The sequence below is a fragment of the Crocodylus siamensis genome, chromosome 12 (assembly GCF_052110815.1).
Source record: "Crocodylus siamensis isolate JL-2025a chromosome 12, ASM5211081v1, whole genome shotgun sequence".
NCBI lineage: Eukaryota > Metazoa > Chordata > Crocodylia > Crocodylidae > Crocodylus > Crocodylus siamensis.
The window spans coordinates 48,288,313-48,430,283 of NC_143406.1; the positions used below are offsets into that span (position 1 = coordinate 48,288,313).

Consider the following 141,971-nt stretch of genomic DNA (forward strand, 5'->3'; position numbering starts at 1 on the left):
ATCTTTACGAGGTGGTTTAGGAAGCTGGGGGGTTTCACGCATTAGCGTTTGGACGATGCAGGCATGTGGGGATAGGATATGTCTCAATATGCCCAGGTTTTGACATGAAAGGGGCTCTGTTGGGGGGTGGGCCAGGGAGGGGAAGCTTGAGCAAAAGAAATCTCAACGCAGCGCAATAGCTGCTGCTTCCTAATGCGTCAGCTCAGGGGAGAGGAAATCACGAGAGCAACATGGGGATGGCCCAACTGGATCCGAACCGATGCTCACGTAGCCCAGGATCCCACCTTTGATAAGGGTCAGCCGCAGGCGCTCCAAAGGAAACCTCATGAACCTCGTTAGCCGGAACAGATACAGGATAATCTCCTCCCAGCTCATTAAGTCTCCTCCCAGCCCCTACTCGTTAATCTGAACCCCGAAGCTTGACACTCCCCAACGTTTCAATAGCACCAGACGATCTAACCCTGGTTATGTTCATTATTCACCCGTAGGCCCATATATCATGCTTGGCCTCATCAATAATCTTGCGGCAATGACTTCCCTAATAGGAAGATTCTGGTCCTGTCTATACCATGACATCAGGGTCAAAGGTCTACCCGAATCCACCGAAGATGAAGATGAAACACTTTCTATAGCTAATAGGAATGATGTGGCCAACATCTGGTTCGGCCCACTTGGACTCTCCAGCCTGCGTAACCAGCAACACGTTCACAGCCGAGCTGCCCGGAGGCGATTTGTGTCATGAGTCCGGAGCAAGGCTCAGGTTTGTGCCTCTGCCGCTCTAGCAAGAGTCCCAAACTGCTCCGTCGCCATGCCTTGGCAGCAGGCCTAGCGGATAGAGCCAACTCAAGGGCAACCTCCAGCACACGGCACCGGTGAAGACGGGGGTGCAACCTTCCCTACAAACTTACCCCCCGCAGTCTGCAGCACGGGGCTCTTCACGTCACCCCATCGGTTCCCCCGGTGCAAATCTGGGTCCAGAGGAGCCGTGAAGGACTCCCCAAAGTGGGAAGTGATGAAGGTTTGCAAGCTCCAAGCAACCGGCAGGCTGAGTTTGACAGAGACCTGCAGCAACTCTCCCCACCCCAGCGAGGGCATTCGCCCCCCAAGAGAAAGCCAGCGTGCAAGCAGCAGCATGCAGGCTTCACTGCAAGTCCCCGCTGGGAGCTGCGCAGTCAGTTTGTCGGCCGTGCAGGACACAGCTGCAATTGCCACCGAGGCTCCGACAGCTGCCGGTGTCCCACCGATCAAAGGGAAGCTCTGGCTGCTCTTTCACGACCGTCAATTGCCCGGGGATGCGTTTCCACCACCCCATGCTACGCTTCATGCCACGCGAGTGCAATTCTGATTCCCCCGAGGATGCACCTCCTCACAAGTCATTTCTGAAAGACTGCTGAAAATGTGGGTAGAAATGATGAATTCTGGTGTGGGGCAGGGGAAAAAAATTCTGATCATCCCGAGTCCCCGCTTCCCCTGTTTTCGGGTCCGGCTTTGTGGCCAGCCAGGCAGCGTTGCCCCATTGCACGTGTGTCCGGAAGAATGATCCCAGCGTGCAGGACCATGCAGGATGGGGCACAAGCACCGAGCCTCAACCGGGGCCCCGACAGAGCGGGAAACGAGGAGGGGGAAGATCATGCAAGCAAGGGGAGGCTCACAGCACGGGACCGATTCCAGCTCAGGAGCCTGCAGCTCAGCTCATTAGCAGTCCGGCTCGCCAGGCCCGAGCCGCAAACCCACTTGTTAAACACGGCGCTGTTAAAACTAACTCCCTGCATTATTTACAGGGCCTCACTGCAGGCCAGCCCGACGTTGATACATGGGGCACTTTCCTCTCCTCCGTTACGTTAATAAATCTTGCCGGCAAAGGAGGGGCGGTATATCACCTCCCGCAGCGCCTTGCAACCGGTGGGTTGTGGGGGATGCGGATGCACGGGGTCATTTTGGCCCTGCGGGTGAGAAAACGCTTCCCGGTAGCTAGGACGGGCGAGGTGGGAAGCAGCCCCCTGGCACGGAGAAGGAGCTGCAGAGGGGTCTCGCACAGCGTCAACCCCCAACACGCTCCCCTTCACCCTGGGAGGCAGACACCCATTTCCAAATGCAGTGACAACCAAATGCAGTTCATAAACCTCCAGTTTACGGAGACGAGCACAGGGGCACGGATGCTCCCCCAAGCTTTCCTGCATCAGCCTCGCAGGTTGGCCAGGCCCTGCAGTCATGCATGCATCCGCTTTGGGACCGAAGGGGCGTGAAGGAGCCTTGCGGGCATCAAGCCCGGCCCCCTGCAGCTGTGTACAGACGTGGGCGCCAGCTCCTCGCCGACGCGCAGCAAGGACCAAATCGCCGGCGACTTGCAGGGAGGACTGCTGCGACCAGCGTCTCACGAGCCCCGTCGCTGCACAGGAGTCGGTGGCGACACGGGCGCCGGCGTGAGACCACGAGCGGACGCCACGGCGTCGCTCCGGATGCCCACGGCTGAGCACGGGGTGGCTTCTTCGTCCCCCCACGGCGCTCGCCCCGAGCGCCGTCGAACTGAAAAGCGTGGCCATCCGCGGGGACTCCTCGCTCGCACCCCGGTTTCAAACCGCAAAAGCTTTTGCCCGTTCGGACCCCCGTCATCTCGAAACGGGACCAGAGGGAGTATTAGGCAGACGGCAGACCCCCCAGCTCTCAGGACCAAGGCCGGGTAGAGACGGGCTTTACAAGTCTTGAGATCACAGACGTACGCCGAGGGCGCACCGGGGGCCGCGTTTCCCCCCCCCGAGGCTTGCGAGGAAGTGCTAATGACGATCAGAGAGCGTTTTCCCCACCAGGCATTAGCAGAAGTGGAGCAGAAACCCCTCAGACGGGACCGTGCTTAATTGAGCAGGCCTGTTGCAACGCCGCTACGGAGAGGCCAAAGACGCTGCAGACAGACAGCGGTGCAAGGCTTCAAAATCCACGCCCGGCCTTTTAAGACGCGATTATACAACGGCCGTTGGGGACACCAATCAAGCACTTGCTAGAGTCGCTCTTCGTAGCTTTGAAAGATCAGGAAGACCCTGCCTAGATAACAAGAGGAGGACATCTTCCCTCTAACATATGGCTGGATTTCCATATGTAAAACTGGCTGTGAAGACAAAGATCTAAAGCCAACTCATTACTGTGCAGCATAAAAGGCGCACGGGGCAGCGAAATATATGGAACCATTCAAAGCAGCACCATCAGAGAAAACAGATGTCATGTCTCATGTCAAGGGTATATCAATGGAAGGGGAATGAAAGGGAAGGGAGGAAGGGGGACGAATGAACATCTGATGAAAAGAACAAGGAACTTGCGAGAATTTGAAACAGTCCAAAAAATAGATGGGAAGCAGAAAACAGGAAGAGAGGAGTTTTAAATCAGAGACATTTAAGAATGCAAACTTCTTCCTGGCTCATGTTTAACCAGACCGGAGAGATGGCGAGACAGATAGGACACGCTTACGCGACATGCACTCCCGCGTGAGGTCACACGCACAATCCTCCTCCTCCTCCTCCTCATCAGCGCTAACACAATAACGGCCTGTCTGCGCCTTGAAAGAGAGAGGAATGGCACCAGCAATGCAACTACTTAGTATCGAGCTGGAGCTGCCAATGAATTAACATCCGCTAACGAGATCATAATTCGGTTTTGATTTCCCTCCGCGCCCGCTCTCCCTGCCGGAGCATTTGCATCGCTCGCGGATCCTTCATGCCTGCAGTGAGGAAAGCACGTGTTTAATGGATGTGGCGAATAGCGCGGCCTTAATAAATGTGTACGTTTCCAAGCAGCGTCTCGGTGCCATTTAAGCAGCAGGCTCATCAATATTTTATTCCTGGTGCTTAGCGCTTGCCATTGATTTTCACCCCTGCCCTCACTCCTGGTGCAGCATCGCTCAGTCATGTCCGCATTAGGAGATGCGCCTCTGCTCCGAGCGTCACGGCATTGCACGCTCCGCAGCGGGGGGCACGCACGAGGCACGCTCAGGTGAGGATGTTCATCGATTCGTTTGACCCCCTGCACCCACCCACTGGCCCTCCGAGCACACGTGCGTGCCAGGCAAGCATATCCACAGCACCGCGTCCTTTGCTGGTGGGAGTGGAGCATCGCCCAGTCGCAGCAGCAGATCTGGCCCGCTGCCATGATAGCTTGGGTGGGCTTTGAAGGTGGAAAGGGTGCGGAGTAGCCCCCAAGGGACAGCACAAAGCCCACTGCTCCCATGAGACCATTTGATGGGCTGTGAAACAGCTGCACGAGATGGCTTCTAGACCCTCGCGAAGCTGGAGGCAACCTGCACGTGAGGGTGGAGGTGGCATAGGCAGAGATGGAGTAGCTGGGATATCCAGCACTGGGAGACCAGGGGGCAGGTATTGCTCCTTCTCTCTCCTCGTTAGGAACCAGATGCATTTTCCCATCAAGTTTATCAAGGGATTGGTTAGCATGGATTTCAGCGGGAATGATTTCAGGTCCCATTTCTACACCGCTTTCCTAGGAAGCCGCAGTACTGGAGCTCCTGGCACAGCTGGTCCATGGCATACCAGCAGTCCCACCAAAGGACTTTCCCACCCTCTCCCTTGCAAACCATCCTTTTTTTTTTTTGAATGAAGAAAAAAAAGCAGCTCATTTTCTGTCTGAAACAATCCTGACATTTACCTCCAACTTCAAAAGTGCTGAACTCTGAACCTGGAGGCTCTGCTCATCCACAGACCATTGAAACATCCAGGAGCGTAAGCGTGTTTCAGATCACAGCTGGCCATCCATGAAAAACAAGAGCATTCATGTAAATGGCTGAAACAAAGCAAATCCACCCGTTTTGTACAAATTGAGGCAAGCAACCAGGCAGGGGAGGAAGGGTCTGCAAAGGGAGATGAACAAAGTGGGATACAGAGCAGCTCACTTGTGCAAGAGGGCAAGGTTGAATCCAAGACCAACCTTTCTCCTCTGCTTTGTCCTTGCTTCTGGGGTTGGCGAGAAGAGTATTGTGCACTGCTCTTCAGGGGGGTCCCAGGTTGTATTCCTCTCTGTGCCTGGCTGATGCATGGAGGGAGAGACCCAGCTACTGCTCCACCCATTATGGTAGGGCATTAATTAAGATTGGTCTCCAGTCTCCGCACCTGGCCTTGCAATCCCAGCCCGTCCCAAACAGCTGGGCTGGAGCGTGGAGTCCTGCTCCCCAGCCCGGCTGCCTGGGGCCAAGCTCGTAGTAATTGCAGGAAGGCTTTTCCTCTCTTGCAGCCCCTGGCAATGATTATAAAGAAACCACCTCCTTTCTATCCAGATGTAAACATGAGGCTGAAAAGCCTGCTCTGAGCCCATATTGGAAGCCATATCATTTTCCGGGAGCCCCTCGTGCAATAAACTTTTACAGCTGCTACAAGGCACATCCGAAATGCGCTTAACTGAGCCCCCTTCTGAAACCGGAGAAATGGCTGGCTCTGCCGATGTGGAATACAATTTCCCTTAAGGAGCTACAAACAAATCAATGCTTCGTTAGCCGCCCAGATGCAAACGGTTCATGAAAGCGAGGGTGTCAGAGCAGAGATAGGTTTGCTCGCGCATCAGTAGGGTCGTCCAAGCGGTCATGAAATCCTGGGCCTCCTAATCCCAGGGGAAATACAACCGGATGCAGACGCCACAGCGGGAGGATGGCTCTCCTCTTCTCGTTCGATGTGGGGTGCGATGCAGTGCAAGAGGGGAAGTCCTCCATGCTTGGAAACGTGCGAAGCCGGGTTAGACCAATACTTGGCTGCAATGGTTGAGTCAGGGATGATCCTGCCTTGAGCGAGATGACCTTGGGAGGTCCCTTCCAACCCCTGCTTTCCTATGATCCTATCTGGCGCTGGAGGTGTGAATCACACACAATGATCTGGTGACATTTTTCAGTCCGTCTGGGGCGTTCTTCAGGAGCATTTGCCAAATCGTCTGGGCCGGCCATTTTCAGCCATTGTTTCATCCCAAATGTTGACTATTTATGAATCCCTGCATGACGGGGGTGATGTTAATCATCTGAACAAGGCAGGGTAGATTTGCACCTTATAGACTGAGCAAAGTAGATCTGTATCTGGAAGAAGAGAGAGCGCGCAAGCTTTCATCACGGGGTCACATGAGACGGATCCCCTGCAGGGCTGGGGACCTTTCATCGCAGGGGCCACGCTGGGCAAGGCACAGGACAGGGGGTACATGTCTTTGTCCCAGCTTAGCTTTCAACTCTTATTTTCTTCCCCCAAAATACCCTGTGACCACTCGTGCCCCTCCGCCACGCTCCTTGAACATGGGTTCGGGCTGTGGTTTTTTAACGTAATTCTGCACAGCTGCCCAAAACTCGTGTTTTCCTCTTGACTTTCTTTTAGCAAGTGTTCCTGCTCTCCCTTTCATCTCGCGTGCCCAAGTGACGATGGCAGCGCAGGTGCGGCAACACGGGCTTTTGTGCGTCTTCACACCCACGGCGCCTGCTGCATCTTCGTGGCTAGACCGAGCTCCCGCAGCAATGCCTAGCTTATGATTGCACCTTTGCTGTGCTGTGTAGATGCATCTAGGGTGGGATTCAGACCAGTGGCAGAAAGACTCCTCCAGGCCTTGCTCGGAGCCCAAGAGCACCCCCCCGCTTCCTCGGGGGAGATGCGGCAGTGCCCCTGAAGACCCTCAGCACCCGGAGCCTCCGATTACTCTCCCTCCAAACACACTCGTTTCCACCAATGCAGAAGGAAAGAAAAGGCTGCCTCCGCCCTCCCTCTCTTTAACCTTCGTCCACGGACTCTTTTCACCCTTCATCCACCTACTGCACACCGCAGCTTTGCACTGGGCTGCACAAAGTACTGGGCTACCTGCAAATGAATCCAGGTTGCAAAGAGAGGTAGATACTGCCAGGGGCGCGGGGGGGGGCCAGCACATGGCCACGGCACACACTGTCCATGCAAGGGCAAACCTCCCCCAGCGTGTGCCCTGGCCCAAACCCATTCTGCATGGCAGGCTCAGTAAGGGGAGAGGGTCAAATGAATTTAATGTGCCCAGCAAACCTCACCCAGAACTGCTCGGGTTTTTGGGGGAAGGCCAAATTCCTGCATGTCCCTTGGTTGCCACCCTCAATCTCCTGGGCCCGTCTTCACCTGAGCCGGCTTCCTCGGCAGACCCTCCTGTCACGCCAGCCCTAACCCGGGTGCAGGGTGCAGACGGGCTCTCTGCGCCATCCAGGCAGCCCCGCGGCAGGGGCTGCTGCCAGACTCGGTCACAGGTTGCGCCGTGGGGAAAAAGGACCTCCCTCCCACAAGAAGAGATCAAAAACGTTAGGCTCAGGACCCTGCCTTCTCCTCCCCGCCGCCTCCGAGCCAGCTCCCGAGAAAGGATGTGGTCTCTGCACCAGCCCCAGGCAAATGTCCTCTCATCATGATCCCTGCGACTAATTAAGGCAATTAAAAAGTGTGCATGTTTGCATACAGTAGACCCCCTAATTTTCATCAGAGTGACTGGATCTGGGGGCGGTGGATCCAAGGCCAGAAACAACACAGACTTCAGCTGTTTTCCCAGGTGCTTTCCTTGCCGTGGGCAGCACGAGACCTCAGCTCCCCTCTGCCCATCCGCCAGGTCCCAGCCCAGCTCTCCCAGCCAGGGAGCACGCAGGGCCTGGGGGGTGGTGGGTGGGGAGCCCATGGCGGAGGCACGTGACTAAACAGGAAGAGAATAATTTGGGGGAAGCATTGCTGCTAAACCGTTCCAATATGGCCCAGCAATGCTCGCCAGCTGCGAAATCGCTTGAAAGACCTTTAATTAAAGGCTGACTCTTTTGTGCAAAACCCCTCTCCCATCCTTACCAGGGACCCCCCCTCCCCAGGACAGCTTTCGTTCCTCTCCCCAGCATCTGTCCTCGATATGTGGAGGAGCAGGTCCCCGGGGGAGGTCTGTGAGCCGGGATGAGCCTCTGCCGTCACGTGGGCACTTCCCTTCCCGACTGCAAAGGGTGAAGCAGAGTCTCTCCCTCTTAACTTGCAGCTGCGGTATCCTTTGGGTGCTTGTGTGCACCCGGCGCTGTCTATGAGCCAAGCCAGAAAGAGGGCTTGCCCTGAGGAGTCTGCAAGCTGAACAGTAACAGTCTAGGAGGAAGAAAAGTTTATCCTTCCCACTTCCCAAACGAGGCCCAGGGAGATCGAGTGACTTGCCCAAGGTCGCACCCTGAGTCTGTGGCAGAGCTGGGTCCAGCAAACACATCCTTGGCCCTCCAAGCATCTTTCACACGGTCCTGCGCCAGCCCAGACCTTGCCCGTTTGGGATACGGTGGCAGGCCAGGCTCCACGGCCCCGCTGGCCTTGTTCTGTGCTGTGGGCGGCCGTCGGGAAGGGGCCAGCATGCACTCTTCCACTGCGGAGAAGCTGATAAGCTAAAGACACACGGCTCTAGATGCCGCTAAGGCAGCCCTTTTCCCTGATGGCAGGCCTCCTCCTAACCCAGACGCTCCGGCGCCAGGCTGCGGGGGCCTCGTTTCGTTGCTCCGGGAAGCGGGGAGCTGTGGTGATGGAGCCCCTTGGGGCAGAGCTGGACCCAGGGTGAAGAACCAGAGTCACCCGAGCTGCAAACCCGTTCGTCACCCCAGAAAGCGGCCCGCTGGCCTGGGAGGTCTTCAAGCGCTGCTCTCCCGAGGAATGCAGACTCTGCTCCGGGGGATTCGGGATCCCGCAGCAATCTTGGCAGCAGGAGTGTCGAAACCGCTCTGTTGTCCTCCTTCTGCTCCCGCCGAGGGCAGCGACGGCGCTTCTGCCGACTTCGACGGCAGCCAAGCCCACACGCGTGAGAAAACCCTGCCCCTGCTCTCTGCACAGACAGCTGCAATTGTGTAACACGCTGCAAAATCCACACACACGTGCGTGACCCCCTGATCACATGCCCTGGCTCCCGGCCCATCTGCAGCTCGCTGGGATCCCTCCTGCTTTCTCTTGGCTTTTGTTTTACGCTGCTGGTGAGTGTGTGCGTCTCACGTGGGCTCTTACACACTCCTCCAGTGTGGAGGGAGCAGCTTTCCTGCCCGAGTGTGTTGCATTAAGAAGAGGTAGCCTGCCGTGGGGAGGGCTGAGGTTGTCTCCCCCACGTAAAGCATGCAATCAAGGCGCCAATCTTTCTATTACCGATACAAATTGGAGCGTTTCGCTGCGCGACTCGTCGCTGTTTCCAATCAAAGCAAAACCTATGGCTCTTGCCTTCATTTAGTGGCAGGGCTCGGTGTATGCAAGGGTCTGAAGCACGGCGCGACGGCTCGGGAGAAAAACGTGCTGGCCCCCGTTGAAACTGTTTGCAGGAGGTCACGGGTGATTGCAGGGCTTTTACGGTGCGACACGTGTGCTGGGCCATGCAGGCAGCCCTGGCTGCGGAAAGGAGAGGGCGTATTCATCGGCACTAGCAATCCTGCCCCTGCCTCGGTATGATGCCTGAGGAGACGGTGCTCCAAGATCGCGACATCAGATCCAAAACCAAGCTCGCGGTTTATCAAGCAGTTGTGATCCCCATAAGCTGAGCCGTGGAGACACCACGAGGCGCCGGAGAAGTACCACCAACGCTGCCTGCAGAGGATCCTTTGTACCCAGCAGGAAGACAGATGCGCCAACATTAGCGACCTCTCGCAAGCAAACGCCCCGAGCATCGAGGCGACGATCATCCGACATCAGCTTGGCGAGGCCAGCCAGGCAATCGAGATGCCTGACTCCAGACTCCCACAGCGAGTTTTGTGCTCCCACCCCGGTCCAGGCGTGCACTCAGGAGGAGGGCAGAGAAAGCACTTCATCCTCGAAGCCAACTTGGAAAAAAATGCAACATCCACCTCAACTCATGGGAGACTACCAGCAAACGGGAGCAGGACGGGGAGGAAGCGCGATTTGGAGGGTGACACCAGGAAGCTCCATGTGCCTGGGCAGAAGGCTGCAAGTTGTGCACCTAATAAAGATCCAGGTGCTACCGTCCACACGAAGCCCCTTCTGGGTCTGAAACAGGAGCGACTCCGCTGGCTTCCTTGCAAGAACGGCTGCTTTGCCCAGGTGAATCACAACCATGAGTTTCCGCTGGAGGTGCTCAAGGTCTGTACGTGGTTCAGTGAGATCAAAGCTGGCCAAGAGGACCCAAACCGGCTCTCTGCAGTCGCCTGCAGCTTGTCCGGCCAGGTGGAGGAGGGAGAGGGCTCGCGCCGATCCTGCCTCCGTACACAGCTGCAGGCACGTGTCCTTTAGCATCCATCTTGCCTCCCTGTGAAGGTAGCAGAGGCCAGGGTTTTTTGCCCATCTCCCCTAGTCACGCAAGGGACACGCAGCCCCTGTGCCCTGCTCCAAAGAGACCACGCCTGACTCCGGGTTCCCCGGTGCTTTCACGTTCACCAGTGCAAACACGGCCAAATCGCCACAGTCACGTGGACAGCTGTCCCCTCGCCACAGGCCTCCATCCCTGGGGGAGAGATCAGGCGGCCTTCAGAGACCCCACCGGACATCACTGAACAGCGGTGAACTGAGAGGACACCTCCCAAAACAACCAGAGACTAGGGCAATGCATCTAAGGGTAGGCTCTGCTCTTCCCTGTGCCCTGGATATCACCAGGGTCCATATTCTCCCATCTCTGCCACTGACCTCAGGAGTGACATGGGGCAAAAACGCGTCTCCTGCTCCGGGCCTCAGTTTCCCCACCTGTAAAATGGGACCAATAGTCCTGCTCTTCTCCGTACAGTGCCCGCTGCTGCTCAGGACTAGGTGTCATCGTCATCATGTTGAGGAGCGCAGGATAAAGACTGCGGCCTGCAATGAGCTTGCTCTTTTCCCCCCCCCCCCCGCCACTCCTTTATGCTGCCTTTGTGAAATCAAGACAGATAATGGATCTGAATCCTTTCAGCTCCGGCCATGCCAGCACTTCTAGAATTACAGGCACCAGGAAAGAAGACCCCGACTCGTTTTGCTTCTCCCAGTTGCGAGCCCCTTATCAAGGAAGTTGTAAAGTGTCGACACAAAACCCCAACTATTCAGCAGCTGGCAAAAGAAAAGGCCTTCAGTTCCCCCTTCTCTCTCTTGCCTTTTGTTCGTGGGTGAAATTGGTGCCTATGAAAGGCAAGGCTCCCTCGATGGAAACTGCCGTCTTTATTGTCCTGCTGAACGGAGGGAAAGAAACACCGGAGGATTCTGCCCCGTTATTAGGCAGAGCCCCTTAATCGCCCCCTTGATGAGACAGGTCTCTTTTACACGGAGGTACCTGGATTATTTCGAGGGCGCTGGTACCGATGGCTATCTTGCCGTCTGTGCTTACCATGAAGATCCCTTTTCATCGCCTTTCCCACCCTGCCACAGATCAGGTTTCGTCGTCGGCTCTGGCCTTCTTCACTGTCCCCACTCCCCGGCCGTGGGAGAGCTGGTCGCTGCGTCGTTAAGCGTGCAAGCGCCCTGCCATCCCGCTTCAGTTGCACAGATGCACTCAGCTGGGTCCCGGGCCTGTAAAGTGGCGTTTTTTGGTCTTGCCTCGTCCACACGCTCATCTCGGCGGGGAAAAGAGGGGGCTGCGACCACTTCTGCAGCATGAGATTGAGTCCGCACGCTCAGACGGGAAGATCTCTGCAGGTCGATAAACCCACGGGAACTGGATCTACTGCCTACCCCACCTTGAGCTGTACCACGTCTTGCTTGCGGCAGCACTGGGGTTGTTGCCAGCCGGCCACGCTAGCGTCTGTCCATCTGCCTCCCATTAGCCTGCGAGGTAAACAGCTTTCCTGCCCCGCAGATACGTGCTCGTCACGCACCGGGATGAAGTCAGGAGCTCCGGGAGTTATCCAGGGAGCGAGGTGCTCGCTTGGGACATGGAAGACCCGGGTTTAGGTTCCTGCCCTGTCCGCTTCAGACTTGAGCTCGGACCCCAGTCTCTCGCACTGCGGCTCTCCTTGAAGAGCTGCTCTCTGGATGGATGAAAGACTCAGCAAAAGAGGCAGCGAGAGCTGCTCGGGACACCCAGCAGGCATCTGAGGAGCAAGGTTCAGGTCCTGGGTTTGTATCAAGCAAAGCAGAGCCTCAGCCTAGGCTCGCGCTACGCCAGGCAAGCTTATTCAAGGGCCTTTTTTACTTCTCATTTCATAGTTTCACAGTTTCTAGGGTCGGAAGGGACCTGAGCAGATCATCAAGTCTGACCCCTGCCACTGGCCGGCGCACACGCGGGGATCACACAACCCCAGACAGGGGTTCGTCCAACCTCTGTTGTGAACCGTTCACATCCCGCCAGGCCGAGTACGGCCTGTCCACCACCATGCTGGGTGCGCCCCATCAGCCATTTTTTGACCCATCCAACTGTGTAGGCATCAATGCCACAGTCGCTCAATTTATTGATGAGGATGGGGTGAGAGAGCGTGTCAAAGGCCTTCTTAAAGTCCGGAAAGACTACATCCACGACGACACCATCATCCAGGGATTTCACTATCTGGTCAAAAAGACCATCAGGCTGGTCTGGCAGGACCTGCCTTTGACGAGCCCATGTTGATAGCCCCTGGGCATGATCTCCCCTGCTGGCCCCTCACAGATGGATCCTTGATAATTTTTTTCAAGGATTTTCCCCAAGACCGATGTGAGGCTTATGGGCCTATAGTGTCCTGGGTCCTCCTTTCAGGTTTCAGGGAGAAGTTGGGACCTGGGGATGCCCAGCAGAGGACACGTGAGCTCCTCGCTGTTGGAGATGGGGCATGAGGGCACGTGCAGCAGGGAGCATCGGACAGCACAGCACCAAGGACTCCTGAGCCCTGTCTACACTTCGGCATCCCACCCGTGCCCCCACTGGAAGACATGCAACAGCTTAAAGGGGGGGGGGGGGGGGACATTTAGTGAGGTCTTAACTAGCCTTGCTTCATTGCGGCTCCATCGCTGTACGCCCCGGATGAGCTGCCTCTGTGGCTGTAAGGAAAAGCGTTGCTTGCCCGCATGCCAGTGGGAAGCAAATAGATGCTCCAGCACCTCACCTTCCCCTTGGCTGCCTGCATTGAGCTACCCCGGGCGGCTGCTTCTCTGACCCAGGCCATCCCTTATTGTTCTGCGAGGTCCCCTCCGGTCCTGGTCTTGCTCCCATCCTTTTTAATATTCATCCGCCCCTCTTGGCCACGTTACCCTTAGATCTGGCTGCAATTACCACATGCTTGCTGAGGACTGCTCACTTGCTTCGTTCTTCCGAAGGGCCCTTAACGAGATGGATGTGTCCGGGGGTGGGGGCACAGAAGGGCATCTTGCTTTGGGGCCGTGAGGTTTCAGCAGCAGTGGCTGGAGCATTTTTAAAAGCCCAGGGCTGCTGACACCGAAGCGTTGTCCCTGTTGTTTGATCAAGAGTCCTTCCCCCTGCCCAGCCCCCAGCCCTGCTCGCTCCTTGTGATGATGAACTGGAGGCAAAAGTCAGACCCCTCGATGTCACCGTTAATTTGACCGTGTCATGCAAAGAACATGTTAATGTCATTATTAAGCAGGCCCCTTTTCATCTCAGTAGTATCTCCAGGCAACCTCTTGTTAGCTCAGCGCAATGTGCTCTATCCCAGGATGGAGCTGGGCTGTTCCCAGAGGGGGCGGACAACAGGACAAGGAGCAATGGGCTCAGGCTGCAGCAAGAGAAGTTGAGGCTGGATATTAGGAAAAACTCTCTCACTAGGAGGGTTGTAAAGCACTGGGACAGGCTACCTGGAGATATGGTGGACCCTCCATCCTTGGAGGTTTTTAAGACTTGGTAGACATCATAGATAGACATAGCCTTGGCTGGGATGATGTATTTGGGGCTGGCCCTGCTTGGAGCAGGGGGGTGGACTAGATGCGACCTGAGGTCCCCTCCAACCTGAATTTTCTATGATTTTATGCCCTCTCCTCTTAGAGGCGCAGCAAGAACTAGACTGTGCTCCGTCGCTGGCTGAAAGGGCGGTCAACAAAAAGCAGCGGTGCTAAGGCTGGGCGAGAGGGGCTCAGCCCCTCCAGGATGCATGTGGCTACAGGCCTGAAGGCTACAGACCGGCTTCACGCCCCTCTTGTTCCCAAGTCGTACGCGCGGGTGAGATGCTTCGTCTCACAGGATCACAGAGAAGTCGGGCTGGAAAGCCCCTGCAGGGGCCATCTGGTCCAACCCCTGCCCAAGGCAGGATGAGCCCTTTTCCAAACCATCCTCTACAAATCCATAATCTAAACTCTTAGTAAAACTACCGTCAACCCTGACATCATACCACCTGCCACAGGTCAAGCCAGGGGACCGCAACAGCCAACGTCCTACTTCTATACATGGTTGTTAATACATGCTCAAGAGAGCCCAGGGAGGGGGCCATGCCCCCCACTACAGAGGAAGGCATCCCCCACCTCCCCCCCAGTCCGTACCGGTCAATGGGGTAAAATTCCCTTGTGAGCCCAAATAAGCTGTTGGTCTGACCCTGACCTGAGGGGCAAGACCCTCCAGGCAGGAGCATCCAGCTTTAAGTCCGAGCAGAAGCATTGGCACCACCCCATCAAAATCCTGTTGCAGCCAACACCCGAAGCCCCTGAGAAAGGCTTAAAAACACCCAGACACACGTAGCATAAAAGGTAAGGACCGAGTTTGCTATTGACTGCAGCGGTAGCAAGAGTGAAGGAGCCATTATAGCGTTGCTGTTGGCTCCCAGCATGCCCAGACAGTGCTCTTTACTCCCTCTCCGTCTACCAAGTTGCTTCACAGACCACCTAGGTGGAGGCTTGATGATAAGCAGGGATCTTTCTCTGATAAAAAAAAAAAATCCCCAAATTTTCTCATTTAAGAAAGTAACCATCTATATCTACATCTATATAAATACAGCTATCAATATTTATATATCTCTAGCTATCTGGATATCCATCGATCTATCTAGTTACTATACATACAATATCTATACAGTGGCGTTTCATTTGAATCATGGAAAATGTGGATTTGGGGTCATTTTCTAAATCAGAACATTTGGGATTTTTTTTAATGGTGGGCACTCATTGCCCACCATTTATGAACCCTCTGGAAACAAGCTGGTGAGTTCTTGCCTGCTTGGTCCGGTGCCCGCCTTTGGGGTCTCCTTTTTACCTTTGCGCAGATGCAACCAGCATTTCGTGACGGCCTTGGTGAGAGGCTTCCAGGCATGTTTCTATGGGGCTGTTTTCAGAGCGTTTGCTTGGATTGCATTTGCTGTCTTTTGCATGCACTTTCCATTCATGCATTCACCACTGAGCTTCCTGGGAAAACGTCTGCAAGAACAGGGGCTTCTCAAGGACGGCAGGAGAAGGCGGGAGGACCAGGGATTTTTGCACGTTACTGGATTCAGATACTAATGCTGAGCCCAGCTTGGGACAGCAACGTGGCCTGCGGCAAAGGGGTCTGGTCAACTCAGCCCTGCACGGCTCGTGGCTCTCATAACCGACACGCATGGCAGACAGGTCTGCTGTCTGCATGCCAACAAGAGTGATTCAACTGCAGTTATCCGTCAACTAATTTCACAGCGCAAGCGCGCTCTACTCGCCGGCAGCTGGCAACCTGCAAAACGCGAGCCAAAGGCGTCGTTATTCGTGGCGCTTGCCTTGAGCGCCCGATGACCCTGTGCTCTTAATTCGGCAGGTATCGAACCAAAGCAGCCCAATTTAATAATTAGCAACTAATGAGGGTTTCTTCGTTTTCCCCTCTCATTTACATACTGACATCAGCTTGCTCCACCTGAGAGTGCTTATGCCCACATGTGCAAACCAGACGTCTTTTTTACATGACTTGGAAGCAGCCCATTGGCATGTGGATACAATTACGGCGCTCTCTCCCTCGGCGTGGGCATTTTCTTGTCAGTTGGAGAATATGGCACGAATTTATTCGATGTATCGGGATTACGCTGAGATTTAAAGCAGAACAGAAAACGACGAACTTGGCGAGCCTGAGCGCTGCTCCAGAGCCATGTTAAATGCCACAAATGCTTTGCAGGAGATGTCAGGGGAAAGAAAGAAAGAAAAAGCCTCAAACAAAATGCTTTCTTCCCCGGGACGGGAACGCTCTTTAGCTCTTATCTTGCATCCTTGGACAGTGAGAGTTACTTACTAGCCAGACTGTGATAACCCTATCCATCTTCTACCTACCAGTAGGACACCCAATATGGTCTCAACCCTTCCAAAATCCTCTGGCTTTTCCTTCCTTACTCATGAAGACTGGTCAATACAAGCACCAGTCAATCGCCATGTCATCTCCGACCCAACAGTCAGTCAACCAGGATTTTACCAGCCACCCCATTACTGGGCCAGGGCCACAGTGCCTCAAACCCATACCAATGGGGCCTTCGCAGTGACAACAAATGCCCTTGTCGACAAGTTCAAACCATGTCCCACATTGTTGACCCGTGCCCATTTACAATACTACCTGGGGGCCTTCACGCTGGTCCTGACGTCACCTTAAGATGGCTGAAACAAAATGCCGAAACCGCCACACGCTAAATAAAGTGTGAGGAGTAATCATTCTGCCTCTGGAGCAGAAATGGCCCGCCTCCATTGTCCTTCTTGGAGGAGGCCCTTGAGGACAATGAAAGAGATTTGCAGCTGACCTCCCGCTTTTATTCTTCATTTTGTTTCACCCAGGGGAAGGGTTCCCTGCAAGCGGATGGCGGGTCAGCAACATGCCAGGTTCATCCTGGAAAGGAACCAGGTTGTCCCAAGAATGAAATCGGCCCTCGCACTGCAAAGCAAATGCAGCTGGAATGGATGGAAACGACTGGTTGTGAGCACTGGGCCAAAAGAAATCCCAGGAGGTTCAACGAGGACAAGTGCAAAGTCCTGCACTGAGGAGGGAGCGATCCCCTGCACCGGGACAGGCTGGGGGAGATGGTCTGAGCAGCAGCTCTGCAGAAAAGGACCTGGGGGGGACAGGGGACAAGAAGCTGGATACGAGTCAACCGCATGCCCTTGTTCAAAGGACGCCAGCGGAGCGGAGAATTGAACCCACAACGCTCCTGAGGACTGGACGCCTTCCCTTCCTCTCTCTGTCCGGCACCAATCGTTCACTGCCCGGCCAGGACCGGTCAGTTAAGCTGCGTGGTATCATTCCTATACCCAGCCTGGAGGACTGAAGCGTTTTCACCAGGAGGACAACGCATAGCAGAAGCGGAGAGAGGACAACCACCGGTGTAAACGATCGTGTGTGAAAGTTGGGAGACCCACTAGCATTTCTTTTCACGAGAACCCAGTGGGCTGCCACATGCCCGCGAACAGCAAACCGGTCACCACTTTTAAGCACAAATCCCCTTCTTCCACAGGCCCTGCACATCAGGCTTATTTGGCGCAATCAAGGCCAGATCCTGGCGTACCCATCAGGCACTGGAGTATAATCCTACTGTTAAATTAACGTGCCTGCTTGTGCAACACACCGTCATCTTAGCCTTAAGACCATGTTACAAAAAACAGTAAGGAGAAGGATCCACTCGTCTTCAATGCTGGCTGATTGCTGAGGACTCGAGCAGACCCACCCAGAGGTGTTTACACCCCATGAGGCACCTACTAGAGGCAACAGATCTGGCCTCATTATTGTAGGTGACTTTACGCCCAAAAGGTTTTTCTAACTTTCTCCCAACTCTGCAGTTAGTGCAATAACAGACCCCCCACCCCCACAAAAGTCCTTGCCTCTCAAGATTTTATGCATGTTGTCCTGAAAGACATCTCAGAAACCAGGCAAGGTTCCTCGGGTAAATGCGATATTTTTTATTAGACCAACTAAATAGATGGGAAAAAATGTTCTTTGCAAGCTGTCGGGCACAAACGCTCTTCATCAGGCCTGGCCCTTAGACCAAACGGCTACAACCAACAACAGCGCAGAAGCCAGTCTTACAGGGCCTTTACTCAAAAAAAAAAAAAAAAAAACCCCAAAAACCCAACAATATAATGAGCAGATAGAAGTCTGCATTTGCTTCAACAGAGCAGAAGAGTCTAAAGTGACAGTATAAGCACGTGGAAATTTGAGGAGATGGCCTGAAAGATAGGAGAGTGGCTTTTGCTGGGGTTTCGTCTTCGTTTGGGCAGTTCTCTGAATACAGGAACCGTATGTTAACATAGCAATTCTCTCCGTCTCCCTACAATGCCTGCTTTATGCCAAAGTTGGAGCACATTAAAAAGCATTTGGCTGGACCGAGGGGAACGAAGCATCAGTTAACTGACTCGTACATGAAAATCCCTCAATACCGGCTGTGACTCAGTTTGCTACGGAGGTAGGACGGCCAGCCAGAAGCGATGCCCTGGGGCCGGGCGGTCATCACGGTATTTCCGGCCCGGCGTGGTTGGGTCAGGGACGAGATGCTCTCATGAGGTCGCTTCTAGCCCCACTTCTCCATGATCCTGAGCGCGCGGATGTCCGGTTGTGCCCCAGGCCTTAGCGACCCACGGTCCAGAGGATGCCAGGGTTGCCACGCGGCCCGCTGAAGCGGGTTTGCCATTGCACCTGGTGAACACAGCTTAGCCCCACACCTGGGAGCAAGCAGCGGACCGGCTCTGCCGATTTCCACCGCGCTTGGTGCTCCGCTTTAGAGGACGCCCCTCTTCCTGGAGGATGCGACCCCGACCCAGACCACATCCTCCTGCAGCAACGCGCACGCAGCCAGGGATCCCTGCTCCTTTCTCACACCCGACAGCCCTTCCACGGGCGCTGCGCTGGGGTTGCACACCGATCGCACGGTCCAGCCCTCGCCCCGCGGCTGCCCCAGCACCGACAGGCCCCTCAGCCTGCGGGAACACGCCGAGTCTCACTGACATCATATGCAGCATAAAAAAGCAGGGCCAGAAAGCAGTCCCATTAGCTTTCCCATTATTAGCGCTCATCAACACCGCGCCCTCAGCCCGCCCTCTGGCTAACAAGTGTCCTACCATGCCTGGGGAGGGGGCTCCAGCCGCCGGGAGAAAGGGGAGAGGAATCAGCAGAGAGGCAGGCAGGAGGCAGCTCTTAGGTACAACAGGGTCATCTTAAGGCAGCAGCTGCTTGACTTTCCCAAATTTAAAGGACCACTGACCACAAAAGCATGCGGGAAGTGATGAGGAGTCCCGATGAGAAGGACCAGAGGCACAGCTCCGTGCGAGGGGTTGAAGTCTCATTGGAGCCGGGTCTGGGCACACGGGCGAGGCTCCCTCAAGGCTGGAGCCTGGGGTGCTTGTAATAGCAAAGTCCATCTGTCCCCCCTTGGTGCAATGGCTTTTCATAGGTCTGTCATATACCCCGCAACAACCTGGGATGGAAATTGGGGCTGACTTATGGTCCCTGCCTCAGGGCCAGGCCTCTCTGATCTACAGAGGGAGTCTCAGCTCTGCCACTCACTCCCTGCGTGACCTTGCGCCACTCTCTTAACTCACCTGTGCCCCCACCCCAGCCACGACAGGGGGATGACAACTACTGTGAACAGGCCTGAGATGCACTGATGAAGACAGCCACGGTGGCAGAGCTGGTTAGAAGTGTGGAGCAAAAGAAAATGTGTTTCCAAATTATGGTTTTTCCTTGGAAAAGATTTTTTTCTCCATAAGACACAGGCGACACTTTTAAAAGTTATTTAAAATTAAATTATTGGGCATTTCAAAGTGGGATTTTGTTTTACTGCACACTGACATTCTGCTGACTTTGGCATTCACAATGGGGTGTTTGGGGAAATGCTATGGATTTTAGCTTTTTGGGGGGGGGGGGGTGTGGTTTTGTTGTGGGTTTTTGCTTATATATTCATGTGTTTCTTTGGCCTGAAACTCTATAACCATTGCAAAGTTCAAGGAGTTTGGAAAAGGTAAAAGTGGAAAAGTAAAAAGAAAACCAAAACACCATTTCTTCCATTATATTTAATGTGGGGAGCAAGGGGGGGAGAAAAGAGAGGAAAAAATTTAAAAGAAAAAAAAATTTTCAACACCAGAATGGAAATAAACATTTCCAGCTATTTTTTTTAATTAAACACATGTAAAATAAAACAGCTCATTTCTAAAAAGAATAATACTAATAATCAAATGACATTTTTCATGGAGGGAAAGTGGGGTTTTCTAACTGGTGCTGTAATTGCTTTATGGTTGGGGAGCTTGGAGGCTGCGACGTGGCAGCACCCAGGTGTGACACGGCTCAGTTAAAATGGGTTACGGGGCAGGACAAGGTGCGGCGCTGGCGCTGCCCTCAGCTGTGGGCTGCCAAAATTTGCAAGGAGCTGCTTTCGTATTTGAAGCCAAAGTTTAATTATCCCTAAGTGCTCTGGACTGGTCATCCCTCCCAGTGGCTCAGCGGTGCCCCGGCCGTGCAGCCCCCCAACTCAGGCATGCTCGAGTCGTTGCGATGTGCCGGCGAGGGGGATCCGGCGTGCACGAAGCCTTGACCCTCTCAAGACGTCTCCATTGCAAAGGGGCCTTGCTCGCAGGGAGGCATCCCCAAAAAACCTCCGTCCGCTCCCGAATCGGGACGCCTTCCTCGGCAGACTGCCGCGTGCTGGCCTAACGGAGTCAGCTGGAAATGTCACGGAGCAGAAGCCCAGATACCGGCTGTGATCGGCGGGGTATGCTAAGCATTTTTATCAATGTGCAACTTTCTCCCGGCGAGTTAATCTCGGCTGACAGCGAGCGCTGCCCTCTGTCCAAACGCTTGACAAGGGCACATGACAAGAAAGCCAGGGAGATGCAATCGGGGATCGGTGAGTGACAAGGTCACATGATCACTTGGTGACCCTGCCAGAAAGTGTGACCATAACTGACACTTCACCAAAAATGTTTAAAGAGTCAGACTCCCTGTAGAAAACTCTGGGGAGGCGCGAGGGGACAGATGCGGGGAATGCGATCGTTGCCGCTCGCTTGTCCAATTCCCCATTTGCCAACGGACTGTTCCTGGCAAGAAGCATTTCTCAAAATGCTGGGAGATGACGGGAAACCATTCCCTGTTATTGAATCTATTTCAACTAATTTACTCAGATGGATTCAACTAGAAAAAAAAACCCGCCCAGTTGCATTCCTCCATAGAGTCAGCCACTTGGCCACAATTTGTCTGCAGCGAGAAACCTGCAAGATATTATCATCTTCCCCGTGGCCGCCTGCGAGCAAGGGTTGCCGCATTTAGGTTGCAGGGCGCCAGGATCGATTAAGCCCAGGTTTAAGGGAAGAAAACGGGCTGGGATTGTGCCTAGTTAAAAGCCCGCTTAGCACAACTCCTGCATCCCGGATGCATAATCCTTACACTTGGGTAGCGTGGACCTCCAGTGCATCTCGTCCGAGACGGCAGCAGCCCACACACGTTATCCCAAACTTCCTTTGCCTGCTAATTTGGAAATGTCTTGCCTTAGCAGCTGCCATTAGCACGATGGAAAAGTGGTGCGCCAGGCGCGCTCTCATCTTCTGCAACTGCATTCCTTCATAACTCGACTTCCTGGGGATAAACGTGGATTTACAAATAACTTGCAAACCTCTGGCTTTCTGGAAGTTCAAGATGGGGACCGAAGAGGAAAAATGCTGGAAAGAAACCAGAAAGTCTATTTGGGCCCCAAACAGCACATGTACAAGGGAAAAACAACACAGTCCCGCTTCGTACTCTTGATAGCTTTATTTTCAGAGAACTTGTAAGGAAAAATAGAGCGGTTATTTTTTCATGAGCCAGGTCTGACACATCAGCACTCAGCTTTTCATCCCGCTGGAGACAGCGCATGAGTTTTACAGGTGCGGAGAAAGCCCAGCAAGGATTTCCAAATGGATTTCTGGTCTGGACAAACATACGGACGCATCTTTGACCCAGGGAACGAGAGGAAGAGAAAAATCAAGAAATAACTGGGCGATCACCTGCATAATATAAAGTGACAGCGACCGTGCGGAAACGAGTGTTCGCATCGGGCTGCGTGGGATTTCTATACCAGCACCTGCTATTCTTACCGGGGCAAACTCTCCGCAGCCTCACCGGCCGTATGCGATGTCCCACTTATAGTTAAATGAACAGAAGTGATTAAAAGGACATTAAATTGACCTGTGGAAAAAAACAGGCCTTGCGAGATGAGATGTTCATATAGAGGCTCTTGGGCACATAAAAGGAAGAGCCTGGATTTTCGTTTCCCCAGCTCTTTGCAGCTCCCATAAGGCGCAGTGGGCGCTAGGCAATGTTGTGCCTACATGGAAAAGCAAACTGAAGCCTTTAGAAAATCCGGCCGCTAATTTTTCTAAGTTTGCTTCTTTAATTAGGGCCATTTGAAAAGTGACGACAAAGGCCATTTTCTTCTACGCATCGACACAAGTAACACGTGTTAAATTAACAACCGATGGGATCCCCGTTCTGTCACTGAAAGGAGCCCACTTGTAATTGGGTAACAAAGCAGCACAAAAGCCAACTCTGTGCTGTCAATGGATTTTATTCTGCCAGCCCCACATGGACTTTGTATCCCGGTTTCCCCCCCCCGTGATCATTAACTGTCCACTGATAGCAAATAGCTGTGAATAGCTTGGAGCCCCCCCCAAACACATGCACCAACCGCCCAGATTTAAAGGTTATCGTAGGCTAACGATTGAGCATCAATCGAAACACTAGCAATACAGACCGGAGGATGTTTGAAGCATGTTGGATTTGTCATGCCAGCCACAACACTTTAGCGTAGGAGAACGTCGCCTTTGGAGCGGCGTAACTGCTTGCAGCGGCATTGCTGAGCATGCAACAATGGTAAACTCTAGGAGATAAGGTGCTTGGTTTAGAGGTGATATCTTTTATTAGGCCAACCAAATAGTAGTAAAAAAATTTCCTTTTTGGTAAGCTTTCACAGTCTTTGAACTCTCCTCTGCCCGACAAAGGGTGTTTGGACCCAAAAGCTTGCAAAGGAAGACATCTTTTTTGCTACTGTTTAGGTGATCTAAGCAAAGATATTGCCTCTAAACCAAGAGTTTTGTCTGCCTTTGCTTTTTAGACCAACACAGCTGCAAGCTACAGGCAACCCTGGCTTAACGCTCTTAATCGGTTCCTGAAAAAACGAGCGTTTAGCAAAACCAGGCGTTAAGCAAAACCAACTTTTACTTTCACTTTGCACTTTCTAAAGCCACCAAAATCACTCTTTGCACTTGCCTGTGAGCATTATAACGAAGCTTGCTGAGCGCTAAGTGGAATTAGGTATCGATGTAAAACGAGCATTATAGCGAAATAGCGCTAAGCGAAACCACGTTAAGCGGGGGTTGCCTGTATATCCTAGGACAGGCGTTCCCAAAGGTTTTATGCCGCGGCCCGGGCATCGAGAACCCGTCCTGGGGCAGGTAAAGTTGAACTTCAAGCCGTCACGACGGTACAATTTACGGCCCTTGCTTTCTGGCCCCTTCCCAAATCCACCATCTAGGTTGAGCCAGAACGCACGCCGGCCTGGGAAGCAATTCTGCTTGAGCGTTTCTGGGTATGTCTTTGCTCTCCTTACAGACAAGGCCGATCGCCCAAACCGAAAGAGGCAGAGAGATACTTCAAGACAAGCCAGACCCATTTATTAACGCCCAACTCATCTTGATCGGTAAAGAGCACGACATGGAAGATGCATCCCAAAATGTTCTGTGCAAGAATGACACTTTTTGCTACCCAGCAAACACACCTGCAAAGAGGTGGCAGCAGCTTGGCTCTGTGCTTGGAACCGGATCTCGGCGACCTTTGCGATTACACTCCCCCCCCATATACCTGCAACAATATCCGCAGACTTAGCCACAGGCCTCAAAGTCACTTCCAAGGGGGGTGACAGCAAGGAAAGACAATGCAGAAGGGCATTTGAACCGAACCCGTGCACAGACGGGACTGACCACACGCCATTCAAGTTGCATTGCTTTTGACCTGACCCAGCTGGTGCAGGACCACCGAGGACCGTAACGCGGCGATGGGCAAGGCTGCTTCCCCGTTTAGCGACTGAGACTTAAAATGCCCCGTTCCATTCGAAACTCTTCCATTTCAAAACCCGGCGGCCGCTAGTTTATGTTTGTATTGACGGGGCTCGCCTTTGAACGAGCCAGGAGAGTCCCAGCTTGCTTACCTATCCGTGTCCCGCCGAGAGGTCCCTTTATTGTCCCGATCTAATGAAGTGCGGACTTCACCTGGACAGCCCCACAAGTGGCTCCTCTCAAATGCAATGAATACAAATACTTGACCTCATGAGCCATGGGGCAGCAATTAGTTTAAGCAGGGGGTTTGTGTAACACTTCAAAAGTCTTAATCCATGCGGTCAGCCCTGGCATGGTATTTGCCAAAACCTATTGAGTAGTCTTAATGAGTCTGCAAAGCAAGCTTTCAATACATTTTGGGTCGCTTCAGATGCTTTAAATGGCATAGTCTATCTGGTATTGTGCAGCTTTAGAAAGGCCCAGGCTTTAAAAAAGTATGGCTCCCTTTCACAGGGCAGACAGAAACCATCTTTAGACCCGGGACCCTTAACGTTTTGCATATCAATACGGCTCCGGGTGAATGCAGCCACTCAGCTGAGAAATAGGATCACTATCAGCGTTTCCAGGCTTTCACAGGCACTTGGGAAACTTTAAAGCCCTTCGCGGAGAATAATTTGGTCGAATGTCATGGCTGGAAACAAAACCTAAACAAGCAGAGTGCAGTCCATCATGTGGAGCTGCCAGCAAAACTGACAACAAGCTCCAACGGCTTTGACATCCAACCCCCAGCGGGTTAGCTGATAGGGCACTTGCATTTCCTTGGGCTGCTCGCCTCGCTGGGATTTGCACGCTTTACGGGGGCCGGATCCTGCAAGGTGTGGAGCGCACCGTGCACGTGAACTGCTGGGGATGCGGCAAGGGCTGGGGAAGACCCTGGGCTTGGCGAGGGGAGGCTCAAGGACGTGGGAGCAGATCGGGGGGGGAGGCAGAGGTGCCTTTGTAGACAGCTGGACCAAACCAGGGGAAGCTGGGGCCTTTTTTTTTTTTTTTTGCTGAGGCCGAAACAGGCAAATATGCCATTGAGCTATAACTGGAGCTGGTTTCCGACGCGCTGTTCAGACCAGATCTCTAGCTGGTATGAAATGGTCGGAGCGCCCCTAAAATCCCAGGGCTTGCTCTAGTCGGGGCAGCTGACTGCCTGGCTCTTGCAGCGCCAGCCCCAGCTTACCTGGCCTCCCCCTTCAATTTTCTTACCGATGCCGTTTTGAAACGCCACGCTTCATCCTCCCGGCATGATACGGCTTGGCAAGCCGATAGGAACCGGCACCGGACAAGGGCGACGCGACTTAAGAGCCAGGCCTGTTTCTAAAGCAGACAGAAAAGCCCAGCGACCACTCCCTCGGCCGCCCCGTCTATGAATAGATGGGCCGCTTGTGTTTAACTTTGACATAAAATTGATTCGCGGCATTGTGCGCGCCGTTCGCTTTGGCAGTAAACAGATTAGCTGACGGGCTGAACCTGGCTAATGCGCTGAACACCAGCCATGGGCTTAGCGGCTTTCAGCATCCGCCGTACCAAATAAATGCTGCGCTGCGGAGGACGAAGAACAAAGGGGGGCTCCGATCAGCCGCTCGTAACAAATCAAAGCGGGGGGAGAGGGGACGCTTTGCAGACTCGTGCGGCAAGCCCAAAAAACAAGCGCCAAGGGGGAAACGCCACTTGCAAAACTGATCCCGACAGCGGCTGCGATACGCTGGGTGGGACAGCTCCTCAAGGGACACAGCCATGCCGTGGCCTACGTGCTGAAGGTTGCCTTATAATAGTGGGAACAAGGCTGCTTTGCTGCGGGGCGAGAAATGGCCAGTCCATCCTGCGCCGGTCCAGCCCATCAAACCTAAAAACATGCTGTCATGGAAGAAAATGGATCTGTAGCACAGCTCCAAACAGCCTAGGGCCCGGGGGCCTCGAGAACGTGTAATTAGCTAATTAAAGAGACGAATGCAAGTCACTAGTAAGATATAAAAAGGTTAATGAAATGTTTTCCCCCCTCTTTAATTATAGGGAAACTTTCACCAGCCTCCCACGATGGCCCTTTGTGGCTGCAGATCTGAAAATCTACGTCGGGCGAAAGGCTGGGTGATATTTTTTCCTATACATCCTGTGCAAAGCCATCTCTGGGCGTTGGGTCTTTGTTCCAAAAGACTTCGAATGATCTTGCTCCGAGTTACAAGGTAAATTTCAGCAAGCGTGCAATACGCGCTCTGGGACGTGTTCAGAACTACCGCTATCCAGCGTTTGTCATCATCAGCATTAGTGAGGGATTCTTTTCCTCCATTTTAAATCTATTAAGGAAAAAAAAATTTCCCTTTTTTGGATGCACGGTTGGGACAGCTCTGTCGTGGAGTGGCAATTCCTGCCAGTTCCCTGAACGGAAACCCGACTCAACAGAGATCAATGTGCGAGATGCAGAGCGAGCTGCAAACACAGGACCGTGGAAACCAGCAAAAAAGATCTGAATCCATCAGATCTCTGGGGCCCAGGGTCTCCCTCCTCCAGCAGACTTAATTGTGCATCTGTTTTAAGCATGTGAGCAGTCTCATTCTCTGCAAAGGAGGTTTTGCTTCAGTTATTTAAGGCTCTGATTCAAAAAACTAAAGAAAAAAACTTTCAAAAAAGTTTAAGTGGGTGTTTGCGTCTCAGGGACCACACTGGGAGCAAAGTACCTGCTTAAACCTACGCAAATGCTTAAAGCTAAGCAAACACTTAAGTCTTTTGCCTAATAAGGAAATTATTTTTCCTTCCCCCTCCCCAACTTTGCCAAAATAATATAAGATCCTAACTTTTAATGCATATATTTTTAAACGGAAGAGAACGAGGAGTAAAATCCGAGAAATATGCCATTGACTTGAAGGGGCCAAATTTCACCCAGCGCATGTCAAGGCACTATTTTGTCTTCGCCGAATCACCAGCAGACCTCCCACTGACTACGGCAGCGCAGAATCGAGCCTTAAATAACAATAATCATCTGCAAACGATTTCTGTCATTTTTGCAGGTGTGCTACATCCCATCGGAGCAGACCCGGCAACGTTTTCCAACCGCCCGACTGCTTCCGAGGACGTTCGGCTCGTCTCCTTTCACGGGGCTGTCACAGAATTCGAGCAAGCAGACGACGGGCTGTTCCTTTTTTTTTAAACAAACCCTATGGAGGAAAGACAGCCGCGGGGTGCGGAGGATACACAGCCGCCCTCAGAAGGGGGGAACTTACCACTGCCAAGTTTGGGATCTCAGCACAAAAACCAGCAGGTGGATGCGACTCACAAAACAGAAAAAAATAAAAATAAACCCCCCCCCCAACTCTGTGAAGTCCACAGAAAAAACAACAAAACAGCATCCGAAGTAATAGATAAATAAATTTTTTAATAATCCGAGCATGAGAGTGGTCCCAAGGAAGTCACTGGCAAAAACCCCACTGACTATACCGGGAGCAGGCACAGTCTCCTGCTGTGTTATTCTGATCCTAAATCACCTTTCCCGCCCCCCCGCCCCGGTATACAGGTGCTAGATCCTCCGACGGCGCAAGCTGGCCATGCCCCGTGGAAGTCCACAAACCTACGTTGCCGTACAGCAGCCAAGGCCCGGTCCGCAGCGTCCCTCTGATGAACAGAAAGGCATCCGACGACGAACCGGCAGCCCGGGGCCTGGGGCTCCCCCCTGCCTAGCTGAGGGGCGAGGCCGGCCGGCTGGGAAGACGACCGCGCTCCTCGATTCGACCCAAAAGGAGGCGCAGAATTACCAGGGGGCTGCTCCATTTCCGAAGTTTATTGTGAATCGTAGTGTCTCGGTCGTTACACACGCGCACACACACGCACTCACACTCACCCTCTGCAAACTGTCCCGGTTAATATAGCTTAGCAAGGCTTATATGGAAGAATATTTAATTTGATGGGCGGGAGGGGGCACCTGGGTTGTTGTTGTCTTTTTTTTTTTTTTAATTATTATTATTATTATTTCTTAAATATTTCTCTCTACTCAGTAAGCGTACGCGTCTCTCCAGGGAGACATCCCATATAAATTAGAACAAGGGGAAGTCTCTGAAGGCTCGCCTGGGACGCCCTGCCGTGGCATCCCTCGCGGCGGTGCACGGGATGTGCCGTGGCCCTTGCAGAGCTGCTAAGTGGACTAAGTCTACTTCACCCCTCCGCGGTGTATACGGCGACCAGCCTGGGAAGGGCTCAGTCCCACCCGAAGTCCTGCCCCGTCATTTGGTAGAACTTCATGTTGAAAGGCCTGTAAAACTCCTGCAGGCGCTGGATCACTTGCCCGTCGATTTTGGGATGAGGGCGTCCTTTGGACTTCCCCAAGCAGCGAGGCCGGCTGCTGCCTTCTGGTTTCTTCAGGCAGGGGAAGCCCTTGGTCTCGTTGAAGTAGAAATGCTTGTCCGTCACGACCCTCTTGAGACCCAGGAAGTCTTGGACCCGGCCCATCTCTCCGGCCGGGTCGCTGACGAGCCTCTCCCCGCTGACGAAGAGGAATTTGGAAAGGGGGAAGTACTGCAGCCAGCTGTCCAGGTGCTTGGCGTAGATGCCAATCCGCACCGCGCTCCAGGTGGTGTCGATGAGTCCCGTGCTGATGTTTTTGAAGGCCAGGGCCTGGAAGCTGGGGATGGTGGGGTTTTTGGAGAGGGTCTGCGTGTAGTCTGAGATGGCCCTGGTGACCGGGTTGCGCACCACCACGATCAGCTTGGTGTCCCGAGACATGTTGTAAATGCGTTTCGGGGCCTCCTTGGTCACGAAGTAACTCGGGGTTTTCTCCATAGTGATCTGCCCCTCCAGCGTCCGCGGCATCAGGCTCCTGCGGAAGTAGAAGGACAAAGGTAAGGACGTGAGCGGCTCTGTCCACCTCAATGTCTACGGCTACAGGCACTAAGGCGGGAACGAGCTGGTAAGTCCGGCCTGCCAACCTCCCCCTCGCTGTGCCGGCCATCCTGCTCGCTCGCATCGGCTTCAGGCTCAAGCCCGTTCTCCCATGTGCACAGCGATGCCTGGGGACTGGTCCTCAAGAGCAGGCACCTCCGGAGAGGGAGGCTGCCACCTCAGAGCCCCTTCCCCAGGTGCTGGCAAGAGGTGCAACCTCTTATCTGCCAAGCTTAGGTTGACTTGCGTCGCCTATTTACCACCCCCCCCAACACCAACCCATCCCTCACTTCTCCAAGGGGTTCATCTGCCTGGGGCCGCGACCTTGTTACCCTGGCTCGAGACATCCCAGCACAGCAAAGTCCTGATCCCGCGCCGGGGCGCTCGGTTCTACTGTAACGCTACGTTTCATGGACATTACGCTCTGGATGCCACTGTAATACCAATAAGGAAAGGACGCGTGATCGATACCGTCCCATGCAGGAGGCTGCTTGGGATATAAATTAGTACAAGAACTGGATTTAGCCTTCAGCATCTGGTACGGCCGTTGTGTTGTGGGGCACCTCCCGAATCAAGCACGCAGGGCAAGGTCCTGAGCGTCAACCCAGAGTCCCTCGCCCCGTGACTCCAGAATTACAAGAGTGGGCAGCAAAGGATGGAGAGATGGGAACGTCTCCTAATGAACCAGTTGGGTCCCCGAACACAGCATCCTTGCACCAGGACACAGCTGCTGGAGGGCTGCTGGGCCCTAAATTCAGACAGTCTGAAGGTCCATGGACTCAAGCCATCATTGCTGTTGCTATTCACGGGCACTTTCATGGGCATCCTCAGCAGAAAAGCCCAGGAAGGGCGGATATGGCATGGGGAGCAAGCCCCTCTCTGCCGGGTCAACACCGGCAAACCCGGGCAGGGCAACACGGCGCGCGACTCCACTTCCAGAGCCGCCAGCCAGCCCCTCCACAGCAGCTACGTTTAAAACTTAAATCCCAATGCTCTGTTGTGTTCTCGATAACATAAAAAACCCTGCTGGATTTTTGCCACATCCCTGACTTGAATCCCCACGGGAGCCGCGCGTGCAAAGCTTCCTGCACACCCAGCCCCGCGTTTGCCTGGAAAGGGCAGACGCGCGAATCCGAGGCTGTGATTTAACACCACTTTCTAATCTCTGGCTATGATATCGCTCTTCGGGAAGAGCGATCAAAAAGCATTTAACGCCGCCGCGCCTTCCACGAATCCCCGCTATAATGCAACCTCAGGCCACAAGAAAGGCCTCCTGTTCTCTCCTTTTACCAAGCCTCGAAATACCAGTTTGTTCGGAGGGCAGCCGGGTCTCACCTGCCTGCCAGCTGACGAGGCCTGGGGAACGGGCCCCATTGCACGCCGAGCAGTACTGTGTCTCCTGCGAGGCCGGGAACAGCCGGCCTCGCTCGCTTTCCGGGTCCCTCCACGGATAAACCCAGCCCCAAGGGAGTTTTGCCCTTCCAAGACTTCGCTACCAGAAGGAAGAAGAATGCTACAAGCCCTCGTATTCACACGTGCTAGTGAGCAAGCGTGCGCGTGACCATCCTCTGCTGGTGAATGTGAACCATCCAGCTTTGCACCATACGCCAACGGGGTTAACATAGATTCATAGAAAATTGGGGTTGGCAGGGAGCCCAGGAGGTCACATCCAGTCCCCCCACCCCGCTCAAAGCAGGAGCAGCCCCAACTACATCATCCCAGCCGTCTAGCCACATCTTAAAAACCTCCAAGGATGGAGACTGCACCACCTCTCTGGGTAACCTGGTCCAACCCTTCACCACCCTCCTTGTGAGAAAGCTTTTCCTAATATCCAGCCTCAACTTTCCTTGCTGCAGCGTGAGCCCATTGCTCCTGTCCTGTCACCACTGTGAACAGCCCCAGCTCCAGGCTGCTTCTCCATTAGCTCAGATGAAAAGCTCTTGTGCCTTTGAAGCCAAGCCGTGCTATTGGGAAGGTGACCTGGGCGGCACGGGAGGCCGCTGCGCTGCGGTGATTGCCCACTGACATGCTGGAGCGTCCATGGCTCACAGTCCCAAAGTCAGGACTAGATGACTTCCTAGGAGGGATGTTTTAGCTCCGCCAGAAATTGCTGCATGAGGTTCCCCACCTGGCATTATTCAAGAGATCAGGTGAGAGGATCATAACAGGGATTTCTGGCTTAAAAAGAGTCCCTGAACCTATAGCAGCCATAAGGGACCGCGGGCTTGTGACACTCCCCAGCAAGGCAAGATTTCAAAGTCAGCCTGCACTTTTTAAAAGAAAGATGAGCAGCTAGGACTTCAAGAAACTGCACACTCAAATAGGTTATGTAAGAAACAATTCTTGCAATGAATTTCTGGATGGAAATCATTGCCTCTCGTAGTTCAGCAGGTCCCACGCATCCCGGGGAGATCCCAAAACAAAACTGGACGGGGGCTGGGCCGCTCGGTTGAGCTCAGTCCGGCTGCCCTTGTCCTGCTGCCTCCTGAACAAATCCTGTTCCTGGTGCGAAGGGAGGGGGCTGCCCTTTTCCGGGCTCTCAAACTCAGCTCGGTGCCCTTGCACATCAGCCACGGCAAGCCCCAGCCCTTCGGTTTGCTGGGGAAGTTGTGCAAAATCTCACACGCCACAACAGCGCTCGTTTTTCGGTTCGTCTCCTGCCCACGGAGCCTGCCTCCCCCCAACACCCCTCTAAGAAACCAACCCAGTCTCAAGCCTTGAACACAAAAGCAAACTTCTCTTATTAATGCGTTATTGCAGTGCCAATAAATATTTATGGGGTGTTCGATGGCTTTTTATTCTTCCTTTAGCGAGCTCCAGGTTGTAATTGTGAAGGCTTTATTCAGTCTTGCACTTTCATGATTGGCGCTCCCATCACAGGGACGGAGGGCAAAATCACAGCAAGGTTACTGTTTAATCAATGGCTGCGAGAGGCCGGCCTGGGATATTGTGGCCGTTGCCAGCGGTTCAGTTGACGCCTCCTATTACAACCCGCCAAGGTCCCAATTTCACGCGTGCAAGGTGTGAGCAAAAATGCAAATAAAAGCTACTGTGTACTCAGGCACATTCCTCTGCTAATTCCTTCGTTATCCACCCCCTGCATAAGGCTCCCTCCAGGAAAATCACGCAACGGGCCACGGCAGGAAACGCGCCGAATCTCCAGCATTTCTTTAGACTTGTCCAGCAAAAACGCCGCGATATTTTTGTGATAACTTAAGATCCCAGAAACGTTTTAAATATTCACCCTCATCTCTGAGGGTAAGCAAATGTGGGCCAGAACAGGACTTGTGCCAGTCTGCACCCGCTTGGAAATGCGGTCCTGTTTCCATCCCGAGGGCAGCGTGGCATTTTGGGTGGCAGAGGGGACAAGATTTTTGGGCAGAGACACGGTGACCAGGACTGAGATGCCAAGCAGAGTCGTGCACGGGCTTCAGCGCCTCGGCCAAAGGGAACCAGGACTCGGGGCCTGCCTTGAATTTGCTAGGAGACCTGGAAAAGTCCCTTCCCCTTCCTCTGCTGAAACTCCTCTCTAAGACATGGATCAGGAGCCTGACTTTCTCTGTAAAGCACTCCGACATCTCCCAGGGAAACTGCTAGGGAAGAGCTAGGCAGGATCGGATGAGCTGATGGGAGCAGGCGTAACCTTGCACTGGAAGCAAGTTACCCCCCGACAGCGTTTCCCCCTCTCTGGGAAGCATCCGCGGATGGGGGTCTCTTATGTGCCACCCTGGTTTCCTGCCGGGCCATGCCGATCTGGATCCACACCGATTCCAGCCTCTTCCCACACTGTCAGATCTCTCACCACCCCAAGGCCTCAAAAGATGCAGCTCTCTTGGTAATAAAAGAAATCGCAACCTCTTGGTACTAAAAGAAGTCCAGTGCGCCCAGAAGTGACGCCTGGGACAAGTCTTGCCAGCCACTACGGGGTGAGCGTCCCCAAATTTAGCCTCGATGTGCTGCAAAATAACCTGCCCCGACCACTTACCCCAACCCGCCAGCTTAAATCTTGCGTTACATTAACCCAGTCCAAATTTTCAAGGTACTCTGACCTCCAGTTCAGCACAGGCAGGAGGATTTCTCTCTCTCGGGTGGCCGAGGCAGGCGACACGTTCACCTTCGGTCCCAGGGGAACGAAGCCCAAACCTGGGTTAGATCGGCACTGGCAGGCATGACCCCAAGCAGACCGTACCGTAATTCAGCACGAGGCACGAGGCGGGCCGGTGCTGGCGGCGCGAGATGGGAGAAGAGCGGCCAAGCTGCAAGAGGAAACGTCGAAACCTCTCGCTCTTCGACCACCACGGTAGGGTTCAGATCTGCCGAAATTCGCTGCGTTTTCCCTTATGTTTTCAGCATTTTCCCCAAGGTCCGCTTGCTGCGGTGGCACGTATCCGACGTTCAACAGCCACTGGCTAGTGCAGAGAAGCGTTCCCCGAAGCAAGGACCGGCTGCAGTCCTGCTTCCTCGCACGCCCTCTCTCCGCTCCACAGGATCGCGACCCCTTTCCTGCACAGCGGCCCGGCTTCAACGGGGCAGTGCAGGACATCCTCACCCCAAAAAAGCCCATCGCTTGGGGCTTTTCCCACCTCCCTGGGGGTGGGAGATATGGGTTGGAAATCCCAGGGCAGGCTGAGGAAGGAACTGAAACCAAGTCTCCCGTGTCCTAGACAAGTGCTCTGGCTACTAAGCTATCATATAAAAAGGGAGGCCCCGATTTTGAATTAAAGCAGCCAGGGCTGCTGCATGTTGAGCAGAATTTCATACAAACGTTGAAACAGCAGGATTTCCCTAGGAGCGGAAATTTTAGGACTGGGATTTTCAGTCGGCTTTACTGCCAGCGAGGAGCGGGGGCGCGATTCGTGTTACTAGAAGTCGTGACTTCTGTGTCACCCACTGCCCGAATTAAATGCATCTTGAAGGGGAAGGAGCTATTGTAAGTACCTGGTTAAATACTGCAGAAGAAAGGGGGAGACATCAGGCCGTTTCTATGGGGCATAAGCAACTTATATCCCCAAAGGCACCCTTCGCCAAGAGAGACCCGACAGACGCACAGTGCCAGCAGCTCACCCATCTTTGCTGCTTAAGAAAACAGAGGGAAAGATTACAAAGCGGGCAACCAAATAAATGAGAAAAACTATGCCGGGGGGGGGGGCGGTGGCTAATATGCCCTGGATTTTTTTGGTGATCAAAAAAGGAGGCCATCAGACGTAAAATCTCACGTATTTCATGAGCACAACCAACACTAACGTCCGGATTTCCAAATGCGCCGGTGCAATTTTGCACCTGCAGATCCACGCGGGCACGAACCTGTGGCTGCAACTGAGCGCGCTCCAACCCCACCGGTCCAGAATAACTCCCAGATCACTTCTCCGAACGAGGGAGCTCCGCGTTCCTGGGCCAACAATACAGAAGGCTTGGGAGAGGTCCAACTAAAACTCAGGCATTAAATATCTAATTTACATTTCAATGTTTAGACCTTTCGTCGCCTTTCTGCATTGCTCTCAGCTCAGGAAAAGTAAAAGCAGACCCAGCCGTTCTCCTGGCCTTAAACAAAAAGCAGTCGGGGCCCTCCGCTTTTCGGACACCCCCGTGCCATCACGATGCTGCTCTAGCGGCAAAACCTCTCTCATGTGAGGGTCGTTTTTCGGACTTACAGCTTGAATCCTCTTTCTAATGTTCACCCGTGTTCCCACGGAGGGCCCTGACAGTCCTCCCTCCGCAAGCCTTTTCCAGTCTGAACACGGACAACGCAAGGTTTCTTGGAGAATATAAAACAAGGTGGGAAACCTCTGTGCGGACTGCACTCTGGTTATGCAGTCATTAGCTTCCTCGTTCATTTATAATGAGGCATTAATTACCGGAGAAATTACCAAGGCATGCCATTGTATCAACTCTGCGCGCCAAACGCAGGGGAGATGAGCATCCTGCCTGGTTACAATTACCCGGATGCTGCCTGGACAGACGGGCCAGTGCTTTACTACCCTCCTCACGAGAAAGTTTTCCCTAATATCCAACCTCAACTTCCCTTGCTGCAGCCTGAGCCCATTGCTCCTTGTCCTGCCATCTGCCCCCACTGAGACCAGCCCAGCTCCATCCTCTTTGCAGCCCCCCTGGCAGCTATTTCTAGGGTCTGAGCCAAGACTGGACAGTCAATAGGAGTTTTTTCTCTTCAATATTTCATGGTGCCCTGTGACCAGTGGGGTCCCCCAAGGCTCTGTTCTTGGGCCCATATTGTTCAACACCTTCATTAATGATGTGGACATTGGAGTCAGGAGTGGACTGGCCAAGTTCACCAATGACACCAAACTTTGGGCAAAGCATCCACGCCAGAAGACAGGCGGGTGATCCAGGCTGACCTGGACAAGCTCAGCAAATGGGCGGACGAGAACCTCATGGTGTTTAACACCGAAAAATGTGAGGGTCTCCACCTTGATAGGAGAAACCGGCAGCACGCTTATAGGCTCGGCAGTGCTACACTGGCTAGCACTAGGGAAGAAAGAGATTTGGGGGCCATCACTGACCACAAGATGAACATGAGCCTCCAATGCGATGCTGCAGCTAGTAAAGCGACCAAAACGCTGGCTTGCATCCATAGATGCTTCTCGAGCAAATCCCGGGACGTCATTCTCCCCTTGTACTCGGCCTTGGTGAGGCCGCAGCTGGAGTACTGCGTCCAGTTTTGGGCTCCACAATTCAAAAAGGATGTGGAGAAGCTTGAGAGAGTGCAGAGGAGAGCCACGCGCATGGTCAGAGGTCAGGAAAACAGATCTTACGATGACAGGCTGAGAGCCATGGGACTCTTTAGCCTGGAAAAGCGCAGGCTCAGGGGTGATCTGATGGCCACCTATAAGTTTATCAGGGGTGACCACCAGGATCTGGGGGAACGATTGTTCACCAGAGCGCCCCAAGGGATGACGAGGTCGAACGGTCACAAACTCCTGCAAGACCGTTTCAGGCTGGACATAAGGAAGAATTTCTTTCCTGTCCGAGCCCCCAAGGTCTGGAGCAGCCTGCCATCGGAGGTGGTTCAAGCACCTACATTGAACACCTTCAAGAATAAATTGGATGCTTATCTTGCTGGGATCCTATGACCCCAGCTGACTTCCTGCCCTTTGGGCAGGGGGCTGGACTCGATCTCCCGAGGTCCCTTCCAGCCCTGATGTCTATGAAATCCATGAAATAATTATACCATAAGTGGGTGGAAAACTGAGCTCAGGAAACCTAGGTGTGGGGCACACGGGCCTCTTGCTGCCATTCCCCATGCTCTGGTGCATTCAATAAAGCAGCCGTTCTCAACCTTGTTAGACTTAAGGCTCCCCTTGCAAAATGCCAGCTTTGACCTTTCACTTGTTTCTCGACTGTGGAGAAACACTAGATGCAATTTTTTGCAATCCCGTGCATTGCAATTTTTCTGTTGCAACGAACTCAGGAAGACCCAAACAGGTCAGAGTTTTTGACACTATGCATTGATATTGGAAACCGCTGGGTTTATATCGAGAATTATATTTTGTTGCCGGTGTACTTGATGGGGATAATATTGAACACTCGTAAAACGATCCCCTGCTACACCGTTGAAAGAACCACCCCAACTGAGAAATGCTGCAGATCAAGGAAAAGTCGGCATATCGTGCGACTGAGCCAATCCATTGTGTTATCTTAAATTGAGGACAGCAAATATTAAACACCAGATGGAAATCAATCTGAATTGTTTGCAAACCACCCATCTGCCCAACTTCTCTCTCAGAACAATGACTGCCTGTTCTACACACAATTGCAGATAAGAAATGGACCCAGAAACTCAGGCTCTGATGGGGGATGAACAGAAAAAGACAGGCCAAACTGGGCTGGTATTAGGTTAACCCTTCAGAGCCTGTCCAAGATCTGGGTTGCACTGTGGCACGGTTCCCAAAGAGCCTCCAGGCTACAGGAATCAGGAAGGAAACGAGCACAGGGAGGCGAAGTGACTTGCCCAGGGTTACACCACAAGCCAGTGGCGATCCCAGGTTGCTCACTTCCAGCCCAGGGCCCTGCCTTCTGGCTCACGCCACCACCTTGAAAGACTCCTATCGACTGTCCAGCCTTGGTTCAGACCCTAGAAATACCTGCCGGGGGGCTGCAAAGAGGATGGAGCTGGGCTGTCCTCAGTGGGGGCAAGGAGCAATGGGCTCAAGCTGCTGCAAAGGGAAGCTGAAGAAGTTGGATCTCTCTCACTAGGAGCGTGGTGAAGCGCAGAAACAGCTTTGATTGCAGACATTTAAGTGGCTCTAGCCCATGCCAGGCTGTTGCATGCGACTCCTTTAGCATTCCCCTAGCTGGAAATCAAACGTCCTCCTGCTTCCTTTGCACACACAGCTCACAGGAAATTGCCACTGGGAACGGAGTTGCTTTTGCTCTGACAAATGACTCAACCTGGATGTCTTTCACATTAGCCTCCGCTGTACGCGCGGGTGCCGGCAGCAAAGCACGCTCCTGCCAGCCCTTCAAGCCGCTGCTCCGCTGGGTCCAAGCCTGGGAGCGGAAGCAGGGATCACACAAGAAGCCCGAGAGCGGTTGCAAGGCAGGACACAAGTAGGTCCAGGGCAGGAGCCTGACCACACGCCAACACGCTACGTTTGCTACAGGCAGCGTGCACGGTGCTTCGGCCTTGGGAGATGCATTTCATAAAGGCACCCTGGAACCGGAGCTGCTGCTGCTGCTAGCTGGCTCGATCCCACGGCCCTTACGCTACGTAGGACCGTGAAGGGGACGCGTGCAGCACTTTGCAGGCACGGACTCATATGTTCCCCGCTCACAGTCAAAGGGCTCTGCTTCCCCAGCAGTTTACTGGGGCTCAGCCTGCCCTGGTTAATTCAGGCTCCATGCGATCCCAGTAGCATCAGCTGAGATGACAGCTGTCACACAACTGGGGGCTCATCTGGGAGCCAAAATCAGGTGTCTCTCCATCCAGAGAAGACGTGTGACCCACTGACGGGTTTTATATCCCTCCTCTTTCCCCCACCCCAATCCGCAGAGGAGGGGCGGCTGCTGCACAGCCAGGTCCCTTCAGCTGCGTCAAGCTCTGGTTCAGCTACTGGCATCGGCCAAGACACACAGCAGCCATCAGACCTTCTGCCATCCCAGCAGACCAACGGATCAATGTATCCCCAAACTGAACTTCATTTTCCTGTAAAGATGTTTTTGAGCGATATATTTACCGGACCAACTGCACGGTTGCCTCTTGCATAGTTCCCGGACCGTCACAGCTACGCCATCCCTGCAGCACTGCCTCATTTTTCTTCTTTTTGCGAGATCCCTGTGGCACTTTATAGCTGTCTTCCAGCATCAGTGACCCAGGTTTTCTTCTGCTAACTCAGTGCAACGGCAGCCTCCACAAGCAGCTCTACAACAACCCACGGGTGCGTGCTGCAATCAGAAAAGGCCGCGGGGAATGGATGTAGGGCTTCCTGGGATTTGCTAAGGACCAAAGCGCTGCAACTAGGTGCTGCTGAATTAAAACCCGTGCACGCGCTCGCACACACATGCATTGCCTTACTCTCCCATAGCACTTTTCAGCACTGGAGTTCAAGGCATTTCAATATAAGAGGAAAGCACAATTTTATACAACTAAGGCACAGAGCAGCGGACCTGGTTGCACGCGCTGGTGCAGGAGCCAAGGTTTTAACCGTTAAGAGAGGAAAGATGCAACACGGACAAGTGTTAATGCAAGTCAGAGACAGGAAAACTGCACGAGGACACCAGGCCTTGCGGGTGAATCGCTTGACGCTTCTGCTTCGGAAACAGGAGTCTCCCTCCCTTGCAGTGGCGGGCACAGAGCCGTGCTCATTCATGCTGGTAAAGTGCCTCGACTTCCTGGGCAGCAAGAGGGTCACTCACCCGGCTCCTGCTCCTCACCCGCGCAGGGGAGCTGCCCGAAGCCCCTCGCGCCGAGGACAGGAGCTCAGCTGACCCGACCACGAGGAACTCAAGTGACTCGCTGGGGCCCCCGGAGCAGTCCAGTGGCTCTGTTTGAACGGATATCCTTCGGGGCTTAAGACTTTGATCTAACCACTGGACGGCACCACCTCGGAAGGGCAGCGCTGCAGTACTCGAGCAAGAATAGAGACGGCTCTCCCGAACTCCCACGCCCGGGCTGCAGGCTGGTTTTGCACGCGCCCACCCCATGCACTGAAGCTCCTTTTTGTTTAAGTTAAACATTAGGAAAATCTCTCTCACTAGGAGGGTCGCAAAGCACAGGAACAAGCTACCCAGAGAGGCTGTGGGACCTCCACTCTTGGAGATTTTTAAGACCCAGCTAGGAAAGGGATGATGGAGCAGAGGGTTGGACTAGATGCGACCTCCTGAGGTCCCTCCCAGCCTGAAATTTTGTATGCTCGACACATATACACATGCACGTACACATATACACAGCCACCTTGGCTCTGAGAGTTGCCACGAGGAGAGACGGCTCCCTTCTGGGCCCACTTTTAATAAAGCACAAGTCAGGAGAGAAATAAGTGGGTACCTTCCAGACTCAGAGCCAAATGCAATATTTAAAAAAACAATCCCTCGCTCTGGGGCATCCTGATGCATTCACTAGCAGTTCTCCTTGGAATTGCTCCTCTACCCCCGTGATTGCCAAACCACGTGGATTACTGCGACTCCAAGAGGTCTCTTGGGGGGAAAAGAAAGGCTGCTTGAATACCAATTGCAGTTGGCTATAAAAAGTCAAGAGAAAAGCAGGTATTACAGAAAAAACGATAGCACGGCTTGTTGCACAGGCTGTCTCCCGATCCAGACGGCTGCAGAGACATTTGCTGCTCCAAGCAGTCACGCCGCGCTTTTGCTGCCGGCGCATTTCAGAGTACAGGGCTGTCTGCAAGCTCTCCGCCTGGGCTCCTTCCTAGCTGTCCTGTGCGACTCGTCGCTTCAAGCCGCGCAGGACTTTGCTGCTGCCCAACTGGCTTCCTCATTTTTAAAAATGAGGACGGCAGCGTTTAAGGACGATTAACGTGCCTTCTGCGATGCATTTTTGGACGCGTAAAGGAGGTGGCTAAAGGCTGTGCAGTTCCCCGACCGAGTCCCGGGAACAAACAGCAGGTGCAAAGTTAGCCCGTCAGCCGGTAACTGCCCGTGCCCGGGCTGCCGTTTGGGCTGGGATGTGTCCGGATGAGTCGGGCGCTCGTGCTCCTCTCCGGTCCGAGCCCTTCGGGGCATCCTTCCCCCCGACAGCCCTCTGGAGGCCTGTCGCCGCTGGTTGGCGAGTGGAGGATGAGCCACGGAGCAAACGAGCCGCTGAGCCAGCGAGATGCCGGCACGCGCTCCAACTCTGGCGTCTCTGGACCAACCCCCCAGCGCCCTGGGCCACCCCAGGCCTCTTGCCCAGGATGGAGAGTCCCCGAGTCTGTAGGGATCGCAGCCAGCACCTTAGCCGCAGCTCGCCTGGAAGAGCAGAGCACTCCAGGCCCCCGGGTCTGTCCAGCCCTCCCGGCAGAGGCAACGGGGATGGGACCTGGGGACCATGGAAGTGCTGGGGAGCAGATGCCCCCACCCAGCTCTGCCTCCCTATGCCCCCAGCTTCACAGGTCCGAAAAGTCATCAGCAAGGAGGTCCAGGTGTGCAAAGGGCAGCAGGGAAGTGGGCCGAACGGTGCCCTGCACAGGCACACGCGGCCCCTGGGCTGCACTCGATGACCTCTGGGTCCCTCCCAGCCCTGCTGCTCTACGAACGAGGGCCGAAGAGCAGCCAGGTGCCCGGCAGAGCAGAGGGGATGAACGGAGCTTGCTTTCTGGGCTCCCCACCCAGTACCGGACGGAAACACCCGGCGAGAGCACGGGAGCGCGGCACGCTCGCCCGGCCACAGCTGCGGTCAGGGGGCGACCGCCGGAGGGGCACCCTTGCAGCCAGAGTGGGCTGCAGAGCTTCGTCCGTCATGGGGAAAGGATCGAGGGGCTGGGCTTTGTGGGCTTTTTTTTTTAAACCTGGGAAAGAACATTTTATTAAAAGCATTCACAAGCGCCTCTCGCACTCGCCCACGACTGGGAGGCGAGAGCGGTGGTGGTGGCTCTGGCGCGTTCCCCGCTAACCCGGAGCGACTGGAGGGAGGAGCCCTCCCCGTGGGCTGGAGCACAGCTGGTAGTCGCGGCTCCCAGCTCCGGTTGCAGTTTGGCACGCGGGCGGTGCTTTCAGAGCCCGAGGTCCCGCGCAGGCCTGCAGCCCAGGAGCTACAAGCAAGGAGATTAGGTTGCTACGGTCCCTTCTCCCCATGCTAGCCCGGCGGGCACGCCCTTCCAGGGCTGGGGGATGTCGGACTTTAAACCCGGGGCCGTGGCAGCGAACGGGTGCCTGTGCACAGCAGGGTATAAAGGCATCGGGCTGTCCACTCTGCTGCCCTGAAAAAGGAGCACTTCAAATGCATCTCCGATCTGAGCCTCAGGTGCCACTTTTCAGCTACGCATGAGCTGCCGAAGGAGATTACAGTGAGTAGATGCCTCCAGCTCTGTTTACCGTCTATCAAAGCCGCCTCTGTGCGGGGAAAGGGTCACGGTTACACAGGCATATCCTTTCCTGCAGTTTAAAGCCAAGTGCAGCCCACAGGGTGCAAGCCGGTGTCGGGAATGGGCTGCACGTGACCGAGGGAGAGGGCCGCCTTTGGAAACAACAACGCCCCGAAGCCAAAGGTCGGGGCTGCTCGGAGCAGGGCGCCGGAGCCAGCTGGGCTCTTTCCAACAGGGGAGACGAGCGCCCCGGTCCTGCTCTTTCCCTGTACCCCCAACTCCCCGCAACCTGCAGCAAAGGATCAAGGGGCCTCCCTGAGACTCGTCCTTCCCATGGCTCCCCTCCATGCCCATCGCCTGGCGTGCAGGCACGAACTGACAGCCAAGTCACATCAGCCACAAGTTTAGGCCTCTCTGCTGATGACACGTCACATCGCTCGTGTTGCTCTCCCGGGGTCCCCTTGTTCTCCTCGGGCATCCCACGTGGCAGATTTGCCTGCCACGCCGCTCCACGCAGGCTGCCTCTGCACCACAGGTGGATTAGCCACGGTTATGCCAGGTCGCGTGCAGGCAAATTAGCATGGGCCGGGCAGGCTACCTGGCCCCATCACTCAAGCCGTGCTAATTAGCCTGCCCGCAGTGCCAAGCCAATGTGGCAACGCTACTTGCAAGCCAGGATGCAGCACAGAGGGTTTGAGGGCACGGTGAGGTTGCTGTGCAGACACGTCCCCAATCCCGGCTCGTGCCCTGCACAAAGCCGAGCTCCCGAAAGCTGGGGCTGTGTCCCCCCAGGGCAGGCGAGCAGACATACTCTCCCTCCACGCCAGGGAGCTTAGAGTTGCGCTGGTCCTGCCGATTCAACGGGGCACACTTCTCTCTTGGCCGTCGCTCCAGGGCAGAGGCAGGATCCCCCAGGGCCAAAGCCAGAAGCAGCTGTCGTATTAAGTGAAGAGCTAAGCTTCCCTCACTGGAGCTGGGACACTTGCAGCCTCTGAAGATGCAGCAAGACCCGCAACACGCACACGTCCCACCGAGTTGCATGCGGACCTCCACTGCCTTCTGGAGAGGGACAAGGTTCATCCACGGAGCCTAAGCAATACTCCATTATTACACGGGGAGCGGGTCAGGCGAAGGCAACAAGACCGATTCCACCCTCGCTGACCCCAGCCGGCTGCACGCACAACACGGTGGTCTACACCGGCCCGTCTGCCAACCATCAAGGGTCCAACCCAGCTCCCAGGGACGGCTGATGGCTTGAATCAGAACAGGACCTGGCGTTTCACATACGCCGATAGCACCGCGCTCACCTGCCCTCCAAACACCAGACTCTGTCGACGGCACGATGACCCGAGTTTGCAGGAGACGGCCAAACAGCGGAGCAAACTAAGAGTACGGCACATCTATTAAAAGAGCCAATTTGCACACCTTACACCTGCTGCTATTTTCGCCCCATAAGACAAGCAGGCGATAGATGTTTAACTAATTACATTCAGAAATCTGTCACAAGTCTTGCCAAGCTGTTTTATATAGCTGCTGTGCACTGACTTGTTGAAGAATTTATGCTGTTCTCTAATGCTTAGCTGGGCTGTCATTGATATTTTTGTACAGGAAAATGATGCTTTCCAGGTGCTGCTAACCAACATAAAAATATCACTCAGCAAACATGGGCTTAAGAGCTAAATCGGTCACACTGCTTAACATGCAGTAAAATGTTTATTATCAAATGGAAAAAGTTTCTGATGATGTCAGTCGAGATCTTGCAGGAGCTCACGTTAAGCCCAGCGCTGCCTTTCCAAAGCCGTTCTGCAGCACAACACAAAATAGCATTTATTTGACCTGAGATCAGGGATTGTAAGGTTCAGTTCCACTTCCAGAGGATGTAATAGTTCAGACTTCTTTTAAAGAGGACGGCTATGGCATGCAAAAATAAGCATGACAGGAAATCCATACGAGTGTGCAAGACGCGGGGGCGGTGGGTAATATCTTTTCATTAGCGGCGATTTCTGGAGGGTCGGCTACACAAACAGAGGGAGGGTTTCAACCCCCTGGAACTGGGAAAAATCTCAGTTTGGAAATTTCTTGCAGCAGGTGAAGTGCAAATAAAACCGCGCCCCGGCTGCAAAGACACGTCCTCAGGCGCAGCCGCGCAAGACTGAAGACTGCTAATCAAACCGGGATTTATTGACACCTGTATGTGGGTGGTCAGGAAGGTTTACAGACAGCGGAGCTTCAAAATTTCCACGTAAGCCTTTTCAAGATCACCCACTGCCGAACAAACGCCCGGGGCTTCGAGCTGCTGGTGCCTCCTTGCAGCAAGGAGAAACATCTCAGCCGTTAGCACGTGGATGGGGTCCGAAGCCCAGCGAAGTGGATAGGAAGGACCTCCCTTCCCCGCGCCGAGCTGGAACGGGTAGCAAAGAAGATGCAGAAAGGGAGGGATGCACACGCAGAACTGCACCAGCTGAGCAGGGCAATCCTCCGCAGCCTGGGGCGCGCTTGCACCGATGCATACGGCTGAGCCAGGATTAAAGACACCAGTGAGCAGACACATAGGTGCAAACTTCTTTCAGGTTCAACCAGCGCGCCCCCTTCCCCCTGCTGCTCGATCGCACCGACTCCCAGCTCCTTGCGAGATAATTACACTATTCCACATTTTCATTAACTCTCTAATACTTTCCCCTAAATTACCTCAGTTAATTATTGATAACCCTGGTCTCCCTCCAGATCTAGATTCAACTGGCAAAGAAAAGGCCAGGCTTCTCTCCCCCTCCACTTTAGCAAAAAGCCTTCGAAACTTTAATTAAATCTACAGTTAATTCTTATTGACCTTAAGAGAATGTCTCTGCAATGCTAAGCATCGCCTACAGGTATGAGGCCAGATATTCAAGGGACGGGACCCTCCAGGCGCCCGGGAAAGAATTTATATTTAAAGAGGAGAGATGATGTCTGGGAGCAGGAATAAAATACTTTTACCTCTCTATTAAGCTGATAAATTTCTGTCCCTAATAAATATTAAAGTGACTGGCGTTTGACAGGTCTCCGAGCTGGGATTTCCTAGTGGGGGGGATGTTCAACGCATTCAGCTGTTGAAACCGAGTCTCCCTCCCAGAAAATATCACCGTCCCTTTTTAAGGTCCATGCAGATGGCCGGGGGCTGCTTATGTGCCCCGTTCCATAAGGTTTGCCTTTCTCCGTGACCCACCCTGCTTCCATCCCTCCAGGGCGCAGACGCTCATAGGTTTCCCGTGACACCGGACCTGGAACCGCAGCAGCCGGACTCGCCGCGTCTGCACCTACCAAAGCAACGGCACGGGACACGGCAAGCTGGGATCTCATCTTCCGAGCCAGGATGCAGCTTCTAGAGGTTGGGGACCGCACCTGGTTTGCTTCCTCCGTGCCCGGCAAGCCCACGTGCCAGCGGCACTGGCATACATCGCGTGCATCACGGTCACTCCCTGCATCCGGGCTGCTGGGCAAGGTCTTGGATGGGCGACTTAGCGAGGTGTACCCCTCTGCCAGGCATGAAGCCCCATCCCTGGAGTGCAACCTGCTGTCATAGCACCATCCTGTCTACGCGGTGGGCCAAGGGATCTGAGCCTCGGCTCCCATAAAGCCATACGAAGATGATGGCCCAGACATGCAAGCTCCCCCGCTGGTCAGCACTCGGGGCTGGTGCAGTGTCTGGATGCTGCCCAGCTGCCACCACAAAATGAAATGTTTTCGATCCGAGCCTTCAAGAGGCTACACCCAAACGGATCCCCCTCTCCAGCACCAGTCACAACCCCACATCCAAACATGGTTGGGGTCTATGGAGACAGAGAGAGGAAATGCTCCTAAATTCACCTAGCTGATCAGTATGCAAGCAAACCCCAGCACCCAAAATGTTAAAAAGGATTAATTTAAACAGCCAGGAGCACCTCCATGGACGTGCTCTCCCATCTCCCCAGCCCTTCTCACCCATTCGCAACAGGCTCGTTTACCCTGAAGCTGCCTAATTGCTCCTGTACCGTTTTGTCCTCTCTGCCTGCGAAACCAAACACGACCCAGGGTTTCGGCGATCAGGGGCTGAGCGGTTGAGCTAACGAGCTCGCGCCTGTGACATTCTCTAATTACTAATCGGTCGGGACACGCTTCTGAAAGCTGGCGAAAAGTTCACCTTGCTGGTCATTGTGGAGGGTGCGTGTCATATTTTATTCAAAGGGAAAGCGCTTCCAGGATGCCTGGTGAGATTAATGGCCTCGTCGGTGGAGGTGGCGAAGGGTAATAAGTTCAACACTGATAAAAACACAGGCCTTGCTGCATTAAATAGACATTAAGAGTCGAGGCCAAGAGGTGACCAGAACCCGGGCAGAGATCACCCCCAAGGATTAACTGGCTCATGATTTCCAGGAGCCGGGACGATTGTGCTGCAGGGAAGGGAAAACTTCTGGACACAAGTTGCGACCGGAGCTGTTGGACGGTGAACTCAGCCCTCTAAATAAGTCGAGAACAAAAGTTTCCCACCTGGTAGCACCCACGGAAGCAGGATGAAGGGTGTCCCTGCAAGGCCGAAAGAAGTCAGCACGCGGCACGACTGCGACTGCCTTGGGTGCTAGCGCCGCTCCCTTTTCAGTCTCACGGCTGGCTCTTTCCAGGCCCTAAGCCGCTGGGAGAGGTCTGGGGCGACTCACGTGCACCCTAGAAGGTGCTGCATTTGCACAACACGTTCACACCCGGGCATGAAACGCCCCGCAGAAAAGCGGCAGCTGTTAGCACCCTTCGTGGCAATGCTCCTACACCTTCTACCCTAGGAGCTTCCCTCCGTGCGGCTGGGTACCACTCCCCCTCGGGAGTCGCATCCCAAGCAGACGATCTGCGGCTGTTATCCTTCTGTGGCTACAGGGCACCCGCCCCTTATCTACCTACCTCTTCCTTTCTCCTTCTTATGGACCCTCCATCATGTCGCAAGCTCTGCGTGTGGCTCGAAGACCGCGGCGACGGCACGGCAGGGGCTGCGGTGATGGGCACTAGAGAAAGATCTGGCAACGCAGCCGAGAAGACGCGAGCCATGAGGACCTAGAGAAGACACCTGCCCTGCCGCTGTCCCCGCTCTGCCCAGCCCGCTCGAGGGATGTTTTACGAGTCGTCCCTCTTTGTCTGGACCAGCCTCTGTGATGGAGGCTGCCAGCTTCAAATCTAAAGCCGGGGAGGGGGCACCATTTATTCCTTTAAAAAAAAAAACAAAAAACAACAAGTCATGAAATAGCTGCAGTGAGGCCAGAGGTCCGGCTTCATTACGAGGCAGGATTGATTTCACATCACCCAGCCTCATTACGGCGAGAATGCATGTTGCTGATGGTAATGACGTCTAATGGCTTTCTGGGAGCCTGCCCAATTAGAGAGAGTAAACACGGATGGACAGCCCTCCTCCCCCCCTCCCAAACCGCCCTACCTGCCCAGGGTGCTAATGAGCGGCCAAAGGACGCGCTCCATCCATCCCTTTGCTCTTCCAGCCACAGGACGCGAGAGGCTCGCTGTCCGCACAGCCCCACCGGGATCCGGCCCCCAGAGCCAGGCCTGCATGTAATGACAATCATTACCGCTCCATTAAAGTCGCAGGAGCTGCACAGATTTATTGCAGCTGAAGGCCTGCGTCCCCATGTTCAAGCCAGCTACACAGATCGGGCCGGATTTGGAGCTCTTTGGAGCACAGGCCCAACTGCTCCGAGTTCGTACAGCGCCCGGCGTCGCCCGTGGGGGCCAAACCCTGGCTGAGCTCCTCAGTCCCACCGGCATGCAGATGCTCGAGGGGTTGCTGGTCTCCATGCAGCATGATGCCAAACCACGGCTCAAGGCGCTTGGCACAGCGGGGCAGGTGCTAGGTCGTCCTCTTGCCTTTTCTCCCCTTCTCCCTGCAGATGCCCTGCTCCTGCCCCGCAGCAAGACGGGCTCTGGGCTTCCTTAGGCAAAAAGGGACGGCTCGTTCTACCCAAACCCACAGGCGCCGGCCCCGCTTCCAGCCCTTGAACTGAACCGTGCCACAAATCCTTCTGCAAAGTCACTTTCCAGCTCGTAACTGAACTCACAACCCTGTGGCTCTCATAAAGGTTTCCTGTTCTCATTTAAAGAGAAATTAAAAATCTTGTAATATTTTCACAGCTTGAAAGTCTGAAACCCCCCCCCCCCCCCAAACTTCAGCTTGGATTCACCAAAACCGTCTGGATCATCTGTGACTTGCATTTATTTAATTTTTCCCCCCTTACCTACCATTAGCTTAAATGTCAGAGAAAAACGTGGGGGCAGAAGGTTTTGTTCTGCGAATGCTGGATGTCGACAGTTCTGCAACTTGTTCCACGTATGTCGGCGTCTCTGCTGAAGCCCACCCTTTCCTGGGAATGGCAGCAGGTTTGACAACTGGGCATTATCCCAAAATATTTAACTCCCCAACCCTGAAATGCAGTGCAGCCGCTGCCTGGTCTATCACAGGAGCATAGAAAATTGGGGTTGGCAGGGACCGCAGGAGGTCGCATCTAGTCCGTGCCCCTGCTCAGAGCAGGACCAGCCCCAACTACGTCACCGCGGCCAAAGCAGGGATTTGAAAACCTCCAAGGATGGAGAGCCCACCACCTCTCTGGGTCACCTGTGCAGTGCTTCACCACCCTCCTGGTGAGAAAGTTTTTCCTAATATCCAGCCTCAGCTTCCCTTGCTGCAGCCTGAGCCCATTGCTCCTTGTCCTGTATCTGCCCCACTGAGACCAGCCCAGCTCCAGCCTCTTTGCAGCCCCCCGGCAGGGAGGTGAAGGCTGCTGTTCAATCCCCCTCGGTCTTCTCTTCTGCAGACTCAGTCAGCCCATCTCCCTCAGCCTCTCCTCACCAGTCAAGGGCCAATTCTTCCTGCTCGTTCCCCAGGCGCCGTGCATTCGAGCCGCCCCTCGCTACCGCGCTGATTTCTTTCCCAAAAGCAGCAGCCATCCCACCTGCTCCAAGCCCCCTCTAAGCCTAACGGCCCATCAAGCTTTGGTGCCCGATGGCACGCAGGGGTGCGACGAAGCCAGCTTCACACCCAGCCGCCTCTGCTGCCGCTGTCCAAGTATCCAGGCACCCGCTGCTAGCCGGCTGCCACCGAGTTCGAGGCAGGGCTCCACGAGCTGCGGTGAGGTTCGTAGCTGCTCTGCATCAAACCCCGCGGTACACGACAGCGCCGGGGCAGGCAGCGCTGCCTGGCCGACAGCGAACACGTTCACCCTCAAATGGGAGGCAGCTCTGACCGTGGCCTGCACTTTGCAGGGATGGAGGAAGACACCTGTGCGTGGGAAGAGCCTGGGGAGAGGGTACGGATGAAGCACGCAGCTCACCGGGCAGTGGGAGCTTTGCATCTCAGCTCGTTTGAGCCGTGCCAAGCCAGGACACTCCCACCGCTTCCCCGGGGAGATTAGCAGCCCGCGGGGCCAGGAAGTTTTACATAATATTCTGCCTAAGTGGCCCCTTAATTAATTTTCTCCAGTTAAGCCCTTCTCCATTATGCTCATAATTCCTCTCCCTCCTCAGTATTCGCGCCCTTCTAATATTTGCAAACAGTCATCACGTCCCTCTCCTTCCTTCCTTCCTTCCTTCCCCTGCTAATTACTGCCTAGCCATGCTGGATGGAGCTCCCTCCTAATACCTCGCCTTGCTAATCAGGGCAGTCACATTCGCTCCTCCTGAAATCCTCCTTGCAAAGGGCCCGGGCCAGAGTTCGCAGCGCCAGGTGGAGCAGAGACGCCTCCCTGCTCCCACAGCCTCGGAGACCACAAGGCCACTAGTCCCCTTCAGAAACCCTGCCCCGAGCGCAGCATCCCACGCCGCGCACAGCCCCGGCTCTCCGCGCTTCCTCATCTGGCCGGGGTGGACACCGCTCCGAAGGACCCCCGGGGTCCTCCATCCCCTGCACACCCCTCAGCAGCATCCAGCCACGCGGGACCACCCGGGGTATGTCCAGGAGGGTCCACGGAAAACATAGCCTGCTAACGCTGGAGGCCCTGCTCCCGAAGAATCGCTCCTGCCCCGGGGGCGGGAGTAAAATTATCCACACAGCTTCCTCTGCAGATCACCTTGGGACCTCTGCCCTCCCTCTCCCACTTCGCTCTTGTTTTTCATCACCAGAACCGAGGTGCCCGGTTGGGTCCCAGATACGGCCTCTTGCAACGATCGCTCTACAAGCGTGGGCACAGCGGGGCCCGCTGGTACTAAAATCTTTCCTAATGCCCCAAGTCAATGAGTGGGACAACTTCAAACTCAGATGTGGGTCTGCTGAGCATAAGGGGCAAGCCTGGTGTCCTAGAACAAAAGAACCCTTCCAGACCCTCCAAAGAGGCAAATAAGTACCCATTTTAAAGCTGGCAAAACTGAGGAACAGGGTGCTGAACACACAGGCAATGAGTTGAGTTGGGGTCTCCTTAATTTTGCTCCCCTCCTGAGGGCTGAACAGATTTGCCAAGGTATTTAGCCTCCCGACAATGTAGAGGGGTCTGGTGGGATTTCCAGAAGTGCCAAAAGCAGGCGACTTCAATGGCAGATGGGAAAGTATCCTGCTTTTATATTTCCGTACATCCCACTGTGCAGATGCCTGCGTCTCCAGGTATCTGAACACCTGCGTAAATCTAGCAATGAGTCCCGGATGGACGATGCTTCAGAAATGGACAGCACCGATATCCGTGGTATATGGACTTCATAAGGAGGACGCCTTCCTCTTGGCCTGCGGCTGCTCACCTTGAAAAGAATTATGGAGTGGAAAGCTGCATAAAATATAGCCCTAATTTCCCAGGCGCCGTCCGAGGGGAGCGGAGCGGCTGGAGTTTCAGGACGAATGGCAGCGTCTCTCTCGGAGGACAGGCATGAAAAATTCAGTGGACATCCTATGAAATTCTAATGGGCCCGAGCGGGACAACCCCCCCAGCGTCCTGTCGCATCGGGCAAACGCCGCGGGCAACGTGCTGGAGGGTCGGAGGCCCCGAGCGGGTGCTCCGGGTACGTGGCACTTCTGCGAGCCGCCAGACTCCAAAGACTTCCAGGGCGTTTCGCTTCAAGTTCAGGGCGGCCGGCTCTGTGCAAATTGCTTCTCCCTGGAGACGAAGCCCCCGGCTCAGATCCCCATCCCCAGAGCTGTGCCCTGCACCTGCTGCCACCGTAGCACCTTGCAGCAGCCCACTGCTGCCAAGGGGAGGGGGCTACTCTGGACCAAAGGGCTTTGGAGCTGCCTCTGGGTGCACGTACAGCTCCCAGCACCCCGGGCAAGGGCCGAAACCACATACAAACAACCCCCCGCAGGGGAAGCACTCGGTGGGCACTACCCCGCAAAATCCAGCCCTGCCCTGCAGCTCCACCTGCCAGCAAGCCTCTCCCTCAAGGGCACTGCTTATTTCTTACGCAGCCCCCGCCAGGCTCCTCCTCCCGACATTAAAACCCCCAGCGCCCGTCGGGGCTGCCCCAAAAAGCTGCCCTTCCCCACAGCAAGGGGGGGGCAACGATGGGAAATGTCCATTTGATGGAGAACCAAGCAGACGCAGCCAGCAGACGGGACTCTATCACTGGCCGGTAGCGAACGCTGGCAGGGGGGGCCTGGACTCGTTAGCCCAGCACTAAATTATTAGCGCGAAAAAAAAAAAAGAAAGAAAGAAAGAAAAAAAAAAAAAGAGAGAGAAACCCCCCTCCTATTATTATTATTAAAAGCAAGTGACAGGCAGAGGGATTTGTGCTGGGGTGCGACATGGTTGAGAGATTTCTCCAGTGCTGAAGAAAGTGGCTCTTTCAGGCCAGGAAGATGGAAGGCGATGGGATCGCATCGGGGACAAAACCCGCTGCGGGGACAGCGCAGATTAACTTCCCTTCTCCTTGGCGGCCCGTCCCCTCCCTCCTCAATTCACACAGCCGGCCCCTATAGTGGCAGGGGTTACGCTGTGAATTGAGTCCGGACGCGGCGAGGCCAGGAGCTCCTCTTTCAAAGGCAGCGTGACAGCCTGCCCCTGCAATGGAGCTTAAGGGGGGACAGACCCTTTTTTGTGCAAATGTAAAACAGTTTGGAACCAGAAAGGGGGACAAGGGTTGGTACAGCTCGGTCCTCTCCCGCCAGACATACAGTGCCACCCGGATCTGCATATGAATCACAATAACAGGCTTATTGCCCGCAAAGCGGAGACAAGGCAGCCTTTGTGGCAGCGGAAAGGGCCGCTATGAAGTTGTTAAATGGCAGCCGAGTTAGGTGTTTTGAGGAAGGAGCGGGGTCCGGGCCCGTGGTGGACACGGCGGGGCTGCACGGACTGGACCCCAGCGGTCTGCTCCGGGCCTCGCGGCTGAGGATGCGGGAGGTCACCGGCGACGACCTCGTCGCTTGGCGGTCTGGCCACGGCCGGCACCCCTCTTCCCGACCCCAGCCTCCGCTCGAAGACGTGCATCGCGGCGGCCGGCGCATCCCTCCCTGCCCTTCCCCAGCGAGCTGCCCAGGAGCAAATTAGGCTAAGTTCCTTTTGGCAACAGGAAACCTTTTTGCTTCTAATTACTTTAATCTTCTCCCCCTTCCCGCAGCCCTTCCCTTCAAGTGCCTGACAAAGGCAGCCGGGGACCCTCTGGGCGCTTTCCGTAGGAGTCCTCCCCTCCATTATTTGGGATGCTTTCGGTGACTCGGAACGTGCAAATGAGGCCGTGGGTTCCCAATCAGGCCTGGCCATGAGCTAATTGGCTTTAAGAAGGGAAACCTGAATATGCTAATGGAGGCAATAACGAGGCGATGATGCCCCTGGTATGAAAGCCAACCCCTCCGCCCAACAATCCGCTGACTTTGAGACACGTCAATTAACAACAAGGAGGATAATTTATTAATGCTCTTCCCCCCACCCGCCCCCCGCCCTTTGCACCTAATTACAGTTTGATACAAGAAGAAACACCCCCGGGGTTCGAGGCCTGGGCGGGGGGTGGAAGCCATCTCCCCTGGCTCCACTTGCTGCTTGGAGGAGCGTGCTGGGCACCGCCGCGCTGGCCGTAACACGGCCCCGTTCGCCACCGGATCCATCAGCTTTGAGTATGGGCTTGGTCCTGACTGGGGCAGGAGGCTTTTGCCCTTGAAGTGCCCTGTCTGAAGCCAAGCAGGCTGGCACGCGCGGTGTGGACGATGCGCCGGCTCCACATCTCCAATTGCCAGGCATCCGCACTGCACCCAAGCACCCACAGATTGGTGGTGGGCCATGAAGATGGTAGTCCCTGACCCTGCTGGGGGGTTTCCTGCTCAGGACAGGTTGCAGTATGTCCGTAGGGGTGGGTGGAGTGGGAGGAATGAACCTTGGCACCATTGAGCCACTTGCCCCATTTCCTTTGCTCACTTTTTGTCTCAAAAACAGCCAGCTTCAGCAGCAGCAGTGGGAGACCCCCTCGCCCTGCAGCACATGCGAGTCACTGACCCCACGGGGGTCACAGGCCACGACCTGGAAGCTGGTAATAGCTGCGACCCTTAGGAGAGTTCAGGCCAGGCATCGCTTTACCATCTCTTTCCCTTAAGGAGCTGGAGGGCCTGGAGACATCAGCATCCGTCTGATCTGGAGCCAGTTTGCGCATTTCCACGTGGAGCAGTTTTCTTTTGCTAAGTGGCTTGATACCCAGCTGGTCCCCTGGATAAGAACCAGGCCAGTAGCTGAAACCACAGCCGAGCACGGCTAAAATCCAACATGGCCACTGCTATGTTGGGTTTTAAGAAGAATTAGTTAGCGCCGTCCGAAACATACGGCAGTCAGGGCTAAAGCCGCGGCAGGCGGCCAAGCGAGATGGCAGAACGAGCGTGCTCCCCTGGCTGTCTTAGTTTGGGTCACGAATGCTTTGCAGGTCTCGTCTCGGGTCCCACCTGGGCCCAGGACAAGGGCAATGTGTTGCCGGGCAGCCTCGGAGGGGAAGAGGAAGGGGAAGCAGCTGGGCAGGGCACAGACCATGCATTCAATGCGCAGACATACCTGTCACTTGGGGGTCACAGGGCTGAAAGCAATGGGTGTCTATGCAGGTTGGCCGTGATGGGCGTGCACTGGCACACCCGGATGTGCCTGTTGCTACCCCACCTGCATCTACCCTGGCCCTTCTGCTCCCCGTTTCCAACAGCACTGAAGTCCCGGGAGCATTTGAAGAGCTAGCCCCAGGACTGGGTCCAAAGGGATAGTCAGAGGCACCCCCCCCCCTCCGCTCCTCAAGACTCCTAATGCAGAAGAGACCGAGCCCACCCCAGACACTGAGCCCCAAAACCAAGCCACCGAAGGGGAGACCTGAAGGGGTCACCTCGTCCCCTCCATGGGGTTGATCCTCATCTCCTCTGACTACAATCCACCACCTCCCTGGTACCCGGCATCCGATTTACATGGAGACCATGCTAATTCCTATGACCTGGACTGTGTAATTATGGGCAGTTCAAGGCCCTGAAGGTTTTCAAGCGTCTAATGCATGATTTTTTTCCTTTTGATCCAAATGCCTTGCAAAATCCAATACGGCCAATTGATTTCTCCTCAGACCCCGAGTGCCACAGGCTTGCTTGCCAGGCCCTCAAGTGATGCTTTTGAATCCTGGATGGGGAAGACGAGGCAGCCTGTGCTCCCCAGGGCCTGGCCGGGTTCAGTGGCTGGCCTCCGGAGAGCACGGGGGACGGTCGGTTGTAGTAGCATCTCTCTCCTCTGGGAAGGATTAAGGTGTTTTCTTTCGAGGCCCAGCAGTCACATTCATTTCCATAGAGTCGTTAAGGCCAAAGGGTTACTGTTGAATGCACAAAACGGCATATGATTATGTAGAGCCGGGTATCAGACACAGCAAAAAGGCAGATTCATCTCTTTGGAAAGCAGCTGGGTTTAGCGCTCGTCCAAGAGCCCATAGTCCTCGCTTTATCCACGCAGCAAGCACAGTATGCAAAAGGCCAGGGACAAGCTTCCCACCCTGCCTGCTGCACATCTCAGTCCACATCTGGAAGCATCTGCAGTGGGGCAGCCAGATGCCTAACAGAGCCAGTTTGTCACCAGTTCAAACATCCTTGGTTGGGTTGATGTTACCACTAGAGGGGTCAGTTTTTGCCCATATTACATGGGGTTGCTGTGACGGGGACACCCAGGTTTGCTAGAAGCTGGACGGGGTCTCACCCATCCTTTTGCACATAAGGAGGCATCCCTGGCCAGCTACTGAAAATAATGCACTTTTCATCCCATGCTGCCTGTTGTCTGGAGCCTCAGGTCCTCCCGGATCCCAGCTGGAGTTACGTGCCTCTTCAGTACGCAGAGCCCTGAAACCTTTCCCAGCTTCTGGCCTGAGCTATTTCCTCTTGGCTGTTTAATGAAATCAGGTAGCTCGTGGGATGGGAAACGGGGGAGCCATTTCCCGGCAGAGCTGGTATTTCTGCAAGAGCTCTCCAATCCTGCCTGCTGGTGCTGGGCTCCCTCGGCCAGCCAGAGATTGTGCCGCTCCATAGCTCTTAACAACAGGCAACATCTCCCACGCCTGGGCTCGCTGGCCGGCCGGCCGTACGCAAATACCACTTGGGTGGAAAACAGTCAAGCAACCAAATAAAAGCTCATTGAGCAAGCGCTGCTGGCGCTGTCCCGCTGCGCACTTCAGTTTCCCCCGAGTGTGGCCAAGGTAAACTCAACAAGGTCCTGCTGCTTCTGCCAGCTTTCAATGCGTTTTTATTTGGAGCAGATGATTTTGTGCGCGCTGTGAAACAAGGCGGAAATAACGGGATTCCAGCTCCCTGTCCCAAGGGATGCCAGGAGTTTGCTTTACACCAAGCGACTGGGTCCCGGGGTCTTTTTCCCCTGGAAAAGCCCGGCACGGCCCTCAAAATCAGGGGCTACAGAGGTGAGGAGTGGAATGGGAGCATGGAAAAGTTACCCTTTGCTCTTCAACCACAGGGCAAGCGTCCAGATCCGTGACGCCACAGACCAACCACGAGGCAGCTACCTCGAGACGAGCAACCTGAATCTCTGCTTGCAGAGACGTCCGATTCACAATTTAGCACTGGTCTTAACCACGGTACCCGGAGCTCCGTCGCATCGCATGCAGCTCGCCAACACACGGGATGCGCTGCAAGATGTAGCGTCAATGCCCACGAGAACGGCCAGCAGCCCCCAAAAATCCATGCTAACGCGAGTTACCTCCAGCACCCACTCAGGTATGAAATTGTGGGTCAATATTTGTTGGTAATTAGTGTACGAACATGACGGGAACTGAAGATTGATCCGGTCTGGACCTTCCAGCTCTGTGCACATGCTGTGCGAGTAATTCCTCCATCGCCTCCCAGGGAAGCAAACTTCGCAAGCGTTGCTACACGGGGAGCCCCTGTAATGCCGTTCTGTGCAACGAGACACATACCACTTACCTAACCGACCCTGCTGCTCGAGAGCAGCTTTGTGCTGGGTTAATTCAAGATATTCTTAGGGTTGCAGTAATGAAATAGCAGCTGGATCCCATATTCTGGGTGTGACACAAAACATCAACATTGACTCTCCCTCCACACACAGTGGGGCAAGAGTTATAGGAGAAAAGGAGCATGGGGATCACTCATCCCAAGGCATCATGGAAACCGCTTCTTTTGGGTAACTCGGTGCCTAGATGCCAAGGTGACGGGCACCTTAGACACGTGAATATTGTTAGTACTCATTAACAACAGGCAGGAACCTCTGAATTTACATTTTACATTTAGCCAGGGAGTGTAACCAATAAATCTCAACATCTAAGCAGAGCTGGCGACGTTACTTTTTCAGGTGGAGCCTTTTTACCATTAAAAAATGGCTTTCAAAAACGTGTATGTCCCTTTTCCCCCGATTTTTTAGTTTTAACAGCAAGCAAAACTGAAGATCTGGGGGCCAGGGTTCGGAGTCTTCCTTCCTATTACCTTTTCCCCCCATTTTGCTACTGATCAGAGCACAGAAGGGGAAAGAAAGAAAAGGGGGGGGAGTGTTGGGGGAAAAAAAGTGTTGTGTGAAAAGCCGACAAACCGAAAAGCCGCGAGGTTCTATTTTTGGACAGAGAACATTTGCATTTTCTTCAAGAAAATGAACTCCAAACATTTTCCCAATATGCCCTTCCTCTTTGGGCCAAATTGTCACACGGAAGCACGTGTGTAACCTTGAAACCAGATTTAAGGGTTTTGCTAGGCTGGGAACAAGAGGGGTCCTGAGGACAGGAGCGTATCTTGGAATTAACGGGAGCGCAGTAACGAGAGGCCTCACTGCAGCGTCCGATATTAACCCTCTGCCGACCGGAGGGGAGAGGCCACCAGTTGGCTTGGGTCCACTGTAAAAGGACCATCCGGAGAAGGTCAGTGCTGGAATAAGACGGTCCTTACAATAACGCACCGCCCCTACGCAGCAGTAGAAGCCATGGATACAAGGTGCTTTCCTAGCAATTACACAGCAAAGCTTTAACAGCTAGTCCTTGATCACGTGAAGCATTAACAAGAGACGCGGCTCTCGGACGAGCCACCTAGCTCTGCTCCCAGCTTTCCGCTGTCGCACCGGGGCATCTCGCACGGTACAAGAACGATGACGCTTGTAAGAGGGGGTGGGAGGAAGAAAGGGGCACAAAGCCTCCGAAACGTGTCTGCAAAGCGGCAATTAGCAGTTTGTTTCTTGATATCCTCCCCCCCGGTGTCCCCGATTCACAAGTCCTCGCTGCCACCGGGCGCGGGGGCGGCGGGGAGAGTTTGTGACAGGTGTCTTGCCTGTGACCCAGGTCAATCGAGGGCTCTGATCTTCAAATGACCCTTTCCATCACTGAATATGTACAGCGCTCAAACAGCTTGCAGATGAAGGGGCAACAGACTGGAGATGATTTATTCAGGAATGAAAGGTTCAGTACCCCTTTTAAAGACTGGTCCTCAACACTGTCAGCCTTCAGCGCACACAATTAAAGGGGTTAGCTTCCCCGGCCTGCCACGGCCTCCCTCCCTTAAAGGGAAATAGGAATGACAACCACCTCCCCCGTCACACACGCACGCACACACACGCCCGCATGCACGCCACATGCACACACACATGCACATGCACACACGGTTCTTTGGGTAAACGTGGTATCTTTTATTACGGCAACTAAATACTTGGAAAACTTGTTCTCTGCAAGCTTTCGGGTACCAACACCCTTCAGGCACACCCCTCTTCTCTCAGTGTGCAGGCAAGGGCCTTGGAGAGGAACTTCATCTCCTCTCCCTGGAACGGCTCAGGCTTTCGGTCACAGGCCCTGGATTTCCTTTTGGCCCTTCCCCGAGGTTTCCACTGCTCATCGAGCCAACCCCACGCTCTTTCTAAAGGGCAATGCGGGGCAGGGGCTGCACGATCTCTCCAAGAGCATCTTTTGCAGAGATCTTTTTCCCCCGCTCGTGGTTTTTGTCCGAAGAAAGGGGGTGGTCGGGGCCTGCAGGAGACTCAGCTCTTGCAGTCCCTTGCTACAGCCAGACAAGACTGTTCCCCGAGGGTGAGGATCTGGGTACTTTCCAGCAAAGGGAGGTTCGTGGCAGGGTGGGACTCCAGGACGTACAGGGAGGGGCTGGGGAACGAGTTTTTTTTTCCAATAAAACATAACTAATTCTCCTGCCCAGGAAGCAAGGCTGGGAACAGTCTGTCCAGGCAGACCCTGGCCCTGCTGCAGGGGCGCACAAGCCGCAACAGCAACACCTCGACAAGCCGGAAGCATCGCTGGCGAGGCACCAACACAGGGATGAGCAGTCCGCGTCCACCGACCCAGCAGAGCACCAGGCAGAAAGGGGGGAAAGAAAAGCAAATGAGAAAAGCATAATTAAAATTTAAAACCAAAAAAAACACCAAATCATCTCCCCAGTTGCGAGCTGCACAGGCTGAGGCTTTGTTTTCAAAAAATCTGATTTTTCAAGTGGTGGCACCCCTTTAAACATGCCTCCTGATGCATGCAAAACCCAAGGGCTTTCTGGGGACAAGTGTTGAATGTGGAGTCACTTAGCTCCAGCAGAAAGATGTCCCGCGAACCTCGGCACCTTTGGACTTCGCATGCAGCGACTTGCGCCACCAGACCCGACGAGGAAGTGAGGACTTAGTGCCTCGCTGACGAAGCCACGGGGAGTCTAGGGTATTCGAGGTCCACCATAAGTTTGCATGGTAGACAATACACACCAGCCGCAGAACCTGCTTCAACTGCATCTGGTTCAGCCAGACTACATCCATCGAGCTTCGGTTATCACATGACGATTGGGCCCCTAAACCAGATTTAACCCTGGGCACGTGTATCATGCCGTGGGTTGTAATGCATTATTGAGTTGCAAAGTGTAATCTCCCTCCTGGCCCAAGGGGTCTGACACGTGGCAGGTCTGCGCCCACGGACGCACCTGGGCTGCTTGAATGTTATGCCCCCACCATCTGCAGGCTCCTCCTTGAACAGGAGCTTGACTGTAAAACCTTAATAATAACAATTATTATTATTATTAACAACATTTATGTCCTGCCCTATCCAGAAAGGCTCAGAGTGGCTCACGTGGGACACCTGCACTTCAAGGTAAGTACAAACCTACTAGCATTGCAGGGGGGCTCCAAGCTTTCGGCTACAGTTTTTCCTGTGGATTATTACAATTGATTTGATGGTTTCACTGCTGGGTTCAGAGTGACCGTCCTCACAGATAAACTACAAAAACGCAGCCCAAGACTCCTTTTCTTTTGTAACGTGGAAGGGAAAAATTTGCTGCTTTCAGCAGCTGCTAATAATCTTTTTCCAGGGTAGACAACTCGCCCGCAGCTACCAAACTAGTAATCCCGGAGATTATTACCCCTTCCAGAGGGATCAGCCGTTTAAATATATCCTTCCTCCCCAGACATCTCGTGTTCTACGGCCCCTGAAGATACCTGCCGTGCTGTCTACAAGCGGTAAAACAAAAATTATGCCCCTCTGCAAACAGCGTGAAGGTGCTGGTGACCAATTTTATCCCTCGGGTAACTGGGATTCTCGAGCACTGCAATAAATAAAGGAAATTTGCTTTTGGACCTCTACGGGGCTGCCAGATTTAGGGCGTTGAATCATTGCAGCCAGACAAGTGTGGGAAAGAGAGCGCAGCCGGGTCTGTTACTGCAAGAAGACACCAAACTGACGCAGGCGAGTGGGATACAGCCCCAGGCGTGAGCAGGAGCAACAAAATTAACGAGCGCTTATATATATATTTAACAGTCAGCCATATTTCACACACGTCGGTGCAGGGACGGGGCCATCTTCAAACCGAGGGAGTTCAGACTCAAAACCACCTGCCAAAATCTGACCCTCCCAAATCAGAAGATAAGTCTGTATAATTTTTATTTTAAACTCCAGGGCTCCAAAAAAAAGGGGGGGGGGTTGGTTGCATGTGAACACCCTCCTGCAGCATTGCAGTAGAGTGAGCTCCAGAGAGTAAAGCTGCCCGCGTCTTGGTTTCGTTTCCCTTGCACAGAGGACTACGAGAAGGAAGCAGCCTTAGCAATGAGTGAAATGAAAACGTGAAGTTGCAAAGCATTTCATCTGTGATACCCAAGGTGCTACTTGTCATGGATGCAAGAGGGATGCTAGCGCACGCATGCACACACCCATGTAGAAGACACACGGGGCAAGTCAGCATCTCGTTTTCAGGCTCCTTAGGGTGAAAAGTACTATGGGAAAGTTACGTTCTTGCAAATTACTGGAAAACTGCAAAAGGACTCGCAAAACGATTCCCGTGTGTTAAGAAAAACGAGGCGTCGCCGGGATTTGCTTTTTAATTCTACACTGAAACGGCAGAAAAGCAGATAAAGCGGATCTACGTTCTTTTTCTGTTCCCCAAGTCGCCCCGCTCTGATCTCCTCCGGCCAAGCTCCTCTTGCCTCGAGCGACGTTTAGGCTCCAGTCCTCCCCCGGCCGAAGAGGGGAAGTCTCTAGAGGCGCACATCCCCAACGGGAAGCGCTCCCACTTCATCTCAGCGCCCGGCTGGCCACAGCGGCACCAAAACAGCACCTCTTCCCGCACACGGAGAACTCGGCCATGTGCCAGGGGCTGCACTCCCCACCTCGGCACGGGGAGCCGCCCGATCTCCACGCACCAGGAGTCCCGCATCCCCCAAAATATATTCTAGCCTGCCTTGAAGTGGCAGAAATAAAGGACCGGGGGCTCCGTGCTCCCCGCTCTGGGTCCAATGCAGAGCCCAGGAAGTCGATGGGGGTTCAGGCTGCAGAAATACCCGAGAGCAGGAGGCCACGTTTGCTCACGTCTCTGATGAGGAGCAGCTCAGGGAGGAGACCTGTACAGCAGATCGAAGGGGCGCTGGGGGACGTGGGGGGCTCAGCATGAGAGCGCAGAACAGGCCAGAGGTACGCTGCAGGAGGGAGCGTGCGGGGGAGCAGGAGTCGGGACTTCCCGGGTTGCTCATCAGCCCTTTGCAAGAAACAAGAGGCCATGAAGGGGCAACGAGGCCAGGAAGGTATTTTATGCCCCAAATTTAAACTTCAGGTCCCAGTTTAAGCGGTCAGGGCTGTTCCTCCTTCTTGCCTCCGGACAATTCTGCACTGGGGTGAATGCGATGCAGGTGCAAACAGCCCCGGTGGGGACTGCAGAAAATTTCCCCTCCGGCGTTTTCAGCCCGGTGCTTCCCGGCTCCGAGGTGCGGCTGCAGAGGCCGAGGTTCGCGGGGGCTGCGGATCAAACGGCGACCGAGATCAAATAAATACAAACAAAGTGAAATTATTCATAGCCCTGGGGACTCATCCGGCAGCATCTGCTAATCAAGTCGAAGCATCTGTCAATTCAGAGGCAGGCAGGGATGGTCTCGCTCAGGAAGACAAGTGCGAATTCTCCCTCCCTTCCTCCTGCTCCTCCTCTGCCGCACACCTTGCACAGCTCCTGGTGCCAGTCGGGGGCCTGCACAGTGCTAGTGAGCTGCAGGGTTTGCACGGGGCTGGGGGCAGCGGTGATAGGGGGGCTACAGGGAGCCTCATACAAACACGGTCCATAGCACACGGCACGAGCGCGGCCCGCGTCTTCGCCTCGTTTCATCGACGTCCCGGCGGGGGGATGCGCCGATCCCACAGGTCGCAGCCAGGGACCCCACGGCACCTCCACTCTCCTAAGGACCGAGCTGTCCAGACGGTGACACACGTCAGAAAGCCGCTGCTCTGAGAACGGCCCCGATGGGGAGACGGCCACGGGGCAAGGGCTCTTCTGCCCCGTCCCTTGGCACTGATGGTCTTGCACGCTCCAGCTCCAGGGTCGCACTCCCCCTTTGCCGCAGGCTTTCCTGGGTGCGCTCAAGGGCTTCCTGCTTTGCTAACCAGGAAAACAAGCCTATCCTCTCCGTGGCTTCCCCCCAAACCCATTCGTCAGGGATTTTGTAGGGGCTGTGCTCACCAGATCCGTGGGAACGACGCCTCCTTCCCGGAGCAGGACGGATGTGGTCTGGTGCAGCACTGCGGACAGAGCGGCTGAGAGCTTTCTCCCCCCTTCCAAACACAGATGGAAATGTACTATTTCGAGAGTGACTCCCCCCGCCACCACTCCCTGCTTTAATTTCCTGAACAAGCTGTGATAGTCCCAGCTGTCTCCATCAGCCCAAGTGGTTTGGGAACTTCTCCCAAGGTGTAAACAATGCCCAGCCGGCATCCCCAGATGAGTCGCTCAGCCCGCGGGCGCCGATTGAAGACCTGGTGACGCAAAAGACCCGTCTGTCCATATGTCGGGGGGTTTAAACCTGGGAGAACAGCAAGGCCCTCAGCGGTCCCCGCACACGGCTGCGCGGGTTGCTTTGCTGCGTGCCTGCACGATCGCATCTGAGCACTGAGAACAACCCACGCTGGGCCGCGGCGGGGTGGGGGCAAGAAGTGGGATTCAGAAAGGTGCGACGATCCCGCGGGTTCACGAGCTTCCCCTCCCGTGCGCCCCTCCACACTCGCCTGTACCCCATTTAAGGGGAGAAAAGAAACGAGCAGGTCCTGCATTGCCTATGCCCCGTGCCTTTGCCTTATCCCATGCCTGCTGTGTCAGTGCACGGGTAAAGGAAAGCTGGAACAACGCATGCGCGCTGCAGAGACCGGACACCAAATACCCTCCTCTCTCCCCTTGCCTTAAACACTCGTGGGAGCCTAAATCTCAGGGCTCTGGGAACCAGGGTAGCTGGTACCCCCGGCATGGCACAACTGCAAGGGCCAAACTCTGCCTAAATCATCCCTGCCAAGCTGGCGTCCAGCCTGGAGTTGGCACCGCTCGTGCCCTCTCCTTTCCCCGGGAGCCGTGCGCAGCGCCGGGCGGCTGCTGCTGCATCGTTAAGCAAAGCGGCGCCACAGCTATCCTGGCTTCGGAGCCGGCGGGACGAGGGGAAGGAACCACCCAAACGAAGGGCAAGGCGGGTTGCGGTCCGATAACTCTCTCGGCCCCTCCATCGCCCTGCAGACCCCAGGGCTGGGGGGTGGGACTCTCTCCCTGGGGACAAGTTGTGGTCAGGCCCAACCTCCTTGTCCCCGGGTGCAATCCTGAGAGCAGGATCGGTCCCCAGTCGCTCGCCAGCGGAAAATGCTCTCGATTTACCCATGTCAGGTGGGACCTTGTTCGGTGCTCCAAGCCCGGGGGCTCCTGGGCGCCAGGGACCTCGTCCCGAAGGGTCGAGGACGTGCATGGGGGCAGCTGGGCGGATGGGCACCGTTCACCCCACCCTGCCCGGACCCCCGGGGCGTTGCTACTTCCTGCTGGCTACGCGCAAGGGCACCGATGCAAGGGTGCCGGCTTTGGCGAAGCCATGCTACGGGAGTGCCGCTGAAGGGAATCGGAGCCACGCGGTTAGCGACGGCGCTTTCCGGGCTGAACCGAGGCAGGGCACAACGGGCAGGAGGAGGATCTGCTATCCGGAGGCCCCTGACAAGGTGCCTGCAACAAGCTACCATGGACCTGACCCTGTGCAGAGGCTCAGCCCAGCTCCACCAATGCAACCACATGGCCAGGCGACGGCGGAGAGCCCTGCGGCAGGGCAGGACAGGCTCTTGTAGTCTTCCCCGTCGCCTTTATTACACAGGCCAGTGTCCCGATGCAGCTGGAACGGGGCTTCGAATTCAGGCTGCTCTTCCTCCTCTGCATCAGGGTGCACACGCACACAAGTGCAAAGAGGAATCAGTCGTGCCCAGGGCACCCCCCTGCAGGGGCTGGGGAAGCAGGAGTGAGCCCAGCCAGGGCAGCGAGGGGAAAGCAGCCCGGTCAGCATCCCCAGCGCCCCTCAGCTACAGGCCCGATCCATCCTCGGGCAGCGAGACCACAATCTGCCCGGGGTCCTTCCCAGCCGACGCGGGGCACGCTCGTGCTGCACGTGCATGGGCACACGGCCCGTCTGTCTCCGTCCCACGCCCGCGGGACGTGCCGATCCAAGCCCGGGCCACCCCTGCCGGAGCAGGGCACGCGCGGGCCGGCGGGTACGAATGAGCAAGCAGCTCCCAGCCGACTTGGAGAACGGCCCCCAGGTGAGCTGACGGCTGATCTGCCCCCGTTTAAAATTCCTCAAACAACCACGCGGCATAAAAGCGTCGATTCCCGGAGAAGTCATACGACGACAGATGTTCGCTCTGAGAGCGTGCGAGCGCCCGGCCCTGGGTTTTGAATCCTAACTTCTCTCTGTTGCTGCACCGCCTTGAAAAAAAAAAAATCAGTGGCACGTCTTCGGGGCGGGTGTCTGCACACTTCCCAGCAAACAAGCAACACATGGGCCAGGCTCAGGAAGTCTCGTGTCTCCATCAGAGAAACCCGGGCTTAGAGAACAAAAACCTGGGGCAGCCCCAAAGTGACCGGGCTTTAATAGAGGTCACCAAGTCACCTGGGAAAAAAAAAAAAAACTTGCTCTGCTGATTCACATATTTCCCTAAAAGTGTGCTGAACTATCTAACACAGAGGGTCTCAACCTTTCTAGACCCCAGGTCCCTCTTGCAGGGCTCGAGGCATCCTGTGGAAAATGCCAACTTTGGCCTCTTCGGTTACCATATTTTTTCATATACAAAAACCAGCTGCTGGAAAAATCAAAGTGCGCATTGTGTGCAAGAAATACAGTAAGAAAAAGTTTTTGCCACTCTGGGAGAAAACCAGAAGCAAAATCTGCAGGAGCTCAGAGGGATCATAGAAAATTCGGGTGGGAAGAGAGCTCGTGAGGTCACATCTAGTGCAACCCCCTGCCCCAACGACATCATCCCAGCCAGGGTTTGGTCTACCTGGGTCTTAAACACCTGCAAGGATGGAGACTGCACGAGGAGGAGAGTGAGCAGGCCTTGCCCTCGCTGCTGCTGCTCAGGTCCTTACTACAAGGAAGGACCTTGTTCTTGAAAGGCAGAATCAGGAAAAATAAAGGCGCAGATTATATTCTGGAGCATAAATTTATGCGAGGAGACACAGTAACTTATAATAATTATACATACACAACGGTCTTGGTTCTCTTGGCTTGCACCTTTCCTCTGGTCTAGCTTTCTCTGCCCCCCACCCACCTGTCACACCACTCACGCTGGCCATTTCTACACGAAACACCGCTCATTAGCACTGCGCAGTAGCTCGCTAATACCGTGCAGTAGCATCACGGGGCACAAACCATGATGCGATGCTACTGCGCAGTCAGTGTGAGCAGGAAGCCCTGCAGGGATGCCACTGTGCGGTAATGCCGGTTACTGCGCGGTCATTTAGCACTCGGGTGTGCGAGTAGTAAATGCGTCCAGCATCACGTGTAGACGTGGGCTCCGAGCAGTTCCTGCTGTCACGGCAGAGCCATGCACACGCCTCGGCACGCATGCTCCAAGGCCCTCCATCGCCCGGGGGGGGTTGCAAAGCCAGACTCCTCGACTGGCTACAAAAACTGACTGCTTCTTACGGGCGGCTTGTGACAAAGGACTAGTTATTTTGGAAAGGAAAACAGCGTCACATTTTCCACCTCCAAATGGGAGACTTCCCAGCTGCGTCCAATTTGTTTTACTGCCCCAGGGAAGACGGGGAACAAATTTCACTCTTTTTACTATTAAAAAAACCCTCCCCACGGGCTGGGAGCAGAGCAGTTCTGGGAGTGGTCCGTGCCCGCTTCCCCGAGCTTTCCTGTCCACAGCAGCCGAAATCCCCACGGCAGCTCTGGAGCAAGGAGCCATCAAAAATAAAGGGCGAGTTGCTGAGCAAAAGGAGATCAGAAAAGACCAAGAGCCCCAGCGTGGAGCTGCAAACACGTCCGAGGGGCGTTTGGGGGCTGGAAAGCCCCTTCGGCTGCTTCCATAATTGTGTGGCTCATTGCACGGGCTCTCGCACGAGGTGCCTAAAGCCGTAGCATCCGCCCCGCTCAGCGTCCACGCGGCCTCCTCGCGACGGGGCCGGTCTGGATGGGCTTTCGAGGACATGCATCTCCAAGCCCAGCCCCGACCCCACCGGCATCAGGGACGGCACCACAAGGGGCTGCTTGCATTGAGGCGCTGCCCCGATTTCGGCACACAGAGGGAACCGGCTCCGAGCCTTGCAAGCCCCGGGGCGTTCTGGCCGCGGCCGCCCTGACTAAGCCTGACTCATCCGCAGCTCCCAAAGCCTCTATCAGCCGATCCCTTTCCAAAGCTCCAGGCACCGGGTGTCTTTTTTTTTTTTTTTTAATTTGAATGGGCTCTATTAACATTGTTGAGAAGACAGTTTTCCAGTAAATTAGCATCGCTCCATTACTTGGAAGTGGTTGGTGTGATCTCTCCCAGACAGCCGCACGCACTCAGCCCCAGGCAGAAGTCTTCACGTCCCGTCCTAAATAAACCTGCTGGGAATTTTTCCGAGTAGTTTTTCCACTTGCAAGTGCTGGGTTGCAAACTGTTCGAGGGGGGGATTTCGTTTGAACAAAAAAAATCTTGGGGTCGAGGGGAAAGCGGGGAGCATCACAACGCCTTTTCTTTGGCGGTTGCTCTAATGAAAGGTATCATTTTGGAACCAAGAGTTCGAGATTTTTGCTTTTCTTTTCATCTCAGAACAACATACACCCCGACGACATTCATCTCAGCTTTTTTTAAACAAAATGGGGATTTTGCTCCAATGTCGTTGAGGCAATTGTGAAAACCTCCTTCTCCACCTTTTTCTTTTCGCCATTCATTATTTACCCTCTTTGCCCTTCACTCAGTTCAGGCATGAACTCGAGTTCCCCTACTGGTCCCATTCCACTCGACGCCAATCTGACATGGCTACAGAGCAGGTTTGGTTTAAGTATTGGTTTAAAAAAAAAAAAAGCAAACCCATTCGCTAAAATCCTAAATCTAAACTCGCGGCACCTTTCCTCTTACACAGGACCCCATTACTGCAGAAGCTAACTCCATCTGACAGCAGCCCTTTAAAGTCCTGCCACATCCCACCCCAGAGGTGGCTGCAATTCAGTGGCAGGCGAGCAGCTTCTGTCCTTTAGGGTTGGAGAGCACAAAAAGAGCGCATCCAAGCGTATTCCCCTGACCATCGAATAAAAACAGCCTGCCCGGGCACCCGAGGATATCCAAGGCTCCCAAGCCCTGATGTTGCCTCCCAGTGTCACATTAGAGCTGGTCGTGACCTGTCCCCTGACCAACGCCCTCAGCAGGAAGTCGCCCACGACCTTGGCATCAGGGGTGGTCAACTGGGATGTCCACCTCCAGCAGCCACCACGATCCATCCCTCTGGTCTCTGGAAATGAGGGCTGGGGAGGGGACAAGGGGAAGGGGACACAGCTCTTTCCACCCAGGATAATCTCCACCTCTGATCCACCCTGCAAGCTGAGCTGGGGCAACAGGGCAGCACGCGATGCCCACAGTGAAGGGAAGCAAGCCCCCCATGCAAGGTCGGTGCACCCCGACGCCAGGCCCTGTTGCAACCAGACCAGGAGCTGCACAAAATCTTTGCCTCCTGGTTGCATCCTACCAGAGGTCAGCAAAAATCGGCCGGAGCCAGCTCTGGGGGCCTTGCAAGTGGACAGGCCTTCAGCAGAGGGGTCCTGGCGCACACGCGACACCGGGTAAATGCCTGCACTTCCCTCCAACACGCTTATGCTACTGGTTTCTATTGGGATACAAGGCCAATGCCTCCGACTGCCTCTCCCCATCTGGACTAGAGGGTGGGGAAAGGAGTCTCCAGCCCCGATCACGCCCCAGCACGGTCAGGACTAAAGGGATAAGGAGCATTTCCTTTGCTACACAACCACTCCTCCCGCCTCTCCATCGAAGAAGCTCGCACCCTGGGTCCTTCCAGCTCTCCCGAAACGATGCCTGCACCGAGCACCTAGGGAGGAGGTGTCGGAGAGAAGCAAACCCCGCAGGGGAAGGGAGCAGGGTTTCCGGCCTCTTCCCGGTGCTCCCCGGGGAGCAGCTCTCCTAAGCCAGCAATTTCTCTACCCCAATCCCAACAGAAAACAAATATCCCATCTGCCCGGAACAGGGAGAAAGCTGAACGGCCAGCGCCCCAGGCTCAGGGCTTCGGAGAAGGCCAGCTTCAGCCAAGTGGAAATGCAAAACTCCCAACCGACGATATCAGATAGATATATATAGATAGATATCATATATATTTGTGACGGCCTTCGAAAGCCGACCGCCAGCAGCGCCGGCAGGAGGAGAAAGCTCCTCTTCCTTCGGCCCCTGCTAAGGAGGACGAGTCGACGGCACGTGGCATTTTCCACCGATGCAGCAAAGGTCCTCCGCATTTAATTGAATTTGTGCCGTTCCCAGTCATCAACTTTTACGCTCCGGCAGCAGGAAACATGTTTGCTTTCGCTTCTCCGTCAGACGAAGCTTCTCCAGATCAGGGGCAAGCGGGCGGCTTCCACCCTCCTCCTGCACCACGGATTAGCCGCCCCCAGGGGGTACTTGAGGAAGGCAAATGGATGCCTGCCGTGACCTCACCCAAGCAAAACCCTTCTGCTTCAGCGGAGGGCAACACAAATGGTTTGGGGCTGGGGGACAGGCCTGGTGAGGAGAGGAAACTGGGCGGATTCAGTCTGCAGAAGAGCAGACCGAGGGGGGTTGAATAGCAGCCTCCACCACCCCGCAGGGGGCTGCAAAGAGGATGGAGGCGCACTGTCCTCAGTGGGGGCAGATGCCAGGACAATGGAGCAATGGGCTCAGGCTGCAGCAAGGAAAGTTGAGGGTGGATATTAAGAGAAACTCTCTCACTAGGGTGGTGAAGCGCTGGGACAGGTCACCCAGAGCGGTGGTGGGGTCTCCGTCCTTGGAGGTGTTGAAAACCCGGGCAGACAAAGCCTTGGCTGGGATGATGGAGTTGAGGCTGGTCCTGCGTGGAGCAGGGAAGTGGACTTGATGCGACTTCCTGAGGTCCCTTGCCACGTTCACTTTCTATGATTTTATGACTCTTTTCCCTCTCCCTCTTTTAATGCTTGTGGCACCCTTTCCTACCCAGACTGGCCCCGGGGTTGCGGGGACTGGCAATTTCTGCGCCTCCGAAGCAGGGAGACGGGCAGCACACGAGCTCAGCCCCGCAGAGCCCGCAGCAGGGCAGCGCACGCCGAGCTTTCACGGGACATTGCCCCCTCCATTAGCACCATGTGCCAGATCTTCAGTGCAACTTCCCTGGAGCCAACGCAGTTGCCTCGGAGCCGAATTTGGGCCCTTCTATTACAACCCCCGCACAGCCTGTTAATCGCTGTCACCCTCTAACGAGGGCAGGCCCTTCCTCTGCTTTTATTAGCCAGCCGGTCCTTCAGCAGTTGGTATTCCCAGGACCACCAAAGAGGAGCGGGAGGAAGCGGGTGTCTGCCCTCAAGACTCATTTAACCTTTCAAGTGGGAGCTCCACCCTGCGAGTGCTTGGGATTAGTGCTGAGCCATGCAAAGAAAGCACCCGGGCCTCCAAAAACAGGTGACTGTGCTGCACCCCCCTGCTGAAAAGCAGCCGCCGTGCAGGAGACGACGGCGATGCAGACGGAAAAGGCGCTCGTCTCATTGCAACGAGAGACTCGGATCCCAGCAGGGACCGAGCAGCCCCAGCACAGACCCAACGACGCGACTCCCCTGCCAGGGAAAACCAGAGGCCAAAACCCTTTCACAAGTGCCCATCTGGGATTGCACCAGGGAGCCCCCGAGACAATCCCTTCCCTGCAGCTTGTCTTTGCTGTGCGAAGCGGCAGAGAGAGACTTAGCAAGGGAGGACGCCCACCCCAGACAGCCTGGAAGAGAAGCAGAGGCGCCGCTACGATTGCCTCCGTTCTGCAGGGGAACCGAGGCACCGAGCCCCGGGCTCATCCACTGCTGCTCCAGGTCTCCAACGGGGAAACGCACCCCAGCCGGATGCAGCTCCCCGTGCATGGAGGCCTCTTTCGCCCCCAGCCACAGCCAAACCAGCACCCAGCCGCACCCGGGCAGCCAGGCCGCCTCGTCCTCGCTCCCCACCGCTGGACGGGTACCCCTTTTTCCCCCGTCCAAGAACCTCGCCGTTTCCTCTCCTAAATTTATCGGCAGCAGCAAAACGTTTCCACGTGTCAGGCCACTGCGAGCGGAGGCTGGCAGACAGCACGGAGTCGACGGCAGCTGGCGATGCGGACGCTTGTCTGTGGTCTGGTCCCTGTGCTGGGTTTCAGGCGCGGGAGCAGGATGCCAGGAGAAACACGGAGAGAGCCAGGCAAGTGGCGGGGCCAAAAATTGAAAAGTGGCAGCTCGGCTCAGCTGGGCCCCCACCAGAAGAGGCACCGCAACGCGGGCGTACGCGGCGTGAAGCGCGACTCCAGACACTGCGCACCCCACGCAGAGATCCCAGCCCAGGCTCAGCTCGCAGGGTGCCGCCGGTCGTATTGCTGCTCTCCTGCTCTGCCTCGGGTGGATAAAAGGAGCCGGACTAGCAGGCTTAATTGGGACAACAACCCTCTGCCTCCATGGGGCAGACACCCCAAGCGACTGGGGTGTCATGATGCACCTTCCATCCTCAGGTCACCCGGGATCACCTAGAAGGAGCAGGGGGTTTGTCCATCGGGCTCAGAGTCCCAGGTGCTGGAAGATGTTGAAGCAGACGCTGAAGCAGACTCCCAATTCCCCAGCACAGGGGGCAGGCAGCTCTCAAGGCTCCCTGCAGACCAGCCTGTGCCCCCATCATCCCCCCCAGAGCAGACACCAGATGCTGGTCACATCGCTGCAGTCTTGGCCCTCCCTCCCCAAGCCATGCTCAGCCCTAGCCAGCATTGCACTGCTTTGTTCAGAGGATATCCCCCATCCAAACTCCCTGGCCTGCTCCCTTGGGTCATTTCACAGGGCCTGGGGAGCTCCAGGCTTCAGCTCAAGCCTCGTGTGATGCTCTGTGCTGCTCCTGCAATCACGTGCTCATCTGGAAACCGCTCCGGAGAGGGCAGGGAGCAGGTGGGCAGCCCACGGGGCTGACTCAGTGCATTCCCACGCTGCCAGAAAGCCTCAGGACTCTGCCTCTCCGGATGGTGAATGAACAGGCTCTCGCCCACAGCAACCACCCACGAGCACAATACGGGCTGCGAGCACGGATGTGCCGCGGGGCTGCCGGTGGCAGGTCCTGGCTGGCCAAGGCAGCGTGGGCAGGCTGGGGTGTTGCGGGGCTGCTCATGGCTGTAACCGCCCCAGCGCCGGCCTGGCAGAGCGGCAGGGTCTGCGTGTGCCTGGGAGTGTCCAGACGACCCAGGAGAGGGTGCAAATGTGGGCAAGAGGGAAAATTATGCTGGCACACATGCAGGAGGGGCCAGCAGGGGACTGCATGCTTAGGGGCAACCAACACGGGTTCATCAGTGGCAGGTCCTGTCAGACCGACCTGGTGGCCTTTTACGATCAGATCACCAGACCATTAGATGCAGGGGTAGCAGTGGATATAGTGAACACTGTCTCTCACCCTGTTCTCATTAAGAAACTGGGGGGCTGTGGTGTAGACACCCACACAGTCAAATGGGTCGCCAACTGGCTGGAGGGCCGCACCCAGAGGGTGGTGGTGGATGGGTCCTTCTCAACCTGGAAGGACGTGGGCAGTGGGAGCCACAGGGCTCGGTCCTCGGGCCCGCGCTGTTCAACATCTTCATCAGTGATTTGGATGAGGGGGTAAAAAGCACCTGTTCAAATCTGCTGATGACACTAAGATGTGGGGGGACATGGGCACACTGGAAGGATGCAACAGGCTACAATCAGACCCAGACAGGTTACAGGGGTGGGCGGACGAGAATAGGATGGGTTTCAACACAGACAAGTGCAAGGTGCTGCACCTGGGGAGGAACAACCGGCACCATACCTACAGGTTGGGGAACTCCCCTCTTGTCAGCACGGAGGCAGAAAAGGATCTGGGGGTCATCGTTGACTCCAAGATGAACATGGGCCGGCAGTGCGGGGACGCGGTCAGGAAGGCCAACCGTACCCTGTCATGCATCCACAGATGCATCTCGAGCAGGTCCAGGGAGGTGATCCTCCCCCTCTGTGCGGCACTGGTCAGGCCGCAGCTGGAGGACTGCGTCCAGGTCTGGGCGCCGCACTTCAGGAGGGATGTGGACAGCATGGAGAGGGTCCAGAGGAGGCCACTCGCATGATCGGGGGCAGCAGGGCAGGCCCGATGAGGACAGGCTGCGGGACCTGAACCTGTTCAGCCTCCAGAAGAGAAGGCTGAGGGGGGATCTTGTGGCCTGTTATAAACTAGTCAGGGGGGATCAGCAGGCATTGGGGGAGTCCCTGTTCCCCTGAGCACTGCCAGGAGTGACCAGGAATAACATTCACAAGCTGGCAGAGGGGAGATTTAGGTTAGACATCAGGAGGCGCAACTTCACGGTCAGGGCGGCTAGGGTCTGGAACCAGCTTCCAAGAGAAGTGGTGCTGGCTCCTACCCTGGGGGGGTTTAAGAGGAGGTTGGATGAACACCTTGCTAGGGTCATTTGACCCCAATGCTCTTTCCTGCCATGGCAGGCGGTCGGACTAGATGATCTGCTCAGGTCCCTTCCAACCCTACAAACTATGAAACTATGAAAACCTGGACTCACAAAGCTGGGGGGAAATCACCCCTCAATGAGGTAGACCAGCATGGCGAGGCCATTAAAGGTGGTGCTGAACCAGCACACCTGGGGAGCCCAGCAGGAGACCTTGGCAGGTTTTGCCCTAGGCACACAGTGGCCTGACCTGAACCAGTTGGTTTTGGGGGGCTGAACAGAGATCTCAGCACGGCTTCAAACGTGGCATGAGTTCACAAGGTGCCGGCGCAATGCCACAGCACAGTGCAAACGCATGCAAGCAGGCACATACGGGCACGTTTGTGTACCCGTGCGAGGAGCAGAATAACAAAGCCACCAGGCCCCATTTGGAAAGCAGTACCCTGTACTGCTATGGTCTTATTGAGCTAGCATCCTCCGCCGGGCACTTGTATACTACCGCCGTGGCAGACGGATGGATAGGTGGATGATGGATGAATAGCTAGATGATGGATGGATGGATCTAGACAGAGGGATCGATCTATTCATCCACCAGCTGAGCCACAAGCGGGTGCCACTCCTGGCTCGAGTCCCCCGTGGGTCACTCACAGCACGGAGACGTGTCTGCTTTGGAAGAGCGCTGGGCGGTGGGACATGGTGGGGGTGAGACCCCCCAGACACTCACTGAGGACACAACTAATCCTCAGCGTGCAGCTCACAGAGACAGCAGCGGTGCTGTCCCGGGCCCCGAGACACTCTCCAAACCCAGACAGCTTCACACAAAGCACTTCGATTCATTCCCCACCAGCAACAAATGAACCTGGCAGATCGCTCGGCTCCAACACCAGCTCGCTGTCCACTGGCAAAGGCAGCGAAAGCAGGGCCCTCGGTCTGAACCAGGATGCCCAAGAAGTCTCTGACAGCTGAGGCCGGGAGTTAAATGGACGTATTTATGTTCCTCGCAGCAACGGTGTCATCTGCTCCATGCCAGGACAATGCAAAAGGCGTCACACAAAGGTTGCTCCCTGCCAGCTGCAGGTGGTCCAGGTGCTCCATCCTCGCCCCCATGGACGTGGCAGCTCGGTGGAGCAGAAAGAAGGAGCCGCAGAGCTGGTGCCGGCTTTGCAGGGGTCGCTCGGTGCAGCTGGCAGCCTCCGCGCGGTGGCAAAGGAACAGCTTGGGGCTGGAGAGGACTTGGAGGGGAGCAGCAAAGCCGCAGCTGGAGGATGGAACGAGGGCACACCCAAGGTGGGTACGAGGGGTCGGACCCCACCCGAAGCCCCCGGACTGGTCCTTTCTGGCCTGTACTGGGAAAAACCTTCCTTAAAACCACAGCACTTTTACCGCACCCTGAAGACATCGAGCAGGAATGTGATTAGCAACAACCCACTGGAAAAAAGGAGCCAGAAACAGCCCTTCTGAAAGTACCTGGTTTTCCCGGTGCAGAGCAGAGGTGGGGAGACATGGCCCAAGTGGCTTGAACCCCCACGTGAGCACACGCGGTCAGCCCCAGGAAACGCACCGCGAGGCTTTTGCTCTCACAGGAGTGTGTGCGTGTGTGTGGGGGGGGGGGGGTGGAAATCAATCCTCCCTCCTGGCTCTCATGCGCGGTGGTTGATGGTTTCCCTAAGAACAAGCTTAATGAACAGTCGCCGAGATGGAAAAGCACTTGAGAGACCACAGCCTTGGATATGCAGAGCGCAACAGGGCTTGGACTGCTTTCCCCTAATACCCAGCCGCTACAATCAGTGCAGAAGCAGCCCCAGAAACCAGCCGTACGTCACGTCGGGAGCGGCGCGCAGGAGAATTTTCTACATCAGACGCACAAAATTAGCCAAACCAAAGGCCGTCCTGGCTGGCCAGCCACCCACCGGCTCCTGCTTGCAGGGACATCGGATTCAATCAAAGCGTCCGCTAGCGAATAACCATTCGAGCTGGCTGAGAGTTTGGCTTTAAACCACCGGGCTGCATCCGAGACGGCGCAGACTGTTCCCAAATAACAGATGCTCTTACAGGGCCTCCCAAGCAGGCTGACCCGTGACTGATGCCAAAGGACAGAAATTCGGAGTTCACACCACATTCGCTTTCCTTTTTAACAGCAAGTCCCTGGCCCAGGTCGGCCTGGGTACAACGCAGGACAACTGCCAGTAAGGAGGGAGCTTCCACACCTGCCCCTGGGGTTTTGAGGGAAAAGCCTTCCTCAATTTAAAAACCAAGATTTTTTTAAAAATAAAACATGGATTAAAAAGAGTTAAGTTTGTGAAACTGCCCTTAGGGACACTAAACCTTTCCACCCGTCAGCTTCAGACAGAGGCAGTAAAGGCTCCCCAGAGAGGTGGTGCAGTCTCCATCCTCGGGGGTCTGCCAGACCCAGGCAGACAAAGCCTCGGCTGGGATTACCTCCAGCGGCTGTTTGAATTGATGGGTTACCTACCCCCGCAGTAGTTGAAGGGGCGGGACGGCGAGCACCACGGGACTGCGAGCTTGCTGTCAAGGTGCAAAATCTAATAAGGAGCATCTTTACTGATGCCAAAATGTACGGAAATATAAAACGGGCACTGGTGCCCTTAGCTAGGATCTCAGTGGAAAGGCTTGAACAGCCACAGAGGGACTTCACTGGAGATGAATCACCGGGTTAATGGGGAGCAAGCAAGTCCCCTCTGCCTGCCTCCCATGAGCCTCCTGCAGGCCCGCAGAAGGGGGACGACGGCCCTGGAGCAAAACAGGCCCGTGCAATACAGCCAGCACGGGCAGAGAGAGGCTGCATCTTCCAACGGCCGGCCCAGAACCAGGCCTGTCAGAGCAGATCAGCTCACGTCTCCATCAAGCCCGGCGCACCCCGTCTGGCAGCCGCTATTCCCCCAGGCCGCCGGGAAGGTAATTACACGCGGCACCGGCTGTGCAGAGCTGGGCAAGCGGAAGTATCCGAGTTGTCACTGGCAGATGCGGCGACGGGCACTACCTTCCAATCCCACCGGCGAGCGTGCCAGCCTGCCCAGCAGACGTGGCTCGCAGACAGCGAGACCCCAGACCGACCTGCCGCCGCGGCAGAAAGCAAAGGGCAGCTCTGGCCCCGCGCAGGTGGAAAGGTTGGCAGGCAGGTTCCCTGCGGCACGGGGGGGAGACGGGAGGGACGGAGCCAAGCCAAGGCTCCTACGCCGCGCGCCTTCCCAGCCCCGTCCGTGCCGAGCACCGCGGCTGCGCCCGTCTGCACGCGGGGCCACGGTCACAGCTGGCGTCTGCTGGCCGCGCTCCAAGGGCAACGGGGCTGCGCCGATGCGCGCAGCCGAGGACGGGGCCGCACGCCGGGACGGCCCTCGGAGATTCGGAGGGGAAGAAACAGTCCTCTCTCCAGAACGCGTCGGAGGGCCCCCTGCATCACTCGAACTACTCGTCGCTCGCCGGTGGGACTGGAAGGTAGCGCCCGTCGCTGCATCTGCCTTTGAGAAGCTGGGATAAAAAGCTGGAACCCCCCACCCCGGTGCAGAGGGAGGCAGGCTAATCCAAGAGCGCCCCGCGCCGCTTTTACCCCGTGTCTCGGAAAAAAAGCGTAGCTGCCTCCCGACGCTGCTCCTCCAGACGCCAGTGCCTCGGGGACGAGTTATTACGGCCCGAGAGAGACTGGAAGAAAGGCCCCAGGGAGGGCGACTCCAGCTCTCTCCCCCTCTGATAAAACCAACCTCCCAGGGCATTTGGAGAGCGTTAATGCCGGGTGAGCACACCTCTCGCTACGCACCTTCGGTTAACGGGCGATGCGGGATGAGCCTGGGAGCGTCGGGTGCTCAGCGCCATGGGACAGCAGATCGGGCTCACGGGGGGCAGCACGGTACAGGCGCCTGCAGCCGTCCCCGAGGGAGTTTCTCTCTGCCCCGACGCACCAGCGGGGAAGTCTCTCCTACTGCAAGGCCGTTTCCTCTTCCAGGGGAGCTCCGGGGACGGGTATTTAAATAGCCAAGCCGACTGGAGCCGGGCACCGGCTGTTCCAGCCTGGGGGGAGTGGAGCTAGCAAGGCACAGCCCGGCCCAGGACACTGCTACGACCCAGCTCGGACACCCACCGCCGGGGCAAGGAGCACCGTTCAGCCAGGCAGAGGTACCCGTGCTTGCCTGGGTTGCTTTGGCTTCAAGACCTCCAAGGGAAGCTGCAATGAGGCCACCTGTGAAATGGGAACAAGGAGGAAAGAGGCAACAGAAAGAAAGAGTACACTAAAACACAGCAAAGAGGCTGCGTGCATGCGTGCGCTACCGCTGCCTCCTGAATGGAGTCATCTGTGTGTTATAGTCTCCCTACGACCCATAGCCAAAGGGGATTCTCCTTGGGGCCAAATAGGGCTGGCGCGGGCTTTTTGGAGCAGATGGGGTCACAACCAGGCAACTGTGATGTGCGAGGCAGCTACAGGCCTGCCCTTGCCCTCTCGCTCGCAGGCCGGGATTATGCACCAGCTATAGACACCCGGCCGACGCTGGGGGCGCAGAGCCGCGGCAAGCCTGCCGCCCCGCACGCTTACAACGAGACCGTCCCGTAGGCAGTGGCAACAAGGCTTTTTACGTTCACGAAGGCAGCGCAGCCCTGGATGGCCACCAAACTGCCGAACAAGGAAATTGAGAGCATATGCCAAATTAGTCCCCGGGCCAATTCTCATCAGCGCTCGCAGAAACTACGACAGGAACTCTCGGGCCTCTTCTGCGCGCGCTGTGCGTGTAGCAAATTGCATTTTAAATGGCTTTTAACCTCCAGGGCGGTCTCCGGCAAAGGTTCATCACAGCAAAGTCCTAGAGGGCAGCAGCAGGATAGCTCGCCAAACACTCCCGAGGCACAGCCATCCCTCCCGGGCTCACCCGACTGCTGAGGTGCCGGCGAAGCCGGGCCCGGCCTCTGCTCTTGCAAGGCAGACAGCCCACCGCGGATTCCTGCCCATCTCTCAGCTTTCCAGGCTATTCCTCGATATCCACCGCGCCAGTTTGGAGGCCGTGGGGGCATCACCCGGCCCCGGGAGGTGCCACAAGCCAGAGAGGGACTACCCCTTGTTCGTGCAGCACCCAGCGCAGCTGAAACAGCACTTCCCTGTTTGAGCTCAAAGTGCATTACAACAGAAGTCAGGGTTGCTACCCCCAGCTGACACATGGGACGCACGGAGCAGAGAAGCGACATGCCTGAGGTCACCCAGGACATCAGTGGCAGAGCTGGGAACAGAACCCAGGTCTCCCGTGTCCTAGGCCAGTGCTTCGCCCACCCTGCCTCCCCGTCGCACAGCCCTGCCCTGGGCTGGGGCCACCGCGACCTGAATAAGCAGGGGCGTTTGTAGACGACACGACGTTTAGCCCTCACTAATTAACCACGCCTTTCAAACGTTAGCCCGGGTTAATGTGGTGCCACACGTTCGTGTTCGAACGACACGCTCAGCAAGGCGTGGGAGCTCTTGCCCTGGCCTCCGGCGGGCACCGAGCGATAAATCTGCCCCATGCTTATAGAGCCCAGCAACGCCCCTGCTCCCAGCAACACCACCCCCAGCCCGCGCTCGCTCCGCTGGACTCCGCGGCCCCTCTGCCCCCGATTAGCAGGCCGTCCGGTCTCCCGTCCCGGCCGCGGTGGCGAGTCCTGGGCGTAACTCGGCTCCACCGAGCGCCTTCCCAGAACGGCCGCGTCCCAGCCAAGGCGGGCCCCACAAGCCGGCTTGCTCCGAGGCCAGGCAAGGGAAGTGGATCTGGCCAAGGGCTTCTGCGCCAGGAGTTGAAAAATGACAGTGTTTCCACGGGGCCTAGCTGGAGGCGCAGCATCAGGAAATGATTTCAGTGCAAGCTGGAGGAAAGACGCGCGCTCGCATCCCTGGCACGTGCCCAGGGGCGGGCGGGCGGGGAGAGGCCGAGGCCAGGGAAAGAGAAGCTCCTATTCTTAACAGCGCCCGCAAGTCCGATGCTCCGGCGGCCGGGGACGGTCACACGCTGTGAAAACTTCTGCGTGTCCGGAGGACGGGAGCGCGGCCGTGATTCACGGGAGCCGGGCTCTGGGCCGAGCCCCGCTCCGGCCGGCCGTCTGTCGTGGCAGAGCCTCTGCGTTTCCCTCCTGAGGCCGGGGACCGGTCCAGCAGGGACGCGAGAGCACATCTGCTTTGGGTTGGGAGGGCATAACGGTGGGGAAGGGAGCGGGTGAATGAAAGCAGCACGCCGGCCCCCCACCCCGCCAGGGAAACCCACTGAAGTCCCCGTCTCCAAGCGCCGGCCACGGCAGCTACACGTGTCTGTCCGCTCGCCGCTGGATCCGGCCCCGCCAGCCGGAGGAAGACGATGCCCGAACCCAGTGCAGCCCTGGACCACGACAGCCAACAGCACCATTGCCCCACTCCTGTGGGGCATTTCCACCATTACTCTGCGGGGAGGCTGCTTGCAACGAGGAAACTGAGGCACAGAGAGGGCAAGTGACAGGCCTGAGGTCATACAGCTACAGTGGCAGAGGTGGGAAGAAAACAGGGGGGCTGTCTCCCTGTTTCAGTGCTGGAGCCCGACGGGGTGGGTATGGACAGACCTCCCCTCCTGGACTCCAGATCCCGCAGGCAAAGGGCTCGCACAGGGTCTGCCAGCCCGGGACCATCGCCGAGCCGGTCCCCTCCGGTGAGAGCATCCCCCACGCTCAGACCCACCAAGGAGCAGGTCCAGCCACGCGTGCAAGCCAGGCCATGCTAGCTGGGGTCTGCCCAAAGATGCCAAGACACAACCCCCCACGTCACCCAGCCGAACGCCCGTTAGGATGACGTTTCACCTGAACCCAAATCCCAAGGTCCGGGGGGGGGGGCGGCAGGGAAACACACCCTAAGACAAAACTTCTCTCCCCTTCTTTGCCAGTAACACAAATAAATAAATAAAACCCTTCTCCCAGCATTACTGGATGTTATATTTTTTACAATAACTAAAAAATAAAATACAGCAGAAAATATTTGGATAAAATATTGCATTCCCCACAGCCTTAAAAGCCTCATCAAAAATCCATTTGAAGTATTACTTTGCAATCCCTTATGGCAATAGCATATTTTAAGGTCAGTTAAATTTACTATTCACTCAAGATTTTCTTTCAATCCCCTGCATATTTTAAAACAAATTTTTCCTCATCTCCCGCCCAGATAGGTTACCAAAAAACTTTCCCCCTCCCTTTTCAGAAAAGAAAGAAGAGGGGGGAGGAAAAACTGTCAAAAGAAAATAAGGTATTAATCAGAAACAGCTTCTGAAGTTTTGAACGTGCTACAGTTTATACCTGTTACTAAAAAACACTGACAGTATCTCCAGCTCCCAAATCCCTTGGCACTGCAAAATGCTGAATGAAGCTGTGCTTGGATTAAAAGAATTAGCTTGAATTTATTTTTCTTATTTGCCAGTTCACAGTCTCTGGAACAGATTTATGCACTGATCTTTTTTCCCCCCTCGTGCTTTATGTAGTGTGAGGAAAGAAAATGAGGTCTTCAACATCTGAAGTTTGCGCTGAGTTTTGCCCACGTTTGGGACTTCCAGCATAACGGAGCATGAGAAAACCCGGGGGTGCGTAACTGTGCATCACACCCCTCACCCTGAACGACGCCACGCGCGGACGAGTGGGAGGAGAGACTAGGTGACCTCCTGAAGTCCCTTCCTACCCTGTTTTTCTAGGATTTTACGGCTTTTAATAACCTCGTTAACAGAAAACACTTCATTAAGCCCTGCGGTGCCACCTGCTTTGTGATGGGATTGGTGCACAGCACATCCTGCAAGACCTTGGCCTATTCATAGCTTGGGTGGGATCCGGCCCTGGGAGGTAAAATGTCGTCACCCCAAAGAGACACGGGCCTGGATGGGACAGCAGACATTTTACCCACGCTTGCATGAAATAATAATTTTTTTATTTCTAAGAATAGCCAGCAGCGAACTCAGGAACTCAGGGTGAGATTTGTGATTTTGCCACAATTTTTTGGTTTTTTTTTTTTTCAATCTGCTCAAAATTTAGGGCTCTCTCCTGCGATGCCCGCAGCTCTGTTTCCAAACAAGAGCTGACCTTGAAAACTACATTTGGACGAATTTTTTTTTTTAAATGAGCAAGTCAGGATCAAATCTTGTCTCAATGAAAACTGAACTCTTCCCAAAACAGCTGGGAATGAGATCGCAAGCCCCGCTGTGCTGCGCGCTGGCGCTGCGGTGTTAATTCATCTCCCGAGAAAAGCCGACTCAGGTTAAGGGAACGGCCATCAGTTTGATGCCTCTTTTCAGAACAAGACACAAGCACGCGGCGCCCCTTGAACCCCACCAGTTTCAAACAGCCCTCGACTCATGCACAAGCGCCTTCCTAAGTCAAGACAGCGAGCTCAAAAATCACCCCTGCTTCCTTCACCAAGCTGGGCTTGGCTTGGAGGTTGGGCGACGGGGGCTTTGGAGGGGCCAGGGTGCAGAGTGAGCTTAGAGAAACCATCAGACCCTTTTCTGGCCTACCCAAAGCTCCCGCCTGGGAACGCTGCACTGGGAACCTAGTAAGAATATCATTTAACCCAAGACACTGAACACCTCCTCTTCCAGGCCTGGCTGGAGATGCTGCAAGACCAGCCTTTCCCAAGAGGGGAACAAAAATTATATATATATTTTTCCCCTCTTGACGTTTCCAAGAAGCAGCTATATAGTATAAGTATATATAGGGGCCTCTAACAACTTACAGAAAGGTTCGTTGCAAAGAATGGGTGACGGTTCAGAGGACAGGCTGGTCCTCTTTGCGCCCAGAGCCAGCTCGCCCATCTCCACCCCACGGACCACCCCAAAAGTCACTTCCCTCGCAACAGCTGACGAGATCGCATCCGGAGGCCTTGGGCTGCCGCAGGCTCCCACCATCCCATGCTCTCCTTTGTGCTTTGTAAGAATGAATTCCAGTGCAGTTGGCACTCGCGAGCGTCTCGCTGTGGTTTGGATCGCGTTCTCCAAACAGCCGTCCCTTTCCGTAGCTAAGATGGAATATTGGGTTATAGAAATACATTCATATATGCTGCACGGAAAATTAAAATTGCTGGGGCCTTGGATATGCAATCCCCACAGCAGACTGATAAAAGGGGAAGGAAAAACACGGCTCGCTCTAGGCGGCTGTGAAAGGAGGTGGTGACTTCCACCCCATTATGCAGTGGACAGCCATCCAGATTACAATAGCCACCTCCATGGACAGTCTCAGTGGTTGGGCCAAGGGCTGAATGCACTGGCATGGAAGCCAAAACTCTCCCCTCGCCCTTATAAGCGATCCTTTCAGGTCAGAACTGAGGCCCTTTGGCAGCCGACAGCATGGGGGAGCTGGCACGGCAGGTGCCCATGCTGTGCCTGTCCGAGGGATAATACCACGGCGTTGAGAGATGCAGACCCGAACCTGCCCGTCAGCCACTTGGCACGAGCACTAAATCTCGGGCTTCAAGCAGCGCGGCCGGACCGGCTGCAAGGGTCTCCAAAGTCTCCAGGAGGGTCTTTGCCGTGGACCCAACGTCCTTCATAACACAGCCATCTCTAGGAGGGGAGCGGTACCCAGCGAGCGGGATGGGATCTCTGGTGCCCGCCGTGTAAGCAGCTTACCTGGCCTAGGGCAGCCGCATCCCGGTCTTGTGCCTCTTCTGCTTGGATCAAACTCCACATCAGGTCGTCCCCCTCCAGGTCCTGTTAATGCAGGACATGCAGAAAGGCAACATCCATCGGGCATCTTCAGATGCAGGTGCCATTCTTGTTAGCATCAACCCCTTTGTTTCCCAGGGGAAGGCTGAGCTTCACGGCCCAGCTAGCTGGCCAAAGCCCCGTCTAGGAGTAGCCAGAAGATGGATGCTAACAACACAGGAGGGGCGGCCAACCCCCGAGGAACAGATCTGGCTCCATAGAGATAGGCTCTTACAAACTGTTCAACCCCTTCCCTGCATTTCCAGCCGTCTGGCCCGCATTGCTCCGGCATGCATGCTGCTTTCACCTCCACCTCCTCCGGCTTTCCCTCTGTTCTCCAAAAACGAGCCCACCCTTTCTAGTCTCATGCTCAGCAATGGGCCCCGCTCAAAGCTGGTAAAGCTTTGCTGCAGACTCCGAAACGCACACCAGGCCGACGGGCGTTTTTGTCACATGCCTGCAAAGAGAGGAAGGAGCGTTTATGGGGAAAATCGGGCCGCCCTGGCAAACCGAGAAGGTGGCATTTGTAAGGCAGGAACCATCCAGGCCACATCTCCCAGTGGGGTAAATCAGCCAGACGAAGAGTGTGGATGTCCATGGGCTGAGACGTCTTATTCAAGTCGGTAGGGAACGAAGGATCGAGGTCAACACGAAGGATGTCATGCGTTGGTGCGGGATGGTCCTGCTTCAGGCAGGGGACTCTGGAGGTCCCTTCCAGCCCCATTTCTCTAGGATTTCAAAGAATTTCTCTTTGTTGCAGTCACCGCACCCGCGCATCTGAACAAGACTGGGCCCACCCCAATAGCACACAGTGGATCACCTGGAGATTTTGGAGCCAGCAGCACCACCCACCCAAAGAAACACCAACTCCGACACCACCTGTGCTCATCTTCAAGCACAAAGAGCCTCTCGTTGGCGCCTTCCCCAGTCTTGCCGCGATTTCTCTGGAGATGAACGTTTTGCTCTCGGCAGGGAGTCAGGATCCCAGCACCGGGATCAAGGACTGCAGAGGTGCAGGCTCAGCTTTACACGAGGCATGTAGGAAACTTTTGCTTCCAAGTCACAAGGTTCCCATGACTCGAGGTGACAGACAACTCCTAATCACCAACCACCAGGAACCTGTTGACTCTCTGCAGGCCTCCTGGGGTGCTGGGATGAGCAGCGCCGAGAATCAATCCAGCATGGCCACAACCACAGCCAAGAGCACAACGCAAAGGCATCTGGGGAGAGACAGAGACGGTCTGCCCTGGCTCCTAGGAAGCTGCAGGTAACTCAGCACCTCTCACTACAGCAGGTTCCCAAATCCAGGCTTCCAGCTCTGCCAACCTGGTTAGGAGTCGTTAGCCTGCCACGCCTGGGAATCGCAGCTGCTCTGCAATACCAATTTTTCTTCCCGCCCAACCCAGAGCAAAGGGCTCGATTCAGACTCCCAGCTGGACACCCCACCGCCGAGAGACTGGACTGCTCATTCCAGCTCCAGCAGATCTCTCCACGGGTTTCCCTTCAAAGACGGACGGCGATCTCAGTTTCTGCAGGCGGCTCCGCCACGGGGCTGGGTGTGTATCCCATTTAATTACGTATTGTCCACAGGCTTAAGTAACAGGGCAAGTGTTACCAGATGTGCAGGGATCTCTGTCAAAGCAATCTGCACGCTTGAATGCCTGCTTGGATATTTAATAGGTTGGTACCCTGGTTGTTAGGGTCAGAGCCGGATTTTATACGCAGATGTTACAAATCTTTCCTACTCTTACCATGGCCCCTTAACGGCAGCATAAATCATCAGACACTTCTCATGTGACCAGATAATTGCCCATTTGTGTATTTAAACCGGCTTAGCCGGGCCCACGTTCTCTGCCACTGTACAAAGCTGTCAGCGCTGCCGAGCACTCTCAGTACAGCCAGTTGCATATGCCGTATTTCATGGGAAAAAATGATCCCCCGGCATTGCACAAGGGTGCTTTAGGTGGGGCACCACAGCGCAGGAAAGACACAAGTAACCGATACAGGAAGGTTAAGGAAGGTTGGTCTGGGAACGTGTTTACAGTACTCCGATTGCAGCCGGGAATTCAAGATGGAAAGTAACTAGCGGCACAGAAATCCAGGAAAAGGAGAAGAAGGGAGCAGCAGGATGCCAGAGTCCTGGCTCCCATCCTGAGACCCATTCTGAAGTGGCAAATGTTTTCACTTGTGCTTTAAATTGTTCTCCCATCCCTGATAATGGAGGAAAAAACATGAGGCCTGAGCAGAGACTTGCTGGAGGGCTCCCAAGAGAGCACCCAGTGACTCCCACTACAAGAGAAACCCACCCATGGGCTGGGAAACTCAAAGCATTTCCTCTGCATGGTCCCATCGCTCCTTGGCCGTCTGTCCCACGGAGGAACAAGTCCCCTCCTTCCCTAGCCACCAGATCTTGGGAGACCCACCCCAACCAGCCGGAGCTGTGCAAAAGCCCAGAGCCCCCGCCATAACTGGGTCTCCTTATGCCTCTACATTGCTACGCTCAGCTGCCCGATCTCCCTCCCCCTGCAAAAGTTGTTGCAAAGCACAGAGGAGCAACCAAATACATAGGGCAAAAAAGCAGGGGCCATCCTGGCGAGGACGGGAAAAAGGAAGGTCACCCCAGCGTCACCAGCGAGGCATGAATCGAGATCCACGAGCCGGTGGCAACGCGTTCCACGCTTGAATTGCACATTGTGCAAAAAAACTCCTTCCTTTTCTTAGTCTGAAACTTCCTACCAACGAGTTTCATTTCACGTTAAGAGCCGTAGTGCTTGTACTGCGAGAAAGAAAGTAAATGGGGATTAAGCCTTTACTTTCTCTTCGCTGTTCTGTGAACAACTGGGGAAGAAGAACAATAGGGGAAGAAGCCAGCAGTGCTCCCGCAGCCCGTGGAGCTGTTCGGGGTGGGCCCTCTTCTTTCACGGATAAAGAGGCGAGCTCTGTCCCAGCAAACCCGCTGCTTTCAAGCCAGAGCTACGGGACGCCTCCCAGCTACCCGGTCCCCACGTTCTCCGAATCCCCTCCTGTCCTGCCACGTGTTGCTTGCATGGTCACCCAAGGCTGTTTGGCTGAAATTACTTTGATTTGAGGGAAAAAATGGTCACCTTCTACTTTCTTGGAGCAGAGCGTTTTGAGGACTGCCAACCAAATCCTGGGTGAGACCTTAAAGATCAAGGGATGGTCTTAAAACACATGGGGGGGGGGCGGGAATAAAAATAAAAAAAATCACATGCACACAGAAATTTGGCAGGTCTTGATTTTCCTTCTGGTTTCCAAATCTTGATGTTCTTTAGACAGGAACAATCACGTGACTCCGAGACCTTGCAGCTTTAAGAAAGCCACCAACGATCCAGCAACTCGTAAGGAAAATCACAAGAGCTCGCATCGCGGTGTAGCTCCCAGATTATGCTTTAAATATTTATGTCTGCCTGCAACATGAAGAGCAGTATCTGTTCCTTAAAAGCACCATAGCTGAACTCAGTTTGGGTTGTAAAACCCCGTACTTTCCAAGGCACATTTTCAGAGAGGATTTAGTTACTTCCCTTTTTTTCCTTCTCCTTTTTGTCAATGAATGCAACTCCCCCGCTTCCTTTGAGCAGAAACGTTGCAGGGTGCGCTGGCTTTGCTCTCTAGCGAATACCCGGCTGCGCAATCTCACCGACCAGACAGACCAGCATGAGTCGGGTTGTGGTCCCCCCAGTCATGGCATCTGAGACCGGGCTGCGAACGGTACGCCACGGGACTGCAATCAGCAGCCATCAATCCCTATCCTTTCTGGAGGGTTATTTCCAAATAACAGCACTGGAGGAGACACCGCATCCTCCGGGGGCTTTTTACGCTCTATGTGGGCTCGAATCACTCTTACTCGCACATTCAGGGATTCACCCCAAGCAAAGGCTCCCGTGACCGACTCCTGGGCGAGATCCTGACTCCATCGAGCGGTCTGAATAAAGCTGCCGAGCAAGGCCCAGGGAAACCCGAAGGACTCGGGATTGGCACAATACAGGCCCTGTTCCTGCCTCGCAAGCCAGCCCGGCTGAGCCCGAGCACTTCCACAGATGCCGGCCGAGCTGATTGCATGGGAACACCGAGTCCTCTTCAATTGGTGCACTCAGAAATTAGCCCGTCTGCCAAGATCCCAGACTCTGTCCAGACCAATTACGCCGACCCAGTGGGACTCGCTGCGGTCTGAAATACCTTCCAGCAGCTGCTTCTCTTCTGCGCTCGGCCGGCTGAGTTGTGATAATATTGCTTTTGATCGTTACGGCGGCCCCTTCGCCAGGGTTGGGTTTCAGTCATCCGGGTGTAAACCCCAGAACGACTCCACCGAGATCAAGGGGCTTCACTGCATCTGCCAGGAGCAGAAGCCAACCGCTTCGAAGGCGATAAGCCGGTTCGTCAACCAGTGCAAATCAGTCGTTACAGTGACATTATAGAGAAATCAGGCCGGAAGAGACCTCGAGAGGAAGGAGCACTATATAAGCCACCCTGTACAAATTTAAGGGCTTAGTAAAACTACCGCCAGCCCTTGCACAGCGCCAGACATCACCCCCGAACCTGCCACGGGGCACGCAGGGGAACTGCAGCAGCCAAAGTCCGGCTCCTATACAAGAGCTTGCTCCAGAGACCACAGGTGCCAATGGCCTCAAATGAGCACGGCTCAGCCCTTCAAACCGAGCAGAAGCGGGACACGGGGGCGAGACCGGCATCTCGAGGAGGATCAAGGGATGGTGAAGATGCTGGTGCTTTCCTCTGAAGGGACTAAGCAGCAGGGACGGAGAGCTCGTGACCAGGAGCCTGGGCTGGGGAAGCCCGTTTAGGTTACACGGCGATGACCCAAACCCGCCGCAACAGCGGTTTCTTATCCTGAGGTTTGGCGCTCCTTGGAGAGGGGTCTCCGAGCTGCTGTTTTGGCCTCCGCGAGGCTGGGATCAGCTCGGAGGGCAGAAGCAGATGGGCTGAGACAGCACATGCAAAAAAATCACAAATGTCCTTTATTCGGTATTTCCCAGTGGATCAGAAGCAGCTGCACAGGAAACCCCGCAGAAGACCTGCCTGGCCCATCAGCCCCAGGAGTCCAGGATAACTGTCCGGTCGACGGCCTTCGGAGATGGCCTCGTGTCTTGTGCAGCTCAGCCACCTGCCTGGCTGACCAAGAGGAAGAACAAGCTACGGTGGCACCAGCTTGAATTTCACAGAATCAGAAAATTCAGGTTGGAAGAGAGCTCAGGGGGTCACATCTAGTGCAACCCCTGCTCCAAGCAGGACCAGCCCCAACCGCATCATCCCAGATGAGGCTTTGTCTACCCGAGTCTTAAACACCTCCAAGGATGGAGACTCCTCTACCACCTCTCTGGGGAACCTGCTCCAGTGCTTCACCACCCTCCTAGTGAGAAAGTTTTTCCTAATATCCAGCCTAAATCTCTCTTGCTGCAACTTGAACTTCCCTTGCTGCAACTGCAAATTTTAACAATGAGCTTAAAAAAACCCCTATCAGTTAGAAACCAAGAAGTTAGGAGTCAGCAAACAACAGCTCGGACTGGGGCGCAGGGACCACTTGAAAGCAAGACCGCAAGCAGAGTCGAAATCAAAGAGGCCTGAAGGGCTCAAAGTGAAGCAAAATCTAGAGGGGAGCGCGCCCGGGCCAGTCGTGGCCTTAGGGGAGTGCAAACCAGGTGACTGCCCGGGGCCCCACACTTTATAAAGATAAAAATGGATGACACCGAATATTTGTATTATCAATATGGTACTGAGACACTTTCACTGCAGTTTCACGGATAGGGCGAAGTGAAATCGAAATCGAAGATGTCCAGCTGGCTTACAGGCCATCGAAATTCAGCCTCTGAGGGGCCCCAGATGACTCTCTCGCCCAGGGCCCCAACAACCCTAAGGCCAGCGCTGCCTGGACGAAGACCCGCTGGTGCAGATCTGCCGCCACGGGAAGCCGCACGGTTCAGCCCGCAGACCGGCCCCGCGTCACTCCGCCAGCCCGCAGGGCCAAAAGGTGAGCACCGCTCAGGTCCGGTTTAACCACGGCCCAAGTGACGTGGGCAGAGCCCAGCACCTGAGCAAGGGGCTGGAAGCAGCCCAGGCCCCCTGACTGGTGCAAGCGGATCAGATACCGGAGTGGACAGACCCCAAACCGCAGAGTTGCACCCGGCCCCGTCAGACAGCAGAAGAGGCACACGCGCTAGAGAAAAAGGGTCCTTCGTGGTTGACTGCGTCTGCAAAGCAGCAGGTGAACCCCATTTTGGTGATGGGGGGGTCACTGGGACACCGCACTGCACTGCAGCATCGGCCCCCCAAACCCGTACCGAGGAGACGGCCCCGGTGGCAAGAGCATCTTACGGCCACGGGCACCGCAGCCAGCTCGGAGCACGGCGTCTGCCTGTAACAAAGCCCATCTCCCAGCCGGCACGACTGATCTTGCGTCAGACCCAGGGAAAGTCAACAGGGGTATTTGCACATGCAGACACATGGAGGTAAACATCGGGCACGTGGAGCCTTGTTATTTCAGGAGGGGCCGTGTCGTGTTTGCACAACAGCATCAAGTTAACAAGCAGTTGTATTAGCCAGTCCATCAAAGCTCGAATTAAATGACTGCAAAGCCTAGAAAGCAAGCCGGGCTGGCTGGAGAAACACGAGGAGTTGAACCCAGCCCTTAGTCATGTCAGTCCAGGGGGAAAGCCAAACGTGGCCTTTTCCAATAAACAGACCGGAGCTGAAGAGCTGAGCAGACCAACGCTCACCTCAGCCCCTTGCATCCCCGGGGGAGAGCGTCCAAATCCCACCCCCATGGAAAAGCCTCTCCCTTGCCAGCGGCCCCTGATTTTTTCCCCTCGTTTGAGTGGCTTCAGGACACGACTCCCAAACACAAGAGCGGCCAGAGGAAGCAGCCTCCCGCAGAAGGCGACCGCCTCTGCAAACGCGGCCACGGCGCGCACCCCGCCGAGACGTCGCTCCGGGGACAGGAACCGGCGGGCGGATGCCGGCAGGGTTATGGCACCCAGATAAAGGCTGGCCTTGCCATCCATCACCCCCGAGACCTCATGACACCACCAGCGCCGAGCGGGCCGCGTCAACGGCAGCATTTTATTGGCAAGGGACTGACTAGGCTGCCAATGGCTCCGTCCCAACCTCGAGCCTCTATTGACAAGCGCAAGTAATGAGGGGCCGGCCGCTGACACGCTGGCCAGCTCCTCGGCGAGCGCCGGATCAATTCCGCTTATCGAGCCCCCCACGTCTCCCTCCGCGGCCACCCCCGCCCGGCAATTGGGAGGTTTCTTTCACGCCCGCCGCGATCGACACTTCCCCCGTCACCGCGCTGACCAAGGCAACTTGTCACTCGGCGTTACCGCGCGACTCGACGGCGCGGGGGCCGACGAACCGTGACCACGTTGCACGCGGGCGCCAAAAACATCCGGCAGAGGAAGCTGTCGAGGACCTGCAGGTGGGGCCGACGCTCGGAAACGCGCCTGTATTTCGGGGCGGGTGGACGGCAGACCTCGGGCTTACAGAGCTAGCCCTTGGCTTCTTCAGCCATCGGGGACGAGAGAAACGTCGTCAGTGCAATGCAAAGCCAGAGCTCTGAAGCCACTACGGTTCTTGAAACAGAGCCAGGCTCCCGGCTTCTCCACCCCAGCCCTGCTACTGACTGTGTGACCTCAGTCAAGTCACTTTGACTTTTTCTTTTTGCTGCTCTTCATCCCTGCTTGCAAGCAGGGAGGGTTTTCCCTGAGAGATGCTTTGTGTTAGTCTCACCCAGAGGCCAGCCCGGCTCCCTTCGATGGACCAGGCTGCGCTGCCAAAATCCACAAGGCTCCGAGCTCGCGGTGGCAACAGCCAGCGGATCAGCCCTCCCTGCGACTGGTGTTTAGCTTGGCAGGGTTCCCCGCATCCTGCCAGCTCCCTCTTGCACCCAGCACCACCTCCACAGGGCTGCCGCATGCCTGACAGGGGCAGGGAGGAGAAGGAAATGCAACCCACCCTCCAGGGCCCACGCATGTCACATCTCTTGTGCCTTCCTATCAATCACCAGAGGCTCCTTTTCCGCACAATATGTTGCATGTCCAAAACATCTGCTAGTTCACCAGCTGCGCCACCGAGTGAAAGCAAACAGCGACAGGTTAAGAGATTGCTAATTCTTCATTATAGCTGCAAAGAAACCTGCTGCATGCATGCAAGCGTGTGTATGCGCACAAAGGGACACGCGCACAGAGTATTTAGGATCTAAGTAGTAAATCAATAGCAGAATGGTCTGTACTTCCATCAGCAAGGACGCTTAACAAGGTCACATCCTTATTCTCTGCAGACTAATGAGTGGAGATTACTAATAAGACCCCAGTGACAAGCAACTATATTAATGTAATTCTCTCCTGCTTGTAATCAATTTTCCCCGTGTTAAAATTCACAGCTAGTTTTGACGTGCATGAACCCTGGTCTAACCACCCCCCCCAACCTCAGATCTGCAGCGGGTTCAAAGGCCGCACTCCTCGCGCCGTGCCCCCGTGGAGAGCTTTCCTCTTTGGAGGCCACTTGGTGCTCTGGTTCTAGGTAGGAATAGGAAACAGTCCCCATGCAGATTTAATCAGACCTGACAAGGTATTTCGATTACAAGGTTGTGATGCGACCCATTCACCAGCGCTTTCCAGGAAGCCTGGCTGGTCCAAACGCTCGGAGAAGTGCGAACGGTCACGGGCCGCACATCCCGGGTCTTGGGTCTCAAGGTTTGGGAACAAATGACTCGGACCAGGCTGGGTGGCCACGTTAGCAGCATGCCAGGGCACCTGCTCCTTGGCAGCTTCCTTTCTGCGCCCGACAAACCAGAGTATGGGACAGCAAATGACACCTCCCATGGTAAGAGCCACAGTCTAGATTTGCCAACAAATCTGCAGATCCCCTGGCTTCAAAAAACACCGGATTAGCCCCAAAAAGAGTCAGCGAGGTCCCGACTCAGCACAAGGGCTCAGTGCTAAACATGCCTCCAGCCCCTTTTCTTCTGAAATCGCCTAGGATGGGCACGAGCAAAGACCTGACACCTGGCTTGAAGGGACAGTCTGCCTGGCCAGTAGGCCTTCTTCCCATGCTCAGGCTGGATCGGGGCCCAAAAAGCAATTTTCCTCCAAGATGGCCTGGCAAGGACCTTAGGGAGTTCCCACCTGCCCCCAAAATTGTGGTAGAGCTGCGGGCTCTCCTGGCAGCGTGCAGTTTGGTCCCTTAACTTCAGGAGCTTAACCAAAGTCCTAGAGGGGGACTGGGGTGACACGTAACAGCCCGTGATACCCGGGGGTGAGACTGGACGAACGATGGTGCCTTCAGGGCACCAGGCTGAAGGGCTCTGCGGGAGCGGGGTCAAACCCTCTGCACCTATAGGGCCAAGGCAAAGTTTGCTGCCGCAGACGTGGGAAAAAGAAACCCTCCTGGATTTAAGTCCCTGGGAATGAAACCCAAACCCCCTTCTCCCCTTGGCGTTGCCAAACTGCGGTCTTGTGCCTTCCTCTCCGGAGCAGGGGCAGGCGTGCTGGGCTGACTTTAACCCTTTGACTCTGACTAGCATCCGACCAAGCATGCACTCGCTCCCAAAAGCTTGCACATCTCTGATCGAGTCGGTCTAGAAGGTGCAGGCTGCCTGACTTCCAGCTACTGTGGCTAACCACCTCCCTCGGACTTTGCCAAGCGGTTGCTGTTGGAGGCGGCTCTCCTGCTCCACGCCTGTTTTGGGGCAGGCCACCATTTTGCAGAAGAAAAGGGAAAGAAGGAGCCAATGCAGTGCTACCGTGCTCCGCAAACAGATGGATTCCAACAGCGCTTTGAAAAGCCATTTAGAGCTAAATCCTGGTATTAAACCAGGCCTTTCATTAGCCAAGTTTTCAATCCCCACCCCAGCTTAATACAGTGAAAAGTTTTTTAAAAGGTCAGTAATAAGCTTTTAAGCATGTTCTCCAATTAACTTTTGTGCTTCCCTCCACAATTTCCTCTGCACAACCCACTTCCTTCTCACAGTGACTGTAATTATTATTTAAAAAAAAAAAAAAAAAACACACACACACAAAAACCCAAACCCTTCTGAACAGCCTTAAGGAACAGACTGTATTTGCACTTAGGTGGCACCTAAATCCAGTAGTTTCTTCCACCCTCCTGTCAACATTTTCTTGCAAACCCTGTCCAGAAAAACATACACATATAGACCCGCATATATACTTATATATACACATGTGTGCGTGTGTGTGTATACATATCAAGTGTATAAGTGTGTGTGTGTGTGTGTGTGTGTGTATACATACACACACAGACGCATATATAATTATTACATACATACACACACAGACACGTATTGTATTTTCAAGAATCAACAGTGTTGCTTCAAAGAAAGGAAGCGGTGTCTTTCAGAAGAGCCACAAGCACGTCGTGCTGCCCAGCGTAGGGGGCAGGATCATCTGCTGTCCGTATGAATTAAAAGTTATCCCTGCAAAAAGAGCCCTTTGCCAAGCCCTCTTAGCATCAATCCAGATTGCAATGAAACCGAGCCGGGTTTCCCAAAACTTTGGAGAACTCCAACCTCGAGCTAAAACGGCACGACAGCCGCAGGGAGTCAGAGCGCGGGACAATCAGCCTCAACACTTCTTCCAGCGCAGCTCTTCAATAGCCCTAGTTTAGGATTGACATTAGTATTGATAGGATGGTTGTTTCCTCCTCGGTTTGCTTAAAGGGTCAATTATGAGCCAAAAGTCATTATTTTACAGCGTTAAGCTTTTGCAAAGCTCAACACCAATGCTCCTGCGAGTCTTTCTATGGTAATGAAGGCAGGTTATAAATAAGAGAAGCGTTTGCAATTCACAACCTGAAGCCTTATGGTAATTCTCGAAAATCCAGAAATGAAAGAGGCTAGAAACAGGAGTGAAATGGGCTACTTTCTAGAAAGTAAATGCATAATAGAAAGCATGAAGAATACATTAGAATTAACATTTCTTTCCATTCTAATAACCAAATAATTAAATCAGCACCACAGACATGTCACTTCTAAATACATTTATTAACTGTGAAGCCGATTTCATTGCTGAATGGAGAAATCACAGCTGTTTTGTCGAAACGATGCAAACATTTACAAACTGGAGGAAAAAAAGGCCAAACGTTCTCGTGACATACTATCAGGGGCTAAGTCTCAGTTATTTTGCAACGACCAGTATTCAATAGGATTCAATAACAAACTAAAAGCGGAGTTGCAACTTGTGTTGCTTTCTTAGATTTTCAGAATATTTGGAGTTTTCCTTAGTGTCCCAGCCCCTGAGGTCGCATGTACACAAAAACCTAAACTTCTAGTTACACCAAAAAAAAAAGTTCTAACCATCATGGTTGCAGACATCAACCTAAAAATTTAAACTTTAAAAGGCCCAGAAGTCCCAAGGCAAAGCATTTCAATTATATGATGTTAAAAAAAAAAAAAAAACAAAAAAAACCCCAACCCTGTTACGCTTTTTGGGGTGCGGCACATGATTTTGGAAGACACGAAGCTGGCGATCGGTCTAAATCATCTATAAACCTGACCACTTCCGCACCTTCCACTCCACTGCACAGATATAAAACCCAAATGTGCTTTTAAAGAGTCGTGCTCAGCTGGCTACAAAGATCATGGACTTGCTGCACGCTAAACCTCGCAGCTTGTTTTTTTCAGGGAAGTCATAGCGAATGCTCGCATGCAGCTGTAACAAATGTGCAATACCCAAGACAGGGAATAAATAGCCGAGCTTCGTTTCGTTCACAGTTGCACCCGGCGAGAGTCCTCTCCAAAGCCCCTTTAAAGTCAGTGAGAAGACGGTCATTAACATCAACAGGTTTGGGATCAGGGATAAAAACAGGAGCAAGCACATTCAAGTCAGAGGCAGAAGGCAAGTGTGAAATTGGTGCTAGGGAGATCTGAATCATGCGCTTTGTCCCTGTGCCGATCACACTGTGGTCACAAAAATTCCCTAAATAGCTCCAGACGGATCCGCCTCGGTCACCCTGAATAATATCTGCCCTGCGATCGTTTGAAATGCGTTCAAACGTTGCTTCTTCATCGGAGCAGTAAAAGCTATTTTTAATCCCACATGAAAGCCAACTGCAGAATGCCAAAATTTGCATGTACTGCACCCAGACAAGGCTCCAGTCAGCACTAAATATTAAGAAGCAGTAAGATATGGGCGTGACGTCCACCAGCACGTATGCACATGTATTTTTATATGCCCGTTTAACTGATTCACAGTTAAATGGGTGGGCAAAACAATGTTGTCTTTTTTTGAGGGGTGGGGGGCAGAACTTTACTATTTTCAGCCACTAAAAAGATGCATTTCGGGCGGAAGAGCGTTGAAATGCTATCCGTTGTAGCTTCCGTACCAGGCAGTCAGATGTGCAAAGCCTTGCATTTCTTAATGGAGGTCTAAACTGGCTGGCGTTGCTCTGTTTTTGCTTGCATTTCATTTTTTTGGCGTGACTTGCCTCTCTTAAGTGGCAACAGGAGGTTTGGAGTCGATGTCAATAGATGCTATTTTTTTTAACCGAGAATTAAAGAGGGGGAGACAAAACTGAACACACACCACGTGTGCTCCGGAGCAGAATTTCTTGGACTTCATTGAAGAAGCGCGCTCAAACTTTGAGCATTGGGAAGTCAGTCCATCAGGGAAGCAGATTAGCCAACGGCAATGAATAAAGATCACGTCTTAAAGCCAGGCTCCGTCCATGTTTTGTCATCCGAGTCCATGTTTATTCTGGGAGATTTCTCGCTCTCTCCCCACCTATATATTGCTTAAGTGCTTCGATGAAAAGCTATCCTTGAGAAAGGACGCGAGTGTCATGCCAAAACACATCTGGCTGATCATGAGGAAGCTAACATGTCTGATTTTATTTAACAGATCATGCTATGGGATGTCTTGCTCTGCCTGTAGACACACAGACACAAAACAGCCCTTGAGGCATCTACTTAACTCCACTTTTCAACTGCTAATAACACCTGCTGCTAAAGCCAAGAGCGCAGCACTGGAACGGCAGCATCTTTGTGTGCATCTTTCCCACTAGGCTTAAAGAATTAAGGACAGCAAGGCTCACAGCCATGAAAGCCTGGCCCAAGTTTCAGATCTCTTTCAGGACCACAGCAGGGAGAGAGAAGGTATAAAAGCAGACAGACGGTTCTGTTAAGTGTAGACGCACATTCACACAGACACGCGTGCCGAAAGGGGTATCCAAGTGCATGGGTGCACACAAAAGCACAAGAGCGCTTGCACTGAAAATCAACCATAAAAACTTGCTTCTCTTTTGGCCAGCAAATGCGCGGGCGCTGGGTCTCAGAAGAGGCCAGCTAACCGGGACAGAATATAAAACGCACTCAAAGCAACATGGGGTTGCAACTCCTATATGTCTAACACGTCCCTACTCAGGCATGGCACACAGACCAAGCGCTGGAGTTCGTTGCCTGCCAGCTGTTAGGGTGCCGTCATCACTGTATAGCTTTGTTATGTATGCCAAAGCACTTCGAGAAAATACTGCATTATTAAAAAAGTTCCTTTGAAGTCCGACATGGGCCAGCGTCCACGGCCTGAGATTTCTCAGAGCGCAGAGATGAATCGCCGAGCAGGTGTTCTCTTAGCGCTTGTGAGATGCAACAAAGATACAGCCCGTTAGCGTCTGGGCCCGGCGCTGCACTTAGCCAACATCTATAAAACTTTGTTTCATTAGATATCGTGATAACAAGGGGGGGCAGATGGGAAGGATCACCAAAAAAAGAGGCACAGGAAAGCAGACTTCCAGGAACTCAGCTGAGAGTGAACTGGCTGGACTGAGCCGTTGGATTTTGCAGGTTTTCAACAGACGGGCACAAGGAAACTTCTCACTGCATCAGTGGAGACGGTATCTGGCACTTACACATCGTCTCTGCTACCCAGTGCGACAAACCCACTGCATGTGCCTTGATTTTAACAAATTTCAGTGTCCCCCCCCCGCCATGACATGAGGACTGCGGGGCACTTGTACACGTCACGAAGTGTACCAGCACCCTATGATGTGGGGAACTGGTGCCATCTGCAACTCCAGGCCTGCTAGGGCGAGGGCAAAGGCAGATGCAACTATCCGAGAGGACAATTTCAGCCCTGCTACCAACACTATCAAGACACCAAATGCAAAGTCTTTTTCAAGTAGTTGCTTTTTCCCATAAAATCCTCACAATTATAGAGCCAGCGTGCAGTGACTTCAGCCTGCGGGAACCAGAAACTTTCCATGCAAGGCTCGTCGGGAACACCCCTAGCCTGAAGTTATTCCTCTTAGTCAGTCCCTTTACATGCAACCTGTGGCTCTTGCTCCCACTTCATTTACATTGCAAATCCAGAGTGACTTTACTGGGCCAGGTATTTTACTGGCGCAAATCAGTGCTTTTGCTTTGGTGCAACTCAAGTCGGATGAGTTGACGGCCCTTTGATGATCCGGGCCATAAGTCAATCAAATTCTTCCAGAAAACGAAGCAGGGTTGGCCCTCTGTCTTTACGGCAGCAATATTTGTCGTGACGCTAACCGTGATGACTTGTAAAGCTATGGTGCCGCGGGATGGGCTAGGGACATTTTTCCCCCTTTATCACCTTCTAGCAGAGAAACAACAATGCTAGAGGCAGAGACCACCTTGTGCGCGTTTCGAAAAGAGCTCACCCCCATCTTCCCAGAGACGCCGCGTTAATACCTCCACAGCCAAACTAGCCAGACAGAAAACCCTCTGATTTCCATTTCGGTTCAGTTTCACCATGTTATGTGTGGGGGAAAAAAGCGTTATTTTGCTTCAGGATAAAAGCTCACTTCATGCTTGGATTGTCCATTAGGCTGGGCACGTTACAATCTAGAACCGTGCTTAATTTCATATCGCGAGCTGCACCTCCAGTAACCCGAAGAACCGCACGGCGCGTCCTCGGGGGGTTACGCAGCAGGCGCTCTCGCCATCAAGAAGGAGCTTCCTTCCAGAAAAGGCAAAGCCGATCAGCTGATTTTAAATCTGCAGAAAAAGACTCTGCTCGCAACAAATGCTTGTAATCGATGGCCTAAACTGATCCCGAAATGTGGACTAGGATCAAAGCTACTGCACAGTCCAGCCAAACGCTCCAGATTCACAGCAGCAAGCGCCCCACGTACAAACTAGGACAGTTTTTCTCGGGCAATTACTATTTTATTTTTCATGTGCTTAAGACAAGCAACAACTCTACAGGTGCCCCGGGGCCCAATACCTTGGCATTAAAACGCTGGCGTAATTCTGGTTTCTTGGCTGGCTCAAATATGCAAAAAATGTCAGGGCTGCTTTGAGTTAGGCATACGAGAGCTGAAACTTTCCTCCAACTTCTTTTTTTCCCCCCCCTTGCAAACACCCCCCCGCCCCCTCACAGCCCGAGACGCTTTGCTGGGCTGGTGGTGCCTAAAACGCAGCACCGTTTCTTACGAACCAGGATTTCATACGAACAAAAGAGCAACAGAAGCAGCTAAGGAAAAGCATTCTGCTGCCCGTTTTTGCTCGACACTTGAGGTGCGGCAGCCAGCACCGGGAATATTCCCTCCGGTTAAAAAAGAAGGGAAAGTCTCCACACAAAGCTGCCTTCCTCCCTGCAGCTCAGCTAGCCTCTCTGGAAAGGGCTCCGCAAATCCAGCCCCACGTTAAAAACACCCCGGCTCCGCACGGACACCGGTAGCCCTCCAAGCCCAGAAGGAAGGCAGTGCTGAGCCCGGCCTTGAATATCCCCCCCGGCCCCGTCGCGACGGCACCGCAAAGCTGCGAGCTGCGCCCGAACCGTGCTTTTAATTACGTGCTTATATTGTCACGGAAATCTTATGCTGGCCAGTTAGCTCGGGCGACCAGTTTTCAACGACCACCACCAAAAACCTAGACAATTTCTTTCTTGTTAGTCTTTCGACAGCCCCGCCGGTACACATGGAACTTGGAAACGAACTAATAAATCCCGGCAATATTACTCCCAGCATAAAAATAATGGTGCTACTTACAGCATTTGAAGGTGCCCTAAACCAACAGCTTTACAATCCAGATGTGGCATTGCAGAGCTGCAAGTCTGAGGCTAAAAGGACGACCGAAGTTGCACGTGCCGCTAAAAGCATGGATTTTGCGAGGGTTTGTGCTTCAGTGAGGGCTGCTAAATCAAGCCAGCCACCAAAGGCAGAGAAACGCGAGTCAAAACTCAAGGAAGCTCAAAAACAAAAAGTCTTGGTCCTGCCTAAGAGAAAATGCTAGCCAGGGAGATGGGCAGACAGGAGGACAGAGCTACTCCTTTTATTACTTTCAGATGTTTCAACAGAACAGCGCGCCGCTTTGTAAATCTGCGCTTTTTTTTGGCTCTCTCCGAAATAACAGAGTAGCTTCTTCCACCGGCTGCAGCAGAAGGGACCAGGGATAAATACGGCCCTGACACTTTCCGCTGAAGTTTAATAGACAACACATGCATGGTAGCTGCTCTCCCGACTGTTTTATCGCCCGAAGAGCTCAGTCCCACCGAGAGCAGACGAGCCCCTCGGAGCGGTCCCGGTTCGCCCTTCCGCGCGGGGCCCACCGGGGAGTTGGGCCGCTAGCCTCGCCCCGCGTGGGTTTGCCCTGAAAGCGGCAGCGCAGCTCGCAGACCGAGTTACCCGCGTCCTGCAAAGCAAGTGGTCTGGGTCCCGTCCGCTTCTTTAAACTGCCCCGAGCAACATCTGCCAAAGGAAGTGGCCAGACACTGCGGCCCCCCGAGGTAAAACGTTACGGGTTCAAACGAGAAATCCCGGGTGGGGTCGGGGCTGCGCCGGCGAGGCGCCTGCCCCCCACGACGGCACCTGTCCCGGGGCCGACGACGCGGCCCTTTCACAGCTCCACTCAGTCACCGTGGCTGAGTTTTGAAGGACACTCGTGCCGCTACCGAGCCCTGAAACGGCCCTGCCCGCCGGCGCCGTGCAGGTACACCGCCTTCCTCCGCTTCTTCCCCCCGCCGGGCGCGGGCACTCACCGGTACCAGCGCAGCCCCCGCTCGTAGCAGCGGTCGAAGAAGTGGGGCTCGGCGCCCAGGGCGCGCACGTCGGGGTGCACGCGCAGGAACTCCAGCAGCGCGCGCGTGCCGCCCTTCTTCACGCCCACGATGATGGCCTGCGGGAAGCGCCGGGCGCCGGGGCCGGCCAGCACCGAGAGGCCGGCGGCGGCGGCGGCGGCGGCGGGGCCGCGGGGCGGCGGCGGCGGCGGCGGCGGCAGCAGCCCGGGCGGCAGCGGGTCGCAGGCGCCCGTGAGGCAGTAGAAGAAGTAGGTGCAGAGCGCCAGCATGGTGAGCAGCAGCGAGGCGCGGGGCTGCGCCCGCAGCAGCTGCGCCCGGAGCCCGGCGCCGGGGCTGGGGCTCGGCCGGCTACATCCCATGGGGCGCCGGCCCCGGCGCGGCCAGGAGCCGGGCAGCGCGAGCGCACGTGGCCCGCCCCGGCACGCGCGGGCCCCGCGGGGGCGGGCTTTGCGCACGCCGCCGCCCCGCACGTGCCCCCGAGGCCGCCCGGCCCCGCCCGCGCCTGAGCGGCTCCGCGCCGCCCGGGCTCGGCCTCGCCGCAGCCCGGCGCGGGGCAGGGTCCCGGCGCGGCCCGGGTTCAAACACGTGTTAGCCCGGCGCGGGCCGGGTTCCAGCACACGTTAGCCCAGCGCGGGCCGGGTTCAAACTCGTGTTAGCCCAGCGCGGGCAGGGTTCGAACTCGTAAGCCCAGTGTGGGCCGGGTTCAAACTCGCGTTAGCCCAGCATGGGCAGGGTTCGAACACGTGTTAGCGCAGTGTGGACCGGGTTCAAACTCGCGTTAGCCCAGCGCGGGCCGGGTTCCAGCACACATTAGCCCAGCGCGGGCCGGGTTCAAACACGCGTTAGCCCAGCGCGGGCCGGGTTCAAGCACACGTTAGCCCAGCGCGGGCCGGGTTCAAACTCGTGTTAGCCCAGCGCGGGCAGGGTTCGAACTCGTTAGCCCAGTGTGGGCAGGGTTCAAATTCGTGTTAGCCCAGTGCAGGGGGTTCAAGCACACGTGTTAGCCCAGCGGGGCGGGGTTCGAACACGTGTTAGCGCAGTGTGGGCCGGGTTCAAACTCGCGTTAGCCCGGCGCGGCCCGGGTTCAAACACGTGTTAGCCCGGCGCGGGGCAGGGTTCAAGCACACATTAGCCCAGCACGGGCCGGGTTCAAACACGCATTAGCCCGGCGCGGCCCGGGTTCAAACACGCGTTAGCCCGGCGCAGGGCAGGGTTCGAATTCGTGTTAGCCCAGTGCAGGGTTCAAACACGTGTTAGCCCAGCATGGGCGGGGTTCGAACACGTGTTAGCGCAGTGTGGGCCGGGTTCAAACTCGCGTTAGCCCGGCGCGGGCCAGGTTCCAGCACGCGTTAGCCCAGCGCGGGCCAGGTTCAAACTCGTGTTAGCCCAGCGCGGGCCGGGTTCAAACTCGTGTTAGCCCAGCGCGGGCAGGGTTCGAACTCGTAAGCCCAGTGTGGGCCGGGTTCAAACACATGTTAGCCCAGTGCAGGGCAGGGTTCAAGCACATGTTATCCCAGCATGGGCCGGGTTCAAACACGTGTTAGCCCAGTGCAGGGCAGGGGTTCAAGCACATGTTATCCCAGCATGGGCCGGGTTCAAACACATGTTAGCCCAGCATGGGCGGGGTTCAAACTCGTGTTAGCCCAGTGCAGGGCAGGGTTCAAGCACATGTTATCCCAGCGTGGGCCGGGTTCAAACACGTGTTAGCCCAGCATGGGCGGGGTTCAAACACGTGTTAGCGCAGTGTGGACCGGGTTCAAACACGTATTAGCCCAGTGCAGGGCAGGGTTCAAGCACATGTTATCCCAGCGTGGGCCAGGTTCAAACACGTGTTAGCCCAGTGCGGGTGGGGTTCAAACACGTGTTAGCCCAGTGCAGGGTTCAAACACATGTTAGCCCAGCGTGGGCGGGGTTCGAACACGTGTTAGCGCAGGGTGGACCGGGTTCGAGCACGTGTTAGCCCAGCGTGGGCCGGGTTCGAGCACGTGTTAGCCCGGCGTGGGCAGGGCGGCAGCGTGTGTCCTGCACCAGCCTGCTCCTAGCCCGTCTCGGGGGCTGTTCCCCCCGGGTGCCAGCCCCCGTGTCGGCCCGCTCCCTGCAGCAGCCGGCGGGGGACGTCTGCAGAGCGCCGCGGCTCGCGCCGTGCTCCCGTCCGGGGGCGCAGGCAGAGGGACCCGGGGCGGGTGCCGTTTCCAGCCCCTGCTGGACAGCTTTCCTTGGGCAAGGAGGCACTGACACGAGTGGGGAGCCCCAGCCTGGACCAGGCGTCTCCCCCACCCGCGGCCGTCAGCCGGGGGGAGAAACCTTGCGTGGAAAATGTCCGCGGGGATATTACAGCTCTGCCCAGGTTGCGAGCCGCTGAACGCGGAGCCCTGCCGTAGACGGGGCGTGACAACCATTCCCGCGGGGGGCCGGGAGGGGACGACGAGCTCAGCTAATAATGCGTAAATAGATGTTTGCTCTAGGAGCACGGGGCTGCGAGGGCGCGCAGGAGGAACCCCCCAATTCCCCCAGCAAATCTTCCCAGGCAGCGACACCAGGGGTGGGCAAAATGCCTTCTATCCAGCCCTAAAAAATTCAGAAAATTTATATTTATCTGCCCCGGCTGCCTGTCACGCGGCCCTCGATGGCTTGCCAAAACTCAGTACGCGGCCCTCCGCCCGAAATAGCTGCCCACCCCGAACTACACAGCGCAAATGCAAAACGCCCCGACGCCCCTATAGCTGTGCCACGCGTTACAGCCTGCCGCACTACCAATAACGCAAGCCGCCGGCTGCCTGAGACGCTGTATTATAGCGAATTGCTATTAAACCAAGCTGCTGCTCTGAAACTAGAAGTGATCTGCCAGTGAGAGCGCTGGGCCCTACGCCCCGCTCGTGACCGGTGCGGGAGAGTCTCCAGTGGCGGGAGCCCGGCGGGAGGGTGCACAGAAAACGCCTGGCCCAGTCTCCATCCGTCTCTTTCTGGCAGCTCGCCGTGGTGAATGAAGGTCGCAGCCGGCATGGAGCCCAGCGGGTTTGAGGTCCTTCTTGCAAAGAGGCTGAACGGAGCGTCTTCTGCAGGGCCTAAGCACCCCTATTGCCTTGCTCGACGGAGAACGCCGTTCGGTGCAAGGACCTGGTGCACCGCCTCCTCTCTCTGTCGATGCCTGGGCCCCGGAGCACCCGGGAGCCTTCTGCTTGCTGACAGAGTGCAGGCCAAATGCTTAGCAGGTGCCACCGCAGAGCAGCACTGAAAGCAAAGCAACCAGAGGAGGAGGAGGATGCTCTACACCCCAATGGCAGCAGTTTGTGCTTTGGGCACCGAAAACCCTGCTTCTGTCCCCCCGCTGCAACCGAGGTGTGCCATTACAACAGGTGCCCGTGCATCACCCGGAAAGGCCGTGTCTGCCTTCGCGAGCGGGTGGGTGTCATCCAACCACCTGTGCTAACTACCAAAGAGGTGGGAGGCTGCAGCAAAAAGCACCGTGCCTATTTTGCAGAAGTCTCCCAAGCCCCCAGCCACCGGGACCCCCACTGCGACAAAAGAGAGCAAGCGGACGAGTCGGTCTCTGTCTCGCTCTTTCTGTTTTTCTAAACAGAAATCCAAGCGGAGATCAAACAGGAACCAAACACAAATCCTACTGGAAGGTAAAAAATGTTTTACAGCCGACAGTAGATTAACTAAATATGTTTTCACATCTGATTCCTCTTCTTGATTTATGGAACTCTAATTATTGTTTTAAATCACTTACGTCATGCAAGGGGATTTGCAAAAAAGGCTGCATTTTTACCGCTGAGTTTTTAATCAAAGGGAGGAGGGAAATATGCTGTAAATAAACAATAATGATTGTGATGATCACCAAATGCCAGGCAATTAACAATCAACACTCAAAACAGGCGCTGCTAATTCGACTGCACCGGCTCCTAATGTAAAAATATAAATACATTATATCCACATGGACAGCATGGGGAAAACAATTCAAAGGTTTATGTTCTTCCCCTAGAGCTTTGCAAAGCAAGGTAAAAAGAAGCAATGTTCAAGTTGGAGCTCTCAAAAAAAAATACAGACTCGAACTGGCGTGTACTTAAAATACCATTTTGCCACAGAGAGAACTAAAAACGTTTACTGGTTTCTAATGGAAAATTCGATGCTGTTTTACTACGAGACGTGTATTTTATTATTATTTCTGTTCAGGGCAATCCAAGCAAGCACGAAGATTTTATGGGACGTAGAACAAACGACTTGAAACAGGGAGGGACACCCCCCGCCCTTAATTATAGCAGAATCTGCACTTCCCTGTAATTACAGGAGCAGCGAGCACTCAGCACCAGGCTAGATCAGGCCCAGAGCCGTGCGGTGGGGTGGTAGGCCTGTCAAGTCTTGCCAAGGCAGAAAAGGTCAGTGGTTTCAGGAGTTTTGTGCTAGCGTTGGTTGTACCCCCGTGGGAACGCCGCACCTGTTGAGGGAGGCTGCTTCAGCCACGCTGAGACCAGAAGAGCAGGCTCACAACCCGCGTGCACACCCGCACGCACGCCCGCGCCTGCCCTTCTCTACGGCTCTGCAAGCCAGTTAAACCGGCGCGGCTGCCCAGCAGCCAGCCAGAGATTTCTTTTCGTGACTCCCCGGCGAGAACGACCCCATAGACCCCAGGGAGTCGCCCCGAGTGACCGCTTTCCAGGCCGCTGCCCTCAACTGGGTGCAGTTGGCAAGGCCGGGCTGTGTGTCATAGGCTCCGTAAAGCTACGGGCTCATGGAGATTCTCCTTGAGCGCAGGGCAGGAGTTTTGGGTTTCAGAAGAAAAGCCGAGGTGCCTCCTCCCTGTTGCTGAGAGGTGCAAAATGGCAGGGGTGCGTGGCTCAGTGACACCTGGGAAGCTCGTAAGTGGCCAGAGTTTTTCCCTCGGCGTGGCCCAAGACACGAGCAGTTCTTCCGACAGCAGAGGGCCGTGTGGAGAACACAGCCTTGCACAAGAAGCTTTCACTTCTGAAGCTCCTTTAATAGACTGGTGAAAACCCCTTTAAAATTCTGCCCCGTCCCTTTCCCCTTGGGAATGGGCTTAGGCTCCTAATTCCCTTAGGGGCTTAGGAAACTGTCAGCATAAAGCTGGCGTTGCCTCGTCCCATAACTGTACATGTCAGCATAAAGCTGACCTCCGCCTGGGGTTGCCTTGGAGCAGGTATTCGGTGCACCCGAAGGGAGAAATCCTGACCTTGAATCCACAGTATCTCTTTGCTTTCTCATTTCTCTTCATCTCAGGAATAGTTCATCACCAAAACAGTAATAAAAAGGGGCCCTGGACTAACTTACTAAATTATGCACTCCTGCAAATGAAACCATCCATCTCGGAGGAGCTGGGCCCCTTCCATCGCGGCCTTGGAGGCCTCCACCTCGAACCCCCTGGAACAGCCCAGCCTGCGACTGCAATGCACCACGTCCTCCCTCCGCCTGTCTCCAAATGGCTGATGTTTAAAAAAGTTATTTCCAATGTTGTGCTAAGGCTTCTTTTTTTAAGCTAAAATCATCACTCTGTTAATTAACCTATTAAAATCATTATCTCTCTTCATAATTAGGTCTTCTGAGTCCCCTTCAAGATAGAGGGTATTACAAGGAGAAGATTCGTGGCCTGGGAATTTGGAGAGAGCAAACCTAACGACGCACTTCCGCACCATGCTGTGGGTCCAGCGCCTTCCCTTAGCCTCGGGGAAGGGTTGAGGGTGTTTTCTGTGTGAGTCAGGATTGTACGTGCGCCAGACAAACGCGGGGAACCAGCAGGCAGACGAGGAGCAGCAACGTGATGGGTTTGAAGCAGATGCACCGACCCCTTGAAGCCCCCAAAACCGGTACCAGGCATGCAGGGGTGCACGAGTCAGGTCGTCGCAGGAGAATAGCACAGGTGATTTCCAGATGCTGCTGTTGTGGGCAGCGTGGGAGGGCTGCGGGGAAGAGGAGGCTGAAGAAAAGGCACTGAAATACCGGCCCAGCAAGGCAGAGCATGCGACTCGCAGGACGCAACGCCGCTTTGCGCCTGCTTAGCTCTTCCCATCTGCAGACCCCAAGCTTTGATCAGTCATCCGGGTGGAAGTGGACGGTCTGAGACCTGCTGGGCCAAACAGTGCCCTGGGCTGAGCACGAAGGCGGAGGCTGCATGGAAGATTGCATTAAGACTGTCGCCCCTTTAGGCCAGGGCTTGAAGCCAGCCGGGTAATTGCAGCCGGGCTGCGCCTCCTCGGAGCTGGGAATCGTTAACATGCAAGATTTTCCCAGCTGTCCCCTCCAGAAGGGAGCTTGTAACTAATTGCCGAGTATCTCCAAACTTCCCACGCGTGCCACCCGGGGCCGGGTTCCTGTCTTGCCCGTGTGTTGGAAGCTCCCCGTGCTTTTTGCAGGTAACAGCAACGGGGAAGATTTTCATTGGGGGTTGCCCCCCCGACACATCACGGCAGTAACAGCCGGTGCCGAGATGCAGCGGTACGGCCCTCGGGGATGCTGATGCTCTCCCATGGCTGGAGAAACAGGGGGGATGGTGCCCTCTAGTGAACTAATGAGAACAGGAGGCACAAAAACATCCGCAGCAGCTTTTTGGTGTGCTCCAGGGAGACGAGGCCAAACGACGCTCGGGGCTGCAGGCCGAGGGGACAAGGGATAAGGACAGGGACGGCGCCGCACAGCTGTCACGGGGAGCTCTCGAACAACGCACCGAGCACAAGGATCCGGCATTTGACGCAGGATGGAGATGTTCACTCTTTAAATGCTGGGTAGGGGTCTGCAGGCTCCTGTTGCAGTGTCTGCATAGGGAGGGATCCTGCCCATATATCCGAGCACCTGCTTGTGCATTTGCCGTGCGTCTGGCTGCACAATATCAGTGGGAGCGTGAGACCAGTAGGAAGCCAGTCCGGGGGAAATCACGGGCATGGCCCCATCGCCACTGTCACTCCAGCTGACCTTAAATAACTGCAAGGGTGCAGACTAGAGCAAATGATGCGTTTACATCTGAACTGTGCTCTGCAGCTGAGTACATTCAGCGGCTGGAAACACAGGCCAGGAACAAGTGGCTCAGGCTGGGGCCTTCCACTGGACCCATCCAGGCATCAGCCCCAGGCAGCACTTCTCTGGGGGTCAGCACCAGTGCCTTGACCTGCATTGCACCCATCCCAGAAGCCCCTGGATCACACCCCCTGGGGTGGGAGAGATTGAAAGCAAGGTCCTGCACTGAACCCAGGTGCCAAATAGAGTCTGAATCAGTGCAGCGTGAATACCGAGGGCACCAAGACACTGGCTCCAAACCGCTTTATTTGTGACCCAACCCTGAGGCCCGTGTCTCCGGTGGAGAAGGGCTAGCCATCTAAGCTCCCGTGCAGCAGCCGGCCTCCCCACGGCAGGCCTGGGCAAGGAGGGCTTTGCTGAGGTGGTGCACGTGAGCAATCAGTGTCCGCATCCCTGCTAAAAATGTCACCGCTTCTTACACCGAGCAGAAGGAGGGGACGCTGCCCCCAGGGATCCTGCTCCCCGCGATCAAAGGCCTCGGCTTTCTGCTGCTGATTGGCAAACAGCTTTTAAAACAAAACAATCCAATTAGGTGAGCAGTAAAATACGTGCTAAGCATTGACAGCGTGTATAAAAGAGACACACTCCAGGGCCTCCGGCTAATCAATGAAGTGGATGTAGAGCGTCTTATTCAATTATCGGCTCTTTTCCATCAAAGATTTTCTAGCCGAAAACCTGTGCCGAGGTCCCAGGACCCTGCCCACTCCGGAGCGGCTGACTCTTGGGGTTTCTGCATCAGGCTCTGCAGGAGCTGCTGTCGCAGCCGTTGTGGGAGACCCGTAGGTTTGGGTGGAACAGGTTGAAAAAGTAGCCCAAGCCATGCAGCTCCCAGCGCAGCAGCTTTGTCTGTGCAGCACGGCTGCATTCGTGCATCTCTCCTAATTACACTCTCCAGCCCCCCCGTGGCAATGCATGCCGGGAAAATCTCGGCGGGTATATCCCATAGTGCTTTGGCAGGAGCTGATCCCCCAGAAGACCCGCTCACGAGGCAACGCCAGCAGAAGATGGAGCAAACCCAACGGCGTTGGCCTCTTTTCAAATCTGTTTGTCGGAGTGAGCAAACCCATGAAGCTGCACCACGTTCAGGAGCCGTCTCCATGCTGAATCTGCCCTTTGTGCTGAGAAAAAGCTTGTGGCCCCAAAACATTGGCAGGCTCTGGCTGCATTTCTGCCCCTGAGCTCGAGCCTCACGGGCGGTCTCATTGCCGGGGCTCTCCACGTCCTGCCCTTCTGTTAACACATTTTCATCGACTGCCCTGATAACGCTGCGGCTGGGGGAGTGAAGGGCTCAGTGAGTTCCATGGCGGTGTTGACAGGTCCCTTGCCACAGTCACTCAGCCGGCGGCTGGTTTCGGCCACCGTCCACTGACGGATCCCTGCATGTCCCATCAACAGCCGCGAGATCCTGCGACCGCGTTTCCGAGGGACCAGCTGGGCAGTTTCAATGCGTCCTTTCTTTCTGGGTTGCATTGCCTCCTCAGTAGGGTGAGGGTTAAAATGCCCTCGGGCCCAGGGGGTGCAGGAAGCCCTGGGTTCAAATCCTGACACATCCACTTGCGTACCTAATAGGGGAGTAGGCTCGGGTCCAGGGGCAACAACTGGCAGACGTTGCACAGGGCAAGGGCAAGGCCCCGGGGCCAGGCCGTGTGCAAGTCGCTTGGATCAGAGCAGCAGGGAGCACTCGGCGTGGGATGGCCGGACCTCGGCAGAGCCCAGTGGCCTCAGGGGGAAGCTTGCACGTGGTGCCCAGCTGAGCCAGGGCCGCGTGCCGCTGTTTGCCAAGCTCATGCCATCAGTTAAGAAACCAGAGAGGCTTTGGCTGGGCCCAGAATGCCCTGCCAGCTCCTGCCTGGGCTAGGGACCTACTGGCATGTGATTGCAGGGAAGAAAACTGAAGGTTTGCAAGGATTTGGATCACTGAGAAGGTGGTGAAGGGGGAGAGCTGTGTGTTGGTGCAACTCGAGAGGGGACGTGCAGGGAGCGGTGCAGCGGGACCAGCTAAGGGGCAGCCTCACCCCTGCATGTCCCCAGACAAGCCCGGCTTCCACCCGCGCTCTGCTCCTCCTACACCCAGGGGCAAAGAAGCTGAGCTCAGCGGGCATTTCTGACCATGCTGAGCATGCACGAAGCTTCAGCTTCCACCTGTCGCGGGCCCCACGTGATGCACCATGCGTGGGTTTGCACACCAAGGGTGCTTGTACACGTGCCAGGGGTTTAGTTCTTCAGGTTGCATCTGTGCCCCCTAACAGTACGTTTTTAATTGAAACGGGTTTTATTCTTCTGCCACTGTAGATATGTCATTGTCCTGGCAGCCGCAGGCGCCTGCTGAAGGCAGAAGCGACAAGGGACCCGATCCTCTTTTTCCGCGGAGCCTGCCCGCCTCTCCCGCAGCCAAGAGGTTAGCTGGCTAGTGGCTACACCACTGCAAATGGCAACGATGCAAACTCATTTAAACCCCGCCAAAACTTGGGTGCGTGTAATGCGTGATGCCATTAAGCCACATGCAGGGACATTTTTGTCACGTGTACATTGTGATGGCGTCACGGGCACAAGCGCCCCGGGGCTCTGCTCGGCACAGGGAGGCCTCCCCTGGAGAGCTGTGCCCAGTCCGGGCGCTGCATGTTGAGGAGGGCTGGGAGAGGCAAGTGAGGGAGGAACTAGGAGCAAGGGGAGGCAAGGCTGAAGGAGCTCGATGCGGTTCGTTTGGAGAGGAGGAGATGAAGGGGGGCTATGACAGCAGCACTCGAAGCTCTGAAAGGCTGCAATAAAGAAGGCTGATAACATCGTTCTCCCTTGCTGCGGAGCACGGGGCACGGGGTTTACGCTCCGGCCGTGCAGATTTATAGCAGATCCCAGGAGAAACTTCCTGGCTGCCAGGACGAGGGGGCAGGGTGCCCGGGGCGAGGTGGGGTCCCCACACTGGAAGCCTCCAAGCGTTTCCCTGGGAGGGGGCGAGCAGCGCATCCTGCATCTGCACGGGGCGTAGGACTGGACCCCCAAGTCCCGCTCACAGAAGAGGCCGAGCCTGGGGGACGGCGGGTCGGGACCGCGGGGTGTCGGCACATCCGGGCATGGGACGCCCCGGACAGGACCAGCCCGGAGGTACCCCGGGAAGGGCTCTGCATGCATCGCCCGGCATTGCCGCAGCCGTGCGGAGAACGGAGCCGGCTAGCTGGCACAAAACCCGGCATGTGAATTTACTGCCATTTCCTCTTGCTCCCAGGATCTGGCCATCCATCACAGACAGGGTTTCAGACAGACGCTGGCTTCTTGCGAGGGCGTCCATAACTCCGTTTTACCGAGTGCCGTATTTCATCCCGAGAGACCTGTCGCCTCTTTTGTGCTCCTCTGCAAAGCCTTTACCCATCCTACCGGGGCAGGGAAGAGGCTGTCAAGTGGGTCGGGTGCTCAGCCCGGGTGCGGAGCTGAAGGGAACAGGGTGTGAAAACCCCCCTGCAAATATTTCATCCTGCGCCTTTCGTGGAGGGCCTGGGAACCGGGGGATTGGCTCTGAATCAGGAAAAATAAACGGCTGAGCACCAGCCTTCACCTGGCCTCATGCTGGTTTATAATTCAATAAAGTCACTCCAGACTGACGCCAGGGGACAGGAGAGGAGAAGCGGGTCCTGTTTCTTTGTTAATGAATTATTCAGGCAGGAAACACCGGCTCTGGGTGCAAATCTCGTGCAAATTGGGCTGGATCCTCAGCTGCTGGGCCCACCCTGGCTTTGCTGGAGGTACAGGAGCCGAAGCCAAAGGAGCACCTGGCCCTTCGTGGCTGTGGGGCAAACATCTGACGTCCCGAGAGCCGGAGTCTCCGTCTCTCCGGGCTTCGGCTCAGTCCCGAACGGGGAACACGCGGCTTCCTCCGTGACCCGCAGCCGGAAGTACTCAAACTTGTTGTGCGGATGATGGATGGGCTGGGAGCGCGCGGGGGAGACACGGATACGGAGCCCCCATCGTTTCCTACGCTTGACGGATGAAAGACAAACACCGTGCGTGCTTTGCTGTTACTTTGAGGTCTTCAACCCTTGTTTGAAAGCCTGTCCTGAATCCAAGGAGACAAACCTCCTGGCTGGAGAGGGACCGTTCCTCCCACCCAGGACCCTTCTCGTAATAGGCATGGGGCTGCACATGGCCTGGAGTCAAGGGGTGAGAGCTGCCACTCGGAGGGCGCCGGGTCCCAGCTGCGACTCTAACTACCTCCCCCGGGGCAGGAACTGAGTCACGTACCTGGGAGCACGCGGCTAAGAACAGGCCTGCTGGGAAAAAAGAAGGGCGGCCTCCGAGCATCCCGGGAGACGGCGAGCAAGAGGAGCCCCCTTGGTGGTATCTTGGTAGTTTAAGGCCAGCATCGCTAGCTGGAGGAAGCCGTAAGCCCCCCAGCCCCTCTGTGGGGCAGGCCAGCAGCATTATGGCCATTTCGCTGCTGGATAAACTGAGGCGTCCAGGTGCGAGGAGCCGCAGCAGGATGAGGACTGCCTGAGTGCGGCGCTCCCGTCTCCTGATCGCGTGGCTCTTCATCCTTTATGGCTGAACATGCATTGCAGGCTCAGTCTCGCTTTAGCTGAGGCCCCAGGGATCGCACTCCCGGGAAACACATTCCCAGAAGGGATCTACCGGGCTTCCGGTGGAGACTCAGTGGGCGACCGGATCCCCAGATGCATGGCACAGATGCGATTGGAGCCGCTTTGCTCCTGGAAAGCAAAGCACCAGCTCTGCTGCTCCCTGGCCACCTTCGGGCAAGAGGTGCACCTCATTCATTATCCAGCACCCTCCTGCATGGTACGCATGACAAATGGCTGGAAAAAGCCGGGCTCGCCACTCTCTCATGAGATTAAATTAAGGAGAGGTTTCTACGCCCTGTGCAGGGCAGGAAAGGAGCACAGCACTGTTTAGCAAAGGAAGAGAGCGGCTTGCTACTCCCCAGCGAGCAGAGACCAGAACTGCACGCGCGCCACTGTGTCCTGCTGCAGCCTGACATAAGTTTTCCAAAGCAAAACTAACAGAAGCCCCTTCGGGGAAAACCAAGCCTGGAGACCTCACCCCCCAAGAGGTGTTGCAAGCCTGCAAAGGCAAGAGACGCTCATGGTAACAGGTTTGCAACCCCCTGGACCGGACCAGCCAGGATGTCCTCAGTGGAAGAGCTTGGATTGAATGATGCTTCCCGCGGGAGTCAGAGCAAAAGAGGCATTTTTATGGGCAGGGAGGGAGAAGAGAATATATCATGAGGAAACTTGAGATGTTTCTCTGAGCTGGTTTATGGGGAGGAACTTTCTTCCTTTGATCTATATGAGCACGGGCATCTTTATGAGGCCAGAGCAGGGAGGATGAAGGGTCTCTCTCTCTCATTAAGGAAACGTTGGCTGCCCTGGGCCCTTTTGGGACGGGTGGAAATTTCCGGGTGGAAAAGAGCGGCCATCCAGTAACTGAGAATCGAGCTGCTGCCCACCTTGTTCCTGGGGTCTTTGCCCACCCGCTCCAGGGAGCACGGCCTGGGATATGGGCTAAGTCGGCTCGGGGGGGAAATGCTATCCCCAGACTGGAGCCGGGATTGTTATTCAGGATCCAGCCCTGAGCTGCCACCTTCAGACCCAGGCTGGCCCTCTGCCCTTCCCAAGCCCATCAGCTCAGAGGGTTTGGTTGGGCTCGGTGTAGGAGCTTTGTACCAAGAGCTGGATTCGAACTGTACAGAAATCTTCGTAGACAACCAAGGCTGGAAGGGATGCCAAGAGATCATCTAGTCCAACCGGGGATCGGACCTGAACAAAGCCATTCTCCACGGGCTCCTTCACTCACCGCTGGCCTTCGTGGCAATCATTTCGACCGCCCAGATCGGGAAGTGAAGTTGTACGTTATCTTTCAGAAACTACAGGGAGAATCTTAAACAGGAGGAATGTAATTTCCCAACCTGGAATAAAGCCAGCATCACCAGTACTAGATTTTTTTTTTCTTCTGTCTATGGTTTTTATAAGACTCGGAGATAGAAAATTGCCTGTAACTATAGTGATACCACTGAGCTCGAGACAATCCTGTTATAGAAGAAACTGAAATATTTATAAGGCGAAGACCTCGGCAATGCAAGCAAGTGTGGGATCCGCTGTACGTGTTGATGGCAGGATATAAGTAGCACAGGGTGTGCGGCTCGGTTTATTTTTGGTCTTCTACCCTCGCTAGCAATGCTGGAAGCCACCATGCATCATTGTCCAGATAGATGGACGAGGAATTTGTCTTTAATGGGGAGCTTTTATGTTTAAAAAAATAAATAAAAAAGCAGCGACCAGCACAGGCCAACTTCCACATGGCTTGAATTCCAACTTTGTCTCTCGCATCCCGGGACCGCAGCCTGTCTGGAGTGAGCGAGACATCTCGTGGTTGCATGAGATACTGCAAGCCGACGCAGCGCGGGGTCTCGGCTCCCCCCGAGCCAGGTCCACAGTGCAAGGGGCATCTCCAGAGAGGCTTGCAGACATCTCTTGTCACCTGATAACAAGGGCTTCCTTTCCACACGCTGTCCCTTCGCAGCTATGCGCAGGCCGTGTGCTGCTAGATCGAATTGCTCCCTCTTACAAGGCTGTTGCAGACACCAACATCAGCCTCCCAGGCACGTTCTTGCAGCCGCCAGCAACGGGGCCCTCCTCGGAGGCGACTGCCCCCTTGATCTCAAGCACTCAAATGAGGCTTTTCTCATTTCAGCACGCTCTGGCAAGGGGTGCGGGTCTCTGCCTGCAGTGCAAATGACTCCCCGCAGAGCCCCAGTGTCTTTACTTCCAGTGGGGGGGGGGAAAAGTTTCATAACTTTTAGCAATGCCAGTGAAAAGAGACGTACAAATTCATGTAGAGTCAAAATAGAGGTGTACAGGGGGGCTGGGTGGTCCCTCGCTGGGAGGTATCGGGCTGGAGCTTGGTTTCCTTCACGCCGGCGTTAATCCACCCAGAGTTAATCTGGATTTGTGTTGAGTGCCTGAGATCAGAAGCTGGTTTATGGCCTGTTGTTCGGCCTTCAAGAAGGGGCTTATTGGGGTCCCACTCTGTCCCTGTCACCGTGCTGACACTCAGTTACTCGTGGCTCCGGACGACCAGCTCACAGAGTCCCAGCAAGATTCAGAGCAGGCAGCTCCCAAAGCTTTTCTTGGACAGCCAAGGGAAGCTGCTGCTATTGCGCTGGGGTCTGAAGTTCTCCGAGCGCCCCCCAACAACGCGAGGTCTCCCCACATCTCGCTGTTGCATCTGGTGGCTACCCCTTGCATTGTCCGGGGGTGGGGGTTGCTTCATTTACTTGCCCCTACGCTGAGCATCGTCTGCTGTGGCAGCATGACACGCCGGTGGTTTTGCAGAGGTTAAAAGAAGCCGGTGGCTGCTTGCCTCCTGAGCACAGCGCCGGGAGGCAGATCGAGACCCCCGCCGACTGCAAAGGCATCGGGGTAGGCAAGGCTTGCCTTCTCCAGATGTGAGCTTCCACTCTCTGCTGGAAGGAGTCGGACCCATCCCGGCTGCGGAGCAAAAGATCCCCGGTTCGGTCCCCTTGGCTCCTGTGTCTGGACTAGGGGTTTGGGTGCCTGCAGCCACACAGACTCAGCAGCACTCAGGGCTGTTCCCTTATTCCCTCCCATCCGCTCCCAACAGTGTCTGTCTCTAGGCCGCGTGCCATGCGCACGCCGCTTTCCTTCCTTCCCTGCGCTTCCACATCTTATTTAAGTGCCGATGCAGGCAAACTCACTGCATTAGAGAGGCCTCGACTGTGCAAAGGAACAGCTCCAAAGCACCTGCTCCTGCTGCAGGCGGGCAGAGCTGCTGGGTTTCCAGCCCCCGAGCCCCTAAGGAGGAGAAGGGCTCTTTCAAAGGAAGGATGATGGTGGGCATCAGCCAGCCAGAAATAGATGGAGGTGGGGGGGCTCCAACCAGCAGAGAAGCCAGGGGTTGGAGCAGCCGAAGCAGCAGGGGCAAAAAACCCTGGCTCATTTAAGGCTGATTTTAATCAGTTCAGGATGCCCTAGCAGGGGGCTGTATTGGTCTAGTGGAAAAGGCCATCAGGACTCGTAGTGGAGATGATACCTTTCATTAGACCAACAAGAACTTTCATTTCTACCCAGGAGACCTTTTACAATCTTTTCTCCAAAGCCTGACGAAGGGTGTTTGTGCCCGAAAGCTTGCAATTAAAGAATTTTTTTTGCAAAAATCTTGTTGGTCTAATAAAAGAGATCATCTCTACTATGAGTCCTGATTGCCTAGCAGGCCAGCGTTCCTGTCCTCGTCATGTGTGTGTCTGTGCACACGTGTGCATGTGTGTGTGCAACCCTGTTATGACCTCGCTTGTGCCTCTCCCCACAGTTTTCTTCCACTCCATCCTTTCCAGCTGTGTTGTGAAATGCTACCCAAATAGTGACACGCTATCCTCACTTTTAGCCAGCTGCCGGTCGCAGAGTTATTCCCAGGCATAAGGAGCACGACCAAGAGTTGGGGGGCAGAGCTGTGCTCCCCGCCGATGCAATGCAAGCTGGTTTCCAGCGGAGACAGGCTCTTTCCCGCAGCTGCCAGTCGGATGCCGTGCAGCCAGACGGTCTTGCTGAGTGAAATATGGCTGGGCCACAAAGCTAACAGAGCAGGAGCTGGCTTGATGGCAAATGGGGCTTGGAGCCGATGCATCTGGAAAGCTGCCCCCGCGGGCGGGTGAGCGAGGGCCTGGCTGGATGAGCCGTGGCATGTGGGCAGGCAGAAGCATGCAGAGACCCAGCGATGACTAGGCTTGCACACGCCTGAACCGCCGCGTTATCTCACTTGCAAAAACCAAGAGAGGAGGGGACAGAGCCCGGTTCTAGGTCACCGAGGGCGTAGGGGAAGCCTGGGCGCCGTCCCTTTCCCTTCCACCAGCTTCGAGCCCCCAGCCCTTCAGAGACGCCCACAATCACCGGTCATTACCAGCGCATATCTGACATGCAGGTTGAGCCAATTTGTAGTTGATTGACCAGCCGGAGAGATCCCGTCCACTTCGTGCTTCCCTTTTGCAAGCGTAATAATTCAGTGGGACCGTAATTACATGTTCATTGCTGATCTCATTTCGAGTTAATTACATGCCAAATAGATGTATCTCTAATGTGCTTGGACGCATCCCAATAAAGGCTCATAACAGCCCATCAATATTTATTCGGTGGTTATCTATATTCATCCTAGCTAGGGCTTCACCCATCCCGTATTTATTTTCAGGCCTGAAAGATCAGCATGAAGCTTGGAGTTGGACACAGCGTGGGATATCAGTTCAGCTCCGGGTGACTGTGGAGCACGTAGTTCATTTCTTTGTGTTTCCCGGGGTGTGAAACCCCCGGGAGGTCCGACAAGGGCGAGTGCAAAGTCCTGCGCTCAAGACGGAAGAATCCCCTGCACCGGGGCAGGCTGGGGCTGGCTCCCTGGGCAGCAGCTCTGCAGGAAAGGACCTGGGGGGACAGGGGACAAGAAGATGGACAGGAGCCAGCCCTTGGTGCCAAGAAGGCGACCGGCATCCTGGGATGCATGGGTAGGAGTGTTGCCGGCAGATCGAGGGCAGTGATTGTGCCCCTCTGTTCAGCACTGGGGAGGCCACATCTGGAGTCCTGTGTCCAGCTGTGCCCCCACTGCAGAAGGGATGTGGACACACTGGAGAGAGTCCAGCGGAGGGCAAGGAAATGGTTTGGGGGCTGGGGGACAGGGCTGGTAAGGAGAGGCTGAGGGAACTGGGCTGATTTATTCTGCAGAAGAGAAGACGGAGGGGGATTGAACAGCAGCCTCCACCTCCCTGCAGGGGGGCTGCAAAGAGGATGGGGCTGGGCTGGTCTCGGTGGGGGCAGATGACAGGACAAGGAGCAATGGGCTGCAGCTGCAGCAAAGGAGGTTTAGGTTGGATATTAGGAGGGTAGTAAAACACTGCACCAGGCTACCCAGAGCGGTGGTGGGATCTCCATCCTTGGAGGTGTTTAAGACCCAGGCCCTGGCTGGGATGATGCAGTGGGGCTGGTCGTGCTTGGAGCAGGGGTTGCACTAGCTGTGACCTCCTGAGCTGCCTCCCACCCTTGTCGTCTGTGATTGCCTGATTCTGTAGACACCTGGAGACAAGCTCAAGCCAGGGCCCCAGAGCTGAGCACCTCCACACGCGAGGAATGAGCACCCTCTCCAGGTACCGAACTAACCAGTGCCTATTGATCTCAGACACAGAGCACCGCTGTCAGCGGGTATTTACTGCTCAGCCTGGCTGGAGAAGCAATGGCAACCCCATGCTGGCACTGAAAGGTTTTGGGACGTCAGGTCAGGTCCTTCAGCACATCATGTTGGGCAAGAAAAGAGGTCCAGGAGCAAGTGCCTAGGATGGTAAAGCCCAGCTTGGACACTGCTCCCACCAGCTTCCCGGCTTTTCCTGGAAATCATCAGCTGCATCGACTCCTTCTTAATCTTGTGTTACGTCATGTGCCTTAAAAAAAAATCCAAACTGATATGAGCTTTTGGAACCCAAACCCCAAATCCCGATGCTTCCTGTGCTGCAAACTTTGCCGTGTTCAGGTTTGGCTCCAGTCTGGGATAAAGTCGGATGTCTCCAAGTCCTTCATGAAACCAAGCTGCTGTCTTCTGCTGAGCCCTGGGAACCGCTGTCCCCCCCAAGGGAGCACGGCCACAGACATTGAACGTCTGTCCCCTTCCCCATCCACAGACCAAAGCTCTATGACCAGGACTTAAATGGCCAGTGGGATTCGCAGCACGGTAGGGAAAGCCTTCAATTCCTCTTCCTCTAGTGAGGCCAAGGGCCAACGCGTTAGCACTCATCATAGGAGGGGTGGTGAGTGAGCCAATGCAGATTAAAAGCAGATCCATAAAGAAGACCTGACATCCAGGTGTGTATTTCCAGCTCTTGAGTGTTGGGTGGCGTTTGGATGCCACATCGCGTCTGGCCTGAACAGATGGGGATCAGGAACACAAGTCAGCCCTGGCTCCCCCAGCGAAGGAGCTGTGACTCCCAAAGGCCATCGTGCCTTCAAGGCAGGAACGTGACTGAAGGAAGGGCCCGCGTTGATTCAAACAGAGGCAGACATGAAAGAGCGTTTCGGCCACGGCTGGTGATGTTTGATCCATCTCCTGGCTCTCTGCAAACAGCAGGGAGAAAACGGATGCTTGGGGCAAGACGTGTCTTGTCGTCCCCCTTTCTCTCCGAGTCCTGCGTTGCCGCCCGTCACCGCGGTGTCTGCGTGCTCTCAGACATGATGTCACATTAAAGGAATCCGCAGGAAAAGCTGCCCGAGAAACATCAAATATGAGCAACCGAGGCCTTGCGGGACTGCGGGTCTCCAAGAGGAATCAAAGTAGACGTGATGACACCAGATCGGGTTTTCAGCCGAACTCCGGTAGTTTCGTACTACAGGAGAGGCTGGCTTCCAGCTGAGGACACCGCCTGCTGAGAAGGGAAAGCTCCTGGGATTGGAAACCCATGCAGGATAATCATCATCATCATCATCATCACCGTAATAACAGCTGTTGCTGTTGTTGCAGTGGTGAAGTCCAGGTTCAGGAGATGACTGAAACACACCCCCTATTTATATTGCTAAGGCATTTGTGTACCTGCAAATAATGGCGCTCTGAACCGCACGGAGTGACAGCACATTATTTTAACTAATACTTCATGGCCAGGGGCTGCAAATAAATCAAGTGCAGCCTGGAAGGCTTTAGGGTGTAGGTTACTAACTTTGCTCTCGTTTTACCACTTTGGTTAATCATTCTGACAAAGGCAATAAACTTCGAGACGGAAGAAAATAATAATAATAAAAAGAAAAGGGCCTGGATTCTGCCCTGTCTAACCAGGATGGAAATCAGCCGTTGCGCCATTCATGGCAGGGGTGTAAAATGGGGGGGGAGGGGAGGAGGAGCAGGCACAGCCAGGGTCTGAATAGGCCCCACACGTGAAAGCGCTCCGTGGCTGCTAGCGGGTGAGATGCGTAGTTGGCCTGCATCAATGCATCTCCCTTTGCAAAAGGTTGGATTATGCTGCCCCGTAGGAGGATGCGGCCCAAGAAGTACGACTGGAAGCAAGAGGGAGCAGCCCTGCGCCGAATCCCCACCGCCAGCTCCTGCTCTGCGGCCAGCACAGGGGCAGCTGCCGGTGGCATTACCTGCTTTGCTAGAAAGAGGCTCCTTGAGGAGCTCCTGGCAAGGAGAGAGGTGAGCTTGTGGGTGCCAAGCGGGAGCCAAAGGCCACGGGGCCCCCGCAGCAATATGCATGGCCCATCACATCCAAACACACGCCTGGGAGGCCCCGAACGCGCAGACTCCAGGGCAAGGAGGAACGGGATCCAGCTGCGGAAGGGGAAGTAGAAAAATATGCTATTTGGGTTTGAGCAGCTCTCCTAAAAGAAGGGGGGCCCCTCCGCTGCTTCCAGCGGTTAACGCCTGGATGATGCCCCAGGGGCAAATGTGTCATGGAGAAGCATCTCCCGTTGCTGCGGATGAAGAGAGAGGCGACATCGCTGCCCCGAAGAGCATGGAGACATGCCTGGGAAGGCACATGCCCACAGCCTCTGGTTCCCCCCCTCCACCAAAGTCTTCCTTTGCCAAAAATCGACACTCAAAAGCCGTTGCTAACTCCCTTTTCCTCCTGAATTTGGACACGCTGCCGTCTGCTCCCCTTCGCCTCCTGCCCCGTGCTGTGGAGCAGAGCTCATCACGCCCCCGTGGGCAGCAGCGTTTCCGCAAAGGTGGGAAAAGGGTGCTGGGAGCCCAAGGCCATTTGGCCACCGTCTCTGACCGGGGACACATGCTAACGGTGACCGATGCAAACGTCTGGTCCACCCCCCTGCCTAAGGCAGGGTCAGGCCTGCTCGAACCATCCCCACCAAACCCACAGCCTAAATTCATTGTAGAACTACCATCAGCACAAGGTGTAACACCTGAACCTCCCAGAGGGAGCACCGGGAGACCACGGCAGCAATGTCCTGGTTGTTAATCTACCGCAGGGAGAGGCCGTGCTCCCCTCTACAAGTCCAGACCAATCTGCCCGGGGCGGGGAATCCCTTCCTGACCCCAAATCTGGCATCGGTCCTGAGCAAAGGGGCAAGACCCTCTAGCCAGGAGCTCCCAGCTTTAAGTCCAGCAGGAGCATTGGTGCAACCCAGTCGAAATCCCATCCTCGGCTGCAGCCAACACCCAACGCTTCGAGGAGGGCTTATAAACATCTTGACACTTCTCAGCCAGCCTGGTTCCTCTGTGAACGCAGGCAAATCACCGGTTTTTCCTCTGCCTCAGTTGCCCCATGCGGAAGATGCAGCGGACGCTTGTCTCCGAGGCCGGTAGGGCAGCGGGGGTGAATATGCAGGTCCTAAAGCCTTGGATAAATCGGTGCAAAGTCCTGTTCTCGGCCAGCCGAGTCGGGTCCCTGCTGCTGCATCGACCGCAAGAGACAACCCCACAGCCGGGGCGAACGGGCCTCGTGCTGACTGACGCCGGCTGACGTCCTGCCCTTTGCAGCCTGCTCCTGCCGGGGCAGCGGGAGTCGGGCCGAGAACTTTATACGTTTCCTCCTTTTAGCGACTTAACAAGAGTCCCAGGGCTTGGCTCGCTGCACTCGTAGCCTGCTAAACAGCCGAGCGGCTACTCGTAATTCCTTGCAGAAGAAGGCTTCATTTTTGTCTGGAGCTAACCCAGGCAAATTTTCCCTGGGCAGGAGGAAAGGGAGGGAACGGGGCAGGGTCACAGCACACGAAACCTGGCTCCCAGCCTGCCTTCGGAAAGCGAGAGAGTTCATGATGTCTTTAGCGAATGCAGAGAAAAAAAGAGGCTCGGTTCAAAGACTTCCCGGCTGGCAGCGAAGAGGCAGCCTCCCCAAATGTCAGCTAGTTATTGCTTGGATTGGCCTTCACGAGCGCAGAAAAGGGGAAAAATCACCGCAAGATTGAACATTAGCGCCGGTGGGCTCCCACGCGGCTCCCTGACGGATGCGTCTTTCCCAGCTGCCAGCGCTTGCCTTGAAAAACCCAAATTTCAGCTCCGGTATTTCCATTCATCGGCTCATCGTAAGCACAGTTCGCTGACGAAGCCTGCCAGGCCGCATGCTGGAAGGCAGAGAGAGCTTCTCTTCCGTGTAAGAGAGAAGCTGGCCTCTGTCCTGAGGACCCAGCATCCCGGCTCACCCAGAAACCATCGTCTTTGGCCGTGCCAGCCCTGCCTGGAGAGCATGAGACGCGCTCTACCACAGCAGCAGCGCCTTTTGGCTCACCCATGGCAAAGCCTCGATCCATCCATGTGCCATTCCCCTTGCTCCCTTGGCAGGAACTCAGTGCACGCGAAGCTGTCATAGAAAGGCTCCAGCTGGCCCGTCCAGGGCGACACAAGCCGCGGGGTGCAATCCAGGGTGCGTCCCCCCCGGTCGCACAGACTATGCAGCATCCTTCCAGAATTGTATCCTCCTGCTCCAGGGACCCGAGACACACCGCTTCCCAAACTAGGGACGGCTACCACTGCTGCAGGCAAGAGGGTGCAGCGCATCGCAAGTCAGGCAGGGTCCTGCACATGATGAAGCCAACGGCAATTTTTGCCGGAGGAACAAGATCAGCCTTTTATTTTTCCCGCGCCTGCTGCGGGAATGCATTGCATGCATTGCGTTATGCCATCCCTTGCCGGTTGAAAGGGAACAAAATATGCAGTTAATAGGGAACAAAACTATGTACCGCAGACCCCAAGCCTGCGACATGCACACACATCACACAAAAATCATTTGTTCCAGAAACTAGAAATGGCAGGAATTCCCCCCTTTCTTGTAACTAACTCGTTACAGGGCTTCGGTTTAACCCTCTTTTGTTTTATATGACTAGTGCCCAACAATGGCAATGAAAGGGGTTGGTGCCAAATGTTGATTCAGAAGGTGGATAGCTCAGGGCCAACAAGGAGCAACGAGGTCCGCTTGAGATACTGCGGGAGAAGTCTACAAGGATGAGCAGTAAAACTAAACCAGTTGGTCTCTGATCATCATTTCCACCTCCTGCGTCTATGGGACAAGCCAGGAGAGGCTGCAGCACCTGGGTACCTACAATGTAATACCTCCAGGACTTGCCTTCAAAGCCAATCCACTGTCTGGCAACGCTTTCTGATCTGCTTATGGGTCTGATTCGAGCCAGATCCAAGAGGTGAACATCTGTCTGGGCAGCCCCTGGACAATGCAAACAGGCACGAAGCCCAAGCGATGAGAAATTTGAGTGGTCAAAGAGGAAGGCTGTCATGAGGATGAGCCTGCTCTTCTGAGGAAGGCACTGAGCTGCTTTAAAGGCCAATTTCATGGCGTGTACAAATGCCCCAAATGACGAGTTGGCTGATCTGAGTGCTGCTCCTGTGTCTGCCCAGGAAACTTCAAGGAGATCTCTCCATATAAAATGGGAACCATAAGACTGAGATATTGTGAGGATGACATGCAGGAGGGGCTTAGATGATTAGGAAAGCCCCAGGGCAAAGTGCTTTAAAGCGCAGTGAGGGGATAGGTCTTACCCTCCATCGCTTTCTGCCCATCTATTTCAATCTCCGTTCTATAGAGAAGCCCAAGGTAGCAAAAAGTTATGCCATTAAGAACAGCTAATGAACATAAAATGAATCAGGTAATGAATGTAATTAGATAATGCCCTCATTCCCCAGGAGTCGTCAAATACTTCACGTGAACTCTTCCATTACAGCTGTTGAAATGCACGCTGAACCCATCGCACGTCCGCCAGAATTAGCCTTATGAGGCTGCAGTGCCCTGAGCTATGGGCGATCAATAAAACTGGATGGCAACCGCGGTCTGGACTAGGACAGAGAGAGAAGGAAACTAGGTTTTCATCAGGCCCTTCTGCATGACTTGGGGAAATGTGCTGCTGCACGCGGCAGGGAGATATTTCGGGCCGTAATTCCCACTCTCGTTTAATCAGCAAATGCTCGTGTTTGAACACATTTGTTGTTTCGAGTGGACGTGCCTAGATATCTAGGTTATTTAACAGGTGCTTTTATGCAGCTAGCTATGTGGAGGTATGTTCTCATGACCCATAAGACATCATTTATTCAGAACAAAATAAAGTAGGAGGCCCCAGTGGTTCGGGGCTCAGGGTCTGAATGGGCATCGGAAGAGATGTAAACCCTCAGCCTGGTTTTGCACGCGCATTTAGGCAAGCCCCTTCACTGGTTTGGTGTCGTCCTTGGGTCCCATCGCTGCCTGTAGATCCACAGCTGAGCGAACGGCCCACGTGCCCAGGGGCAAACTCGTCACCTTGCAAGGACAAAGTTAAGTTCATGGTGTAATGCCACGGCTGGCCAGCGGACTATAACTGGTTGTGTCGTAAATGTAAATCCCCGAGCTGTAACATTCCTCACCTGCAGCTGAGGGGTGCCCAGAAACGTGCGAAAGTCTGTCCTCGTTTGGAAAACTTCAAACCCCAGAATAAATAAATCCCAGCCCGATCCTGAGGGTGGGATGCCAGGCTGACAAGTGCAAGCAAGGGGCCAACTCAGCACCCTCGCTGGGGTATTAGGCACTGTGCAAGCTCATAATGAAGCACAATCTCTGCCCCAAGGGCAGGCAAGACAGATAAAGACGGAGCTCAGGGTGTTTCCAGAAGGGATAGTAGGAGAGCATGAGCAGGAAGAACAAGGAGCAATGGGCTCAAGTTGCAGCCAGGAAAGTTGAGGTTGGATATTAGGAAAAACTCTCTCATGAGGAGCGGGGTGAAGCACTGGAGCCGGCTCCCCAGAGAGGTGGAGGACTCTCCATCCTTGGAGGTTTTGGGGACCCGGGTAGACAAAGCCTTGGCTGGGATGATGCAGTTGGAGCTGGTCCTGCTTGGGGCAGCAGGGCGGACTAGATGACTTCCCGAGGCACCTGCCAACCCGAATTTGCTCGGATTTCAAGTGGAACGTGTGGTTGGTGGCCCTGAGTGCTTGGCGTTCCTAACTGGGGTTAAAAGGAAACGTGACAAGCGTGCAGGTTTGAGCTGTCTGTTTGAGCTCCCACGCTTCGAGGCTCTGCTAATCACTCGCCAAATCCAGGAAGAGCTTTTTCCTCCCTCGACTGTGTCTGATCTCCCGTCTCCGATAGACAGCGGCAGTGGGTAGCAGTCGGAGACCCGCTTGCGATGCTCCTAAATTGTGCTGAGAAACCTCGGATCTTGTTCACACATGCAGGGTCAACCCAACCACCAGATTCAGGGGGCAGGAAGGGATTTTCCCTTGGGTCAGATTGGCAGGGACTGGTGGGGGGTTTTTCATCCTCTGTGGCATGGGGTGCTCCCATCTGATCTGATTTTATTTCCCCAGCCCCACACTCGCTGTGCCCGTGTCCCTCCTGGCCTCTCCCTAAGCCTTCTCCACCAGGTGCTTCATGACTGGCACGTGAGCGGGGCTGGAGCAGACGCCCGCCCAGACACACTGGGACAAATTATTGCCAACAGAGTCCAGTCCCCCGCGATGGCTCGAGCAGCCTCTCCCAATCCTATTTTCCTGCAGGGTGAGGAGGGAAAACAGAGGGAAGAGACTCGTGCAAGGTCTTGTGTTTTCTCCTGCCTTCGGGGTGCGGCATGATTGCTTCACACGCTCCGCGCTGTGCAGAAACAAGCCCCTCGCCCTCGTCCCACGGAGACGTTATCGCGCCTATCTGAGAAAACGGGGGAAGGATGTTGCTAATCTCTCATCATGTGTGATGCACACACTGAACTCATCAAGAGGAAAGCTTGGAGTGCTTCCAGATAAAAGAGGGTGCAGGGTGCGTTCGAGGTCCCGTCGTCCTTGGGATGCAGTCCGTTCTCACCAATAAACTGCAGGTGCTCGGGGACTGTATTCACTTGTCTGCGCTGCCTTCGACAGCAGTAGTGTTGCACGTCGGGGCACCCGCAGCCCAGTTATGTAGCACACGTGGTTGCCTCCCTGCTCTGCTGGCTTATTTGGAGACCCAGGCCCCTTAGAGGTGAAGATCTACTCCTATGGTGTCGGTGGGCATCCGGTCCTTATTGCGGACGTAGCTGCGTACCGGTACCACGTGCTCTCACCCCGTTCCCAAGAACCCAGGTTAACGTGCTGCTGTTCTTGAGCTTCGCTGGAAGAAAGGGCTCCCCCTCCGTTTTTCAGAGGTGGGTCCAAGATGGAAAAAAAACTTCCCTGCAAAGCTCTCTGAAGTCTGGGATGTCAGGTCCCACCCGCCACAGAGCGGAGGTTTGTAGAGGGAAGGCTAACCCTGTTTGCCCATTACAAAGCCAGGACGCAATGTGGGGAACTGCACCTTTCAGTGGCACCGTTTCCCAGAGGCAACGAAGCAGACGACATCCCTTGCGGATCTCATCCTCGAGCGCTGACTGCTACGAGGCAGAACCAAAACCTTTCCCCTCATCCATCTCCTTGCCCAAACTTGAAGGTTTCTGGTTAAATGGATCCAAATGCCAAACAACCCCCACGCTCTGGCTTTACAAGCCTGACTGTTAACACGGTTTGGCAAAACTAGTCCTCAGACCCCAGGACTACTTCTTTGTTGACACCCAAAATTGTGGCTTCAGGCACCCAGAGGTTGGCTTCGTGCATTTAAATCTGCAATAGAAAGATCGGCGATTCGGGGATTATCCTGCAGGCCCGATCCAGAACGAAGCGGGCCGGGTGCGGAGAAGGCAGTGAGTGCTGGGAAAGGGTCCTTTCACTCCAAGTCCATGCCTTCCCCTAGATGTCAGGGGATCCAGATGAGGAAAGCTCCTTATGGGACAACCAAGGGAGCTGCCAGGTAGCCATGCTTTGGAAATCCATGAAAGCCACCGCAACGAGTTCAGTGCTGGGCACATCTGGGCTGCGCACTCCAGGAGCCCCCAAGGGGAAGGGGCTGTGTGTGCTGAGTTCACGGAGGAAGCGTGCTCGGCATGGGCTGAGACATGCAGCGCTCAGAAAAGATCCTGGTTGTTGCACCCACACCCACAGGAGGGATGTGCCAAAACGTCCCGAAGAAACCTCTCGTGTCTGCACAGCCCACAGACATAATATTTATCAATATTTATTCCACCCCCTCAGGCAGAGAAACTCGGCAGAGGAAAACCTGCCTTGGCGTACTGGCAAGAGACTGACATCGATGATTTATGCCTCCTCTCATGGGTCTCACTCATCAGCCGATTCACTTTCTGGGCAGGGTAACAAGTCTGACACACTAAGGTCCCAGGAAAGGAGCCAGGCCCAGGTGCTAGAGTCTACCTACGGGTTTTGCGTCCACACCAGAAGACAGGCGGGTGATCCAGGCTGACCTGGACAGGCTCAGGAAATGGGTGGACGAGAACCTGATGGTGTTTAACACCGAAAAATGCAAGGCTCTCCATCTTGGGAGGCAAAACCGGCAGCATGCGTATAGGCTTGGCAGTGCTATGCTGGTTAGCACTACGGATGAAAGGGACTTGGGGGTCATGATTGACCACAAGATGATCATGAGCCTGCAATGCGATGCTGTGGCTAGCAAAGTGAGAAAAACGCTGGCTTGCATCCATAGATGCTTCTCGAGCAAATCCCGGGACGTCATTCTCCCCTTGTACTCAGCCTTGGTGAGGCCGCAGCTGGAGTACTGCCTCCAGTTTTGGGCTCCACAATTCAAAAAGGATGTGGAGAAGCTTGAGAGAGTCCAGAGGAGAGCCACGCGCATGACCAGAGGTCAGGAAAGCAGACCTTACAATGACATGGGGCTCTTTAGCCTGGAAAAGCGCAGGCTCAGGGGTGATCTGATGGCCACCTATAAGTTTCTCAGGGGTGACCACCAGGATCTGGGGGAACGAGTGTTCACTAGAGCGCCCCAAGGGACGGCAAGGTCAAACAGTCATAAACTACTACAAGACCGTTTCAGGCTGGACACAAGGAAGAATTTCTTCACTGCCCGAGCCCCCAAGGTCTGGGACAGCCTGCCATCAGAGGTGGTTCAAGCACCCACTTTGAACGCCTTCAAGACTCATTGGATGCTTATCTTGCTGGGATCCTATGCCCCAGGTGACTTCCTGCCCCTGGGGCGGGGGGCTGGACTCGATGATCCTCCGGGGTCCCTTCCAGCCCAAACGTCTGTGAAATTTGAGTGTTGGGGCGATCGTTTTTAAAGCGGAAACAGGAGCTGGTGAAGGCGGGACCTACCCTGGTCACCTCGGTGGATGTGAGCTCCGGTGCCTTCTCCAAGCACCTTGAATGGCTGCATGGCTGGCTCCTTCCCAGCACATCAGGGAGGGGACAGGCAGCAGGGTGGCAGATAGGGCAGGGAGCAGAAAGCAGAGCAGGAGATCAGGCAGGGAACAGAAAGCAGAGCAGCAGGAGGGGCATCTGCCATCTTGCTTGTTTTTAATTGCATCTCCGGAGCATACAGTTTATTCCTTTGCTGCCAGGGCCAGACCTTCAGCCGCTCCCTCCAGCCTCCCGACTGTGGTCAGCACAGTCCTGTGCGCATCAGGCGGGGAGCAGAAAGCAGAGCAGCAGGAGGGCATCTGCTGTCTTCCTTGCTGCCAATTGCATCCCTGGAGCATGCAGTCTATTCCTTTGCTGCCAGGGCCAAACTTGCAGCCCCTCCCGGGGATCCACGCTCCCTCCAGCCGCCCGGCCGCGGTCAGCGCAGTCCTGCGTGCATCAGTGGAGGGGCTGCCGCAGCGCCCGCTCTCAGGAGCTGCTCCCTACCATATTCCCTCTCATCTCCTCCTGTCCGTCCCCCTGTTTCAAGTCAAGCACCAGTGTGGGAAGCACGGTTTTCCCTTTGAGGTCATGCTCTTTCCTCTCCCGTTCTGGAGGAAGCCGGGGCCACCCCCAGCACCGCTCTACGCCCCCCTTCCTACAGCGGGGCCGGACTTGGCCCCGTTCGTTAGCTAGTCCAACTCTCACGGTCTACATTGCAAAGCAGCAGGGGAAAGCCCATGCCTTGCTTTCCCTGGGCTAGCGACGCGTTTTGGCGGAAACGAGGGGGTGGGAGGACCCCTTCCGCCTAGTCCTGATAACGGGCCCGGTGGCTCGGGGGCAAGTAAGCAGGATTACGGGAGATTATCTGACGCTTCGCGCTCCAGCCAGCTCGGAGACCTTCCAGAGCAATGAAAGCAAATCCGAAAAGCAGTCGGGACGGTCGCCGGCACGATGCCGTCCTGCTATCCTCCAGCAAGGGAAAGGAGCGCCTGCGGACGGTCTCTTCGGTAGCTCGCGGGCATCCCGTCCGGGGCTGGGCCTCCTTGTCGAGGGAGCTCCCACCCCTCCTGGTCTAAAGAAACAAGACGACAGAAGGCAGGAATAAAGTGGGCACTTTTGTCCCGATTTTAGGGCGGTGGAACAGAGCCACCCATGAACTCGGCGGCGGAGCCGTGTCTCCTGGGTCCCAGGGAAGCCCCCGAAATTCAAGCCGACCTTTCCTGGCAGCCCTCCGCCTCCAAAGGGCTGATTCTGCGACCGGGGAAGCCAGTGCAAGGAGGGAGGGGACGGGGGGCTCCCGCGCGCCCCAAAGCAGCTCTTTCCAATTGCAAGTGCCAAGAAGCAACGCCCGGAGCCCTCCCAGGTCCCGCGCCAGCGCGGAGCAGAAGGCCACGCTGCCGGGCAGTTCTCCCTCCCCGGTCGACATGTCGGGGGCGAGCTGTACCCGTGCAAGCCGGGCACCGGCCCTCGGCAACCAGACCGTACGAGGGGACATGTGAATGCCTCTTGGTCACTCCTAACCTCGGCTCTCTGAAGAGTTATTAATACCATGCACGCGGGGCTGTCCTGCCCTGTGGGATAACATCTGGGGGATATTCGTCACGACCACCGCAGATTTCAGAGCCCCTCTCTCCGCACAATGAAACGGGTCACATCTGAACGCCAAACCACTTGATGTGGGATCATTAGCATGCACAGACTTCCAGTCCAATTACTTGACAGATGAAATCAAGATCCGTTGGCCTTATTGTTTGCATCTGGCGCGCCGTATACGTATACCCGTCTCTCGTCCCTGCTAATCTGGACCCTCCCCCCTTTCTGCGTCGGAGCGAGGGTTCACTTCATCTGGATGTCATTTAGCATCACGCACCATATGGGAATGTATCAAACACACCGTAATACAATTAGCCCTACACAACATCAATTATCCGTAGCACCTTCAGAGAAAAAACAGCATTTCCTGGCTCGTCTTGAAATGCTTCTTTTTTGGGGGGGTTGTGGGGGGGGAGAGAAACCCATTGTTGTTTTGGTTTTTTCCTTCCTGTAATAATTTGTGACTTGAAAGTTTTGCTTGGAACTGGCACTGAACAAAGCAGAGGGAGATCGGATCAGGGGCTGTTTGCATTTTGCCGTTTTTAACAGCCCAACCGTTCTTTCTGCTGACTGATTTTACCCAGAGGAACAATTATTCCTGGTGTTTTTCCGGGGTGAGATCCAACAACAAAGAGCTCGCTGCAAAACAAACAGCGAAGAGCAAACAGACCTCGCATCAGAAATATGTGAGGTGCTGAAGTCAGCATGCAGGTGTGGGAGGGCAGAAATGCCGGTGGAAGAGACCCCGAGCGATATGCCAGTGTGAACAGGCTCCTGTTAGAGTCTGGATCAGCGATCATCTCATCCAGAGTCACGAGACCCTAACTGCGAACCTGCCTCGTGTGGCAGGTCTTGCCCTCTGAGCTCCATGCCGCCAACGCGGTACCCGAGCCAGCTGGACTGGGCATCTCTCTACCAGTCAAGAGCACAACAATCGCCCTTTACTGGACCGGTCCATCCTGCCCAGTACCCAGTGCTGCAGGTGGCAGACACTGGATGCTGAATAGGGGAACGGACTGGGCCTGGCCAGGGTTTTTTCACTGTTTCTCTCACTGGCGGCTTCTAGCATTTAGGCTGCATCTACAAGTGCGCTTTAATGCACATTAGACTATTTTAATCCACATTAAAGCATCGCTTAAAAACCCTGCTCTTTAGTTCACGCGCATTAAGACAAGCTAAGGAGCATTTTCCTAATACTTCACAATGGAGGTACTGCACTAGATTTAATGCACATTAACTAAATTGCATGAATGCATGTGTAGACATGCCATTAAGGTCTAGGAAGCTCTGATTCAGAGGTTATATCCCTAACTCCCTGTCTCAATAGGTGCTGATGCCCTTTTCCTCCAAGTACGTGTCCAATCCCGTTTTTTTTGTTTGCAGTCCCATAGTGTAAATGCAGCAAATCATAGCAACCCTAGCATAGCTCCAATGTGGTTGTGCCAGCTCACACATCCCAGTGTCAAATGCCCAAGGTCCATTGGTCATAGTCCATCCATAAATTACAACAGAGGATCTTGCTAATTGTTAGGTCCATTCAAAAGCTATAACGATGGGTTGAAAATGTTCCCTTTCTTTGTAGATCTTTCCCTCCCAGCCAGGTCCCACTTCTCATCTGGGTTATTCATACTTACAGGACAGAGCCACGCTACCGCCTACACCAAGCCACCCTCAGATAAATGCCGTCAGGGCCGTGACTGGGTGAGCAAGGCTTCCTCCAATTATTAATGCAATTCAGATTTACAGGGCTGCTTCAATTTACAGTTTAGCTCCCACATTTCTAGGCATCTACCCTCATTATTAATTCAGGGACGGGGGCTGTTTAATTCCTGTCATATGTTTCCGGCTGCATGATCGCTACTACGAAGGTCACTAAGGCTTTGTTTGAAAACCCCTGCCCTGCTGCAGGTGGGGAACTCGGGGTCTCCCGAGTCCTTCTCCACAGTGAAGCATTATTGTTGGGATGCACGCAGAGATTGCCAATGCCGTCTCGTGGGAGGGCTCCTGACCGTGCAGGGGGAAGCCCGGGCTTCCTGACAGCGCGTGCACCGGGATTAACACCACGGCGGAGAGTGCAGCACGGGTCAGGGAGCGGTGCAGGGGGCTGGGATCTATTTAAGGAGCTGCAGCCGGGGGCGGATTCAGCTGCGGTCTCTGCACTGGATGAAGGTGGCTTCTGTGACAGAGGAGCGTCGGGGGGAAACTAGCCATCAGGACAAGGTGGGGCTGTCAAATTAGCCAAATCCGTTCCAAATCATATTGATGGAGCAGAACTCGATCGTTCCAAAAACCGTATCGATTGAGCAGCCAGAAACTGGATCATTTCCAACACCAGGTATGGAGCTACAAGCAGCAAGCATCCTCCGTCCCAGACCTATCACCCTGGGACTTCGGATGCTCCCAAATCCATTGGCAGGCGTGCTACTTGCAGGCCCAAGCCCAGAGGCCTTGGGGTTTGGATGCTCCCAGATACTACAGGCAAGCATCCTCCATCCCAGACTCTTTAGTTTGGGACTTCAGATACTCCTTACGCTTGATCTTCGCCCACGAGAGGCTAATGCTCAGAGGAGCAGGACTTCGTACATCCTTGGAAACGGCCCGAGCTGCACCGCAGATCCTGGACTCCATCGCCATCCCTTCTAACCACGGTGACTGAAAAAGGGGCTGAGGAGCTTGTTGCAGATACTGCTGGAAACAAGCTCAAAGGACATTAGGTCCTGGAGGGCCCTGGGTGGGGGGAAGCTATGCCAGAAGAGATGCAAACCTCCCTGAGAGCAGAGGGCGCAGCCAGCCCCAGCGTCACCGGCGGTCCCAATTGTTTGGCTGTGCAGCGTGGCCGTCTGATGCTGGCTTCACAACGGGCCCCTGCCCCGAGGGGAGAGATCCTACTGCTGGTGCCTTCACAGCCTCCCGCGGGCAGGAAGAGCAGCCTGCAAAGGGCCTGCATGTCAGGGACAGACCAAAAGCAACAAGAAAAAGAAAAAACAGGAATGTGGGTTTCTCTGCGATCCATCTGCCCTTAATTTATTTGGGGCTTTCACTCAAAATGCTTTGGATTCTGAGGCAAATGCCTTGCATCCTTGGTTCAGAGCCCTTGTTCCACTTCCAAATTTCACTTTGCTGGCTCAAAAGCCCACACGAAGCAGGACAGTGACAGGCCCCAGGACAGAGAGGAACCAAACAAATTAAGCAACGAATGGCCTGCGTCTGGCCGGCTTCTCAAGCGGCAGCGGTGAAAGGGGCCGAGGCAGCGCCGATGGAGCCCGTGTAAAGACACCAGCGCGCGTTAGAGCTGCCAGTCGTTGGTCAGGACGATGGTGCCACATGGACGTGTGGATCTGCATCCGTGCACGCTCAGTGTGAGTGCATTTCACAAGTGGCTTTGGCCTACATCCACAAACCACGTTGCCTATCAGTGCTGATGTCCACAAGCACAACGGAGGGTAAACCTGGCGTCTGGCGGACGGGGAAGGACCAGGGAGCACAGCTCCGGCACAAGACGAGCATCATCAAGGCTGGGCTTCATCCCTATGGGCAACGTCCCTCCCCTCTCTGCGCCTCAGTTTCCCCAAGTATATGAGGAAGAATGGGCACCCTGAGGCTGCGTCCGTGTTTGATGGCGGGTGTTAATCACAAAATAGTCCCACATCATTACTCCCCACCACACACCTCTCCCAAGGACTACTTTGATGTGTTTTGCCCTGATTTGACTCGTACCAAACAGTAACTTTTTTGGCCAAAAGCAAACATGGCAGGATGTGGGTTTGCCAATTGCCACGAATAGCCTATTCCCTCGTGCATAACACCCACATGCAACGCTTCCCATTACAGGCCCCATTACAACGCTTCCCATTACAGGTTTATGTTAATAAGCTGCTAATTTTACAGACTTCTTTGCAGCTTGCAGACATTTGGCTTTTCAGGGGTTTGGATCCGCTGGAAAGCTGGGAAGACGCTGCTATAAGAAATCAAGAATTAGCTGTTATAAACCCTCTGAGCTCCCTCAGGAGTAAGGAGCAGCTCAGCGCCAGCCCAGACCAGCATGAGAGAAACACAGCATCGAAAAAGGCTGTTTGGGAAATGCCCAGGTTATTATGTGATTCTCAGGCACGTCTCATATAAGGCCTGAATGTACCGAGCCATACAGTGCTGAGCATCACATATGTGCACCCCAAAGGATGGAGCTTGCATTTCCTAGGGGTCTCTTCTCTGGGGAAAGAAGATGCAAGTCAGACTGTGCTGAGAGGATCTCTGAAGCCCAAGGGTCCAAAGCAAGCAAATGGATGCCGGAGAACGAGCATTTGCTGGGGTTCACAGAACCTGCTCCACTTGCAAGCAAAGTCATGTCTTTTTGCAGGGGCATGGCACAAGCAGTCGCAGTCACCCGGGATGCCAGCCCCGAAGCGGTATGACTCTCCTTGCACTATGCTTTCAGATCCGATTTGGGAGCCAGATGTACAGGCAGGCTGTCGCATGGCTCCAGTGAGCCACAAACAGTCCTAGTGGGAGACCACTTCCAGTCCAGCTGCCTCTGGACAGAGCAAACAGGAGGGTCTCATCTGTGAGGTGGGCAACGCGGGTATGTTTTAGCCGTGCCTGGAGAGCAGGCGAGCAGATGGAGGTTGTATGGGCTTCAATTAGCACATGGATTTGACCTCTCAGGGTCTTTTTTGATGTGGAAAGTATAATGAGAAATCCCTTTAAAGCCTCTGCACTGTACAACGGAGAAACCTCAACTCTGTTTCCAGGTAGGGAGACTCTCTCCAGTGCAAAAGGACAGCAGAAGCACATGCAAACCCAGCCAAAAAGACTTTATGTGGTGCCTCGGCTCTAACATTACCAATGAGGCAAATTTTATCTCCAGCTCATGTATCCAAACCTCTGTCTTGCTAGGTCTGATTATCCTGTCCCACTCTTGGGTGGAGAAATGAAATGCAGAGTCTGCATATTTTGGGGTGACTCATTCACGCAAGTGCTTGTAACCAGAGGCAGGCTCTGCCTTTCCTTCCGGTGTGTGTCTGTGAACGATAGCTTTTGGACTGGTTTCTTGTGCATTCATCTACATCTGGCAATATGCACTAATATAATCAAAATAGTTGTTGCCCCTATTAGGAAATCCATATACAAACACACGCCCCCAAAACAAGAAACTAGTCGTTTTATCTCCAGACAATCTCACAAACCTCCAAGGCAAGGAAATAACATTTTCCTTCTAATACGACCACTGCACAGCTATGTAGCAAAAGGGCTTTTTCCGTGAAGTGCTTGCAGGGGATGAAACGGTACGTTCAGCCTGGCACCCTGGGGCTCATGTACACACCACAATTTTTGCCCTTTCGTGCGCTGCAACTGCGTGTCTGCTTGCACGAGTGGGATTTCCCTATGCTTTAAAAGTCTTTCTTGTGCATTAAACTAACCCTCCTCGGATGTAGTTTATTTTGGCTCGCCGGGAATTAAAGCTCTGCATCCATTGAGACCAGGAACTTCAGCAATCGTAGCAGTATCAGGCTGGCGGCAGGAGAAGCCCTTCCACCGACTCAACTGGTTTTTAGCAACAGCATCACAGAGACTGTCAAATGCACCCCAGAGACTCATCTGACCCCTGCGGGATGTCCTCCTAGGCAGGGTTGAGGGATGCTGCTACAAGAGACATGATGCGGCTGGCCATGCTGTACCACAGCCAGCAACTGCTGAGAGCGAAGGGAGCTTGAGAAGGAGAGAAAGCGGCAGTCCCTGGTCACTTTGGGCAGCAAGTTACATAGAGGGAAGCGAAGCGAGTAATGACATGGCCTCCAGGGAAGAGTTTCCAAGCAAGACATAGGACCTGAGGATGGCAGGGTACGTGAGCAGTTGGATGTAGATCGTCTGGTCACCTTCCCAGAACACTCCTGTGGCCACGACTGCAGCCACTTCCAGTGTTTCCCTAATGTCACTCTTCAGTCTCGGGAGCCTTAGCTTCCCTGACGATGATTAGCAGCTGTAGAGACGATGAAGAACTATGATGAGACTAGTAAGATCATCACAGACCACCAGCAATGGTCACCCACGGACCTCTGTCTAGGAGGCAACAAGCCAGTGTAGTCACCTCCTGGCCACTCCCCTGCCCTGGATCAGTGGCCCGTGCATGCTTGCAACTTTAAACCATTATATTGAAAACTTTTTATTCTAGGTCAAAAAATACCATCCCCCCACCAAAAAAAACCCAACCCCACTGCAGCCCAAAGGCTTTGGGACCCGTTGCCTCTGAATGCCAGGGAGAAGTTACTTTTCATAGTCAAGTTTGCTTGCCAAAACTTGCTGGGAATTATAGCTTTTCAGAGGAAGTGGAGCTCCCACAGCCTCATGGCTTTATTAAGGTTTTAAGAGTGCATTTCCAGCGTGCGGTGTCAGAGAGTTATTGGGCAATATTCTCCATGCTTTATGGCCCAGACTGGGGCTGCACCCGACAGCTACTGCCCTATTAGAGGATATTTCACCCTGACATTTATTAGCATTTATGTGACATCTATTGTTCATTTCTTTAAACACATGATAAAATGTGTAAAATGAGGACGCCATGCAGGGCTCGACACTTAGAGGGGATCCAGAGAGGGGCGGGGACAGGCATCGCGAAGGAAAAACAATACAAAGGACCTGCCTTATCTGCATGGTAGAGCTTTTACGCTGCCTTCTAGATTTGAGACGCTCATCTTGAGGGAGAGGGCACCAGGGAGAAAGAAGGCTTCTTTCCCAATAGGAAATTCAAGGAGAAGTGGAGAGATCAAGGATCCTGCAGGATCCCAGTGAGCCTCGTGCAGCATAGTCCGTAACAGTGCGTCCAGTCTCAGTGCAAGCATCCCGAAGCCTGCAGCTCCCCCGTCTTGCCCATCCTGACCATAGAGCAGTGGGTCTCAACTTTTTAAACTCAAAGCATCCCTGAATAGCCCCCAGCCGCCCCTTGGAAAATGCCAGATCTTAGTTATGGAAGTAAATAACTTTCACAATCTTTGAATTCTCCTCAGCCTGATAAAGGGTTTGCAAAGAAAGGATTTTTTCTTTTTTGCTACTATTTAGTTGGGCTAATAAAAGATATCACCTCTGCTTTGTGCATCTTTTTCCTTGGACCAACACAGCTACAAAATAGATCCCCAAGATCTTAGGTGTCATTTTTTTCACCTCTAGAAAAATAACGGAGCAGTTTTCTCTTGCAAAGAGCTCAGAACGACCACAGCGTTGCATTCTCGTTGGACACCCCTGGGTTTATCTTGTGAATCATGTTTGTAACCTCAGCTGTGCCAACGTCAGCCCACAGCACCCCCAAAAGGACCTCAACCGCTGCCTTAGGGGCTGGATCTTGCCGGTTGGTATTATTTTTCCTTCCTGATATCATCCCACAGCTCTCAGGTGTGTTCCTTGACCCCCTTTGCCTCCGAGGGGTTCACGCCTCTCAATTTGGTATCACATCCCGCTGTTAGCCGAGCTGGGGGTTTAGGGTGCCCTTAGGAACCAGTCTCCTGAGCTGCTCATGTCGCTTCACCCCAAGTCTCAATAGATTTCATAGATCTCAGGGCTGGAAGGGACCTCGGAAGATCATCGAGTCCAGCCCCCCACCTGAAAGGCAGGAACTCAGCTAGGGTCATTTTCTGTGAAAGCAGTGGGTTTGAGGAGCAGCTCGAGCACCCGTGAGAAACGGGACACAGATGCAGTCGCTCTGGCAGCCCCAGAAATGCCCCTGGCAGTCGGCGACTTGCAGACTCCCCAGCTCGCCCTGCCTTGCTTCTCCTGCCGGCAGCTTAGGGAACGCGCTAGCTCCGGCCTCGGCCAAACCTCCGCAGGAAGAGCAGGGAGGCGCGAAAGCAGACTCCCCTGCAGCCTGGGAAACGTTTGCAGAGCCTGGACTTGCACCAGAGCTGCTACCTCCAGTCCCAGCGGCACGAGCCCAGTCTCAGTGCCTGCAGCCAGGCCTGCTATTGCCTCCCGCGCCCTATAATAACATAGGATCCTTCTCACTAGCCCCTATGCTTCACCCTGCAACAGCCCTGTAAAGAGCCCCTGTCATGATAATGCAACCATGGAAAGGAAATGAGCCTGGAGGCTGCGCTCTCCCCCTTTTTAAACTGAGCCAGGCCCTCTCCAGCGGGGTGGGTCACTGATGGGGCACCTTCCAGAGCAGCTCTCTCTCAGTCCAAAACCCCTGAGCACAGCAGCAGGACAAAAGCGGAGATGAGAGAGCGCTGCAGAGATGGGAAGAGTTTGGGCCAAAGCAGCAAAGCCTGTTCATCGCTCCCACCGGCTTCCCCGGGGCTCAGCATGCATGGGCGGGTGGCCAGGAGGAGAGGCAGGAGACTGGGACCTGATGAGGGCCTGGCCATGAGAGCGATGCCCAGAGAGCGCGGCTCCAGGGGAGTTTCCTTGCTCCAAGGCTCCTCGCACATGTGTTTCCAGTTTGCTCGCGTTGCTCACGCTGTCATTCTGGGAAGCAGCCAGCTTTTTGGAGGGGGGCTTGCAGGCTGCTGCCTTTCCCGCAACAGGATGGGGGGTCTGTCTGGCAGTCGCAGCAGGGGCCTGGGAGTCAGGACCCTCCTGGGCGCCGTTCCCCATGACTCACCAGGCGGGCTCCTGCATCTCGCCATGCCTCAGTTTCCCCATCTGCAGGCGTCGCTCATCTGTGCCTGCAAAGCGCTTCAGATCCCGCTGGAGCAAGGCCTTGTGGAGGGCCAGCCGCGGGCTCGTTCTCACTGTTTCTCCATTTCCTTGCATCAGTCTCTCAGGCCTCGAACTCCCTTCATGGACGTGAGGATGGAAATCAGTGCCTGACCAAAGATTTCCAGAGCGCTCGGGTTTGCAAAGCATTTGCATTTAGTTTGGCCCCTCTGGGATCCCAGCAGGTGCTGATCTCCTTTGAAAGTCTGGCCCCAAACCCTAAATTCTGGGTCCTGAGTGCATTTTTTGTTCGGTTTTTTTTGTTTTTATTTTTTGGAGCTGTTGAGAAAAGCAGAGTCTCCCAGGCCCCTTCCACACTTGTGAGGTTTTTACCCGTCAAATCGTTCCAGGACCCCAACCTCTGAGGCCCCGCGGCACGGCCTGCATGGCTGCTTGCCGGTAATCTCCCCGATACGCCCCAGCTAGAAGGCGAGAAGATTGCAACGGCACTGTGATTCCCCACTTCCCAATTCAAGCTCGTGTTGATATAGGGCCAAAGCAATGTCCCATGTCCCCGATCCCCGGCACAGGCCCGGGTGTGGGAGGCTACGCTGGGATGGAGGTGACGGCGGCAGGCGGCTCGGGCCGCTGGCTCCCTAAGCGTGCAGTCACTTCTCCCCCCATCACCCCAGCTCCGACGCAGCGGACAGCCCCAGAGCCCACAGAAAGGCCAGCCCAGATCTATGCTGCCTGGCCTCCGCTGCACTCTCCAAGGCTGCTCATCCCCAAGATGCCAAGGTCTCAAGAGCCGAGCAGAGGCCTGGGAGCCAGGAACACCTATGTCTACCGCTTGTGGCCCGGCAGCGGGAAATCTTCCCACTCTGTGCCTCAGTTGTCCCATCTGTGAAGTGGGACTAAGTGTCGCCCACAATGTGCCCTGTGCTGGGCAAAAGCAAAGGGCTCTTTAGGGGTTACCCAAACAGGAAGCTGTAAATGACACCACTGTTTCTGATAGAGAGCCAGGAGGACTCTCTATCAGAAAGGGGCTCTTCCTCTCAAGTCTCCTTTGACTTTCAGGGCAACATCTCTCTCTGCCGGGCCACCGTGTAGCTGTGCACGCAGACCCCCAGGTCAGGAGGCCACAGAGCAACTCAGGGCCACGTCCCCGAGACCAAACGCAGAAACCGCCGGGGCCGCGGCTGACGGCAGTGCTGAGCAATGCGGTACGGTGTGGATAAAGCCCTAGCCGGGGGCTAGCAGCAATCTCCTCTTGCAGCAGGAACCAGCCGGCTAATTAGTGATTCGAAAGCACAGACGAGCTGTCTGAGCCAGTCCCCCCACAGCGGGAAGACACGGGGAAGCCACGCCGTGGGCCAGCCGGGTGAACGCCGGGCCACCGACCCAGCGCACGGAGGCAGCTGGAGGGCTGGAGATGAGCTCGGCTCCAGCCCATGGGGTTGCGGGGGGAAGCCTGGGGGGCACTGCTTTTGTACGCTGAGTAATATTAACGCCTTCGGCCCCTGGGCGCATCAGCCACCTCAGAGCGTGGAGAAGGGACCCGGCTCCGTGGAAAGTGGATCCTGGGGGAGGCTGCTCAATGCAGACAGGGCCAGAGCTCCCTGCCCCGCCAGCCCCCCGGGCTCCCGCAGCCTGGGATCTCAGCCTGCCCTGGATGCAGTAGGCTCAAACAGGGGTCTGATGTCCTCCAGGGTGTTTCGCCAGCCCCTAAGCAGCCCCCTCGGGTCACCTCTGTCTGCCGCGCGCCCGAGTCCCTGCTGCTGTAACTCTCCAGGCTCCCAAACCCCCACCTGCCTCGGGGGAGGCAAAGGGGAAGAGGGCACGGCTTTGCATCCCACAGGCCGGCAACCCATCGCCACCTCCCTGCTGTTCCTGGAACAGGCTGAACGCCGACGAGAGGGTCCTCGCGTGGGCAAAGCAGGTCCGAGGTCGTCCTGTGTGCTCGGAAACACGCTGCCTGGGGGGGGAAAGGGCACACGCTGCACGCATGACATCCGCCCGGGGGGCAGAAGAGCTGGGGGCTACTGCCACCATTTGCTCGCATGACCTGGGGGCGAGCCCCTCAGTGCCTCAGTTTCCCACTCCATGCAACGGAGCATCAGCAGCTTTACCCCGGCCCCATCCCGGGCTTCATTCCTGAGGGCCTGGCACGTGCCCAAAGGTTTCTCCTCACTCTGCCCCAGTTTTGCAGGGGGCTTGGGAATCCTCTAGCGGGGGAGCTGGGAAAACCGGGGATCACCAGGGGAAGGTGAGTAAGGAGGCTGGGGGGTGCTCAGCTGAACGAAGCGTGCTCCGCTTGGCTGGCGGGGCTGGGGAGCTCGCACGAGGATTTCGCTCGTGCAACCTGCACCTCATGTCATGACCGGCCGTGATTTTATCCCTTGGGTCTTCAGCTCCAGCCTCACACTGCACATGCAAAGCGCAGGTTCGTCCCTCCCCGCATCGCCTCCCCCGTCTCAAGCGCATCCTGTTCGTGCCGTGCGGCGTAAGGAGCAGGCACATCTGATCTTTGCCGTGCGTAGGCCAGACAGGAAGGGAGAACGAACTCCAGCATTGCATTTTAATAGGCATCGGTTAAAAGGGGGTATTTTTAATTAAGTACAATCTGAGCTATGCACTCGCGTCAGGAGGGATGATAAAAAACATTCCACTTGGCCCAGTGAATAGAAAGGGCCGTATTTCATGGGCTTCATTATCACGGGGCTGTCTGGTGGCAGGAGTTATGGGCCCGGTGATCCGTAAGAGCCCCACGCACATGCAGCCAGCCATCGCTCAGGTTCAAGGCAGGTCTAACAGAAAGAGGACGAGGCCGTTGCGATGCTCGGCTGCGTCCTCCGTGCCCCGGCAGCGGGGGCTCGTCCGGCAGGCGTATTCACGTCTCTCGGTTGTCTGGCAGTCCCTGCTCCTCCTCGCAACGATAGCACGGGTGTGCTGTGCAGTGCAGCTCTCCTTTCAGAAACCATTACCCAGCAAAGCGTGCCAAGGAGCGGGCAGGTGGCGGGAGACCCAAGCGGGTGCTGCAGGGCTCGGGGATGTGGCTCCACTTTACGAAGCCGTGGTGGGGACAGGTGCTTGCCTGTCAGGGATAGCCTGGTTCCCCCAGAAGTGGGGGGCTGGCTGCAAGAAGCCCCGGAGGAAATTCTCTGGGCTGTGACATGCAGATCAGGGGGGCAGAAGCACCTAAGGGGTTATTAAGCAAAAATTAAACTGACGGCAGCTCGGGGCTGGCATCTGGTTGCACTGGTTTGTCTGTCTTCTGCAGACGCAGCAGCTGCTTTGGAGGAGCGGAAACCTCTGGCTACCCGGGAGGCGGTTAATGTGGTTTCAGGAGCCTGACGCTGCAGCGAGCATGTCAGACCCGGCCGATGGAGGAACGGTGCGATGCAAAAGCAGCCGCTTTGGCCCCTTTGCTGCTTCGCTGGATGAGGGACCGACGTGTCTCTCCAGATCTGCGGAAGACCAGCCGCAAAGGCGTTGCAGGCTTGGGGCCGCTACAGGGTTGGGACCGGCTGGCTGGGCGGCAGCTCGGCAGAGCAGGACCCGGGGGTGACAGGGGACGAGACGACTGGACATGAGGCAGCAGTGCGCCCGTGTTGTGAAGACGGCGAACGGCGTCCTGGGCTGCGTGGGGAGGAGCGCGGCCGGCAGGTCGAGGGCAGCGATTCGTCCCCTCTGTTCTGCACTGGGGAGGCCACATCTGGATCCTGTGTCCAGTTGTGGGCCCCCACAGCAGAAAGGATGTGGACACGCTGGAGAGAGTCCAGCGGAGGGCAACAAAAATGGTTCAGGGGCTGGGGGGCAGGACTGGTGAGGAGAGGCTGAGGGACCTGGGCTTACTTAGTCCAGAGAAGAGAAGACGGAGGGGGGTTGAATAGCGGCCTTCACCTCCCCGCAGGGGGGCTGCAAAGAGGATGGAGCTGGGCTGGTCTCAGTGGGGGCAGACAGGACAAGGAGCAATGGGCTCAGGCTGCAGCAAGGGAAGTTGAGGCTGGATGTTAGGAAAAACTTTCTCACAAGGAGGGGGGTGACGCACTGAACAGGCTCCCCAGAGCGGTGGTGCAGTCTCCATCCTTGGAGGTGTTGAAGACCCGCGTAGACAAAGCCCTGGCTGGGAGGACGCAGTTGGGGCTGGTCCTGCTTGGAGCAGGGGGTCGGACTAGACGCGACCTCCAGTCCGCACGGTCTGTGATTCTGTGATACCGCCCTGGGGCTCCTCACACTGGTGTCACGCCGTGCAAGTCAGTGAAAGTCCTGCACAGAGCTACAGGTACTGAACACCCCCAGACCCTCCTGCCCTCTGAGCCAGGGGCCTAAATTAACAACAGATGAGCTCTTTGAGATTATCATCTTGAAGCTGGTGCTGGGGAGATATAAAGACCACCGAGCAGTGATGCTTCACGTAACTGCCAGAGAAGCAGCAGGGCCCCATGAGCACAGCCATGACAATAAAACCCCAAAGCCACTTTGATGTGGCAACGAGAAAATGACCAAGATGTGGGACCTGATGGAGGAAAGATGCAAACCTACTGAAAGGGAAATCTCGGTAGCAGACTCTTCGAGGTCCGACTGCATCTGCGTTTCCTCGTGCTCTGGCCTTTTCTTCCTGCAAAGATGCCGTTGCCATTTATTCAGCCCTGGTCTCCTTCCAGCCCTGATTTCACTTTCCATTCCAATAACAGTGTCATTTCATTTTTAGTTTTTTTTTTGCTGTTGCTGCTCCAAACCCTCTGCTAAGACACCTCGATAAATGGCTTGCTTAATTATTGAGACAAGCATATGGCAACATGAGGCACTGAACATCTTGACGAGGGGGTGGTCTGAAGGAGAGCCGGCATGCCAAGCATTCAGGGCAGACCTGAAGAACATGGAGGTTTACAGGCATTTTTGGCAGGCTGCCTGGCCCTTTCCTCCTCTTGAAATTAAAGGACAGAGCTGTGCTAACCCCTCAGTCTAAATTAAAACGAGCTCTATTTACTACACACCCTAATTGAATTAGATGAACTCTGTACGGGATGGTAAGCAGAGCCAGCCCTTCTCATTCCTGGCCTAGCATCTTTTGCATTTGGGCACATGCACCCCAGCGCGTCTCCTTGTTCAGGGCAAAGGAATTTGTTTCTGGGGTGTTTTCATCCCGCACTGACAAGTTTGACCCGGCGCACGTGAAGTCGGACGGCGTCTCTAGGAGCTTGATTACGTCTCAAGAAGGGACGGCGAGCGTGGCAATGTTCGTGTTTGCGAGCGCGACAGGAATAACTCCATGTTTTACTCGTTGTGCTGCGGGGCGCTGAGCGGCGAGTGGATGGCACAGAAAATCCTTCATGCACGGTCGGGTAAATCCTGGCCGGGACTCGACAACGTGCCGACACTCAAGGGGCTGTCGGTAAAATCCTCGCAGACAGAAGGTGGTGCAGGTGGTGTAAGCTAATCTAAAGGCGGTAAACACCATGGATTGGATCCACGGAGTAACGGGAGGAGAGAAAGGAGGAAAACCTGGGCTGACGACCGGGAAGGAACATCTCTCCAAACAGCACGGTCTCCCGCGGGGAAGGGGCAGAGCACCATTGCCTGGCTGGAGGATTCGTTGCGAGGAAGAGGCCAGCCTGGGTGCTGGGCGGGAGAGAGGGCAGGGCAAGGTGATGTGATGGGCACCATCACAGACTAGTGGGGAGCTCAGGCCTGCTTGCTTCCCCGGTGCTATCACGATTGCAGGCTTCCAGCTCGCGGCACTTGGTCACCCAGGGCTCTCCCGGATGGGGGGAAAGCCAGACGGGGAGGTTGTCTCGTGAATCCCCTGCTGCCGTGCAGCCTGGGGGCAACGCTGCAGCAATACCCATCATTTCTCTCTCAATCTCTTCAGCATCTTCTCCCGCCGTTGCTGCAGACCAGATGCTAGGCTAGGTGGACCCGGTCTGGCGCTGCCTAATGCTCTCATCCTGCCTCACCAG

The 141,971-nt window shown here is 55.1% G+C and overlaps 1 protein-coding gene and 1 long non-coding RNA gene across 2 annotated transcripts; one reads left to right on the forward strand and one right to left on the reverse strand.

Moving 5' to 3' along the window:
* Nucleotides 1-27,325: 27,325 nt before the first annotated feature.
* HS3ST6 (heparan sulfate-glucosamine 3-sulfotransferase 6) lies at nt 27,326-99,088 on the reverse strand. The gene is made up of 2 exons (XM_090023288.1): nt 98,602-99,088; nt 27,326-28,635 (listed from the first exon to the last, which is right to left on the reverse strand). Exons 1-2 carry the CDS (start codon nt 98,997-98,999, stop codon nt 28,017-28,019), a joined length of 1,017 nt encoding a protein of 338 aa, XP_089879414.1. The 5' UTR covers nt 99,000-99,088; the 3' UTR covers nt 27,326-28,016.
* On the forward strand, nt 98,818-114,797 carry LOC149855129 (uncharacterized). The gene is made up of 3 exons (XR_016438635.1): nt 98,818-98,910; nt 104,193-104,515; nt 107,959-114,797. It is a non-coding gene; the product is annotated as an uncharacterized LOC149855129 (long non-coding RNA).
* The last annotated feature ends 27,174 nt before the right edge of the window (nt 114,798-141,971 follow it).

Excerpts from the sequence above, each read along its gene's own strand:
- HS3ST6 (XM_090023288.1), bottom strand. The coding sequence starts at position 98,999 with ATGGGATGTAGCCGGCCGAGCCCCAGCCCCGGCGCCGGGCTCCGGGCG. Across the intron at positions 28,636-98,601 it reads CGGGGGCTGCGCTGGTACCG|GAGCCTGATGCCGCGGACGC; the intron begins GTGAGTGCCCGC and ends CTACTTCCGCAG.